This window comes from Lithobates pipiens, unplaced genomic scaffold (assembly GCF_037356315.1).
Source record: "Lithobates pipiens isolate NorthernLeopardFrog02 unplaced genomic scaffold, aLitPip1_a1.2 Scaffold_16, whole genome shotgun sequence".
Taxonomy (NCBI): domain Eukaryota; kingdom Metazoa; phylum Chordata; class Amphibia; order Anura; family Ranidae; genus Lithobates; species Lithobates pipiens.
The window spans coordinates 460,339,722-460,483,900 of NW_027507748.1; the positions used below are offsets into that span (position 1 = coordinate 460,339,722).

The 144,179-nt window shown below is 43.0% G+C and overlaps 1 protein-coding gene across 1 annotated transcript; it reads left to right on the plus strand.

The window, feature by feature from the left end:
• Positions 1–27,718: 27,718 nt before the first annotated feature.
• Positions 27,719–81,743, plus strand: ANKRD10 (ankyrin repeat domain 10). The gene is made up of 6 exons (XM_077482885.1): positions 27,719–27,981; positions 34,165–34,317; positions 41,000–41,091; positions 61,221–61,456; positions 72,866–72,949; positions 77,656–81,743. The coding sequence occupies exons 1-6, from the start codon at positions 27,778–27,780 to the stop codon at positions 78,087–78,089; spliced, it is 1,203 nt and encodes a 400-aa protein (XP_077339011.1). The 5' UTR covers positions 27,719–27,777; the 3' UTR covers positions 78,090–81,743.
• The last annotated feature ends 62,436 nt before the right edge of the window (positions 81,744–144,179 follow it).

Here is a 144,179-nt window from a genome sequence, read left to right on the forward strand (position 1 = left end):
CAAATTGCATGTGCAGTTGCACTCATTTTCCTTAATAAATGTGAATGTTTTGAAGCTTCACTTTCTAAAGAATACCTAATCAGGTGCAAGAGAAAAAAATAAATAAAATGGCATTTTTGCCTGCACATGTTTGGACAATGGAACCCAGCAGAGCTTTACCACATTTACTAAGCTCTTGGGAAAATAAGTGCAAACTGAACCTGCAAAGCGCACATCTATTTGCTTCTAGTAAATCCAACCCAAAGGAATTTATGAGCATGCTTATTTCACATATGCATATCATTTTCCTTTCAGTGTGGGTCAGGGCCGCCATCAGAAATTGTGGGGCCCCTTACACAGCTTCAGGCATGGGCCCCCTGGAGCAGAGAACCGGGGGGGGGCTAAAAAGTCAAAGTGTAATCTCACCTCCTCTACCCTCTCCTGCAGCGAGTTGAGAAACGGGGGGGGGGGGAGTGCTGCCTGTACCCCCCTGATAGCAGCCCTGGCAGTCTATGACCGGGGGGGTCAGTGAATAGGGGGAAGTCTATGACAAGGGGGGGTCAGTGACTAATGGGAAGTCTATGATGGAGGGGTCAGTGAATAGGGGCCAGTCTATGACCCTTTACAACCACTTTAAACTATAGGCAAGCCTATAATTAAGCTTGCCTGTAGCTGCACTGGATACCGTGAAGGTTTAGGAGATATCCCTGTATTTGCATGTGCCGACGTCATGCGGCACATGTGCACTTAAGCCAACTGAAACAATGGCAGTATGTGCCGTTGCTTCAGTTGTACTGTGTCGTTTGTGGCGGCTCCAGCGCACATGTGCGGGAGTGATGTCATCGCAGCTCAAACTTTTTCTTTTTCACATAGAATAAACCCCCCTGAAGAAGACTGTTACATATGTATGTCGAAACGTGTAGGAATATCATGTGAAACGCTCACAAAATTGTTTGTTTCTATACATAAAATGAATATACACATGTTCTTTTTTTCTAATGTTGACGAGATATGTGTTTTTATGTCAATACCAGAATTGCTTTTTATAACTCCTCTGCATTAATGCAATATACCTCCTTTTTGATACTATAACTTTAATAAAGAAATAATATATTTTAAGAAAACCATTGTTGTTTGCCCAAATATCTTCTTGCTGCTAAAAAAAAAACCTCTTGAGGGAATTTCCATTCAATCTATTGAATTGAGGTGCGCAGCCCCAACAACTCACACCTTTGTGTTACCTATTCTATATATTTTTTAATATAACAGCATTAGTAAAGGCAATAAATATGTTCTGTATTATGCACAATAATAAAATAAATCTTAAAGGGGAAGTCCACCCTAATACTAATCTACATCTACAGGCATCCACGATCTAAGACTAACCTATCTAATCGCTGTAAAGCAAAACTCGCAATACATACATTTTTTGAAGCCATTCAAGTCCGGCCTCCAGCGGAGGAAGCTCTGCAGAGGACACAGCTGACAATGACTGTGAAATGAATGGAAAGTGACCGCACCCATAGAGTTACTATGGGGCTTCCGTTGCTGGCTGCCTCCTCTACACCCACCACCACAGCGAAGCCGGTACTGACAGCTCAGCGTGGGACTGGACTAGAGCGGCTTCAGAAAAGGTATGTATAGCGACTTCTTCTTTACGCGGCTAGATAAGTTAGTCTTAGATCGTGGATGTCTGTAAAAGTAGACATTCTAGTGTTAGGGTGATCTAGTGTAAATCATGTTGTCACTCAAGGAACCAAAACACCACCCTACCCCCTCAAACAAGTTTCGGCATGGTTCTTGGTGCAAAGAAATGATAGCGATCTTTTTATTTTCCAATGACATTTTCCTAAAAACCCCTACTACTATTCCTTGATTACTATGTAAGATTTTGCACAGACAAGAATGATACAAATAGACACACATGTAAAATGTATTAGCCTTTTTGTCTTATAGTTTGCTGTACAATAATGTAATTATTCATTTTCCTTTTGAAGCATAGTTCAAGTACTTTAGGTTTCAGCCAGCCATTATCTGATTTTCTTTTTGGCAGAGCCGAGACATCATCACTTATCCACTCAGTCTTTCAGCTGGTGCTACACATGAATGGTTTCAGATGACTTATAATCCATTGCAATGAGAAACTTTATATTCCTTGAGCAGCAGAACAGTTCAATATCACATTTACAAAAAGCTTGATCTTCAGGAAGTATTTCCGGCTCTCCATTGACTGTTTAACAAAAACAAAAACAAAACAGAAACACCCACCATTTCAGGTGAAAAGCATTAATTCATGACTTTTGTTTTCTAGTATTCATTTCACTTTACAGAAGACTGCTGTAGACGCAGGTGTTTCTTTGTCTTTAGTATTTATTTTTCATACTTTTACATAAAATTAAAAGTTAAAGCGGCGTTCCAAGTGACCCCTTGGCCCTACCATGCCACATTTTGCCATGCAATTTTTTGGGATGGGAGCAGGTATTTAATTTTGACAGGTACAGAGCTCCCACTTCCACTCTCGCCACCTAGACAACTCTTCCTCTCCCCCTCCCTCCTTGCAATCTGCTGGGACACGTCACAGATTGCCCAGCCAATGAGAAGATTGCCCAGCCACTGCCACTGGGTGCCTACACTTGAAATGCCGGTGCCATGGAGAGGAGAGGAGAGGAGAGAAAGAGGAGCAAGGCCTCTGGCAGCCGAATCGCTGGACTGTGGGACAGGTGAGTGTCTGTTTATTAACCCCTTAAAAACCGGCCCATAGCCAAATGACGGCTACAGGGCGGTTGCTTAACTCTGGGAGGCCGTCATATGATGTCCTCCCAGAATTCCGCTCTCGCGCGCCCCCTGGGGCGCACTCTCGAGAGCATCTGTGACCAACAGGTCATGTGGAACCAGCGCATCATGGATCACGGTAAATGGTTGCGCATCGCGGCCATTTACCACGTGATCGCTCCGTCAAATGACGAAGCAATCACTTGTAAACAAACCGGTGTCATGTTATGACGCCGGTTCCTCCCTCCCCTCTCTGTCCGATCGGTACAGTGAGAGGGGAGAGATCGGTGTCAGCAGCGCTGTGGGCTGGATCTGCAGTGCCCACAGCGCTGCTCACGACAATTAACCCTGCAATTCCCTGACAATACTCTGCAATACCCTGCCAATACTCTGTAATGCCCTGCCAATACTCTGCAATACACTGCCAATACTCTGCAATGCCCTGCCAATACTCTGGAATGTCCAGCAATGCCCTGCCAATACTCTGCAATACCCTGCCAATACTCTGCAATGCCCTGCCAATACTCTGAAATACCCAGCAATGCCCTGCCAATACTCTGCAATACCCTGCCAATACTCTGCAATGCCCTGCCAATACTCTGCAATACCCAGCAATAATCTGCAATACCCAGCAATACTCTGCAATAGCCTGCAATACCCTGCCAATACTCTGCCATAAACTGCCATACCCAGCAATACCCAGCCATACCCAGCCATACTCTGCAATAGCCAGCCATACTCTGTGATACCCTGCAATGCCCAGCCATACTCTGGAATACCCAGCCATACTCTGTGATATTCTGCAATACCCAGCCATACTCAGTAATACCCAGCCATACCCGGTGATACTCTGCAATACCCAGCCATACTCGGCCATGCTCAGTCATACTCGGTGATACCTTGCAATACCCAGCCATACTCGGTGATACCCTGCAATACTTGGGGATACCCAGCCATGCTCGGCCATGCTCGGCCATGCTTGGCTGTACTCAGCCTCTGTATGTGACCAGGCTGTGGAAGTCTCACACATGTGGTATCGCCATACTCAGGAGGAGTAGGATAATCTATTTTGGGGTGTCATTTTTGGTATGTACATGCTATGTGTTAGAAATATTGTATAAATGGACAACTTTGTGTTAAAAAAAAATGCATTTTAACCACTTCCCACCTGCCGGCCGTCATATGACATCCTTGACTTTGTGCTACAGGCATCAATCAGATATCAGCTTTTTCAGCCAGCGATTCCCTACACCATAAGAATGATCAGAGCGGCTGTTCCGCTGCTTGATCGTTCTTACAGAAGGCGAGAGGGGACCCCCCCTCCCGTCACCCTCCGGTGCTTCTACCGACTCGCCAATACGATCAAAGCCAGAATAGTTTTTTTTTATTTCAGGCTTCCCAGCCTAGATGTGAGATGTGGGGTCCTATTGACCCCATATCTCACTGTAAAGAGGACCTGTCATGCCATATTCCTATTACAAGGGATGTTTACATTCCTTGAAATAGGAATAAAAGTGATCAAAAAAAATTTTTGGGGGGGAAAAAAAGTGTCAAACTAAAATAGATAAAGTAAAATGAGCAATAAAAAAAAAAAATTTAAAGCGCCCCTGTCCCCATGTGCTCACATGCAGAAGCGAATGCATACGTAAGTCCCGCTCACATATGAAAACGGTGTTCAAATCACACATGTGAGGTATCGCTGCGAACGTTAGAACGAGAGCAATAATATTGGGCCAAAAAAAATGTAACCAGTAAAAAAAATTAAAGCGTCGCCTATGGAGATTTTTAAGTAGCGACGTTTGGCACCATTCCACGAGCGTGTGCAATTTTGAAGGGTGACATGTTTGGTAGCTATTTACTCGGCGTAAATTCATCTTTTACATTATGCAAAAACATTGGGCTAACTTTACTGTTTTGTTTTTTTTAAAGCACAAAACTGTTTTTTTTTTAAAAAGTGTTCAAAAATGCGCAAATAGCGTGCGAGATAAAAAGTTGCAACGAACACCATTGTATTCTCTAGGGTCTTTCCTAAAATATATATATATATATATATATATATATATATATATATATATATATATATATATATATATATATATATAATGTTTTGGGGTTCTATGTAATTTTCTAGCAAATAAATGATGATTTTTACATGTAGGACAGAAATGTCAGAATTGGCCTGGGTGCTCTAGAACGCCTGATGGTGCTCCCTGCATGTTGGGCCTCTGTATGTGACCACGCTGTGTAAAAGTTTCACACATGTGGTATCGCCATACTCGGGAGTAATAGCAGAATGTGTTTGGGGGTGTAATTTGTGGTATGCATATGCTGTGTGTGGGAAATAACCTGATAATATGAAAATTTTGTGGAAAAAAAAAAAGGAAAAAAAAATCTTGGTTTTGCAAAGAATTGTGGGAAAAAATGACAACTTCAAAAAACTCATCATGCCTCTTACTAAATAACTTGGAATATCTTCTTTCAAAAAAGGGGTAATTTGGGGGGTATTTGTACTTTTCTGGCATGTTAGGGTCTCAAGAAATGACATAACCGTCAGTACTTCAGGTGTGATCAATTTTCAGATATTGGCACCATAGCTTGTGGACTCTATAACTTTCACAAAGACCAAATAATATCCACCAATTTGTACTTATTTTTTACCAAAGATATGTAGTAGTATACATTTTGGCCAAAATTTATGAAGAAAAATTACTAATCTGCTACATTTTATAACAGAAACAAACAAAAATTCTTTTTTTTACAGAATTTTCGGCCTTTTTCTTTTATAGCACAAAAAATAAAAAAAAACAGCGGTGATTAAATACCACCAAAAGAAAGCTCTATTTGTATGAAAAAAGGACACAAATTTCATATAGGTACAGTGTTGCATGACTGAGTAATTGTCATTCAAAATGTGAGAGCATCGAAAGCTGAAAATTGGTCTGGTTATTAAGGGAGTTTAAGTGCCCAGTGCTCAAGTGGTTAACTAAATTACACTTAATTACACTTTTTGTAGCTGCTGACTTTTAATAAACTTAAAAACAAGTGACACTCAGCTTTAACTTTACTGGTAATTTATTTTCTAACAATCCTTTACAACGTCATTATTGAGGGTATTGTTTCTACCCATCAGTTTTGAAAAGCTGTAGAAAGTATAGAAGGCCCTGCCTTGACCTTGTATACTGAAAAAACATGGAATGGATCCAAAACTGTCTTTTAATTATATTTAACACATTACAGAGAGGAATCTGGTGTCATGGACTTATCTTCTGTGACAGCAGTTACTATGAGTTCAAACAAATAAATTGAGAGGTGAAGGTTGGTGGACAGTGGGACTTAAGCTTATGGGACAGAGATCAGATTTGTGTTACTGCTGTATGTTTTTGTTTTTTTTATATAATAAAATGTAATAAAGTTCCTTCCTTCATAGTGTCTTTGGGAGTATGGCAAAGAATAAAAATGTTATGCATCGGGATATCAAGCATTTTACCACAATAGGTTGTTTTTTTGGCCATTACATCACAGAGTCACAGAATGCATTTCAAATGTCGTTTGCAACCTTGGATAGATACATAATATGAGGGGTTTGTTGAAGTTGACCTTGCCCTAATTGAAAAAAAAAAAAAGAATCAAGAAGCATATTCAAGTTCTAAGCCTATTCTGAGGCATTTGTACCAAAGTATGGCCATGGAAAGAGAAGTATGAAATAGATAAGAAATAAGATAAGAGAGAGGAGACAAGAAGATGGAGGCATAAAGGGATTGTAGAGGAGGGAAAAGGGAGACAGGAGTATGTAACTGGACCAGGAGAGCAGAACCCCTGCTATTATCCACAATAAGATCATTCAGGAGATAAGGGCATGGACGCTCAGAAAACTCATTAAAATGTTCCATATGGTCGATAGGGCAAAATAAGTAGATTACCCGCTGTGATTTTATACCATCAGTTCTTCTAGACATTGCAAATGGACCAGTTTAGAGTTGTTTTCCAGTGTCTTGGAATTACATTCCTGGTGGACAAAAGGAAAAATCATAATTAGGCCCTTTTTGGCAACTGAGATAGAGCCTGGCAGTATCGAAAGTAAAACAATAGCAGGAGATGGATGTGTCCATAAGAGTGTTATAAGATTGAAAGGCTCTGAACCAAAAGTAATGTGTAAGGGGAAAGGTCCACCACATATGCAACATGGTTCCCAGCTCACTTCCACATCTCCAGCAAAGTCTCAATACAAATGAGAAAATCATGTGGACTGTAATAGGTTATCACTACCAATGGACATGAATTTGTTTAGCTTTTTTCTTGATCTGCAGATGAAACACTGGTCTTATTAGTCAAAATGAGCACCTTTTGTATAGCTGCATACAATCAAGATCTTTTTCCAATGCTGAAATAAAGGAGGGCATGTGGGGAAATGCATGAGCAAGCAAGACAGTATGAAGGTGTGAGATGAGGTATGGGTTTGTCCTTCTGTAAGCATAGTGCATTGAAGGGCATCAGCCATCAGTTTTCTGCTCAAAGTAGTTATTTGCCTTATCTGAAAAAATAAATCAAATATTAAAAAAAATAATAATAATTAAATATATTCAAATATTGTAGCTGCTGGCTTTTAATAAAAGGACATTCAGCTGTCCAGTGCCATCCTCACCCGAGCCAGCTTTTTGCCAGTCTTTGGGCCCCTGACGCTGGCTGGTTTACTATAGGCAGCTGGCTGTGACTCTGCAATGCTCCCTGTGACTTGGTGATGTAATGCCCACTGCACATGCGCAAGCTTCACTGTGCTTTGTGAATAGTCCCAAATTCTTCTAGGACTTGTGACATGCCCTAGAAGGCTGCTAGCAAGGAGGGGATCCACCACAGCGATCTGACTGGAAGTGGGAGCAGGTACCTTTCAAAACCAGATACCTGCCCTCCCCCCCTCAAAGAAAGGGTGAAGTTCCGCTTTAAACACCTCAATACAGGGCACTTTTACCCCCTTCCTGCCCAGGCCAATTTTAAGTGCTGTCACACTTTGAATAACAATTGCGCAGTCATGCAATACTGTGCCCATATGAAATTTTTATCTTTTTTTCACAAAAATAGAGCTTTCTTTTGGTGGTATTTAATCCTCAATGGGTTTTTTATTTTGTGCTAAATCAACGAAGAAAGGCCAAACATTTTTAAAGGGGAGCCTTCCTTCTGTTATTTTGACTGCTGGGTGAAGGATCCCCTAAGTTTGCACATCATGAATGGAGGGCACATATTGGCACCTTTGCCCTGGGTGCTGGGTTAACGCTTACCTAGTTTTGACTTTAGATTTAGCTGTTTGCAATAGGGAGATATGGATTTCAGAGTGAAAAATCTGATAATTTGGAGCTGCACTGTACCGAACTATACATTATTATTATTATTCAGGATTTATATAGCGCCAACAGTTTGCGCAGCGCTTTACAATATGAGGGCAGACAGTACACTTACAATACAAATCAATACAGGAGGGATCAGAGGGCCCTGCTCGTTAGAGCTTATACATAGTGAAAGTTTGGAGTGTGTGGTACACTTTAAGATTATTGGCAGCAGCACATCTGTGGTTATATGTATTATTTTCTGGTTTTATTCATTTTCATTTTATTAACACAAACAGGGGTGCGCAAGGGGATTCTTATTCATTTTCTGGATTTCAGAGTGTTAAGGATGTAATACACTTTACACTTTACCTGTAATTTTTTTTCTATAAGAAAACTGTTATTGCTAAATGAAAAGTAAACCTTGATTTCTGTAACTCTGGCAAGCCCACAGGACAACTATTAGTCCTGTTCTCCACAAATCTGGCCTTTATGGAAGAGTGGCAAGAAGAATGCCATTGTTGAAAGAAAGCCATAAGAAGTCCTGTATGCGGTTTTCGAGAAGCCACGTGGGGAACACAGCAAACATGTAGAAGAAGGTGCTCTAGTCAGATGACACCAAAATGTAACTTTTTGGCCTAAAAGCAAAACGCTATGTGTGGCGTAAAACTAACACTGCCCATCACCCTGAACACACCATCCCCACCGTAAAACATGCTGGTGGCAGCGTCATGTTGTGGGGATGCTTTCCTTCAGCAGGGACAGGGAAGCTGGTCAGAGTTCATGGAAAGATGGATGAAGCAAAATACAGGGCAATCGTAGAAAAAATCTGTTAGAGTCTGCAATAGTCTTGAGAATGAGGTGGAGGTTCATCTTCCAGCAGGACAATGACTCTAAACATACAGCCAGATCTACAATGGAATGGTTTAGATAAAAACATATTCATGAGTTAGAATGGCCCAATCAAAGTCCAGACCTAAATTCAATTGAGAATCTGTGGCAAGGCTTGAAAATTGCTGTTCACAGATGCTCACTATCCAATCTGACAGAGCTTGTACTTTTTTGCAAAGAATAATAGGCAAAAATGGCACTCTCTAGATGTGTAAAGTTGGTAGAGACATCCCCAAAAAGACTTGCAGCTGTAATTGCAGTGAAAGGTGCTTCTACAAACTATTGACTTGGGGGGGGGGGGGGGGCTGAATACAAATTCACGTCACACTTTTCACATGTTTATTTGTAAACAATGTTTAAAAACAATTATCATTTTTCTTCCACTTCACAATTATGTGCCAGTTTGTGTTGGTCTATCGCATACAATCTCAATAAAATACATTTACGTTTTTGGTTGTAACATGACAAAATGTGGAACATTTCAAGGGGGTGTGAATACTTTTTCAAGATACTGTAAGGCACTACAGACATTTCAAATGTTATTCTGTCCGTTATCTATGCAGTTACTTGGTGTGTTCATAATTCAAAGCACCATTTTCATTAAGAGAAGAGAGCAGTGCTTTGGCCACCTTCTGGCAAAGTGGGGAAATGCAGTCTGCTTGTTATTCTGCAGGAATTACATCATAGCCTAATTTCTAAATTTAGCACAAGCTCACAGCAGTAAAAATAAAAAGGTCAGTCTGAGAAAGATGCCAGCTTTTATAACCGATTGCACATTTGAAAAAAATTACAGCTCTTAAGATTCTGTGTTTATTTCATGAAAAGAATGATATAAGCATTATATTTTCCTTCAAATGGAGAAAAGCTATTAAAATCTACATGTATTGGATCACGCTGCAGGAATAAAACAGAATTATTACATTCATGTTAATTAACTGTAAACCAATAATCCTGTGCTGACTCTATATCTGTGAACAGCCCCCAAACCACCCCAAAAAACAGCTGTGTAAATTATCTATAAAGATAATGGAATAAAAAGAAAATCTAATTGACAGCACTCATATGAACTACTTATCACACATTAAACAATAATTGAATAGTATTATTCACAAAAAATATGCATCAATAAAAAATAAACGTATTAATAAACCATCAATACATGATTACCTTGGCTTCTATGTGTTGATTTCAATTAGTGAATAGAAAAAAAACAGATACATCAGTGTTTATTAAAGGTTTATTGTAGGGCTGTTACTGATTAAAATTTTCGTGTTCGATTAATATTTTTTTTTTAAATTGATTAAGTGACTAATTTAGATTAATTATTATGCACATACAGATCCAACTACTTTTAGCTGATCTCCTTGCATTGCAACTCTGCATTAGTCAGTGGTAAATGTGGTATACACTATATACAATCACCCGACACTAGTCAGTTTCCACAATCCATGACTTAACTTCACAGTTCACACAAATATGTTTTAAATTCAAACTGTAACACTAACGTAAGTATTTTTTTTCTCCACAGGAGCGTGACAATCCCTCCACCTCCGGTCTAACTAATCACTCTCACCTTATCGCATGGACCCTTGTGCAAACAGGTGGTAATGCAAGCGGGTATCAAAAGGGTTAACACGGACCATAAACTTCTCTCATGTCTCCTTAGATCTCAGCAAGGATGCCAGGTCATGGGTAGAAAGAAAAGATCTAAGTGCTCACCGCTTAAGTGTAAGATTACATTTTTGTGTTCAAACATAAAGACATAAACATGATAAAAACACATCATGTAAAGCCGACAATCGTGTTAGTTCTGTAGGGCAGCAGCGGGTGACGTCATGCGTAGCTCCTCCCTCAAAAGCGTTACGTTCAATCAGAACTTCAACGTCACTGGACTCCTCTCCCCTTCCCTTTGTTAGCAGACGGAGGCACTTGGGGAAGAAGGGAGGATCTCCGAGCGAACTCCCTGAAGACCCGGAAACCAGCAGAGAGATGAGTACCGATCAAAAGAATTTTCATTGATCAAAAAAATTAATCGATTAATCTTTAATTTCCACAGCCCTAGTTTATTGGTATCAGTACTAGTAAATGTACATAGCAGGTTATATACCTGGTTATGCAAAGTGGAGCTACTGAAATTTAAAACTCCAGCAACTTCAGTTCCCAGAACTACATTTGGGTTGTGCCCAGGATTGGGCAGTGTTTAAATTTTGCAATTCTACCAACAGTTTTTGAAATGTGCTGAGCCCCGCCATAGAGAATCATTACATTTTCCACCTCCAGGTCAACGCATTTGTGCGTAAGGAGAGATGGCCACAACCCATCTCCCGCTCAATGCATGCCTGTAGGATAGCTAATATTTTCTATGGATGGACATGTCAAACATGAGACCTTTCAGACAATCACTGAGAACATCGAAAGTGTAAACACTTCCCTGAATTGGTAGGCAATGGCAATGTATATGTGTAATGTATATGTATAAATATCAATTGTACAGGATGCAGGAGATGTGTCCTGGATGGGAAGTATATTGTGTCCCCATTATTTGGGTTGTGTGGGGTGACTTCCTGGTGGTGGGGTGACTCAGTTTGGCATGGGGGCTGCAATATCTATAAAGGGAGGTTTCACATCTCCTGCTGCCCCTCCCTGTCCTTCGGATGTTTGGGGCCACCTACATATCGGTGCCATATTTCTGCACCCATTGGGTGACGACCGCGGCGCCATGCATTTGGGTGTAGTACGTCATCATGGACAGCCGGGAGGTGATTGCTCATGCGCACCTCCTTTGACATCTGACGCCTGGGGCGTTGGCGTTTGTCTTGCCATCCTCACATGGCGTTGGGGCGGGGCCTGCGGCACCCCTCCGGGGATACAAGTTGGGAGGTAAACATGGCTTCTGTTTCTCCTCTTACTAGCCCACACTTCACACACTACAGTGGATTCTGCTGCTGCCAAGCCATTCATCCTGCAAAGGTACACATATCACCCTTACTCCAGCACTGATCTTGTGCTGGATATTATTATTATTATTATAATACAGGATTTATATAGTGCCAACAGTTTGCGCAGCACTTTACATCATGAGGGCAGACAGTACACTTACAATACAAATCAATACAGGAGGAACTAGAGAGCTCTGCTCGTTAGAGCCTACAATTAATTGTCATTCTCACCATAATCTCCCCATTTTCTTCCTCATTTCAAACTGGAGTAAGACATGCAGGGTTTAGAATGGTGCAGAAAAAAAAAAAAAAACAGTGAAATACACTATGATACTTTTACATTCTTAGGCGTGTGTATTTATACATGTGTACTGCTATCCAGGGGTCAAGTCCTGGGGAAAAAAGTGTGGGAACTCCCACCCAAGATCCATTTCCCCACCAAAAAAAAATATGATACACTCATATGTGCAAACACTTTAAAAGTGGTATTTTTGCATCCAATTTTCATATTGTGTGTATGAAGCTTAACTGTTAGTACATAAAAAAAACAATTCTCAATAAACATAAATACGGTAATTCTCTGAATAATCAGCATTCATTCAATTGTGCTTCCATGCAAATGTGAACATCATGTTCTGATCTTTATTGGGGAATATTATTTTGTATATATAGTGTTTATGTGGTGAGTTTACACTTTTCATTGAACAGAGTTTGGATAACACAGGGTTAAACGGAAAGGTCATAAATGAACTGCACATTATCTGGGCAGAATGCTTGGGGAGATAGTGATGTGTTCCTGCTTAGGAGATGTATGTTATCTTGGGGGGCTGCAAACTCTGCAGGGCTCCAACACACATTCGCTACTATTCCAACCCTTCGCATATTTCCATATAAACTTCCCTCCGGGCATTAAACTTTGCCAGGTATTGTGCTCAGCTTACCACCCCAAACTGATGTTCCTCAGCTCACCTCTCTCCCTGCATGTCCTTTGAGCAGAATCGCTGTGCTCCTCCTCTGGGTTCTCTCATCATATGGCACTGAAGAGAGAGGAGGGGGGATTCAGCTGGACGCACAGAGCAGTATGCAGGAGACTGGGGGGGGTGGGGGTGAGGAGTCAGAAAATCAGGAGGGTCCGGCGGGGAGGAGCGCATCACGAGAGGTCTGACTAAATACAATCTCTTAGCAGCAGAGACCTGATATACCCGCCATCTAGCTGTGATTGACAGGTAGATCGAAGAGGAAGCTGTCATGGTGCCCCCTACTGGCAATGCCTGAATTTTCAGTCCACCCCTGGTGTGCGGCACTAACTATTAGAAGCTGTGTCAGCGGCTGCTGGTGTAGCACCCGCCACACAGCTCACATACTTCAAAGTCTTGCAGGAACTGAGTTCCTGTTGTGGAAAAAGTACAGGAACTCTGTTCCCATGCGTTCCCGCAGGACTTGAGCCCTGCTGTTATCTACATACACATGCTTACTATGTACATACGCTTTCAGAAACTCCTTTGACCTGAAAAGATACTTATAAAAAAAGGTTTTTACTATAACCTTTGCATTTAACCTGCAAAGAATGGTAAACAATACAACATTCGTGTACATTGGTAAATTGTCACTGACCACTTTAATGTGCTTTATTTGTAATGTAAAAATCTTTAATAAAAAATACAATTTAAAAAAAAGTGTCAGTAAACAAAAAAAAAATGTAATCCCTACAATATATTATTTACTGTAGATCATTATGTGCCTTTTCTTTTCTTTAATAAATAGATTTTTTATAAGAATGCCTATTGATCTTGCCAGTGTCTTACTCTTGCTGTTAGCAGTAGCAACAATCTGCAGAATCATCTATTTTCTACAACATTGCCCCTGCTTGTGCACATGTACAAAAACACAAGTCTATGGCTTACTTTTTTTCAGATCCAAATGGCTAGGCAGTGGACAGGATCAGTCAATGGCAATGAAAGGAGGAGCTACTGTCAATTAAACACTCTTACCCATCAATCAGACTGCGGTGATTGTGCGTACAATTTATGACAGGGCAGACTTCTATTTCCCACTGCCCAAGCCATTGGAATAACACCTATGTGGTTGTGTGACCTAGAACCACAGGGTAGAATTAAGGGTGTTTGCAAAGCATCTTTTATACTCTGGTGGACAATTTGATGTAGAAGTCCACTACCAGCCTAAATGTTGCATATTATATTTACAACCATTTCAAACATGAGAGATAAAAAAATAATTTAGGTCTTACCATGTAATTACACCAAAGGTTTACCTACCTTTTGCAAATAAGCTTTAGGATTTTGTCTCTTTAAAGATTAACTTTAAATATGAACATTAGTACCCAGCAGGGTGTGCAGTGCACATGTAGAGGAAATGGAAAAGGATGTGGCTTGCTTACAAGAACTGAATTTTTTTACTGTGCAAACAAAAAAATACCAGGGGCTATATTACAGAAAGCAGTTAAGTTGTAAACCTACTTAATAGACATCATTTTTGTTATGGTACACATCATTTAACATGGCTTCAAAAGCATTGAACATATAGTAACAAAACACTTCTTTAGAAGTATTATCAAAGAGTTTCTCCCAGGAGCCTTCCACTTGGCTCTCCTCTTCAGCTATCTATGGAGAAGCCGGAAACTGCTTGATGTTCCTTGATGGCTCCATCCCACCCTGACTCCACTTCCTTCCATTGCTGTGCCCTGCCAGGAAAAAATGTGTTACCCTTCAGGAAAGATAGAGACGTGTGAGTGTTTATATATTGAATGTAGGAAAGAATCAGGGTGTACTTTGTGAAAGTGTGAACTCTGAATAAGAGTGATAGGCTTGAATTGGCTGTTGCTCCTGCAGTATGGGCACATTCCCTTCATGTCCATTGGATTCATGTGCAGAACATGACAGGAGACCAGAGCCATCGGAAGTGTAAACCAGCTAGGGAAACCCTTGCATAGTTTACTGTATTAAGCGGACTATGGTGTGGGGATGGGAGAAAATGTAACAATTTGTGAATTTGTTCTTTAACCGCTTCAATACCGGACACTTTTACCCCATTCGTGCCAAGCCAATTTTCAGCTTTCAACGCCGCCGCAATTTGAATGGCAATTACGTGGTCAGACAACACTTTACCCAAACTCAATTTTTTTATAATTTTTTTCACACAAATAGAGCTTTCTTCCCGTGGTATTTAACCACCACTGTTTTTTTTTATTCTTTGCTAAATTATTAGATTATTAGATAATTATTATATTTTGGGGAACAAAGCACACGTTTTCTTACTTTCTATTATGACACAATATAAGTATCGCCTCGGGTTCACAGAAAATGACAACCAATAGAAGTACCCTCATCCAATTTCATAATTTAGAAAAATTGACTGGTATGTAGATGCCAGAGCCGTTGCTTATCAGAGTCTGTTTAATACGATCCCCCGTGTCCGCCGCCGGGGGGAATTGATGGGTCCTCTGGCCTGCGAGTTCTGCCTGTGGGGGTGAGCTGATCTTCTTAATTCAATTCTTACTTGTATTGTAAAGATTTTTTGAGATATATATGTATTGCTTGCTGTGTTGTCCATCTTTTATTAAATGTATTATCTACTAAATAGATTATCCTCCTGATGAATCGGTTTTCCGTGAAACTAGTAGAGGGAATTGTTGTATACTCCTTTCCAATTGAAACTCTATGGGGGAACCCGCCAGTAGTTTGCCAATTGTGGTGTATAACATTATTTTAATGTATTAATGTTTGTGTTGACGTCTGTGTCTTTATTAAACTTTATATATATATATATATATATATATATATATATATATATATATATATATATATATATATATATATATATATATATATATATTGATTATATATTGTTTGTCTATTGACTACCAAGTACAGAGTCCATATAAACAAACTCTTTGGTGTGATACATGGGGGCTGGCATCTACATACCAGTCAATTTTCCTTTCTATTATAACATTTTGCAAATAAATAATCTTTCTTCGTAAATTTAGGCCAAATTGTATTCTGCTACATTACTTTGGTGAAAATAACCCAAATCAGTATATATTATATATTATATTATACGTAGTGTGGCGGTGGTCAGGGACACAGGTGACTGGGGACAGTATGTAAAAAAAAAAAAAAGTTTACATTTTCTTTTTTTTTACATTTTTTTTTTATTTTATTGTTTTACATACAGTAACCAGAGTAATTCAGTGTTACCAGGATTTTGTTTACACATTATGATTTCTTATTACTGTGACCTTTACAGTTATAAGCAATCTTTTTTTCTGAATGAAAACTATTCATTCACTATTGTGATTAGCTGATTGGCCACAGCTAATCACATGGTACAGATGGGCTGTAAATTGGCCCCGTCTGTACATGTGATCATTGTGACCAAACACAGGGCTCATCACAATAGTACAGAATAGTACAGAATGAATGGCTTGAAACAAAGCCCTTCATTGTGCACAATTGTCATGTGATCTGCTGTGATTGGCCACGGTGATCACATGGTGCCGGCAGCAGACCGTTATAGTGATCTGTCATTGGCTGTGTCCAGTAGACACAGCAGGTGACAGATCGTGCCTAAGCGTAGTCCGTGGGGTGCGCATGAGGTACGATCCTGGTAGGATGTTTTATGACTTCCTACCAGAATGATAGGGCTCTAAGATTGCCACCCCATCCCTTTAAACCCGAACACATATGAATTACACAGGTTCTGAGGCTAATTAAATGTAGATAAGGCAAAAAGTGAGTTTAATTACCACCTTAATCAGCCACAGAACCTGTGTAATTAATATGTGTTTGGGTTTAAAGGGATGAGGTGGCAACTCTATAGGGCTCCCGCCCGACCGTCATATTACAATAGGCTGGAGGGGAAGGGGTTAAAGTAGGCAATTTTTTTTATTTTGAGTAGGATAAGGGAGGGTTATAACCCCTGTAATTTTTTTAAACTGCACCCTATTGGGGAGATTTACCTTCACTTTCTGTCTCACAGCCAAATAGAAAGTGAGAAGAAAGCTATGAAAATTAAGAGAATCCCTTGGGGGTCCCCAGGTCACTAGTGTCCCTATTGGAAGATTTACCCTCTATTGTTTGTCTCAGGATAACCCAAAATTTGGCATTTACTTTTATTTTCACTTTCAATGATAATAGTAAACAGAACAAATAGAGAGGGTAAATGAGGACATGGACTGCAATTAGAACCTAATAGGTGTTCTAATCCATTTCCACTCTGTCCAGAACTAAAGAAAAGTTTTGCATTTAGTCACACTTTAAGTGCCAGTTCACACTGGAATAGCACAGGAAAGCATTCTGGGTTTCTGTGCATCTCAGTGTAATGCAATTTTTAGCCTCATTCATTTGAATAGGCTTAAATTGCACTGGATTAAACAAAAAGTATTGCATGCACTACTTTTAAAACGCACTGTAAATTGATTGCATGGTTCTATGGTACCATGCGATCTGGTGCAGGCAAACGCAGTGTGTTTGCAATCTGCATTTGGGGTGTCATTAGGATTACATTGACACCCGTAGCAAATCACACACCCTGTGTATTGTTAATTGCAGTGTGGGAAACGTGCACAGAATGCGGGTTTCCTGCAACAGGTTTCCTGCCCAGGAGATTGCTAATCACTTCAAAAATAAGATTGATACAATTTGTGATGAAATCTCCACTACAGGTACAGTATCTCCTCCAGTTAACACGTTAAATCTCACAAATGACTCGCTAACCACAAAAAACAATGGATCCTATTATGTACTGCTACTTCTAAATCTTTCGGCTGCCTTTGATACGGTTGACCAGGGCCGTCTTTAAGGCAGGGCAAAAGGGGCAGCTGCCCTGGGCCCTGTTATTGTTGTGGGGCCCAAAGCAGCTGCCTCATACTTGCCAACTATCCTGGTTTAAATTCCCTTGCACTTTGAAGTTTTAGTCCTGTGCTGTGTCCCGATATCTCATTGTGAAGTGCTGGTAATAATGCTGCTCAGCTCTGCCCTATTGTTGTGTACAGATGACTCACCTGCAGACCCTGTGTTTACATGCAAATAACTGGCATTCATATGTAAATAGTGGCGGCATTCATAAGTAAATAGCTGCGGCCGGCGGTATTGATATGTAAATAAAGGCAGCATTCATATGTAGATCATGCCCCCTGCAGTGAGCAGTATTACTGTACAGTAAAAGAAAAAAGAAAGGAAATCTGCGCTACAGTGAATAACCAAATAGATGTGATGCAGCAATTCTAATACATATCAAAAATGCTATATACGTGTAAAAAGGGAAAAAGAAGGAAGAACTGCGCAATCCCTAATATTTCTTATTAGGATATAAAACCACCCCACAATGAAAGAGAGTGCTTGATCTGACTTGAAAAATCAAAAATCAAATCTATTAACTGAATATGACATATGAAATTACCTACGACATATGAAAATAACATACGTTATCACCCGTTAGTGTGAACCTAGAAATATTGACATATAATGCTGAGTCTATGTGTGCCAAGTGTTCAAAAAGAAGCAAATAAAATTGAATAAAGCAAAAATATGATATAAATGAATATGAATGAATATAACAATAATGTAAAGTCCTTGTGAATTCAGCTGAAAAACACCCCGTGTCCAAGGGAATAAGTCCAATTTAAGACCCTTTGTTGACGTGAAGCAAATTGAGGTGCACCTCCACCAAACAGATAACAATGGCCCCTTACCAGATGCCCCAGTAAGGAGCACTTTATCGTAAATCAGTTCAGGAAATACATCAGTCTTGAACCATCCAAGAGGAGCACTTTATCGTAAATCAGGTCAGGAAATACGTCAATCTTGAACCATCCGAGACAGGGAAAAAAACCTTTTGGAGCAGGACTCAAGTATATTCCGATGGAAAATCAAAAGGTCCACCATAGGAAGAAAAAGATACTCCAAATAGTGTAAAATCATTTAATAAAAACAAATATAAAAAGAAATGCACTTACAAAGGTAAGAGAACACAGGGCATATCATCAAATGGACAAGCGTCGGCCGATCGCGAACTCCAATCGATATCCCATTCAGTAATGAATGGGATACCTGGGTGGCGTGACACACTTTTATGCCTCAATTTGAACTGTTACTGAATGGGATATCGATTAATACACGATTAATAAAATAAAAATAAAATAAATAAATAAAAAATTAAATACACACACACACACACACACACACACACACACACACACACACACACACACACACACACACACACACACACACACACACACACACACACACACACACACACACACACACACACACACACACACACACACACACACAAAGGTATTCATACTCAATACAACCAAAAAATGTACATGTATTGATATTTTATGTTATTTTGAAGAGTAAACAAAAACACTTGTGAATTACAATCGACAAATCAAATCATATAAGGAATGCAAGTGAGATAAGGGATTACAGCGGTTTAGTTATGTACTATAGTTCTTACGGACAGGGAGACAAAAAAAAAAAAGCAGTCAGGAGAACGATCTTGTATTGGGGAAAGACAACAGACAAAGGTCAAATGGTCAGCCTCACCCCGAGCACCCCTCTTGGGAGCTTACTGTGCCCAGGGGAGGAGAACAATCAATGGAGATGGGGAGAGACCGTGGAAGAGGTGACTGCATACCATTCAAAAATAATTTGTCCAGTTGAAACATTCTGGGTGAACCATATGAAGAAGTCGATTGTTAACAATCAAAATAGCTGCATGGGATGAAGAAGAGAGGAGAAGGAAGGGGGAATAGAGATAAGTGAACAGAAGGAGAGGGATGGAGAGAAGAGAGGGAAGGGGTATCAGGGAGGAGCATCAGCCTGGAGATTCGGTAGTATTGCGTTTGTGTATGAGTTGGTGGTCAGAGGGGACCCCACGTATATGGCCCAAGGTTCCCAGGTCATCTCAAACGTACCCACCGTATCAGAGAGTATGCTTGCTAACTTCTCTTGTGACATTATCCAAGAGACTTTTCTAATTACAGCTGGGAAGGAGATCTTCAATGTTTTCCATGCTTTGGCCACTGTAAGTTTAGCTCCCAGAAGGATGAATTGAATCAGCCTACGCGAGGCTTTCGAAATATTAGGGATGTGTGCGTTTAGGAGTGCTATCTGAGGGGTCCTGGGAATCTGGCTGCCCATAACCCAACAGAAGCAGAAGACAGCAGACAGAGGGAGAAGAACGGGAGAGGGCTAGAAGACATCAGCGGAGAAGTCAGAAGAGATGCCGGAGTTGGCCTAATAAATTACTTTAACACCCTGTGTGCTGTGTTTTATTTTTGAGACTTTTTTTCAGGAGGGCTGGGATCTGGGAGCCCCCTTGATAAAGGGGGCTTCCAGATTCCAATAAGCTCCCTGCCCGCAGACCCTGACAACCAACGGCCAGGGGGTTGTCGGGAAGAGGCCCTTGTCCTCATCAACATGGGGTACCCCCCATGTTGAGGGCATGTGTCCTAGTACAGTTCAGGAGGGGGGGGGCACTCGCTCGTCCCTAACCCCTTTCCTGACCTGCTGGGCTGTGTGCTTGGATAAAGGTTTGGTAGGGATTTTGGGGGGTACTCTCAAGCTGTTTTTTTAGCTTGGGGGTTCCCCTTAAAATCCATAACTGATCGAAGGGCCTGGTATGCTCTTGGAGGGGGAACCCATGCCGTTTTTTAAAAAAAATTGACGTGGAGTTCCCCTTCAATATCATCAGAGCACAAGTCGAGCGCCAAAATCATATCGGTTAAGACAGAGATCCAACTTTGATCCAACTTCAGTGATATTCAGTGGACTGAAGTAGGATCAAAGTGGGACCAAAATAGTGCAGGGAGCATTTTCAAAGTTGGACCGACTTGTGTCAGACCAGTTAAGACGGCTCCCATAGGGAAACATTGATTTTCACACGTCATCCGACATGAGCTTCCAATGTCGAAGCATTTGTCGTACCAGTGTAAACTCGGCCTTACTATCATTTTAATCATGGATTAACATGATTCCTTATAAGTTAACTCATGCCTATAATAATTCACCACTGTATTTCTGTTATCTTACCCCTTTTTTTCCTCCTCCCTATTTTTATTTTGAGTGGAATCTAGGAAGGTCATTCAGGCCATTTTTATAAACGTATCAGCTGCCATTTGTGTTTGTATAATATATGAATGTCTATTGGATTGTGGATTATTATGTAATTTATGTTGAATGTGATACAAAAGTGTATTGTTTCAGGAGGTTTTACGCCCAAAAAATGCCATATAAGAGATCATATAATATAAATAAACATAACCTCCCAGTCACTAGACTTCTTTATTTGCTGCAGTGTGCTTCATATAAAGTCCCACTTCTCGTTCTCTTCCTTCTTATGCTGCGTACACACGATCGGAATTCTCGTCGGAAAAAGCTCTGATGGTTTTCCCGACGGAATTCCGACGGAATTCGGCTCAAGCTATCTTGCCTCCACACACTCACACCAAATTCCGATCGTTTATAACTTGGTGACGTACAACATGTACGACGGGATTAGAAAAAGGAAGTTCAATAGCCAGTAGCCAATAGCTTCCATCTCGTAGTTGAATCTGAGCATGCGTGATTTTTGGCGTGTCGGAAATTGCATACACACGATCAGAATTTCCGATAGAAAGTTTTTCCATCAGGAAAATTGAGAACATGCTATCAATTTTTGGCTGGCGGAAATTCGGACAGCTAAATTCCGATGGAGCATACACACGGTCTCATTTTCCAATGAAAAGCTCTCATCGGTCTTTTTCTGGCCAGAATTCCGATCATGTGTATGCGGCATTATGAATCAATGACAGGGATGGAGGCAGGTACCCCTTTGGTTTTTGCTTCATACAAAGTCCCAAAACCCCTTTTTTCTTTTTCAATGTATATACAGTATATCACAAAAGTGAGTACACCCCTCACATTTTTGTAAATATTTCATTATATCTCTTCATGTGACAACACTGAAGAAATTACACTTTGCTACAATGTAAAGTAGTGAGTGTACAGCTTGTGTAAATTTGCTGTCCCCCTCAAAATAACTCAACACACAACCATTCATGTCTAAACCACTGGCAACAAAAGTGAGTACACCCCTAAGTGAAAATGTTCAAATAGGCCCAAAATGTCAATATTTTGTGTGGCCACCATTATTTTCCAGCACTGCCTTAACCCTCTTAGGCATGGAGTTCACCAGAGCTTCACAGGTTGCCACTGGAGTCCTCTTCCACTCCTCCATGAGGACATCACAGAGCTGGTGGAAGTTAGAGACCTTGTGCTCCTCCATCTTCCGTTTGAGGATGCCCCACAGATACTCAATAGTGTTTAGGTCTGAAGACATGCTTTGCCAGTCCATCACCTTTACCCTCAGCTTCTTTAACAAGGCAGGGGTCATCTTGGAGGTGTGTTTGGGGTCGTTATGTTGGAATACTGCCCTGCAGCCCAGTCTCCAAAGAGAGGGGATCCTGCTCTGCTTCATTATGTCACAGTACTTGTTGACATTCATTGGTTCTTCAATGAAGTGTAGCTCCCCAGTGCTGGCAGCACTCATACAGCCCCAGACCATGACACGCCCAACACCATGCTTGACTGTAGGCAAGACAAACTTATCTTTGTACTCCTCACCTTGTTGCCGCCACACACGCTTGACACCATCTGAACCAAATAAGTTTATCTTGGTCTCATCAGACCACAGGACATGGTTCCAGTGATCCATGTCCTTGGCCTGCTTGTCTTCAGCAAACTGTTTGCGGGCTTTCTTGTGCATCATCTTTAGAAGAGGCTTCCTTCTGGGATGACAACCATGCAGACAAATTTGATGCAGTGGGTGGCGTATGGTCTGAGCACTGACAGGCTGACCCCCCACCCCTTCAACCTCTGCAGCACTCATATTTCTATTTCCCAAAGACAACCTCTAGATATTACGCTAAGCACGTGCACTCAACTTCTTTGGTGAACCTTGGTGAGGCCTGTTCTGAGTGGAACCTGTCCTGTTAAACTGCTGTATGGTCTTGGCCATCATGCTGCAGCTCAGTTTCAGGCTCTTCTTATAGCCTATGCCATCTTTATGTAGAGCAACAATTCTTTTTTTTTCAGATCCTCAGAGAGTTCTTTGCCATGAGGTGCCATGCTGAACTTCCAGTGACCAGTATGAGAGAGTGAGAGCGATAACACCAAATTTTACACACCTGCTCCTCATTTACACCTGAAGCATTTTAACACTAATGAGTCACATGATACCGGAGAGGGAAAATGGTTAATTGGGCCCAATTTGGACAGTTTCACTTAGGGGTGTATTCACTTTTGTTGCCAGTGGTTTAGACATTAATGGTTGTGTGTTGAGTTATTTTTAGGGGACATAAAATTTTCACCGTTATACAAGCTGTACACTCACTACTTTACATTGAAGCAAAGTGTAGTATTGTAAACCTATGCTCAAAATAAAAAACTCTAACCCCAGCCCCCACTTCTACTATGCATAAACCATCCGGTGACTTAACCACTTGCTGACCCACCGCAGTACTGTGGCTTGTACAGGCGCAGTAACATATCTGTACATCGGGGCTTTCTTCCGGTTCTGCTTGCGCATGTTCCTGTGCACTCAGAAGCTCGAGCTGTAGTTCGCTACAGCACAAACCGATCAGTGAGTTCTGGCCAATAATTTATGGAAAATGACAGAAGAAAGTCCTGTGTGGGTAAACAACACAGGGCTCCCTACAAACAGCAGCCATGTGCCGCTTTTTTTCCCCTTGAAAAGCAGGGAGTAAAAACCGGCACATTGCTAAGGCCCCTTTCACACTGGGGCGGTAGGTGCATCAGTGGTAAAGCGCAGCTATTTTTAGCAGCTCTTTACCGTCAATTTTGTGGTGCTATTCGGCCACTAGTGGGTTGATTTTACCCCCCCCCCGCTAGTGGCCGAGAAAGGGTTAAAACCAACGCAAAGAGCTGCTGCAGCAGGAGTTTTTTAATGTCCTGCCAGCGCACCGCTCCAGTGTGAAAGCACTCACACTTTCACACTGGAGAGACAGGAGCAGCGCTTTACAGGCTAATTGCAGGTGCTATTTTTAGCACTGTAGCGCCTGTAAAGCGCCTCAGTGTGAAAGGGGTCTTAGTAAAAACAGCACACAGTACAGACAGTAAATATTGTGAAGCACTCATTTAACCCCTTGATCACCCTATATGTTAACCCCTTCCCAGCCAGTGTTGTTAGTGCAGTGGCAGGGTATATTATTAGCACTGATCACTGTATTAGTGTCACTGGTGATGTCAATGTCAGTTAGTCAGGTACCGCCTAAGTGTCAGTTAGTGTCAAATTTTCTGCCGCACTATTGCAGTCCCATTATAAGTCGCTGAATTCCAGTAAATATCCCATAGTTTGTAGATGCTATAACTTTCATGCAAACCAATAAATATAAACTTATTGGGATTTTTTTTTTAACAAGACATGTAGCAAAATTGTTTTGGGCAAACTTTATGAAGAAATTATTATTATAATTTTTTTTATTGGATAGGTGATATAGCAGAAAGTAAAGAATATTTTTTTTTTTTTTTTTTAAATGCTTGGTCTTTTTTTCATTTATAGAAAAAAAAAAAAAAACAGTGATCAAATACCAACAAAAGAAAGCTCTACTTGTGTGAATAAATTATCCAAATTTTGCTTGGTTACAGTGTTGCATGACCTCGCAATTACCAGTTAAAGTAGCGCAGTGCTAAATAGCATAAAATGGCCTAGTCATGAAGGGGTAAAACCTTCCGGAGCTCAGGTGGTTAAAGATTATCTGAAGCGAAAACTTTTTCTTTTTGGAGTACAGAACGTGTGAAACCTCTGTACAGTGTTTATTGCTGTCTGCATCCCCACTGCAGAGATTCACCCTCATTTGTCCTGGCTGTCATTGTCACTGTGGCAGAAAAGGAGAGGAAATCCAAAATCCTACAGTAGTGCATCTTTGTAGTGCAAGGGCCTGCCTGATTGCATACAGATTGAAAGTGTTTAGGTTTGATCTCATATTATATGGTTTTGGTAAATCTAAAGGAAAAATTTACAAGAAGATTGTATAATATATGGCCAGCCTAAGGCCTTGTTCAAATGTGAGTACTTAAGGGTACACCTGTGTGAGGGTGCATGCATGCATCCGCGTCCAAGCAATAACATTCATGTCAATTGGGACAGCCGCAGATCTTAATTTGACATCTGTGTTTGAGCGGGTATATGCAGGTGCCTGTCCTCAAACTCACACTATCTGTTCAGGGACACACTGTACCCACACAGATGTAAAATTGGGAGCTGCTGTGACAGTATAAGACAAGGCACCTACACTGATCTAGTACAGTATGTAATGGGTGCAGAGTGTATACCATGCCATGTGATATTATAATGTACACATACTAATCTTCTTTAGGGGGAATGTAATATAGAAGTGGAGTGTATACATTGCCCTGTGACAGTATAATGTACACACAATGATCTTCTATAGGAGAGAATAAAAGTGGAGTGTATACAATGCATACCTCCCAACCATCCTGGGTTTGCTAGGTTTGTCTTGGGATTTCAAGTATTGCACTAACCCCCGAAGGAGCTGCTGTTTTTTTTGGGCTTACCGTTACCTTCCGCTTCTTCTTGTTGCACGTCTAGGGGATGTCCTGTGGTAGATGGCCCAGTAACTTGAGACTGACAATAGATACACTTGAATGGATTTTATTTGCAAACTTCAACCATTGAACAGTCTTTTAACTTGGGATCAGAGGGTTGGGAAGGAATTCAGGTACTCTCAATGTGAAAGTCTATAAACGTTAAGGAACTTGCTTACTTTGATTGCATCCAGAGAATAGCCATTCCCAGCTCGATGAATACTCAGGTTGGACAGTCCCTCTCTCACAAGGCCTAGCAGCCAACAAGGTGCTTACTCAGGAACAAAGTCTTTGTCACAGACGTTGTTGCAGAACACGTAGGAAACTAAGCTGTGGAACACTTGTAGGATACCTGGATCTTTCAGTCTACTTGGCGATATCCACAAGACCGGATTCTCTTGATTACTTCAGCACTTCCAGGCTCTTGTTAAGAAAACCAACTCACTCATGGTGTTCTTCTAAAGAGTCCTCCCCTGGAATGCTCGAAGTCCAATGGGTCTCTCCCGGACTGGAGACGGCACCCATCCTCCCCAGAATCCTTCCTTAGTTTCCATGCCTTGGGCTAGCCAGCAAGGCATTAAAGTCGGGTGGAACCGCACCCCAGGCCATAGCTTTCCTGGGGGCTGGTCAGGAGGACCAGGACCATGTAATCAGCACTTTATACTGGACTGGAACCCCAAACCACGTGACATCCGCATCTTAAATACCCTCTCCCAGAATGAACCTATCTTCTATAGGAGGGAATGGAAGCAGAGTGTATACATTTCCATTGGACAGTGTAATGTACACACACCAATCTTCTATAGGAGGGAATGGAAGCGGAGTGTATACATTGCCATGTGACAGTATAATGTACACACCGATCTTCTATAGGAGGGAATGGAAGCGGAGTGTATACATTTCCATTGGACAGTGTTATGTACACACACCGATCTTCTATAGGAGGGAATGGAAGCGGAGTGTATACATTGCCATGTGACAGTATATTGTACACACACCGATCTTCTATAGGAGGGAATGGAAGCGGAGTGTATACATTTCCATTGGACAGTGTTATGTACACACACCGATCTTCTATAGGAGGGAATGGAAGCGGAGTGTATACATTGCCATGTGACAGTATATTGTACACACACCGATCTTCTATAGGAGGGAATGGTAGCGGAGTGTATACATTGCCATGTGACAGTATATTGTACACACACCGATATTCTATAGGAGGGAATGGTAGCGGAGTGTATACATTGCCATGTGACAGTATATTGTACACACACCGATCTTCTATAGGAGGGAATGGAAGCGGAGTGTATACATTGCCATGTGACAGTATATTGTACACACCGATCTTCTATAGGAGGGAATGGTAGCGGAGTGTATACATTGCCATGTGACAGTATATTGTACACACCGATCTTCTATAGGAGGGAATGGAAGCGGAGTGTATACATTGCCATGTGACAGTATATTGTACACACACCGATCTTCTATAGGAGGGAATGGTAGCGGAGTGTATACATTGCCATGTGACAGTATATTGTACACACCGATCTTCTATAGGAGGGAATGGAAGCGGAGTGTATACATTGCCATGTGACAGTATATTGTACACACCGATCTTCTATAGGAGGGAATGGTAGCGGAGTGTATACATTGCCATGTGACAGTATATTGTACACACCGATCTTCTATAGGAGGGAATGGTAGCGGAGTGTATACATTGCCATGTGACAGTATATTGTACACACACCGATCTTCTATAGGAGGGAATGGAAGCGGAGTGTATACATTGCCATGTGACAGTATATTGTACACACACCGATCTTCTATAGGAGGGAATGGTAGCGGAGTGTATACATTGCCATGTGACAGTATATTGTACACACCGATCTTCTATAGGAGGGAATGGTAGCGGAGTGTATACATTGCCATGTGACAGTATATTGTACACACACCGATCTTCTATAGGAGGGAATGGAAGCGGAGTGTATACATTGCCATGTGACAGTATATTGTACACACCGATCTTCTATAGGAGGGAATGGTAGCGGAGTGTATACATTGCCATGTGACAGTATATTGTACACACACCGATCTTCTATAGGAGGGAATGGTAGCGGAGTGTATACATTGCCATGCTGGGTGTGTCCCCGCCCCGGCAGTGAGCCAATAGGAGGCGGGCAAAGCTTAGCTCCACCCCCAACCCCGGTGTGTGTGTGTGCCTGTGTTTGGGTGCTTGCAGTCATGTCGGTGTGCTCGGAGGCCGGTTTCTCCAGCGAGGAGGTATTGAACCTCCGCTTTCCTCTACACCGAGCCTGCCGGGATGGAGACCTTCACTGCCTCCGCTCTTTACTGCAAGGCCCGCCCGGGAACACCGCTCAACAGCTTGGCAAGGAAGACTCGTGTTACGGCTGGACGCCCATACACTGGGCAGCACACTTCGGGAAGGTGACCAAGCGGGACAGGCGGGCGGCGGGTATTGGGACTTTGGGGTTCAGGCGCATCAATGAAGGGATGGAAAGTGGGAGGAGCTGGCGCCATTTTATTCGGCTGCTACACGATAGTGGAGAGGGCGGGGCGAGCAGCTCGGGGATAGGAGACAAAGAGAGGAGGCTGAGAAGGAGAGTGGGAGTGGTATGCTAATGATTGGGGCGTGGTAACATCTACAGAATGATAGGTAGCAGAGACGAAGAGGCGGGCACATAGAGGAGACGGGGAGGGGCATTCTCATCTCGGAGGCTGGGTATACAGCAAAATGTGCTGCGGGAAGGAGCATGGTGAGCACTAAGGGAGGGGAGGGGCGTGGTGTATAGAAGAAACCGTTGTGGTGAGGCTGGGAAGAGGCATGCAGACAGTTCATATGAACTCCCAGCTTTATTTATAATCTAGTGACTGCGCAGAAGAGCTCTAATGGCTTGCATTACGTTTTGATCGTCACTAGAATTTCCATAAGATCCTTCCATGTTTGTATTGAGTTGGGGTTCTCTCTGATCTGTAGTAGGTAGTATGTCAATGCAAGTTAGTCATTTTATTTATTTATTTTTATTTTTTTTGGGAGGAATCTGCTATTTTGTTCTTATACAGCCAGACTGTATTCTCTAGCACACAATTACATTGGTCATACACACTTCAATAAATCATTAGTCTCTTCTGTAAGAAATAGATGTATAATCCATTCTATCAATATGGCACACCTAAGAGGAAGTGGATTTCAAAAAGATATGATCGCAAGTTAGCAATTGCTTCCCTGTTTCACTATGTAATCTCCTACTCTGATCGATAACACAAGTATTCCAGTTCTGCTGAACAGTGCCACACGATCAATCACTTCTCTGCCCTAGCTGATTGACTCAGTGTGATTGAATCAGATCCAAATTGATCGGAAGGTTAGTTATTGCCATCTGACTGTTGAATTGTTTTAATTAAAGTGGTTGTAAACTTCAGACATGAAATCTGAGCAATGAACAAGTCCTTCTATAGTATGTACTTGTCTCAATACAAAGCATTTAGGGCTCGTTTACACTTGCATCAAAACAAGGCTCCAGACACGCTTTTTTTATTTTTTACAAATCTCTCTGAATGCCAGTCAAAGCTCCTGTCACTAGATAAAATGTTTATCTTGCCAGTCCTGTTTATGCTTTTTTTTTTTTTTTTTTACCCCATGTCACTTTAGTGATACTTCAAAGTGTCCATATTAGTCTGACAAAGTTTGCTTGAAGCATTTGCAGGTTTTGAGGGGCTTTAATTCAACTTTAGGTGGTTATTTCTCTGCTTCTCCCCCCCCCCCCCGTGTTCCTTTTGGGAATATCAACACACACAGGCATATGCCAAGCTTCAATAAAAAAAAAAAAAGCACCACCGAAGCATCAAAGAAGCATTTTTAAGTGGTAGGCACTTTAAACTCGCAGTAGCAGGGCCCTCCCAATCCTCTTATATTGATTTGTGTTGTTGCTGTACTGTCTCCCTTTATATTGTAAAGTGCTGCACTAACTGTTGGCATTATACATATCCTGTATTATAATAGTGCATATTAAAGCAAGTGTAAATGAGCCCTAAGTGTTATTTCTGCCCGCTGCTTCGTTCCTTTATCAGCATACCTCGCTTCTAGTTAAGTTTCCTGACGCCAAAAGAAAAGGTGGCGGGGGAGGGACCGCCAGCTGCTTGACAGCCTCAGCTCTGTCCCTGTGTGCTGTGTAGAGGCGGGGGGCGTCTCTTCCTGCCATTCGGCTGTAAGATCTCTCCTCACTGAGCTCTGTGAAGTGTAACTTCAGCTCTCTGCCCCCCTTTTTTTTTTTTTTTTTTCTGAACTTTGACAAGCTTATGAATTCAGCACTTTAAACAGATGGATAGAAGGCTGCAGATAAACAGATACAACTTATGTAGCAGGATTTGTTTAATCTCTGAGGCCAGTCAGTTCACTTAGTATATGGAAGGGTTTACAACCACTTTAATTCACACCTGTTCTAGGATAAAATGGAAGTGTGTATCGCCACTAACTAACTCTAGCCAAACTTTACCACACTGGCCAGGCAGTGAAAAAAGGGAATACAATTCTAGGATGCATCACTAGAGGGATCACCAGCAGGAGGAAGGCGGTCCTGATTTTCCCTATATAGATCTTTAGTTAGACCTCATTTAGAATACTGTGTCCAGTTCTGGCGACCTCACTTACAGAAAGATATTGATATGAGTTCAGAGACGGCTATCAAAAATTGTGGAAGGTCTGGGGGATAAAACGCATCAGGAGAGACTTCAGAAACTTAAAGTGGTTGTAAACCCTTACAACCAACTTTGACCTACAGGTAAGCCTAGATTAAGGCTTACCTGTAGGTCCAAGAAATATCTCCTAAACCTACACGGTTTAGGAGATATTTGCCGAAAGACAGGCACCGCTGTCTACGGCGCACCGGCGCACTGAGTGCGCCGCGGTCAACGGTGATATGCCGCAAGTGGCGGCTCCCATGCGCGGGAACGACAGCAGCGGAACGGCGAGGCCCACTGAGAAGATCCATGCGCCGGACTACAGGGGACAGCGGTGACTTCGCTGGCTCCTGTGTCAGGTAAGTGACACATAATGGACTACTATGCGATGCATAGTAGTCCATTATGCTTTACCTTTGCAAAGCCTCCATCAGGGTTTACTTCCTCTTTAATATGTACAGTCTGGAGGAATGATAGGAAAGGAGAGACTTGGGGCCAGTTCACACCATAGAAACGCAGATGCCTTCCAGATGCTTTTCTGCATGTGTACTTTTGATGCAATCCTGTGAATTTTTTTTATTTTTTTGGGAGCCAGTTCACACCTGATGCAGTTCCGTGGGGTTTTTTTTCTGCACTAAAAATGCATGCACAGTGTTTTACATGCATTCAAATGGCTCTAGCTCACACCATGCAGCCAGTTTCCCGTGCAGAACCTGACCGAAAACTGACTGCATGGTGTGAACTAGAGCCGTTGGAATACATGGAAAACACTGTGCATGCATTTTGTGCAAAAAAAAAGCACACAGAACTGCATCTGGTGTGAACTGGCCCTTAATAAGAACATGTGTGTTCTAGTGCGTTTTTGATGCCTTTTACAGCATTCCAGTGCAGGTAAAATGCAGCATGTTCTTCTTTTTTTTTTTTTTTTTACTGGAACTGCAAGCAGTGGTGTTAACTATGCCACTGAAAACCATATAATCTACTTTCTATGTGTTTTTGAGGCAGAAAAAATGCACTTGACTGCATGTAGTATGCACCGTCCCTTACTTGAAACCTTTAAAATACATCAAGATGGTGAGTAAGGTTCAGGAGAGCAGTTTTTTCATTATGAAGCACTGTATACGAGCCATGGCAAAATTAAATGTTGTCAAGTTTGGCAGATAGTACTTCTGTGAAACGCAACCCATTTAAAGTGTTGCTAAAGGCAACATCTTTTTTTTTTAAATCATTTTTGGGTAAGGGAGGTTCACAACATGTGCTAGTTTTTTTGTTTTGTTTTTTGGTCATTTGTGTCCTATTGGGGAGATTGCCATTCACTTCCTGTCCCATAGCCAAAACAGAGTGAGGGAATCCCAGGATGTCACCAAAACTAGTGTCCCCATTGGTAGATTTAACCTCTTACTGTTGCAGTGCCAACTTAAAATTTGGGGTTTTCTTATAGGTTCACTTATGGTAACAGGACAAATGGGAGATTTTCACTAAGGCCACCCGCCTGCTCAGTGGGGAATCTTTCCACTGAGCAATAGGATGGCTGGTCTGTTTCTGCTCCACTTATGCACAGCAGAAACAGCCTGCTCTGCTCTTTGGACAGCTGGATGTAAGCGGATTGCCTGTCCATTTACACCCGACTGCCATCAGATCTGATCTGCCAGACAGATGGGCAATGGATCGGGAATGGATCACCATCTCCCCGTTTTTAGCAGATCTGATGTCAGCTGGTCTAAACCAACACAACCGTTTACTCCCGCCGCTCCATAGAAAAGACTGGAGGGTCTAGTTTGGTCCGAAGGACAGGTGGACCTGATCGGTCTGCCCTTTTGAAAGGGCTCCAACAGGGCAAAAGCACCAATAAAACCTGATGGCTTCCAATTCCTCTTCAATCGTTCCAAAACAACAACAAAACAATTTTTCCTTTAGTGACACTTTAAATTGAGGCTGTGGCAAGCTGGTTTAGCCAATTGAGGGTTAAAACTGTGAGGCAATGATGTATTGCCCCTACCTGTCTGTCAGCTATCCTTTTGAAAAGTGATCCATCATGGATCAATTTTCAGAGGTGTGCGCATGTCTTGACAAGCTCTAAATGATCCTGAAATATTGACAGTTCTGGTTACTGGGCGGGGCCTTAGGTGTGCATTTGTCAGAAGAGCAGTGTGTATAGCAAACATATATAATTTTTATTTGGCACTAGCAGCTTCTATGTGCCCCTAAGGCATAAAATCTTCAGCACATGCTGGCATTTGGGGAGAAGCACCATACATGCATTTGCGTGGGGTTGCGAATTGGCATTCAACCAAACATTGCTGCATTCAGCCATTCGCCTGTATTGGTAGCTGCTTGTGGCACAGGCAGCTCCTGGACACCAGAAAGCACCAGGGATTGTTTGCCATGGGCCTAAATACGACTTGGTTTTTGTCTCTTGTATTTTCCTGTACAAAAGCATCCAAACTGGTTGAGGGAGAAGCAGCAATGGGAGCCAATCATGGATGCTGCATGCAAAAAAAAAGTGTTAAGAGCAGAGAGATGACGGATGAGTCTGGTCCTGTTCTCCCACTGCCCAGTGAGGAGACTGGAGATATAGTGGCAGGGCACCACTGTATTCCTCAGCCATAAGTGGTGGTGGTCCTCTGCCTGTGCTGTGTAGGGGGATGTGTAATCTCAAGATTGGATGAAGAGCAATACAGATCCTTTTGCAGGTAAATCGGCTCCATTAGAAGTATTTAATTTGTATAAAAACAATGTGTTTTTTTTTTTTTTTTTTTATCCAGTACCTTCATTTTAAGATCACAGGTTGCACAACTTTGAACTTAAATAATATCTTCATAATTTTGTGCTGCCTGAAAATGTTGTATAATTCAGTCCATAGTCTTATTAGTTTTTAAAGGGCAAGTCCACCTTTTGGGTGAAAAAATACTAAATGTGCATATTATTACAGGAAAAAGAATATAAATATGTATGTATGTATGTATTTTTCCTGCAAAGCGTTATCGGGATGCAATTACAGGCTCCTGCAGACCTACAGCCTTTGTCTCTGTTTGAAAACTGCAGGATTGTGAATGAACTACATGTGCCCTCACCAGCGCCATCGCAGTTCATTAAGAATTACAAGCCATCTGCTCCTGTTTCAGGTGGGACTTGTGGTTCTCTCATTCACAGATTCCTTTGAATGACACAGCTGTGCGGGCAGAGTGTTTGTCAAAATGTGACAGAGGGTGCTGGGAAAGGATCCTCTGCTGCATTTGAGGATGATGATGATCATGGGTGGGGGTGAGGATATGGTGTTGGAGAATATTGCATGTTCTACCCTAAATTTGGGTGTAACATGCTGCAAAACGTATTCTTTAGGCATTCATTTGGCAGCATGTTTTTAGGTGCAATGCCTTTGCTTTGAATAAAGCGGTAGAATTAATCTATGCATGCTTATATTTTTTTGTTTTATTTTTTCTTGTTCAGTCAATGGGGGGGGGGGGGGGGGGGGAAGATTCCCCTATCCTCAAGGGTGGTGGATGTAGGAATCCTCCTTGCTGTGGCATTGTATTCTGACAGTGGGGGCTGCAGGTACTGATCAATAGGTTTTCCTGCTTGGCCATTGACAAAAGTCGATATACCTATTGACTTCTTTTGAATAGGGAGGGCCACAAACAGATTGAACATTTGGCTGGTCGTTGCTGAGCCGGCTGAATTTTGATCTATGCACCCCCACATTTAGAGTCAGGGAATAATGTATTGCATGGTTCATAGGTACAATACTTTGATAATGTTGATTGTGAAGAAACAGTGCTTATTGTGGGTTTTGATGTAAAACAGTACACTTGTCGTTCTACCCATTTAGTGAGCAGTCAGTTTGAGTATGTATTCCTTTATTAAAATCCAGGTGTTGGAGCTTGGTAAAAACAGGTTTCTATCTGAATTAATTATGTCCTTTTTTCACAGTTGGAGTGTCTGGTCCAGCTGGTTGGAGCAGGTTGCTCTGTTAATGCCAGCACAACTCGGTTTGCTCAAACACCAGCGCACATTGCTGCTTTCGGAGGGCATCCTCACTGCCTAATGTGGCTTATTCAAGCAGGTGCTAATGCAAATAAACAGGTAAGACAATGTGTAGCATAAAGCATTTTGAAAGTTCACAAATTTATTGCAAGTATATTTTGGAGATTCACCCCTTCAATTAAGGAAGTTTGAATGGATAGCAACTGTCCTCCGCTTACAGCCATTCCAAAAGTTTTTTTGAGAATGACACCAATAATCATTTTCATAAAGTCTGGGAAAATGTCTCAACGTTATCTCTGTGACTTCAATCATTTGCTTCTATAGCAGTTGTTACTCCAAATCTTACATTACAACTCATGTGAAGGTACTTCCACTCCCCTTAAACACACTCACCTTCACATGCATTGTGGTGGAAAATTTGGAGTAACACAACTGCTATAGAGGCATATGTTTGAAGTCACAGACATAAAATTGAGACGGTTTTACGCCCTTTATTGTCACCTTTGTGACTGGTGATACATTTACTTGTCACTGGGCGTTTATTTAATTTTAGTATTGATTGTTATTTACCATACTTCAATATCAACACACTATTTACTTATACATTTAGAGGATAAATATAGTTTTCAGTTTGATATATTTAACCACTTCAGCCCTGGAAGGATTTACCCCCTTCCCGACCAGAGCGTTTTTTGCAAATCTGTACTACGTCACTTTAGCTGACAATTGTGTGGTCATGTGATGTTGTACCCAAACAAAATTGATGTCTTATTTTTTTCACAAATGGATTTCTTTTGGTGGTATTCGATCACCTCTGCGGTTTCTATTTTTGCCACCATAAACAAAAAAGGGACAATTTAAAAAAAAAAAAGGATTTTTTTACTATAATAAATATCCCCCAAAAATATATATAAAAAAAAAATTCCACAGTTTAGGCCGATATGTACTCTTCTACATATTTTCGGTAAAAAAAATCGCATTGTGTATATTGATTGGTTTGCACAAAAGTTAGGGGGATAGATTTATGGCATTTTTATTAGAAAGAAAAAAAAAATTATATCAGGACTACGACATAACAGAGATCACTGCTTCCGATGACGGGGAGCATTAGATCCCTGTCGTGGTGTTTACCCCATTTTGCCTCTCCTCGTCGCAATCGTGGGTTGCTGCCGAACATCGAGTTTGTGGGGCATGTCCAGGTACTCCCATTTGCCGGTGCCATTCTGCCGATGTATATGTGTGCGGCAGTTGGCAGGTGATTAAAATGGCAGCTTTAAAAAAAAATCTCTAATTTTTCTGTTGGCGCAGTGGTGGAGCTTCAAGTGTGGGCGTGTTAAACTTGCAGACTATCACTCAATTTTGCCTAAGAACACAGCCATGAATAAAAAAGGTACAAAAGCAATCTCTGGCTGCAACTTTTCCCAATCATCCAAGAACAGTTTGGTGACAAACAATGCCTTTTTCAGCATGATGGAGCCATAAGGCAAAAGTGATAACTAAGTGGCTTGGGGAACAAAACTTTATACATTTTGGGTCCATGGCCAGGAAACTCCCCAGATCCTAATCCCATTGAGACCTTGTGGTCAATCCTTAAAAGGAAAAAAAAACTGATTCTGACAAACTACAAGCATTGATTATGCAAGAATGGGCTGCCGTTGATTGACAGCATGCCAGGGAACACTGCAAATGTTGTCTCTTTGCATAAACTTTATGTAATTGTCAATAAAAGCCTTTGACACTTATGAAATGCTTGTAATTATACTTCAGTATACCATAGTAACATCTGACAAAAAGATCTAAAAACACTGAAGCAGCAGACTTTGAAAATGTATATTTGTCATTCTCAAAACTTTTGGCCACAGCTGTAATATTTTTGGTATTTCTTGGTCCCTTCCAACAGTTTTATGATCTTATCCAGTAAAAAGCATACAATAAAGTGATTGTAAAGCCTATTTTATTTATTTATTTGTAACAAACATGTTACACTTGCCTGCTCCAAGCAATGGAATTGCCCAGAGGGGCCTGGATCCTCCTCTGGGTCCCCTTGCAAGCGCTCCTGGCTCCTGTTTTCAGTGTGCCACCATAAGAAGCTGCTTCCTATGGTGGCACAGACAGTACTTCTCGACCCCTGCTCCTTTATTGCAGCCAATGGCTTCTGCTGCCTTAGCAAAGCTTGTAAGGGTGGGGGCTGACGAGAGTGCCACACAGCTGGATCAGGTGAGGACTTGAGTAAGTATAAAGCTTGGTACATTTTATTTTTTGTTCAACCCAGCGATATGAATGGGGGAAAAAAAACGAAGGCGCTCACTCTACTGACTATAAGATGTAAGTACAGCGATTTCCCGTTGAGCTGTTGTTCTGACTGCGGGGATGCCCCTTCCAGAACACACCGATATAGCGATGAGCTGCTCGTTTTCCAGCATACCCGTTCAACAGAAGCCGGCCAGGCTGACGTACACACAAGCCGAATGTTGGCTGGTTTCTGTTGAACCGGCCAGTATTCAACCCATGTGTAGCAGGCTTAAAGGGGTTGTAAAGGCAGGTTTTTTATCTTTTTATGTAGTAAGCTAAAAAGCCTTCTGTGTGCAGCAGCCCCCCTAATACTTACCTGAGCCCCATCTCTATCCAGTGATGTCCGCGAATCTCCCTCCTGATTGGCTGAGACACAGCAGCGGCGCCATGGGCTCCTACTGCTGTCAAAGTAATTTAGCCAGTCGGAGAAAGGGGCCGGATCACAGTTCAGTGACTTAATGGACACACGGAGCTGCAGCTTGGCTCAGGTGCCCCCATAGCAAGCTTCATGCTGTGGGGACACTCGACAGGAGGGAAGGACCCGAGAAGAGGGTCCAGGCTGCCCTGTGCAAGTCCACTGCACAAAGCAGGCAAGTATAATCTATGTATGCGTTTGTTTGTTTTTGTTTGTTTTTTTCCAATCACTTTCAGGGGAGGCGAGTGTGTGACATCACTACCTAATTTTATTTTTTCCCAAATCCTCAATCAGGTCAGATACTTGGGAGCTGATGTTTTACACCTTCCGCAAACGCAAACCAGAAAGGGATTAAGGCCCTGCCTCTCCCTTGTCCTCAGCTGTTTTGTGTTTCTCGCCATGCTGTTGTCATAGATGCAGTATGCAATTTTGTATTGTCCTGCTGAAATATGCAAAGGCTTTCCTGAAAGACACTGGATGAGAGCATATGCTGTTTTAAAACCTGGTTATTTATCTTTCAGCATTAACTGTGCCTTTCCAGATGTGCAAACTGCCCATTCCATATGCATTAATGCAGGGCTCGACAAACCCCAGGCGCCATGGTGACCAGAAATCGCACCCTGGCACCTAGGCTGCCACCAGCCCACTCCCTATCGATGCCCCAGACATGCAGTGCATTAACACTGACCGGCACCCTTCTCCACACTCAGCACAGCGCTTGATGCTTGCCAGAGCCACTGACTGTGGGAAACTGACAAGTAACAGAGTAAAGAGGAGTATCTGTCAGATTTGAGCTTGATGTCGGGGTTGAGTAGGACCCAGCAGCTATCAAACACTAGCCAATGGGATCTGGGTGGGCCACTATGTGTATGTGGCCCCACCCCTTTTCTTTAGCAGCCCAGTCAGTGGCTGGTGTTTGATAGCTGCTGGGTCCTGCCCACCTCCAACATTAAGCTCAATTCTGACAGCTCGTCTGTTACTTGTCAGTTTCACACTGAGTATTCAGTTTGAAACGTGCCACTGCCAATCAGTGCCACCTACCAGAGCCACTGCCAACCAGTGCCACCTGCCAGTTCCAAACCAATGCCACCTGCCAGTTCCAAACCAGTGCCAACCAATGCCACCTGCCAGTTCCAAACCAGTGGCACCTGCCAGTTCCATCTGTTGCCAGCCTTACTCTTTCTGGTCAGCCCATAACCCTGATGTAACAGCGACTGGGTGCTGCGTTGTGCGTTAGGGTGGCGAAAATTACTGGCCTTACCCTGGGAGCTGACAATCCATACCACTCTAAAAAAAAAAAACTGGCTCCTAGATTCAAAGCAAATTTATCAAGCCCTGCATTAATGCACCCCCATACCATACAGGCTTTTGAACTGAGTGCTGATAACAAACAGGAAGGTCCCTCTGCTCTTTAATCTGAAGGAAGCAGTGCTATCAAACATTTAAAGGAGGTCCTCCAGGCCATCTCCCTGAGTTTGTGTTTCCTCTGGATGGAGGAAATATGTGACTGTGGAACCGCTGGCTTCAGCTTGTATGTTGGGTTTTTCTTTTATGGCGTTGTGCCCCCCAAATCCTATCTGTATAGGTTGGTGCGGTTGTGGTGGTTTTCCAGTTGCCAGCTGTCCTCCGGGATGCTGCCGTGTGGTAAATTGGCGGGTATTGAGGTCTTCCTCCTGGGGGTTGGAGCTTCTGGGTTCCATGCTGGTTACAGAAAGATGTTCTGCTGTCCTTTCTGGGCAGGGTGACGGCATTGGGGGCTGTGGTTTCAGGTCTCTCATGCGGCGCAGAGAGTATTTGGTGTTTGGTCAGCACAGATGCTATGGAGCCTTCTGCTCCCCCTCAGTCTTCAGGGGATACAGGCTCTTCCAAAGACAGCTCTGCACAAGTAAGCCTGAGGTGATTTATTGCCTGTTCACTTAAAACTGTGCTGGTTTGGTATGGAGATCATTTGGGGCTCCTTGGTGTTGGGTTTAGAATGATAGGACACTGGCTAATGGTTGGAATGGTTTAGCTTGTTCTTTTCTATGTGTTCTATGTGTCCAAGGCCTTGGATAGAGGTGCTGCTCCAAAAAGAAATGTGCAGTGCAAAGTTGGGATCGTCTTGAGTCGAGCTCTTGTGTCACTCTTGTATTGGGGGTCTCTTTAAATTGGCATCTGCCATGGCCTGCAGCAAGCTTGTGTCCACGGGTAAGGCAGAATTGGGTTCTACTTTTTCATGCCTTACGATCTCATCTCACTCACTGCAGATATGAAGTCAGGAGAGCAAGAAGACCAGGTACAAGAAACATTGGACTGGCCATGAAAAAAACGGTATTGGAGGAATTTTTGTTTAACCCTCCTGACCAATACACAATAATGCTGTTGCCCCGCTGGGAGGATGACTCAAATGGTTCCTTCCACAATGTAAATTGGTCACCTGCAGCAAATTTACTTTGGACCTGATTGGCAGAGGCTACAATCTGGCATTCAAATCTCCTTACTCAAGTTTTTTGGTTACCAGGCTTTGAAAAGAAGTGTCTTTTGGGAGAACTGGTCAATGAAAGAGTTTTGGTCCTGGTTCATCAGAAAGAAGAGTGATTGGCATTTTGTTGTTTTTGTGGTCAGAAAGGCTTCAGGGAAATTTTGGTTTAATTCGGAATGTATATCCTCTCAACAGGTCCATAAAATAGAATTTTTGCATTGTTGATTTTTATTTTTCTTGTCAGACATCTTCTCCAGCTGGAATGTTTTATGGCTACTGTGTATTTGAAGGATGCTTGTCTTCATGTTCCCATCAAGCCAACGCTCAAAGTTTTGCGTTTATCAGTGAAGATGGGGCTAAATATTAATTTCTTCCAATGCAAAGATCCTTGGGGAAGCCTTAGCACCTCCTAAGGTTAAGAGCCATTTCAATAGTCCTTACCGTGACGATCTCCTGCTCATCACTTCTCATGGAAGAAATAAAGTCTAAAGTTTGACTTTTACCTGGCAGTGCCTGTAAGGGACATTATGGCAGCATAGTGCGCCTAATAACTAAGAGCGTCAAAGTCGGAGGCCTAGAGTGTTCTCCTTGCATGAGGTAACCAGGGGAAGCGGGCCTCCAAGTCTTCCATAGCAGACAGAACCTCCTTTTGTTGATCTACAAGGGCTTTGGCAACCTTTAGGGCTGGAAGAGCTGGTGCCACGCCTGAACAGGCGACTACGTGGTCAAGAGATATTCCACCTTTTAAAGTGAATGTAAAGGCTCTATGTTTTTGGGGTATAATTTATTTATTTATTTATTTTGCACGGAGCAGTCCTGATCCTCTTCTACTGGTGCTCAAAGCTGCTTTCTATGGGAGCACTTGTGGGCTTTATGGCTTTAGAACCACTTTAAACACTATTGGTTTGATTTAATATCAAGCCATTTGTAGGAAGGTCCTCCAGGCAGTCATTCCACCCTAGGCTGGTAAGTCCTGGTTTATAGTCTCAAGAGCTGTCCTGGAAGATGACTGGGAGAAATCCAAAGTGTGCCTTGTGTTTAACTCTTTCCAGTAGTCATCCAGGACAGCTGTATTTCTGCACTGTTCTAATTTTTAGATCCATCCTTCTGTTCTTGAGTCTGGAGGACATCCTTGACGGCAGATTTCAGGTCATAGGGAACCCCCACTAAAACCAATTCATAAGGATCAGTGGGAAGAATGCCCTTTTTTATATATAGGTGATCAGTTGAAATGGTTGATTTATGGTGGTGGTCAGAATGTCACCCTTACAGATGGCTTAAAAGATCACTGGTGTCATGCCACTGTCTTTGCTGAGCAGCAATGTCCCTGTAATTTTGAAGGCACCGTCAAAAGGGAAATTTGTCAACTCAAGGAACACCAAGTTGCAAATGGCTGCTATAGAGCAACATTTAACTTTAACAGGGTGGTAACCGATAGCCAGTTTAAATCTGTACGTCCTACCACAACACCCTCAAACAGAATGTAAATTAATAGTTTTGGTTTTTATTTACTTTTTTCTAATAGTTATTGGTGTACCTAATGAGCTTTGTCATGTTTATGGCTACATTTCCATTAAATATTGCCTTTGACATCTTTGGTTTCTGTTTTCTAGGACTACGTAGGTGAGACCCCTGTACACAAAGCAGCAAGGGCTGGTAGTTTGGACTGCCTTAAGGCCCTTGTGTCCAATGGAGGGCAGATAGAGTATGTGCCTTTTTTGTTTTGTTTTTTCTGTTCTGCATTGCATAAACTAGTTAAACATTACACATACATTTTTATGACGCTTACAAGTGATTGGACTCATGTTGGGATGTATGTAGTCCAGACAATCTATAAACCCACACCTGTAGTTAAATATAATGCATGATGCTTCTAACATTAACTATAACAGGCACACATAGTCTCATATGCCAAACAGTTATCAATAACATATTGCTAAATTATAATAATTGTTGTATTCTGTATGCTTGGTTTACCTTTTTGTTTAACAATTTTGTCTTGAAGGTTCAGAAATGGGTTTTCTCTTTTCATTCAACTTGTAAACCCCCGGAGTGGAACTTGACTCCAGTTGAAATCATGTTTTCTTTCTTTGTAATGCTGCAAAACATAAACATAAGGATAACTTTAATTCTTGATTTCTGTTTTGTAAATGGTCTTGCTTTTAATTGCACCTCTATGACAGTCTAAACTATTACCAAATATAATCACTAAGTGATGAGCAATCTTCGTAACATGACCAAAAACTTCCTTCACCTCCCATTTATGTTTTCATATTGGGAAAATTTCAGCTCACAGTTGGAGGGTTTCAGCAATAAAGGCAGCGCCGGCCCTGAAATCAATGGGCAGGACTGGATGTAGCCAGGAGTTAACTGATCAGCTACGGGTTTGTGAATCAGCAGTAACAATACTTACAGCCACAGCCCCTACAACATTTTATCATCATACTGTAGTGCAAGGAGGCAAAAAATGTAAGTTGCATACTCTGATTCGGGAGCATTGCAACATTGTACCTACACCATCACAGAAAGCTGCATTGGACGGACTTCACTGGCAGGATCAACAGTTGTTTGGAACTTTGCAGGGGGTACTAAGAGGAACCTGTAAGTGTTGCAGCACATATTATTATTATTATTATTTTTTTTTTAATGGGGCCATAAGTCTACCTTAATCAGATGACCCAAGTGGTCCACATAGCCATATACCTGTCGCCAAGTTCTCCATATTAAAGAATTAATTAATTGACGCTACTGCTACTTTATAAGACTAATTGTGATTTGAAATACTTTTAAATTAATGTATTTTACATGATAAATAACTCTAAGTATGGCATTAGAGAAGATAATTATGTTAAATACACAGGCCTTGGTGCTTGTTTTTGATTAGTGGCTGGTACCATGGAAAGCATGCTTTTTGTGACAAAGTAGTGATCTGAATTAAGAGCCACTGGTTTATAGCACAAATAAAGCCAAACATATAGCACTCCAAAGGGTCACCATTAATCATTCTTGATGTAATGGCACTAGACAATTGGCCAGAGGCACAGAACCAGATCTCTATTGCGCATACAGCTGTTTTCCCTTTCTCAACTCGGAAATTAACTAAAACGTAGCGCCAATTCAACTTGTGAGGTTTTTTTTGTAAGGTCATGGTATGGCTTTATAACAGCTTACCTGTAAAATCCTTTTCTTTGAAGTACTTAACGGGACACAGAGCCATAGTAGTTACTATGTGGGTTATAAGCCACCTTCAGGTGATGGACACTGGCACACCCTAAGACAAAGTTCCCTCCCTATATAACCCCTCCAACTACTGGGAGTACCTCAGTTTTGTAGCCAAGCAATACACGTGCATACCAAAGGGGGACTAGACTCAAATTCCAAGGGTGTCCTGACTGGAGGATTAATCTGCGTTACCCCCCCTGAATAAAGCTACAAACCAGAAAGGGAGAAGCAAGAGGCCATTTAAGCAATACCAATAAGGCTGACACCTGGCCCTTGGTAGTACTCGAGGCCAACTTCATTTCCAATCCCATCTGTAGGAATTCAAGGATCCTACCTATGCCATATTTTCTGGGGTGCCAACCCCTGGATTCACACCAGGAGACATTTGCCTTCCAAACCCTATAGTATATGACTCTGGAGGCCGGCTTTCTAGCATTAACTGAAGTTGACAGCCCACGGTCCTTTAGAATGTGGGTCTCAATAGCCAAGCCGTTTAAATTTAGCGTCTGTTAGGTAGGATGGAATACTGGACCTTGCGTGAGAAAGTCTGGCCACAGTGGCAGGGGCCAAGGGTCATCTACTGCCATCTTTATGATCTCAGCAAACTAAAATCTCCTGGGCCATCAGAATCGCCCCCTTCTCTTCCTGCTTGATCCTGCGAAGAAGGCGCAGAACTGGAGGGAACGCATAGAGCAGTGAAAACTGATTCCATGGAAAGAACAAGGCATCTGTTGCGCATGCCAGCGGATCCCTTGCCCTTGATACAAAGTTGTCGACCTTGTTGTTGAATCTGGACGCAAACAGATCCACGTCCAGAACACCCCATCTTTAACATATTGACAGAAAAATGTCGGGGTGAAGGGACCATTCTCCCGGAAACAATTGTTGGCGACTCAAATAGTCCACCTGCCAATTTTCTATCCCTGGAATAAAAATCGCCGATAGGCAAGGAATGTTGCTTTCTGCCCAAGATAAAACGTGATTCACTTCTCTTTGGGCTGCATGACTTCTCCTTGCCACCTTGGTTATTGATGTAGGCCACAGCTGTGGCATTGTCGGATTGAATCCTGAGAGGACAATTCCGTAGTCTGAGCTTCCGGGCCTCTAGGGCCAAACGCACTGCCAGAATTTCTAGAATATTGATGGGCAAGGTCCTTTCTGACTTGGACCACTTCCCTTGGGCAGATGCTTCTTCCAGGACTGCTCCCCAGCCTAGAACGCTGGCACCTGTCATTAACTTCCAGGATACTGGTAGAAAGGTTTTCCCCTGTTGAAGGTTGCTGGATATCAACCAATTGAGGCTCTGACGCACCTGGGGGGGGGGGGGGGGGATAGGCGCATTGGAAAGTCCAAAGCCTGGACCTTCTTGTTCTAAGTTGACAGAATACTGTTTTGCAGCAGTCTTGAATGAAACTGCGCATAAGGAATGGCCTTGAAGCAGACAACCATCTTTCCTAACAACTTCATGCAAAGCTGAATGGAAGTATTTTCTTTTGTTTTCATAAGCCGAACCAGTTCTTTTTATGATACTGATCCTTCCCTGGAGTAAGAATACCTTCTTTTGAACTGTATCTATGATCAGCCCCAAAAACTGCAATTTCTTTGGTTTTAATGAGGATTTTTTTTAGGTTGAGAATCCTGCCTAGGAATTCTAGGTAACTTTAGTCTCAGCCGTAACTTTGGCTTAGACAGGTAACTGACTGATCTACTAAGAGCATATTGTCTAGGCTAGAATTGTTATACCCTGAGCCTTTAACCTGGCTAAAGGGGGGGCCAGGATCTTCTGTGAATACTCTAGGTGCAGTGGCTAGACCGAAAGGCAGAGCCACAAACTGAAAATGATGATTTTCTACTTTGAAGTGCAGAAATTTGATGAGCGGGGAAAATTGGCACATGGAGATGGGCATCCTTGATGTCAATCGATGCCAAAAATTCTCCTTGTAGAATGGAGACAACTGATCAGATTGACTCCATGTGAAAGAACAAGATATTCAAGTGCCAGGTTAGATCCTTGAGATCTAAAATGGGTCTTACCTCCCCGTTTGATTTTGGTACCATGAAGAGCTTTGAATAAAACGCTGAACCCTGCTCTTCTGTGTTAACCTCTGATATCATTGTGAGACAAGAGATGAGCCAGAAAGAGAGACTTCCTTTTTTCCCTGGGTCTCTAGGAACGTTTGATCTTAAAAGATGAGGAGACGGAAATTCTCGGAATTCGTTTGTAACCTAGAGAAATTGAGGAAGCCACCCATCTGTCCTGACAATGTTCCTGCCAGATCTTTGAAAACTACGCGAGCGAGCAGGGCACCCCTTCAGAAGGAGGCTTTAGTATTATTTAGTATTTTTTTCGCTTCGTGGGTTTTCCTGCCCCAAGTCCTTTTGGCCCAGTGGCTGCCCTTGAGGTCTTCCTCTTGACCCTGATGGAGGCAGTCGTGACTGCCTGGAGGCAGATGCTCCTGGCACTGGAGAAGATGCACGTTTTAAAGGAAAAACATTTAAACTTTACTGGTGAGAGAACTTTTCCCATTAGAAATTCTTTGGATATACTTATCCAGATCGTCTCCAAACAACCGTTCACCATGAAATGGGAAATTGGCAAAGAGCTTTTATACATGGCACTTCGGCAGACCAATTTTTCAACCATAGGATTCTACGCACATGAACCAGCCCTAGCATAAGCCGTGAGGTTTGAATAATAGAATCTTTCATAGCATCCACTGTGAAACCGTGCTTCTGATATGCTAGCCATCTGCTGGGCCTGCTGATCAGGATTTTGAGTACCTGAACAAACTGGTCCTTTTATGAAATGAGATAGTCCAACTGCCGCTAGTACCGACTGAACCTGCAAGAGAATTGTTTTTAAAAAGAAATGCCAACTTTTTATGTGTTTTGGATCCTTCAACATTTGTGCTTTGTCTACATGACATGTCAGGTTTATGTTTACAGAGGATATAGCAGCATCAATTGCTGAAATCCCCCATTTCTTATAGCATTCCTCTCCATAGGATAAAGTGTAGAAGACGTTTGTGAAAGAAACTTTTTATCTGTGTGCTCCCACTCAGAATACATAATACTTCTTTTTTTTTTTTTTTTTTTTTTTTTTTTTTGGCCATGAATGGATAGGAAAGGTGTAAACAGATTGGGGAGGCTTTGGTGATCCCAAACCAGAGGTGGGCTCATCGATTGACTGCGTTTTTAGACAGTAAAAGTTGAGCAGACCAACTTGGTGAGGGAGTGTACAAATAGTCTCTCCTGTAAGGCCAATCCCTCTATATTAGGATCTTCGGAAGAGGAGTCATCAGCCTCTTCCTGATCATTTGAGAGAACTTCATGATCTCTTGTTCTTCAGTATGAGAGTCCTCAGCAATGGATGGGGATCTGCTACGCTTAGGCCCACTCCGGGAAGCGAATAAAGCATCAATCTTCTGTTCCAAACTTAAAATGGTAGAAGAAAAAAACCTTGTTGTGAGTTGTGATTTATTAGATATATATATTTTAATTTTATAATATGCTGTAGTGTCCAGAGCTGCTGCAACACCAGCCCCTCGATGGCTCCCTCTGACCAGCCACATCACTCTGAGGAGGATGCCATCTTTTTGTTTGGATATGATCTAGGTTACCGTGAAATGGACCCTCTAGAACCCTTTGCGGTGTTCCCTGACCCCCTTACGCTCATAGCCTGATGCACAAAGCAGAGGCTAGAAGGAATGCATACACTGCTTGGGCTATAGTCCAGCACAATTGCTGCTATAAATGCCCAGTCTGATGCAGCAGTAAAAATGTGTCAAAGGAAATGCCTGTGTCGCCAAACCTGTTAACGCCACCTTTTTGCTCTTGTGTCCCTCCACAGCCTGTAGTAACACACAAATGTGCTTTTGAAAGTTTGCATCCTCGTGTTTGGGCATCGGAGAACTCCACTGCCCACGTTACCTACGGTACTTCACCCTTCTTTTAAAAGTAAAGCCTTTCCCACGTGGACTATAGGTCCTCTCTGACCTTCAGGAGAGAACAGCGTGGGGGGGGGGAGCTGCAAGCCGCCAGACGACATGCTGATTGCGCCAGTTTCTCTGCTTTTTCTTGGGGGGGGGGGGAGGGACTTCTGAGCACTCCTCCCCCCCCCCCCAAGAGGGGAAGACTTAGCACGGGGGGTGGTAAGTGGGGAGAACCCCCCCCCCTTTCAAGCTTGCTGGAGGAAGAAGCATTTCAGCTCTCTGAAACATGAGGCGGTCAGTGCTCAATACAGCCCCCAGTGGTGACACATAGGCATGACAACATTTGCCTGATCTTTTAAAGGAGACATTCGTAAGAAAATTAAAAAAAAATCTCTTAGAAAACTCCACTTGCCTTTCCCACCGCAGGGTTTTCTATGGTAAACCAACAGACCCAATCTTCACCCTTCATGGTGGGTTCCGTTAAATCTTCAGGAGGTGGGTATCATCTGGAAACCCACTATCCTGGACCTGCAACAGCACATCTTTACTCGTGACCAACACCTTAGACACTGGTGAAAAAACTGAGGTATTCCCAGTAGTGGGAGTGGTTATATAGGAAGGGTAATTTTTGTCTTGGGGAGTGCCAGTGTCCAACACCTGAAGGTGGCCTATTAACCCACATAGTAACTACTATGGCTCTGTGTCCCGTGATGTATGATAAGAAACAATTTTTTATGAATATACAACATGGCTTGTATATGTGTTGTGTTTTTCAACTGAAAGAAGCATATTCCTTTTTAAAGCACTAATCTTGGTGCATATGTCCCTCCACTGCAAATAAAAAAATCCTAATGTGTAGGTAATTGATTTACAGTGCCTAAATAGCGATTGGTAAACACTATTGCGTTGCAATTAGCATATCATTTAGGCACTAATATTCCTCCCCTTTTTTAAAGTTGTAAAAGCATTTGAACTGACATGAAATGGAAAGACGCAGCTTTGTAATATGTAGTTGGTACTAAATTCGGCTACGATTTAAAATTCAAATATTTTTCAGCTGATAAATCCTTTATTTTGTGGTTTCTTTAAAGAGGTACTGCAGTCTGCTCACATAATTTGTAATAAAAACATCTTTTGCTATTCTGAAGATTCCCTCCAACCACTTTGCATATTTTATATATAATGTGATTCCGTACTTGCCGAATATGTGCTGCAGCAATCTTCCTCTAAGTCTGGCTGCATCCATTTTAAATGTGGGCAGCTGAAGCTGCTGCCTGCTCACTTCCTGGATATACACAGACACACACTTCCAGCCCTGCTGCTCTCATTGGCCCTCTTATGACTCCTCCCTCCTGACAAACTCTCACGAGAGAGAGTGCTGTGTATGATGTCAAGTCTAGGCTTATTACCAGACAAACAGGAAGTGGGTTGAATAAGCTATTTACTGGCAGGAAAAACTATCCAAAGTTAACAAGGGCAGAAGATGTAATAGATGGCAAGTTGAAGAAAAAAAAATTCTGAGTGTCCGCTTTAACCTGTTGCACATATCCACAAGAGCAGGATATTTAATATGCTGTTCTATATCTCTCTCCCCCCCCCCCCCCCCCACCCCTTTCTGATTTAGTGTTTTGGCAGTGCTGTACAATTTGCTGAATATCTGTGTAGTCTTTACTTCAGTATGTCTTGGCACTTACTAAATGAAAGGGGAATAACATTGAATTTATTGAAAGGGACAAGGGTCTACCTCCCAGATGCTCACCTTGTTTAAGAGTGCCACATAGTCTAAAACTCCATGCCCACCTCCTGAATGACTTATAGTTTTAGGGTTTGAAAACCAAGCTAGTATGTGCATGACATCTTGCACTAGTCTCTTTCCCCCTCTAAGCCTGCAAAGAGGTTTCAGCCATAACCGGAAGTCTAAAATCTGGTTGCACTAATTTTTCTAGAGCTTGCATTAACATAGTGACCAGATTGATAAATTTGGCACTGTTGCAGTGTTCCCTCTACACTAGTATAGTGTTTACGTTTTTACTAGCCTGACATTGCTCTTTCACTATTTTACAAAACAGAATTTTAAGTGCTAAAGGTGTATCTCATTGCTGCCTGCATTGTAGCTTTTCATCCTATTTTTAGAAAATGCTGTACTAGTAAAATATATCAAAATGAATTCTAGCTCATCACCTAATGAAGTTTCTCATTAGACCTTGGTTTACATCAACATCTGACGGTTCTTCGTAACTCACCTTGTAGTACTTTGCATTTTCAGAGGACATGCTCTTAGTTTCCAATAGTGATTTGGGTAAGATGCGAGTTCATCTTCTAAAATGTCAATTATAACACTTTCTTTTTCTCTTTTGCTCATAATTCAAGTTATCCTTCTTTTTTTTTTTTTTTTTTTTTTTTTCTTTATGTACAGTTTTACACTGGTGCATTAAGCGTTTGATACCATAGTTTTATATACTTGGATGTCCCATTTATCCTAGTTTTGTCTTATAAATGTCCCAAATATGCTGAAGATTTAAATTATCTTCTATAGTCTCTAATGAGTTATTTAGTTCCTTAAAGAACTATATAATTATGACTCAAATTAACTGATAATAATAAAAAGCTATCAGCTAGACCTAAAACATTTTATTTGTACCTGTAGTGATTTTAGGAGCCTTTGAAGACCGTAGTATTAATGTAGCCTTTGACTAGTTGCATAACAGGTGATTTTTAATATATAAATATTATATACATATTTTCTATTTTCTCGGAATAGCAAACCTGTTTAGCTATTGCATGCTATAAGGGAATAACCCTACTAGTAAAATGCTTCCACGTGACTGAAGCTTAGAGCCACGGGGCCCTCATAAACAATGGTTGCTTTTCTGTTCGGCAGTTTTAATCCATTCTCTACTTTGTACATTGCTTTTTTTCACACCCCTTCTGATCATTTGCTGATCATTTTAGTTTATGCAGGCATAGTGCCAATTGCGCCATGTATTTATTACACCCCGATGAAGTGCCTGTTTAAGAATAGTTCTTGTCAGTCGTGCTGCTAGGCGAAGGCCTCGTTCACATGGGGTTTGTCACAGGTATGGGAAGAAAGCTTTCATTCAGGAGCTATCCTCTTTCCCTAGCTGCAGGTGATATCAATCCATATGCAATGTTTATCCAGACAGCTGCAGCCACTGTCAGCCCATTTATTGCTTTGTACATCTGCATCTGATCTTCCTCCATCTATTAATCCAGCCACAGTAATACACTGGATTCTTGTTGCAGCTGTGAGTTAAATGCCATGTGAACGAGGCCTAAAACTTGTTACTTGTCTGTCCTTTTCTTTTAGGCAATATGGAGGTTATTAAACCTGCACTCGCCAGTAATCCATACCAATGTTTCATCGCACTTTTATGTGTTGTAAACTGATGTATATCAGTCTAAAGATGCTTTTTTGTAACCCCATTCTTTTAAGCCTAGCTTTTATGTAACAGTTTACAATTCACAAGCATTTGCCCTTCTAATACTGTTACAATCCTCTATAGTGTGCCATTGCTTTGTCACTTCATGTTGCAAGGGCTATAGTCCTAAAAGGTTGCTATGTGTGTCTTTTTCAATATTAAAAAAAAAAAAAAAAAAATTCTTTCATTGGCTAGTACTACGTTTGCAAATGGCTCTTTTCTCCTGAAGTTCAGTCATTTTTATTATTGACTCGCAGATATTCAGTGTTCTAGGAATGTAATGACAGGCGTTGTGTTTTGCAGCATTGGTATAGAATTAAAACATGCTTTCTAAATCCATTTGACTGTCAGACTGCACAGACCGTTTTCATGTTTTACTCTGATAATGTGATGTCTTAGTACAATTTACTTCTTGTTTTACCATACTCTACCCATTCCCTTTTAGAGATCGTGTAAACCTAGCTGATAGACGCTACTTCTGGAGCAAACATCCCTATAATAAATGGGTTTTTTAAAATAATAAACTTTTACACTGATCAGTTGACTTTAAATATATATATATGACATGGGCTCCAGCACACACTTTTTGGGTGTATGTAGATGTAACTGAAATTTTAAATGTTGGCTGCAGATATGTGATCCCTTACATGATCAGTTACCTGTTTATTTTTCTGTAATCTGCCATGTCCCTCTTTAAATTAGACGTATTTTTAAAACTGTAAAAACTACACATGTCGATGTTTTACAGCTACGTAATTCGAATTGACTTGATTTTTTCAAGTAATCCTAGAAAGGGGAGCATCCCAAATAGAAACTGCTGAAACTGCCACAGGTGCTTCTCCGAAAACCTTACAGTTGTGGCAATGAGTGTTCAGTATCGCTTCCTTTCTGCACACAAGGCATACTGTTGAGGTATTTGTTGCGGTGATTGGTTTTAATGCTACTTAAGGAATTCAGTTAGACTTTTTAGATTTGCATGCATGTTGCCCTAATATAAAGAGACTGCCATATTTTTAACTAACAATAGTTAAAGGGAGGCTAGTTAATGTTTATTTTGAGAGGAGTAGGATGTGACAGTTAACAGGTTAAATTGTCTGATGGCATTGTACACATTTGCAATAGTTTAAATACCATTTAATAAAGCCATGTCCTAAATCCAAATTTACAGTGTTTTTTATTTTTTTTGTTTTTATTTTACTTTGTAATTTGAATTGTGATCTTTTGTTTGAGATGAAATGTTTAATTTTGAATAAAGAACACACTCTGAAGAGTGCTCCTAGAGAGCAGTTAGTTCCCCTTATTCTGTAATCCTACTGGCTTCATTCCTTTAACATGTCCATCCATGCAAGTCATTGTATATTTCTTTAGGGAATTTAAACCCCTCATCTCCTGTGTAGTTTTCGGCACTGTGATCTAGTTGTGCTGAAAGCTCATGTTTTCCTTTATTTGCTGTTTCAGTTACAGCTTAAGAATGCAGTGCACTTTAGGCATCTCACATCCTGTACATGTTGTTGCAAATAAGGGCAGCAGTGTGTGTTGTGGGGTTCCCCCCCACTCGTGGCTTGAATGCTTGATTTTGCTATAAAGATAATTGCTAACCTGCCCGTAGCTCTGTTCCTCAGATATTAATCTTTGTTTGTGATTCTGGGGAAACTAATATATATATATATATATATATATATTTGTATCCAAAACTATGGCAGACCTAATCGTCGAGCACCTTGGATATTTACATATGAATCTTACCATTTACTATAAGCCTCTAGTATAGCAGCACATGCATAAAAAAAAAATGTTGTGCATCCTTTTAAAAGTGAATTGGGTATAAGCATTTTAGGATTCAACCACATACATAGAACTTTTGATCTAACTGCCCGTTGCCTCCTGTTCTTTTTATTGTACAATGAACATCAATAAACTTGCCAAAAATTGTATAGAAGTGTGCAACCAGTTTCAGTTCCCAAGAATTTCAGAAAACAGTTGTTAAAACATAGTTGATTTTATAAACTGTGCTAAACCCAGAACTGCCAAAATATGAAATGATCAAAGCATGAGATAGTATTAATGTTTCTGGAGTATTACCGGAGTGCTTGAAGAGGGTGGTTGCACAGAATAAAAAAAAAGAGGCTGCAGTCTTGAAGTCTTTGTACAAGCGCCAACTTTCAATCTGGTCACAACAGATTTTAGGATAATTGCACAACGGGAATAGAGGTGGATATTTATGGCATTGGCAACTTGCTGAATGCATTTGGTGGCTAGAGAGGTTTTTCTATTATCTTTACCTTTTTTTGAAATCGGATATAAAATCATTGTAAGTTAATTTACAGTATTTATATTTTAACACACCCTGGCCAAAGTAGCATATGTTGTGTACTGCATTTCCTCTTGTTAAAGCGGATGTAAACTGTATCTGAGCACCAAAAGCTGGAAACACTAAAGTATTATTTAATATGCAAAGCAAACTCACCCCTCCAACTTTTTGTCTCCATGCTTTTTGTTGAGAAATCACTTTGAACAACTCTAGCATTTCTATCTGTGGTCATAATTTATGTACCATTTACCTCCTAGAATATATCTGCCCTTAGCCCAATCGTGCATACGGGAGGGTGTGCTTAGCTGATGATAAAGATCCTTCTCCCTTCACATGAAAACAAATGCAGATGGAGACTAGTGGGATGTATGACATTTTGGCCCAAACCAAAAACAGGAAAGCAACTAAAGAAATGTAAAAAACTAAAAAAAAAAAAAAGTTAGAACAAGAAATTATAATATACACTGGGGGGAAAATAATCTGATCCCCTACAGATTTTGTAAGTCTGCCCACATTCAAAGAAATGAAGGGTCATAATTTTTATTATGTGTATTCTAAATGATAGAGACAGCATATCAACCAAAAATCCAGAAAAAAACGCATGATACAAATGTTATAAATTTGAGTTCAGTGAGTAAAATGAAGATTTGATCCCCCTACCAACCAACAATAATTCTGGCTCCCACCGACTGGCTACAGTATGTGCTGTAAGATTGGGTTGATCAGACTCAAGAGGTAGGTGTTTTTCAAGTGCACTAGTCCAAAACTGTATTTTTAAGGGCCTGGTAGTCCACTTTTATTTAAAAGATCAGAAGAGTTCACAAAAGACATCAGTAGCCCACGCAGGGGGTTCCACCAATACTGTATTTTGCACAATCGAAATACTTCAGACCTCCTGGCTCACTATCTTGCCACACAGCTGCTTCAGGCCTCCAGCCCCTAGACCAGGGATCTGCAATTAGCGGACCTACAGATGTTACAAAACTACAAGTCCCATCATGCCTCTGCCTCTGGGTGTCATGCTTGTGGCTGTCAGTCTTGCTATGCCTCATGGGATTTGAAGTTCTGCAACAGCTGGAGGTCCACTAATTGCATATCCCTGTCCTAGACCTTAGGTCTGCTCCTCAGACCAAAAGAGTTTGAGAGTCAAGCTCTCTCCTAGTTTACTCCCCATCAGCTCCTTGCTGCTCTGTCGCAAACTGCATCTGTCTTCTGCAGACATGCAGCCCCTGACTCCTGCAGAGGAAGCGGAGTCCACCTGACTCCCATGCACAGACTTCCTGTCTGTTAGCTGGGGCCCTGACTCAGTCAGGTAACAACTAAATAGCCCAGCATACAGCTGTGCAATCAGAGTGCCCATCTCTCCAAAAATCTGGCATAAACCAGCATTCTTCCAAGTAGCACAGGGTCCCACTGCCACATATCCTCCGGAGGGAGGAACACATAAACCCATCAACATGGATGGGACACCTGTGCCAGCCGTTAGCTGCGTAGGCCAATTTATTTTTCTGGGTATATTTCCACCAGCACTCCACCTTGGCAGCTCTGTGCCAACTAGCAGCAGCAGTCCTAACCTACCCAACCTTCTTTTTAAAGGGGCACTCTATCCGCATCTTCTTCTGGGTGTGCTTCCACAAGCACTTCTTCCTGAACCGTGGCCTCCCACTAATCTCTCTACTATCCCTTCTACCTTCTTGCCTCGGGATCCTCCATTTCTTTTTACCTCACCCAGACCTACTCTCCCAGGACTGTTGGGGACTGACTTCTCTCACTACTTGACTCAACACTAAGCAACATCCTCTGTTTCTCAGGTTCACTAACCCTTTTGTGGTTACCCTTGGCAACCAAACTATATGAAATTAACACCACATCCTTCTGTTTAACCTCAATAGTAACGTTACACAATTATTTAACTCCTTATTGTTATCAGAAACTCTTGTCCCCTTGTTTGCTAAGACATTGTGGAGGGACCGCCTACAGGCAAGCAGTTGCTCTCTTTGGGACATTCCCACCGTTTCACATCGACCCCCTGTTGTCCAACACTCCAATAGCGACTGTCCTACCAACAAACCTTTTTCTCCACATTTTTCCACACCAAACTTTTTAACCATTTCTGTGTTCATTGGTACCTCAACCAATACCTCTGAGCTGTCAGCCAGTGCTCTAGAGTGCCTCTCATACACCATATCAGTAAGAAGCAACCCAGCACACTGTGAGACAACATTCAACATGTGTTTACTCACTTGCTCGTTACGGTTACCAACACTTATTTCCTGTCAGTGTCCATGTACCTCAAACTGCACCTCTTTGTGAGTGATGGACAGAATTTCCACTACTGCCATGTCTGTTCTAGGCTTTTCCTTTACATGAGGTCTAGTGAGTGAGAGTACACGCGCAACGTACCAACCACTGCTCTGCCACACCAGCAAGAATGCACCTCATCACACCAACAGATGGAGAGACTTCCACCATGTTTGTCATTTGATTCCTAATGGCAGTTCCCTGAGTGCCTTCCGCATACCACTACCACTGGAAGCACTCTTGCAGAGAACTGTGAGACCGCTTTCCACAAAAGTAACTAATACCAATTTTTATCAACATTGCTAAACATCGCCTGCCTCCACTGATTGGTACTGCACAGTACCAGGCTCCCCATCTGTGGTGGATACATGCAGGTGTACAGCGAAAGGTTTTCACCAATTCCAACAACATCTCGGTTATTTATAGACCTTCCACATCTAAATACAGAACTTTAGGGACTCTTCCCTTACTAACAATGTGGAGGGGCTCATTTGCTAAGGCTTGAGATTCCAAGATACTTTAGTAGGCCTCCACCTCAGAGGTAACTGACACAACTTGTGGCTCCTCTTGAGCACTGCCAAACACTGAGCCTTTCAAAGTCCTTATACATAACACTGTCATTCTAACAATCAATATTACTGTTCTGTTTTGCTGTGACCAAATCCTCTATGTATGCACCCTTATCTGATCCTTCCAACTGGAGGGGGTTAGCTTGTGCAACAGCCACTGCACCTGTTACTACTGGCTCCGCAGTCTCACCTCTGGCCACAGTAGCAATAGTGTCCCCCTCACTATTACCCAACCTAGCCTGGTGGGGCATAGTTACTTCATTTAAATATTGTGAGTACTTCCCTGTGCCGCCCTTCCCAGTCTATCCTGTCTGTGCTCCAGTCACTGTCAACCACATCAGCTTGTGATAATTCATGCTCCATCATTTTGAACTGTTTTCCACCTGTGCAGTATCAGCTGTCCTGGACCACCGCTGGCTCCAACACAAGAAGTCCTCGTGAGCTTTATATGTACAACTCTTCGGCACTGCCTATGGTTATCATGGGAGGCACCAAACCATCAACCTTGTCAGGAATACACTTTTCAACATAATTATCCACATTCCTGCCTTGTATAGCCTGTGTTGGCACATTAGCAGTTTGAGATTGTAGGATACTTAGTACATCACTTTTCACCTCATGTGAAACACAATTGTCAAGGCAGTGATGCAGTTGTCCTGGGAAACCCTGAACTCGGACACCATAAGCTCCTGGGCCGTCTCCAGGGACACCTCTATTTGACCTGTCTTGGTTGCTAGGGGCAATGGCACACATTTCTCAGTGGTCACCCCTGACATCTGGATGCAATACCACCTTTTCATCATCCGCAATTTTAATCTCATTAGTGAGCAACTTTTACCACTTGTCTTCCTGCTATACAGTACACTGCATGAAGACAAGTACTTATCAGTTCTGAGTCTTGCTGTGGGTTCAGCATTAACCTGTGCTCCCTCCCCCATGCAAAACAGCAAGGCTTTCTTGGTAGCGCATCCTCTCACTGGACTTGCTACTACTTCACCGGCATTAAACACAACTCTGTCTCTTACACATGAAATAGGAACTGTCCTTACCATTAGAGTTGGCAGGTGATGAACACTTCAATTGAGGGCATAGTCCCTTCTTGGCTGTGCTCACAGGCTAATGCTCCCACGTGGACACAGGGCAACATTGCAGCCTTCTTGGACGCTCCAACATATACAGGAAAAACAGCTTCGCTGTAGCCAGCAGCAACAGCCACCACCTTTGGAACAAGAACCTGGGATTGCAGGTACAGGTTTTTCCTCAATCATTATGCTCAGCTGTATGAGTGTCTTGTCCAGGCTTTCCACCCTGTATCCTCTTGCAAGCTTAGAACTCTGCACATTAATAACTGGTCTCCTTGCACCAGCGTTTCTTTCCTTTTCCCTTTGCTCCAGTATAGCCAAATGCATCTTGCACCAGTCTGGGACTTGTTTTGTTGGTAACAACCCCTTCATCTACAGGGTTCTGATTCTCCTCTCAGCAAATATTTTGCTTCCTTTTTTGCGTTTTGACTGCCCCATCTCTGCAGTCAGGCACACAACACTTTTTAACACAGGAAAATTTGTCGTACTGCCTCTTTAAGACTTGCAAGCAGCACACTTTCACATGCAGACTCCACTGGGTTGACATTTGCTGCTCCAAAATATTTTTGTGCTACTCACTGTTTTTAGTATGCAAGAATCTGGAACTCTTCCAACTCTGCCCAAAGCAATACCTCCACCATATGTAAGATTGGGGTGATCAGACTCAAGCAGTAGGTGTGTTTTTCAATGAGTGCGCCAGTCCAAAACAATTTTTAAGGGCCTGGTAGCCCACTTTTATTTAAAAGATCGGAGAAGTTTAAAAAAGGCATCAATCGGTAGCCCACGCAGGGGGTTCCACTATTACTGTACCTTGCAAAATCAAAATACTTCAGTCTCCTGGCTTAATTCAGGCCTCCAGCCTAGGCCTTAGGTCCGCTCCTCAGACCAAAAGAGTTTCTTGGAGTCAAGCTCTCTCCTAGCTTACTCCTGATCAGCTCGTTGCTGCTCTGTCACAAAATACATCTGCCTCCTGCAGAAATGCATGCTCTGGCTGCCCCATGCAGCCTCTGACTCCTGTAGAGGAATGGGAGTCCATCTGACTCCAATGCACAGACCTCCTGTCTGTTGGGTGTGGCCCTGAGCCATAATCGGGTAACCACTAAATAGCCCATCTCTCCAAAATCTGGAAAAAACAGTATTCTTCTGTCCATGAGCACTGTGGCAGTGCTACCTATATTAGTCTTGTCAATCTAAGAAGGTGTACCTAACGACAACACGCTATGTGTATAAAAGACACCTGTCCACAGAATTGTTCTTCCATTCAAACCCATCATCATGGTCAAGACCAAAGTGCTGTCAAAGGACATCAGGGATAAGCTTTTAGACTTGTCAGAGGGCTGGAGTGGGCTACAAGCCCATCAAGAAGCTTGGCGAGAAGGAGAAAACTGTTGGGGCGATTATTCGCAAATTGAAGAAATTACCGGTATAGAGAAAAAAAAAAACATCCATCAATCTCCCTTGGTCTGGAGTGCCATGCAAGATCTTGCCTCGTGGTAAGGATGATCATGAAAAGTGAGGGATCAGCCCAGAGCTACATGGTAGAAGCTGGTGAATGATCTCAAGGCAGTTGGGACAACAGTCATCAAACAAATCATTGGTAACACAATACCATGCTATAGATTGAAATCCTAAAGCACCCGCAAGGTCCCCCCCACCTCAAGAAGGTACATGTATAGGCCCGTCTGGAGTTTGCCAATGAACAGCTAAATGAATCAGAGAAGGATTTGGAGAAAGTGCTGTGGTCAGATGAGACTAAAATTGAGCTCTTTTGACATCAACTGGACTCGCTGAGTTTGACCCTGAGAACACCTTCTCTACAATCAAGTACAGAGGTGCTTTGGAGCTGTTTCTCTGCTAAAGGTACATTGAACACCCAATTAATAGGGCCATGTATTGTAAAATTTTGGATGAGAACCTGCTTCCATCAGCCAGAACCCTGAAGACGGGTCGTGGATGGGGCTTCCAGCATGACAATGACCCAAAACATACCGTCAAGGCAACAAAGGCGTGGCTCAAGAAGAAGCAATTTTGAAGAAGTCTCCAGACCTTTAATCCTATAGAAAATGTATGGAGGAAACTGAGATTTCACGTTACCAAGCGACAGCCAAGAAACCTTAACAATTTGAAGAGGATCTGTAAAGAGTGGACCAAAATCCCTCCTGCGATGTGTGCAAACCCGGTAACCAACTACAAGAAATGTCTTACCTCTGTGTTTTGTCAACAAGGATTTCTCCACCAAATACTAAGTCATGTTTTGGTTGGAGGATCAAATATTTATTTTACTAACTGAACTGCAACTCAATTTATAACATTTGTATCATGTCTCCTGTATTTTTGGTTGATATTCTGTGTCTATCCTTTTAAAATACACCTATAATAAAAAAATTATAGACCTTTTCATTTCTTTGTAAGTGGGCAAACTTAAAATATCTTCAGGGATCAGATCATTTCCCCACTGTACTGTACTTTTTATTTTTTTATTTATACTAATGCTACCTGCATAAGTATTAAAAATCTGTTAATGTTGAGAAAGTTTTTAGTTCAGCTTTAAGCAGTAAAATATCACCTATAGCTACCAGTCCTGGAAAACCCTGCAAAAGGTTTTTAACGCATTTTGCGAATAACCTGTAAATCCCATTCAGTAGCTTCTCTTGTGTGAGAAGACCTACATGGAAACTGAGGCAAACTTGGCTACATTCCGATTTCCTTGTGTGTTTTGTGGTGTTTTTTTTTTTTTTTTTTTCACGTCTCGGGCTTTGCATACATCTTCTTTTTAAAAAGAGAACGAATGCTTAAACACTTTCACAAAGTACAAAGATGCCTACATCAGAATTATCATGCATCCACAGTATTTGTACAACTCGTCTCCTGGACCAATCGACTACTTGTCCCTTTCTTTAGAGATTTTTGATTGCAGACTGCTTATAGTATAAATGCACTGGAAATATTCTATGCACTCTGGAACTATCATAGCTAATTCTTTTTTTCCTTATGTTACTTGTACTGCAAGTAATACTGAGACCGAAGTTACTAAAGTTTGGAAACCTTTTCACGGAAGATGGGTGTGGATATAGAAAATAATTGATAGGATTATTACACAGACTTCTGAAAGCCATGTAAATTGCTACTTGATGTATCTTTGTATATAGTCATTGCTTTGTCTGTGATGCAAACTCCCGTCTATCAAGCCATTGAGTTCAAGTCAGCCGTAGTGAAGCCCCTATTTTTTTCCAATCAGTAAAAAGGCCCAAAAAATACCCAGGGCCATTAAAAAACAAAATTCAGCCTCGTGGATGTATGCGTTTTTTAAAACCGATGTCAATGGCTACATCATAGACCCAGCTATAACTTTTTCCATTTTTTTCAATGTAATACGTTAAATTGCTTGCATTTGGTGCTTTAAATCAACCTTTTTCCACCAGGGTGCCCAGGTACCATGGGGTGCCTTGACAAAATGCTGAAACCGCTGGCCCAAAATTGTATACAAGCCAGCGGTTGGCTGAAGCCTGCCTTTTAGTTTACACAAAGCCACGGGTGTGGGTTTTTTTTTTGTCTTTTTTTTTGTACACCATTTACAACCTTCTAGCTGGCAACCTCAGTCCTAAATGACATCAGTTGATAAGGATGCCAGTTACTTGAAAATCCTTTTTGACCCTCCCTTGCCTCTCTCTCCATCAGCTTTGGGGTCTCATTAGCTAAGTGATGCAAAAAAATTGAGGGAGGAAAACTTTGGAATACTAATCAGCTCCAGTTTGCAAAAGGGTATATTTTTGCTTTGGAAGAATAAATCACCTCTAACGTTGGGTGTCCTCCGTGTGCTGATGATGCTGCATTATGTAAAACTGGTAGAATAATTTTTAAATTTCAGAATGGGGCACCCCAAGACTTCATAATTTTGGAGGATGCCTTGATCATTTGGAGGGGTGCCTTGACTGAAAGGTTTTGTACTGTCAAATTGGAGAAGTCCACACATTCACCTTTTTACTCTCTAAAAAATGCAGAGTTCAACACACGTTATTTTCTTATTTGACATCTCTGCCAACTTTTACTATATTTGATTTATATCCTGTGTTAACTTTTCTTATGTTTTTGAAATTGCTGTTCCTGCAATTTTATCACTAAATACACCCAATATCCTGATCTCCATCCTCTTGATGCCATTTCACAGTTGTGAAGTTTTCAGCCAGTGGGATTTGCATTTTTTGTGGAACTAACGAAGAAATATTCCCATTAGTGACTCTTATAGAATCCTATTTAGCGTAACAAAGTTGAAACCTGAAAATGCCACAGACAATCCTATAAATGTGAATAAAGCTTTATTTTGTTTTCTTTTTATCATTTTATTTTAAGTTTTGTAGACAAAGTATTTGTAGTACTTGCATTTCTGCTCTGGAGTTCACTGTAAAATTAGGAACTTCAGGCATCTTTCAGATATAGTTTCTGTAGTATTAGGTGATCAGAGAGGTAGATACTTTTTTAATCCAGTAAATTTTCTGTGAAAAGAGTTAGGATTGTTAATGACAGTAGAAATTTTATATTTAAATCAAGCCGTGCCCTTCTTTAGGCCCCTTTCACACTTATGCAACTTGTTCTGCAACTTGGGACTGCAGAGTCGCATGACAAGTCGTACCCCATGATTTACAATGAGTACCATTCATATCTGTGCGACTTCAAAGTGGTCCGTGCACTACTTTGGTCCGACTTTGATGCGATTTGTGGTTGTATACCTCAGTATTACACAGGGATTGCTTAAAGTCGCATTTAAAATGGACTTTCTTGACTTGTGAAACTTCCAGGTCGCACAAGTGTGAAAGGGGCCTTACTGCTGGGAAGCCCTCCATACATACAGTAAAGGGCCTCTCTGGAAGCAAAGAAGATCATAGAAGTTTGTATGAATGCTTAGCCTTCAGATAGTTAGAGAACTGAGGGCTTCCTCTTTACAATATGGTGTATCTAATTCAGTTCTTTGTTACACAGCTTTAAGAATGCCAGTGGCTTGACAGCGGCTGACCTTGCACACTCCCAGGGCTTTACAGAGTGTGCCCAATTCCTTCTTAACCTCCAGAACAGTCAGCTCAACGGTTTCTATTGCACTAACTCCTTAAATGGAGTTCCACAGAATGCATCTAATCACCTTAATGGAGGAATAAACAATCGCAAAAGGTCATTCCATGATTTGGAGGTATCTGTTGTTAAGAAGCAGAGAACTGAAGGTAAGCAATATGTTTTTACGCTATACCATGCAGAAACTTATTTCATATCTACACTAGAGGCATTGTGAGCAGTTTGAATTGCCTCCTTTTTTGTTATTTTTTTCCCTAAGGCCCCTTTCACACTAACGTCCCGTTCAGGCCCGCCTGTCAGTTTTTCAGGCGGACCTGAACGGGTGCTCCATAGAGCTCTATGGAGCGTCGGATGTCAGCGGTGACATGTCCGCTGACATCCGACCCGCTCCGATCCGAAAAAGTGTGACGGAGGAAAAAGCTATTTTTCCATCCGTCTGCGGATCGGATCGGATGACGACGGGCACTGCGGTCCGTCGTCATCCGATCTCCCATAGGGGAGAGCGGCGCTGTGACAGGTCCGTCCCTGCACAGTGTGCGGAGACAGACCTGTCATCTCCCTGCTCAGCGGGGATCGGCGGAGTGATCCCCGCTGAGCAAACGGACATCCACGGGGCGGATCAGAACTGATCCGCCCCGTGTGAAAGGACCCTAAGGGTAGCCTTTTTATTGGGTGTAAAAGTATCTGATCTTCATGGTTACTGAGCCATACTGACTTATAGCACTATATTATATTATATATTTTTTTTTTTTTTTGTGTGTGTGTGTGTGTGAAATGGTGTGTGGCTTTTGAGCATGCAATGTGCTATGCAGTAGCTTAGAGTCAACAGAGATGAGGTATGCTAAAGTCAGGACAGTTCAGAGCACATTAGTATACTGTACCTTTTTTTTATGTAAAGAAACTGTATGGGAGAAATTAAGTCATGCAAGCACCATACTTGCAGCACTCTTCTAAAGAGAAAAAATGGAGCAGAGGCTGCTCCTAATTAACAAAAGGGTGCAAGCCCGTTGTTAGGGGCACAGTTTTATGTTATGTGCTTGACACACAGCACAGAGAACATGAAAGAATGCTATGATCTCCCTGCTGTCTGCTCTGAGCAGGAAGGAGGAGGATGGTTATTAACCCTGCAGACTCTGCTTGTGCAGTCATTACACTATGCAAAGAGAAGGATGTGAGCTGTCCATCTCCTGACAGTTCACATCCCCTATGACAGTGATGGCAAACCTTGGCACCCCAGATGTTTTGGAACTACATTTCCCATGCTTCTCATGCACTCTGTAGTGTAGTTGAGCATCATGGGAAATGTAGTTCCAAAACATCTGGGGTGCCAAGGTTTGCCATCACTGCCCTATGACAAGGTCACACAAATCTGTGGCCATTTTCTACATGGAAAACTGCTGTATTCCCTCTCTCAATCGGGTGCAGACCTGCAGTAGTTTTCTTTTGCACACTGAAGTAGAAACTGGCACTGGTAGACCTTAAACGGGTCTATCTGCTTAGTTAATGAGGCATGTGTCACGCCTAGTGATACAAGAAGCTAGGGTCAAAACAATGAATCGATTATGAAAATAGCTGTCAACTATCTTCATAATTGATTAGTCGGTCAGCTGCTTAGTTAACCTGCGTACAGAAGGCATTATTTGTTTACATATCAGGAAATACAGTGCAGAACACGCACAGCGCCATACACCCTACATACATGTCAGTAAGTGCCTGAGAACTTGTGAATGTGTGAGGAGAAATGTCTCATGGGACGTGGTTCTGAAGGCAGTTTTTTTTACTTTGCTATAGGGCAGTGATGGCGAACCTCTTTGAACCCGAGTGCCCAAACTGCAACACAAAACCAACTTATTTATTTCAAAGTGCCAACACGTCAATTAAACCTGAATACCAAGGTTTTAGTTTAGAAAAAACAACTCGTACAGTTGTCCAAACTAATTAACAGCTTTTGTCTTAAAAGAAAAACACTAACAGCTTTCAATTATACATTTTATTGAAAATACTGGGCACTGGTAAGGATGCATTTCCTGAGTCTCTGCATCTAAGACGCAGGATAGACGATAACACATAATGTCCACGATAAACATCTCACCTGTCTCCAGTGTCTGTGTGTCTCTGAATCAGACAGCTCATTCCCCCCTCCCCACACGTTACCCCTGATCTAAGCCACGTTCTTCCAGTCACGCCCACCTCAGACTCGTCACCACTGGCCCAATAGACTTGAGAGATGTAGTTTGGGGGGGGGGGGTGCAGTGTAGACAAGACAGCTTGTGACTGGATTCCTGCCCACATGTCACCCATGTGGGAGATGCTTTTTCTCAGTCGCGCCCACCTCGGATACATCCCTCTGGCCCTAGAGGCCTGTGGGAGATGGGGGGTGCGTTGATGGCTGGTCAGTGTATGATTTTTCCAGGCGTGCCCACAGAAAGGGCTTGACATGTCGGCTGTGGCACACATGCCATAGGTTCGCCATCACTGCTATAGGGGCACTCTACAACTTTTCAGCTTTCTATTGGGGCACTCTAAAGGCAGGGGGAGCCAGAGGCGTCAGTGGGGGACCCTAGATCAGGAGAACCAGGGCTACTTTGTGCAAAATCGGGGCTGCTTTGTGCAAAACCATTACACAGAGCATGTAAGTATAACATGTTTGTTTAAAAAAACAAATCACTTTAAAGACTTGGTTTAGATGCTGATCTTCCCTGCCCACAGAGAAGGTGGAGGCTGATAGACTGGAGGTAATATAAGGCATTACAATTTTAACGTAAACTCTTACCAGTAATGTGCTTTACATTTTAAAATAATTATATCCATGAGAAAAAGTCTCAGCTTTTAGTACTACTTTAATATTAAAGATTTATATCTCCCTTCCACCCTTCATATAGCTTCATGTCTGACTCCTAGTTACAATGTCCATTCAGCCTACTTTTGAGAGAGAGATATATATAATATGAACCCCTCATAGTAGCAATTATCTGCTCTTTTTGTACTGTAAAATCTTATTTTAAACCCCATGATGATGGGTGATAAAAAAAAAAAAGCATGCCGCTGCTGCTACTAAATGTCTCTTAGGCCTGGTTCACAGCTATGCTTTTTTGGTGCTTTTTGCATAAACGCACTACAGTTCATTTTACAGGGTTTCCTTTTCCTATGGGACAGATTCTCATCTATGCTTTTTTCAGCTGCTGCATATTTGGAAAGGGTCAAGGACTTTTTTTCAATGCGAAAGTGTGCTTTTTTTTTGGTTGAATAGACTTCAATGGAGAAGCTGCAGAAAATGCATGTAGTGCGTTTTTGCAGCAATTTGATTTATTTATTTTTTTAATCTGCCAAACAACAAATTGCAGCAAAATCGTGTGAAAAAAACAACAAACTGCAAAACTCACCGTAAAAAGCACTGTCGAAACGGATCAAACTGCATAGGTATGAACCGAGCCTTATGATGGCCATACACTTATCGATTTTCGGACGAGAATATTCATACAAAAAATCTTTTTGCATTCGCTGAACGAGAGAATGTAATTTTGAAAATTTTCACTTGCTTTTAACATTCAGATTTAAAATGAATGCTATTTCTGAACGAAAACCACATACTGTCTGAAAATTGCTTTGACCAAGAAGTTATCTATTTTGCTCCTTGGAATTTTCCCATCACTGTGGTTGAAAAGGAACGTCAGTTTGACCCCTACTAACGATTAGAAAATCAAACTAATGTGCCTAAAAAAAAAATTATTTTTATTTTTTTATTATTGAAGGAAGCCATTGTTTTTGTATGGCCAGCATATCATTTATTACAGTTCTGTCTGAAAATTGGCAAAACAGTCTTTAATTTTTTTCTTCTTTTTTTTTTTTTTCTTTAAATAAAACATTTAAGTCTGAGATTTACCAGATTCAACCTCTAATAGTATGTACAGTATATCTCTTCTGTCTTTTATTTTCAGAGTGGATTAGAGATTTTGCTCCCTAACCATATAGTTGGTTATTTTATATTTACCACTGCATATAGATATTGAAGAATAATTTTTTTTTATACTTTACATATTAACTAAATTATACACCACACTTTTTTTAAGGTTATCTGTTAGTCGGCCGATTTTATTCTTCCTTTTTTATAAATTTTGTTTTTATAACAAGGATAATATTACAACATTACACCTAAATACATCCATACAACATATCCTATTTCATCACAATCTTCCTCTTCCTCTTGAAAGGATAAATTACTATGGTACTGTTATGTTGTCTTTAAACTGGTTTGTCAGTTATTCTAATTACTGTATTATTCCTTCTCTAGCCGCTTACTTTATACCCTTGTTCCTTTTTCCTTCCTCCTCTACCTACCCAAATCAAAGAAAAAGAGAGCAAAACAAAAAAAGCTCAGTGTATTCTGCCCTAAGTCCTCCACCCTCCTCCACCCCCCCCGCCGCCACCCCCAGTATTTGTCCTAAATGAGCACCACTGGATTATTTTAATATTACTCAGTTTTGGTAATTTAGGGATTTTGTTCCCTATATTTAATATAGGGCGTCCAGGCTTTACAATATTTATCCCCCTGCTCTCTCAGCATCATGGTAAGGTTTTCCATATGCTGGATTCTGATATTCTACCTAACCATTGTGCTCTAGTTGGAGGTACAGTACTTTTCCAGAGAGCCGGGATACATGCTTTTGCCGCTGTCAAAAGATGCCTTAAGAGGGAATTTTTATATTTTTCCATAGATACTGGGATATCATTTAGTAAAAAAGCTGCTGTGTTTTTTCCCAGAGACACTTTCGTGATTTGCTTAAAGGGGAGGGCCACCCTGAAAAACAAAAAAATGTTAAAAATTACAAAAAATCTAAAAAAAAAAAAATGAAAAAAATTTTTTTTTTTTACTTACCAGAAATGCCTGTTGCTAGGCACTTTCTCCTAATCTTCCTCTTCCTCCTCCGCGGAGATCTTCTGTCTTCGTCGCGGCGTCTTCTGGGTAATGAGTCACGCTGTGTTCTGGGAACTCTGTGTTCCAGAACACAGCGCGTCCCATTCAGAAAGCGCTGCAGGACTCGCGCATGCGCAGTAGGAAGCGGGCAGTGAAGCCATAAGGCTCCGCTGCCTGTTTCCCTTACAAGGGATGGCGGCGCCGGGACCCGAGAGCCGAGGGACGGGTCGGCCTCGGGCGGCCGACATCGCGGGCACCCTGGACAGGTGAGTGTGTTGATTAAGTCAGCAGCTGCAGTGTTTGCAGCTGCTGACTTTTTTTTTTTTTTTTTTTTTATAACCGGCCCTCCACTTTAATTATTTCGGACACCATCTCCCTAAATTCTTTCAATCTCGGACACTGCCAAAATATATGTACCATAGTGCCCTCTGCCTTCAGGCATCGCCAACATAAATTAGATACTTGCGGGAATATTCGGTTCAAAACTGTTGGGGTTCTGTACCACCTGGTTAAAATTTTATACCCCCCTTCTTGATATCTAGTAGCCATGGAGGCCTTATACATAAACAGGAGAATCTTATTTTTCTGTATTTTAGAAAGTTACACCTAACTCCCTTTCCCATGCTTGAACAAATGCCAATTCTTGTGGGGCTTGCAGCTCAATTAACAAAGAATATATTAATGATAGTGAGGGCCTCACTGGTTCCTCCTTCAGGCATAGCTGCTCGAACTTTGATGGTATACGTACGTATATATATACACAAATCACGATCCCTCCAAATAGTGTATCGCCACAGCGCTCCAATTCCTAACACCCTAAACCTCAGCTGCTACTTAAATAAAAAAAATATTATCAAATAGGTGCATCAAAATTTGTTTCTTATTATGAACAAATAGATAATGCCACGTAGTGCTATAACTATGTGAATAATGATACACACTATCTACCTCAAATAATCTCACACGTGAAATAATCTGTAAACTCGCATGTGTATATGCAATCAGAAATAAAAATGCTAAAGGTGCATCACTCTACATATCACCCATTTTAAGTGAATGCAAATATATAAATTTACATATATCTATGATTAAAGAACGTAAATACTACAACATAAATCAATCAACCCCCAGGAAGAAATATTCCATCACCATAAGTGATTATAGATTAAAAAAACTCTAGAACAGTCCACTGTAGGTGATCCACATTAAAGTAAGTGTCCAAAACAATTATTTTGCTCCTTCACCACACCTTCCGTGATTGTGAATCCCCCGTCATGAATACACTCACCAGCTGTTAAGCCTTACACTCGCGTGTTTGGCTAATAAAGCTTTAAATCCTCTTAGAAGATGAGCATCCCAGTGTCGTAACCTGTATCCCTGGATCTCCTCTGATTAGAAGTATATAGGACATATGTACCTCAAAAGAAATAACAATGGAAGCCTCCAATGGTGTAATAACGTTAAACCACTTTAATCTTTAAAAACCACTCTCTATGCACTCACATGAACAGTAAAAGAATAAGCCACATCAAAAGATCAATCCACTTCACACTTAAACTTCAACAGGTGCTTTGAGTACGCCGGGGCATTGGTGGTCACAGCGGACCTCTTAAACAGGGAGATGGACAGCTATTTCTCACCCCTCCTCGCGTATCCCGCCTGGTCCCACTCAGCAGGTCCATGTTTTGATTTAGGGCGCCTTAGCTAGCTTCTTCCGTCCCCTCCGTCCAGCGTCACCTCCCACCATCACATACACAAGCTAGTAACTCAATATTGTTCGCCATATAGCCACACCCCTGACATGTTTCGTCATATCAGACTTAATCATGGGATTGGCTGTCTGATCTGGCACACCTCCTTTTATCCCCCTGCCCACCATCACGCATACCTGGCACTTCCGAGCCGCGCAAGTGCACACCGTTTATCGTATGTGCTAAATGAATAGGCGTCGCGCATGCGCAGAACCCATATTCCGAGATCGCGCATGCGCAGACAGCATGTCCCCGATTGTGCGGACAAAGTACCTCCGTGCCACCAATGCGCCAACATTTACAATATGACAGGTACCAACGCTTCACCTTATTTCACATTACTCCCCATCATAACAAATCAATGAAGACAGAGCCCACAGAGATAATGTACAGGGCCAATCAGAGACTTTTTTTTTTTTTAAATGATCAAAATAAAATTTAAATTAAAAAAATATATAAAAATAAGATTGCACTTAGGCATATATCCAATGTTAAAATTAAACTGAAACTACCATTGCCCATTGTAAAATGGTAACCACTCATAGTTCCTAATGTTAAATAATACAACCTCCAAGAGATCCCATTAAAGCAGCATATATCAGATGTCTTTGTAGAGGTGAATTAATCATTCTCCACAATTGCAATCTTACATAATAGATAACCATGGGTGACCCAAACCAACATATTACCCCCCCCCCCCCCCCCATATCACCCTCTACCTCCACAGGGTCTATATCTTATAACCAAGCATAACACCCCAATCGAACCGTCGGGTCTTTTTCCTTTAAAATAAGTGCAATATTAAAGTAAATTATCCCCCTAAAGGCAGATTAATATTGTTTATCAGACATTGCTAATGAAACAATTCAGGTCTAGTTCTATGTTCATCCCTCTCGGGGAGAGGCACTTCATTGAAAAAAGCCATCGCGTTTCCCTCTGAGACAAATCCCTCAAGCGATTTGAGCCCCTCCAGGAGGGGTGAACATAGTCTATACCACAAAATTGTAGCAGACTCGGATCCTGTTGGTGGCATTCCTTAAAGTGTAATGACACACTATGTTATTGATAGCCCTTCTGAATATTAGTAAGGTGTTCAGAGATGCGCACCCTAAGCAGCCTTTTGGTGCGCCCTACATAGAACAGACCACAAGGGCACCATAACAAGTACACCACATACAACATATTACATGTCATAAATTCATCAATATTGAATGTCCCCCCCTCTCTATTAGTAACTGAGGTGACTCCCCTATTTACTTGACAAACTGTCCTACAACAAATACACCACCTGCATTTAAAAAAAACCTTTCAGTTCTCCCGAGATGGTTTGCCTTACTGGAGGGTCAAGAATCTTTTTAACGACCCTATCCCTAATATTGGGCGCCCGCCTATAGATGAATTTGGGCTGTTTGGGTAGCACCTCACCCAAATGCTTATCCCTACCCAAAATATGCCAGTTTAAATTAAAAATCTGCTCTATCTCCTTATACTGATGATGATACCTAGATGTAAACCGTAATTGATGTTGTAGATCCTCTTCTTTCTTTCCCCTCAAGACATACCTCCCTAGGGGTATTGGCAACGTCCCTAATAGTGTTATCCAGAAAAACCTCCTCATAACCCTTTTGTACAAATCTCTTTTTCAAGACTTGGGATTGAGAATCAAAGTCCTCATCCCCTGTGCAGTTTCGACGGGCCCTTAGGAATTGTCCTTTTGGGATGTGCTTAATCCAAGAAGGATAATACCCACTTCTAGTTGGGGACTAATTATTACTTTCACGTGGATCACCTACAGTGGACTGTTTTAGAGTTTAATCTATAATCACTTATGGTGATGGAATATTTCTTCCTGGGGGTTGATTGATTTATGTTGTAGTATACGTATCGCTGACATTGGTGATGTTATTAATCGGAGGAAGGCTTTAAGCTGTATTTGTCTAAATGGATCTAGGTCCTCTCCGAACACCCGTTCAATCTCTTCGTTATCATTTGGTTATCTATCGAGAAATGCAGAGCCCTGCTAATTCCCCATTGCCTCAAGTCTTTGAAACCCTGGTCTATCATGCCTGGTTCAAAGCTCGGATTGCCCAGTATTGGGATCATAGCTTGGGTATTTTGATATCTGTTTTCCTAAAAATCTTTTTTTATTTTTATTTTTTTATAGAATGAAGCGTAGCTCCCACTGTAAGAAGTAATTTCACCTTCTGTGGTATCCCTACATCTGTGAGCCAGGCAATTCTCTCCAAGGGTAGACTAGTAGATGCTTGTTCCATATGTATCCAGGGCTTGTCTTTTTGACTTACACACCAGTCCAATACTCTTGCTAAGTGTGAAGCTTCATAATACCCAACTGAATCTGGGAGTCCGACCCCCTCCTCCTTTCTTTTGGGAGGGTTAGTATTTATCTTCGAGCTCTCACTGATTTTTCCCGCCCAAATAAATCCCATAAACCTGGTCCTCAGGTCTTCCAGAAACCCTCGGGGTATCTTAATCGGCAAAGTCTGAAATAAGTATAGTATTCTTGGCATTACGTTCATTTTTATAATATTGATTCTGCCAAACCACGTAAAAATTTCCTTATCCCATCGCTGTAAATCTAATTTAATCTGTCGTGCCAGTGGTGCAAAATTTAGTTAAAATATTCTACTTAATTTATTTGGTATTTTCGTCCCTAAATAGCAAATGTGGGAGTCTGTCCATCTAAAGGCAAAATATGCCATCAGCTGCTTTTCTAAGTCAGTGCTCACTTCCACTCCCATCGCTTCTGATTTACCATAATTTACCATTTAGACATTAATTTAGACATTCCTCCACACATACGTATTTTAGATATTAAAGATGGGAGAGATATAAGTGGAGAGGTTATGAAAAATAGCAGATCTGAGTATGCCGCCAGTTTTTATGTTCTTTTCCCTTTTATTAAGATGCCCCTAATACCTGGATTGGCTCGTATGGTTCTTAAAAATGGTTTCAATGTTAGAATAAAAATGATAGGGGAGAGTGGACATCCCTGCTGCGTCCCATTGCATATAGAGAAGGGTTCTGACATTATATTGTTTCTCTTAACCCTTGCCTTAGGGAGAGTGTATAAGCTTGAGATCCAATTCTGCATCCCTCTTCTCAATCCTACATGCTGTAACACGGCTTTCAGGAAAGTCCAGTCTAACCTATCAAATGCTTTTTCAGGTCTGAAGATATAAGCACTAAGGGTTTTTGATGGTGTTGGGAGAAATGTATAACACTTACAACCCTTTGCGTATTTTCTCTACCAGGTCGATTTATTCTTTTGATTATGAAAATAATCGTTATTTGCAGCCCTACAAGATGCTAATGTCCTTGTGTGGTTTTTCTGTAGCCTTTGGCTTTAATGTTGGAGCTTGTCCTTTTTGGAAAGGCAACTTTTTTTTTTGCACAATAAAGCCGTCAATACAATGTCAGAGAATTGTAATCTTAAATTTCCAATTTACCTTTTATGCATTACCATTATTTGCTTGTAAGGTTTTCCTTTTCCGACTTTTTTTTTCTTTTTCTTGTTGTGTTAAAGCACATCTTTGTGTTTGCTGCACTACTGATGAAAACCATCATCCATTAAATTGATGTTATGTTCACCTTGCTTCACTGGAGAATGGTGTCCTCCAAGATGATGAGCAAAGCAAGCATCTTTTGCAAAGGTTAAAATCAGAGAACCTCTCATCTCATTTTTAAGTACTCAGATGTATTCTTCTGCACCCCCACCCCCCCAAAGAATCATAGTCATGGTAATTAGTTTGTCATGATGAATATTTACTTGAAGACAGCTGCAAAAAAATGTTTGGCTACATTCACACTGGCAATTTAAGACCTGTGTGAATTGTAGCAGCAAAAATCTCGGGTTCCTGCTGCAGTTGTGAGCCACTAGGTGCAGTCGCTGGCAGCGCTCACTATGACCGGTTGTCGACAGACGTGAATGATGTAGCCCTAAATTTTATAGTTGTCATGAATAATTCTAAGTGTGTTTTGGCCAGAAAGTACAAGTATGCTTTCAGGTTAAAACCTTGCCAGTGCAAGCCTAAACTTTTATTTTTTGAGGAAAGTTTAGAACGTTGGTCAATTTTACTTCTTTCTTTGTTGGTGAATTTCCCCCTCACTTTTTTGTTTTATCCTGTTTAATCAGGGCAAGAAAACATGAAAGTCTAGGTATAAACGGTATAAATGTCTTCTGGACAAGAAAACAAACTGCAATATAAACCTCTAAGGTTCCATCTCATCCCTACTTTATTAAAAGGGGTGTGTTTGGTTGATGGCCTGTTCCCCAAAGAGATTTTCCATAATTTCCTCTCACCAGTGAAGGGAAATCTTTGAGCACAGACGTCAATAAAAATGGATAGGGGTTCCAACCCTTCCTGTCCAAGAAAGTTTTTTGGCTTGAGTAAGGCTTTAATTATAGACTCGATCATCAAATTAAACTCTTGACTGCTGTACAGTGAGTCCCCCATACTTACGAACGAGTTCCGTTATGGGAACTCATTCGTAAGTCTAACTTGCTCGTAAGTCCAACAAAGATCACCGCTTGCAGGCAAAGACTGCAAATGCTTATCGGTGTGTTCTTTTGGGGGGAATCCCCCTGTCAAAACAGACACAGCCGGGGAGTTTGCTGCACTTACATTGGTTGTGTTGGAACGGCGATCTGACAGTAGTTTTTAGTTCAGCGTACTGGGTTGAATGAAAGAAACCGGAGTGTGCAAACCCAGCATTAAAGGATTAAATATGCAAACACATGTTTGCATCTTTGAAAGTTTGTAGGTTGAATGTTCGTATGTAGGGGACTTACTGTATAGAGAAAATCCAGAAATACTTGACTCTAAATGCACATATGTATTTATGCAAGATTTTTTTTTTTTTTTTTCTTTTAGTGAGCAGCTTTGGCACGGAGTACATGACAGGAAGGATGGAGGAAGACGACAGCATGCATGTAGAAAATCACTCGGATATATCAGGTGGGATTGGGCAGTTTTCTGACAGATGCTGCAACATACCGATGATTGAAGATCTGAAACCTCAGGAGAGCACATCTAATAGACCAACAGATGCTAATAATTTTACAGTATCTGCAACACAAACCCCCTTTCGTTGTATCAGTCAGTATGCTTACTTTTAAGTAATTTCCAGTATTTTAGATACGGTGAAAAATCCAAAGTTCTATATCATTGGTACTGTAGTATCTTGTCATACCTAATAAAGACTCTGGGGAGGAATATATATTACATGGGATGAGAACAGTATTATCAAGCTCAATCTGTTTTCTGAGGTGTGATATTCTAATCCGCTGTGTTCATTTGTTTAATGGGTCTTAACTTTAGCATATTTATTTTTTATTCCTTTTTCTTTTTTTTTTCCCCGAGAACCGCTTTTTAACTGACCTGTAACTTTAATTTCTTTAACATGAAAACTAGCTTTTTCTGGCATTAAACTCTCTAACTTGTTTTGGTTTTAAGAACCATTAAACTATATACCATGTAGTAAAAGCCTGGATGTATTTCTCCAAGATAAAGCCGGCAATTTCATATTTCTGTGATTCTGATTGTAAACTGTAATAGTGGAGGTTCTTAAATGTGGTATAATGTATACACATTCTTCAGTTAGTGTTTTTGTCCACCACTACTGGATTCTGGAAGCTATTGCATACTTTAATATGCAGATTATATGGAATTTGAAATGTTGTAGTTCTCTGTTTTTTGGAAGAGGGTCCCTGCATTTTGTATAGCTCTACTAAAGTACAGCTATGGCATTCCATAAAATGCATTTAGTTTTCTTACTCCCCTTCAAAAACCCACAAATACATGTTAATCCTGCCAGTACAGTCCACTTAATGCATGTCCCTGTGATGGGGTGGCAATGATGCTGCACTGCTTTAAAATTCAGAGCAGCATTGCCACCCTCGTGCAGATTGTGATTTCTGGATTGACAGCACTGCTTCTGTTGCTGAAACTCCCACTGTGAACTTTAGTTTATTAGAATGTGAGACAAGTTGCAAAGTTTGCACACTCTCTAGGAAGGTAAAGTTTGTTTTCTTTGAGGACTTCATATAGTAACCAGTTTTTGGGAAATGTTTGGACTGTCATTTAAGAACCTTAGATAAGCCAAGCCAAGTTGTGTTGAATCAAAGTTGCCAAGCACAAATCTTTAGAAATTGTGTTATCAAGTAAACATTGTTTTGTTTTTCTTGGCCAGCATGACCTTTAAACAGGAAAAGGATAAATTAGATTATATTTATGCTTTGTTATCCCTACTACTGTCATCGAATTGGGGAGAAATGCGATTTTAGTGCTCCTACCCTTAGTGTTAGATCAAGAACTTCACTGTGTGGCCTCGTCATCGCTGAACTGTGTCTACTTGAATATCTTCACTGTTTAGGTCCTGTTGCTCCTGCACATGTGCTCTGCAATCTATACCCTAATGAAAAGGAGATGTTACACAACATTCATTCTATTGAGAGGTAGAGTGACCCCTAAAAAGGAGGAGCAGGGCATTGAGGCTTTTCAAGAGGTTGTGCATTGCCAAGTAGGCTGCACAGTAAAGTTCTCAGTGATGCTAAAGAATGACATTGGGACCCACAAAGGGCATGTTCACTCGCCCTCTAGCCATGCCATGGGGACACAAATTAAAGCAGACTGGTGTGACACCAATTTATATTTCTATGACATATAAATGTCATTTAAAATCTGATTACTGTAGCCAGTAGTTTGTGGTGGTTTATTTTTATTTTTTCTTTGAAATTGACCCAGAGAAAGGAACAGCCCCAAAATGTTTCTAAAAGCCTAATCTAACTCCACTGCAAGTGAAGCACTTGGCTCAAACCCCAATTAGTGGAAACATTATTGGCATAGCCAAGCTTTGTAAAATTACTACAGTACACATTTGTAATGTTGCACTCAGGTTTCATGTCATGGGTTTGTGACTCGGAAGATATTGTATTCAAAGACAACCAGACTGGTTATGGTTGGTTATAGAATGGTTGGCATTGGCTCACCAAAGTTTCTCTTTTAACCATTTGAATATCAACTTGTGTGTGTATATAGCCCTTCATTACCAGGCCACTTTTATTGCAGTAGTTTGACAATTACTTGGTCGTGCAATAATGTACCCAAATGAATCTTGTATCCTTTTTTTAAACGAACCATTCTTTTAGTGGCGGTTAATAACCACTGGATTTAAATTTTTTATTTTTTTTTACTATATGAAAGAGAAGAAAACATTTTGGGGGGGAAAACAAGAAAATGGTTTGCCTTTGTTATTAAACCTAACAAAAATACCAGAACAATACATGCACCCCTAAAATGACCCCTTTTTGGAAAGTAGACATCCATGCTGGAGTTGACTTGGTTAAACACAGAGCTTGATGATGGTGCACAAGGCAAAGCAGCATCATGGGGAAGAATTTAAGTGGTTAATGTACAGGTACATACAGTGGGAGGATGAAGGTTAATGTTTTCAGATGTGCTGGAAATGAAAGGGTTTAAAACCACAATCCAATGCCCCTCTCCCATTTTAATCTGCTGCTGCTTGTTTTTTGAAACTATTGAATGACCACTCTTTCTGTTGAGAGGAAGGGGCAGGCTCTTACGTTTTGTGACAGCTGGTTTTGGTCATCAGACTGCTTGGTTCACAGCCATGAACCAGCCACAGTGGCTGCCCAAAGGCTTTTTTAGGAGTGATGTTTATAAATGACACTCTGGAAATAGATATCAACCTCTCTTCCAATTTGTTACAATATGGAGGTAGGGAGGTGACTAGGCAACCACTTAACATTTTCAAGTGGGAATAGGAATCTGTCAATTTAATCGGGTACCAAGTAGGCTTCTGTCTATGTAGAAATTTATGAATATAGTGATCAAGGCTATAATTAAACATTGCAGTAAGCCTATAATTTATCTTCTGTTTTTACAGAATGCAGATTCCTACAATGCTCTCTAGATTTCACTCACTCTAGTTAGGATTCACAGTTTAGGGGTACCCTTTTTGGTAAAGAAGAATTCTAAGTGTGACATTTTCACACAGATAATTGAGCCAGCTTGGACCAATGTAACTGTATATACCATACCTGTAAGATGCCCCTATAAGTTGGAAATCATTGTAGTAGGCACTGCTATGCCAGTGATCACCAACTTTCAGGTACCGTGCCAAGAGCGCCATTCTCTGAATGGCATGGGCAACATTCAGAGCATCAAATAAGAGCCAGCAACATAACTTGCAGTTCTTTGTCTTTATTCAAGCAATGCAGTACAGAGGTAAAAAATCCTGGAAAAGGTTGATGCGTTTCAGACTCTTTGGGCCTTACCCTATATAAGTAAGCCCGCTGAGTCTGAACTACATCAGCGTTTTCCTAGATTTTACCCCTGCACTTCAATTCTTGAATAAAGGACTGCAGTTTATAATGTTGCTGGCTCTTTTCATCGGTTCTTGTATGTTGGCTGACAGAGGCCAAGAGCGGGGCACTGATATGGAACACTACACAAGATTGTGCTAATTGGGTTGCAGCACTACCTGTTTTTTGTTCGAAGCCATTCAGAGTGCTTTTTGTTTTCTTTATTCATGCAAAGCATTCTCTAATTGGAGGGGGTAAGGAGGTGGAGCAGTGACATCACACTCTCAACCTTGCTCAAGTGAAGTTCACTGGAGTAGTGGTGCCTACTCCAATAATTTCCAACTTTTAGACGGTATATGGAGCTGGACCAGTGTAACTACCGGTATGTATAAATTGCCGTATCTGCAATTCTTGCCTGCATTCCAGTTACTTTCCTTATTCCTCTTAAAATATTTTGTACGTAAATATATACAAAATAAGTTGCTCTTAATCCTTTATGCATTTATTTTTATATTGTTTGTTTTTATTATGTATGCGGCCAAAACAAATGTAGCTTAAAGGGGAATATTACTGTATAATCATGCTTAACAAGACAGAGAAAAGCTGACCATTTGATTTCTAATGCTGAAAAAAATGAAAAGCCGTTCCCAATCCTTTTTTTACACCGTGGGCTAGAAGATGACTTTCAGTGCCGAGGTTGATTGCCATAGTCAGTCTTAGAGTTCAGTTGGATAGCAATTGGTGCAGTGGTAATCTATGATTCCAGTAGGATGCATGCATTCCTCTGAATTACATTTGTATGAGGAAATGTTTTGTCAGTGATCTGAAGCTAGGCTAGTTAACATCTCAACCACTATATTTATGGATTGAGCAGTTTTTACAGTGAGATTTTCATCCTCAGAGGGAGTATTTGAAAAACAAAAACAAATGCAGCATCTAGACTTTGACTTTTTTTTTTTGACTTTTCACTAGGGCTCCTGCATTTACAGACTGCCCCCTTCCCCTGCACAATATTAGGCTATAATTTATGGACTATAGCTAACTGGAAGTAGAGCTATACTTCAAATACTTAATGCAACTTTATCACTGCACTTTAAACTGGTGTGTGTGTGTGTGTGTGTGTGTGTGTGTGTGTGTGTGTGTGTGTGTGTGTGTGTGTGTGTATATATAGGTTCAAATGTAAATGGGGATACCAGGTACACACGAACGAATGTTGGAACTGCAGTGCAGTCTCCTAGTGTATTCCTAAAGTAAAGGATTGGAAAATTATGAAGTTTAAATCCAATGGTTTTCACTCGGCTTATAAAAGATTTTTGACAGGTTTGTTTCTTAATGCAGATATGAATGGTAGCATGCACTACAGTTCGTTAACAAATGGACCAGCAAGTAATGGACATTTTGCAGCACTCAGTGAAATGGAAACCAGCTCTCCCAAGTGCCTTCAGTCAATCAACGGATACAACACTGTCACAAATGGAAACAAAGAGTGTGATGAGAGTGCAACATATATTGAAAATAATGAATCTGTAAATTCATCTTCTTGTGGCTCTTTGCATATTAATGGGAGTCCAAGTAATTATGTGGTTTCTAGGCCTTCCTGGGGTGAGAGTATCGCAGATATCTTGCAGTATGGCTCTTACCATGGGTTTGGAGACTCTGCAGAAGGCTTACCTGAGCACAGCAGTCTTGTAGAGCATTCCGATTCAGTCCATGATGAGCACAAGTATAAACATACATTCATAAGCACACTTCATCAATATCAAGGATTCTGAGTTCTCTTTACGGTTTTTATTTTATTTAGTACCATGCTTACATTTCAGTTTTTACTTCATACATTGACTTATTATTCAGGGTGTTTGTTTAAAGGGAAATTCTATCACCCAAATTTGTTTTTGTTTCACTTTAGTCATCAAGAGTTGATTTCTGCAAATTTAAGGTGGCCCAAACAATTAATATATATTTGGCTCCAGAGGCAGCATCGGGTTAGAGTTGGGGGGGGGGTATTTTGAATAAAGTTTAATGATTTAAGACTATTCACTCAAGAAAGCCCAGGACAGGCATTTACTTACTTATCTAGTCATATACTCGTTTATGAAAGTGTGTTAAATGTTGCCATCCTACTTTTTACAACTTGACCACTAACTTCAAATGAACAAGAAAAGGTCAAGTATTAACCATCTTCTCTCCTGGTACAGTAGTCAAGTAAATTCAGAAGAATAATACACAGGTTGAGGTGTGATTTTATGTGTTTTTTTTTTCTCCCCAGAGCCACAGGCAGCAATGTAGAAGGAAATATCTGTTAAGTGTTCATTTGTAAGTTCATTGCTACAGATGGAACAGTTTTAAGTGTAATCTGCCCACTGCAAAAACTTTTTTGTGGGAACTCTGGAATCTCAGATAGGGCGGAAGCTTAGGTCACATGATGGAATGTTCCTATCAGTAAATACAGAAATTGTGCCTCTGTTTTAACCCTTCTATCTAGAGCAGGGGTCTCAAACTGGCAGCCCTCCATATGTTATGAAACTAGTGCCATGAGGCATTGCAAGGCTGACTGTTACCTGCATGGCTCCCACAGACAGGCATGATGGGACTTGTTGTTTTGTAACAGCTGTAGGGCCGCCAGTTTGAGACCCCTGATCTAGAGCTTTGGTTAGAACGTAATACATGCAAACATCTTACTTCATACAGGTATATGTATGGGCATGTCTATTAAAGTTTAACTGTCCAGCATTGAGAGTTATTTAATACGTTTGCTTTTGCTAGGCCACAATCCATGCTGATCTTCATATGCTAGTGAAGTTGAAATTTTTTGGATCCAAGCTGGTTCAAACAAATTACTACCTTCACTACGAGATGCGCCGTGTGTGTGTTGCATAAATTGTATGTAGCCTCACCTGCAGTACTGCGTACCTGCAGCGGAGCGAGAACTTTACATCCCACTTCTGAAACCAAGTTGACAGTTTTCTGAATGAATACAAAGCTTCCCCTGTTTGTGGGTGGGTGACATCACAATTTCTGACTCCATAGAATACAAAACTCCCTGTGAATGGGTAAGTGGCACTTGGCCAACTTCATTTTCTTGGGACAGGAAGTTCTGTTGCCAGAACACAGTGCTGTATACTGAAGCTTCCATGCACTTAATACTGTGGGCATATCAAGTAGTTAAGGTAAGTCTGTTCGGAACAGCTTGGTCCAAACAAACTATTAAAAGATTATCTTTATGTTTTAGTAAAGTTTAATGACAGATTGAAGTCTAACCATTTTTACACGGATGGGTTACAGAATTGGCCCTTATCTTTTGGACATTTTTTATTCTTTTCAATGTTTTCCTTGCTATGCAACTTGCAAATTAAAGTTGATAGACAAGTTTTGTGTACCAAGTATATTTTTCTAATTCATGTATAGATGTTGGTATTCTTTTTTTTTTTTTTTTTTTTATGCTAGCCTAAAGGTCACCTGTGCCCATACTATGGACGTTAAAGCATTTAAATATTAGGCAGTGACTCACCTACACTTTAAAACAAGCCCTCGCGCCCTCCTCAATCCACCTTTTCTCTGAACAAGGTGGAACAGATTGAAAGCGTGGAGGACCTTGCACATTCCAAGAACATAAAATCTGATTGTTTCTTAATAAGACTTGGTTTTATTGGCATCAAGTAATCTACACCAATCATTGTAAATGCCTTATAGTGGGCCAAGCTCAATCCCCAGACCCCCAAATCTGGTCAAAGCATTGCTAAAGCTTTTCTCTACTTCAGCTATGGAGTTGAGTGGGCTTCCCTAAAGTGGTTCTTCCCCCCCCCCCCCCCCCCCCCATCAAGCCCTCTTTTTATTATTTTTTTTACTTGCATGTGTGTTCCAGCACCTGCTGTCATGTTTTTTTATTTATTTTTTTTACGTACTGTCCCATCTTCTAGGGCAAATTCTCTCTAACTCCCAACTCTCTTAACTATGCCAAAAACAAAGTCATACAGCTAGAGAGACGTTGGCTTCTGTAAAACGATCTACAGATCCTCTATATCTCAGGTCAATGTTATAGTATGTAGGATCATAGTTTGCATCTCACAATCTGCAAATGTATAAAATTGCAGCTTCCTCTCACCTTGCGTCCCCTGTCAGCAGTAACTCGGCAGCTGGCCAGCCTTCGAATGTAACCCAACAGGTCCTTTTGAGTCGGAAAGTGACTGTTGTGATATTTGAAGAGGAATTCCCCTACAATGCCTGTAGCTACTAAGTTAAGTGAGGTCTTATATTAAAGTTATGGCTGTATGTAAGGAATATGTAAATACATATTTTTATTTTTATAGTCTGGGCACAGGTGTGCTTTAAGAAGGTAATAAAAAGTTTGTTTTTGTTTTTTTTGTCCCCAGCATAACTGTGTCTCTGCATACTGTTACTGTTACACACTGCTGATTCCATGGTCTACTCCTTTTTAATGTTTTCATTGTGCAGAAAATGTTAACCAAATACGGTAACGTTTTTCAGTATAGAAGTGTAATTGGTTGCAATTAACTCGGCGCATCTGAAATTTAAAACACTAGGTTTCCAAAACCCAGAAATGATACGCTTTTTGTTTGTTGTATGGATTTTTTTTATTTTATTTTTTGACCAGGTCAATTTGAATATCACTTATTCAGATTTTAGGGTCCTCTTACTGAAGTATAGGTACCCTGTTGTTGTTTTTTTATTTTAAAATATCTTTGTACTGAGGGGGTTTGTTATTGCTCCTGCAATGTTGTAATGACTTGAAGTATATCTGTTTTACAATCTACACAATAAAATATAACAGCTTAATTACATACTATACACCAAGGACAGGCAATCATAAAATGTTTGGTAGCTCTGAACTACTATTTCAATAATACATTACTGTATGTAGTTTGCATTTTTGTTAATAAAGGGCAAAACAGAGGGATGTTTATTGTCCTCATAAATTGTTACATCTTTTATGTATTTTTGTTGAGCTTGAAATCACTTGCCTTTTGTATATTTATGTATGCATAGTTTATCAACATTGCAGCAGTGTTGCTGTGTTAAGCTGATTTTGCCACTTTCTCAGTAACTGGATAGGCAGATGCCAGTTATTTGTTGAATTACTTCTTTTTATTTTATATATATTTTATATTTTATTCCCCATAGCAGGGAAAACAATTCTCAAAAATAAATACTAGTATATAAAAAAAAAAATCATAGTCATGGTCTGAAAGTCTTAACACATTCCAGTATTTGCGTTTCTGATAGCGCTTTAAGTACCATGAATTGTAAACATTTTGTAACTTGAAATCCTTACTGAGACCGTGGCATAAGCAATTTTGCTTTGAAACTGACCTATGTTTATCTGTTTTTTTTTCATTGGTTTTACAGCAGGGAATGCATGTGCCCTAACAGGTTTTTTTTTTATATTTAATAAAAAAAAATCAATGTTGTCCACGCATTACTGGTGTTTGCTTTGCATGTTTTCAGTGTTCCATTTATCCAGGAATTGGGATTTATCACATCTAGTTTCTAAACCTACAAAGATGACATCGCTTACTTATTCAGCTCCATTATTTACTTTTACACCATTCATTCGCTTAGACCATAGCTTAGCAGGGCTTGCTGTTATAGTTGATTTTTGATATGTTGTTTATTGAAGCAATATTTTCTTTACTATCCATGGCAGAAAACACATTTCTCATATAGCAGACCTTAAGTATTTGGTCAGAAGGCCTTAAAAGAGAGGTATGTTTGTTTTTGTTTATTTCCTATTCATACTTCCCTATGTGGATGCAGCATCAGACCAATGCGGCAGCTGTCATAGTCTCCCCCCCGTCTCTGCACTGAGAACTGAGCCACCATTTTCACAGAGCCCTGAAAGGAGAGCTGCTGACTGTCAGCGTCGACACGCTCATTGGAGCCCTGAGCTGTGGAGGGGCAGGGATCGGCCATCTCAGTGGCTTGCTGAGATGCTGAGACTGCCATCAATCAAGGGCAGCTGCTGGATCCAGACATGGGAAGTCTGGATGACTTGTTGCCTCAACTGGCAGTGATGTCAGTGGAGAGTGGACTTCAGACTGCTCTCTGCTGAAAATGGATCACAGGCCTACAAAATGATTTGCAGAGGAGGAGAAGCCCAGCCTAAAAAGCTCAGGCTGGACTTCTCCTTTTAAAGCATTTCAGTACTTGAGTCTCTGCAATTATGCGAAGGCAAGTTTGCTGTACAACTGATGGTTTTTTGTTTTGAGTTTTCATTCAGAGATGGCCTTGGATGCAGTTATATTTTACTTAAAGAGGAAGTAAAGCCGCTGAAAAAATAAATAAATACACCCTGCAAGACAAAGGCATAATGAGCTAGTAGGCATAGCATACCAGCTCATAAATTACCTGAGATCGAAGCCCCCGCATAGGCACTCGTTCGCCTCCTCACAACGCTGCCATCTATCCCAGAGTGACTTCTGGGTATCGCAGCGCAGGCGCTGTGACTGGCCCAAGCCGCAATTACATCACTCCCACACATACACGCTGGTGCCACCACTGACGGCATGATCTCTGTTAGAAGCGTCGCGCTCAGTGCACCTGCGCCCGATGTCTACGGCGCATGCGCTGTAGACATCGGTGCCGCTATTTCTGCAAATATCTCCTAAACCTTTTAGGTTTGGGAGATCTTTCTTGCACCTACAGGTAAGCCTTAATCTAGGCTTACCTGTAGGTTCAAAGTGGTTGTAATGGGTTTACAACCACTATAAACTGTATGACAGTGGTCATCAACCCTGTCCTCAGGGCCCACTAACAGGCCAGGTTTGCAAGATAACTAAAATAAATCACAGGTGATATCATTTGCTGCTCATTGATTGCAGTATTCTAGTCTGCATCTCTCCAGGGTAATAAATAAAACCTGGCCTGTTAGTGGGCCCTGAGGACAGGGTTAATGATCACTGCTGTATGAGATGCAGATGCATCCTGTACGCGAATACTGCTGTGACCTGTATACAGCTGCTCCATATTTCAGCCTGTAATTGATTTTGACAGGCTGCTGGCAGTGGACTATATGCTGCTCCCGTGCCTCACCTTTTTTAAGCTGTATGAGCCTAACTGTCCTGCTGCATGAAGCCTCAAAGGAAAGCTATATTGGTTTGGTTTTTTATTTATTTTTCATCTTAACTGCTTCCAGCATGGCCAATGTATGCTTCCAGCATGACCAATGTACATAAACGGTGGGGTGGGTACCATTTTATTTTTTTATTTATTCCAGGAGGACTTAAGGGTACACCCCCTGTTTGTTTCAGTTGCCTTCTGGGGAGCACAGCGGCATCAGTACTGGGCTGCTGTGATTGGCAAATCTAGAAGCAAATCATCTCAGCCATGGCAGGTGTGCACCTGCAGCTGTAACATACCTGCAAGGTTTTACAGTGCTCCCCCAACCCATATGAACAAGCTATAATAGTGCAGCTAATCACAGTGTGACCCAACCAGTGAAGATAGAATCTGTGCTCCTGGTTTTCCTGTTTATTGATTGATTGTGCTTTTGGAGTGGATCATTCCTTTGCCCATATGCTGACCATGTCTCTGCCTGCACCTGAACTGACCCATCTGCACTGTATGTTCCTGAAAGACACTAGACCCAGTTATCCCCTGTAGACAACTGCACTCCTAGAATCACAGGAACTCTTGTTCTTCCCTTTTAACCTCCTGTACTTCCTGACCAGTGAACATAGTATTTGTGGGTGCAGCCACAAACCAGTAGACTAGGCTTGCTTTGTTCATAGGAACAGGGACTGCTAAAGGTGAAGCTACACTAAGCCAATTCCTTTACCACTTGTATTAAAGCAATAATTTTATAGTTTTGATACACTTTAGTAGATTGTCTGTTATACACAACGCCTGGTACATAATCCATGCACTAAAAGTCTGACATGGTATTGCCATACTCGGGAGTAGCAGAATGTGTTTTGGGTTGTAATTCTAAGTATGCCCATGCTGTAAGTGAGAAATTCCATTGAATTGACAACTTTGTAAAAAAAAAAAAAAAAATAATCCTTTTCATTCTGCATTTTCCGAATTGTAGAATATGAAGTCTTCAAAAGACTCACTATGCCTCTTAGAAATTGCATTGAGGTGGATTGTATGGGCTTCCACTGTGCTGGTGCCCCAAGGCCTCCAAAAATGTGATGGGTAGGAAATTGGATGCACATGGGATCTAATTCTAAGTATGCATATGATGCGTGTTAGAAATATCTTATTCATTGCCAACTGAGTTTAAAAAAAAGAAATTCCCCTGCATTTTCGGAAAAATGTGTCAAAATACTCTTTATGAGAAAATACCCTTTTGGATTTTGTGCTTTTCAAAATTTTGTTATTTTGCGGGTGTTTCCATTATCCTGGTGATCCGGGGCCTCCAAAAAGTGTGATCGCTAGTCAGGAAATGAGATGCTAATTTATGTGTAATTTATGCTCCTTGAAAGCCCAAAGGTGCTATTTGTATTTTGGGCTCCTCCTATGCATCTAGGTTTCACGTGTTTTGAGGTGTAATTATCAGTATGCGCATGCTGTGTGTGAAACATTACCTGTTTACATGACAGCTTTGTGAAAATAATAATTGTCTTTATTTTTCACAAATGTGACCACGCCCTTACTAAATACCTTGGATTGTCTACTTTCCAAAAATTGGTCATTTGGGGGATATTGTGGCATTTTAGGGCCTCAAGAAATAAGAAAAGCAATCAGTACGTCATGATTGATCATTTTCCAAATCTATAAACTAAATTTATGAAGGATTATGTATTTGAAAATACATAATTTTATAACAAACTAAAAAAGATATGTCAAAATAGAGATGGGGGGGAAAAAAGAAATAATTCAAATATATCAGATTAACATCGTCTCGACCTTTCGAGATATCATTATATATTACATAATAACCATATTGACCTCTCTTAACAGACATCTAAACTTCCCAATTTATTTCTCTATACCTCAATATCTATTCCATCATATTATAACCTATTGCCGAATGTGTTCCTGTGCCTCAAATTTTCTCAAACTTAATAAACAAAAAAAAAAAACATATAATTTAAATCGGGGGGGGGGGGGGGGAAGGGAATATAAAGGAGATGGAGGGGGTGAAAGCGCTCCCCTCGAGTTATTACTCAATCCAAAAGGATCCGTTTATATCTCCGGCTTTCTTCTAATTGGCCCCATAATTTTACATTTATTTAGTCTACCATATCGCTCTCAAGCAGGGCCCGTCCGAGAAAATGTATGAGGTCCAAGTCTTATTATAACATTCCTTTTGATAACGTTTGGTAAGAATGAATTCTTCTGTTTCCTTAATTTCCTCTACCTTTTTGAACCACATACCTATAGATGGTGCTTTTGTAGATTTCCAACATATGCATGCCTTTGCTGCGTCAAGGAGATGGCGAAGAACTGACTTTTTATAAGTTTTATTAGGAATAATAGATGCATGAAGCAAAAAAGATAGAGGGGTATATTATTTGCAATTTTACTGGAGTTTGATACCATCTAGTGATAACTTTATAGTTTGTCTCCTATGTCTTAGTGCATATAGAAGATCCCTGTGTAAAATTAAGAATGTTTTGTCATTGACATGCTGTAAACTTATATCCAATATCTGTCTCCCATGCACAAAGGCATGGGAGCTGATAATCCTCAGCTGGCCGAGTCTGTCTCAAAAACGTATACAAATTTAATTGCATGACTGAACAATTGTCAATTAAACCATGATAGTGAAAACTTAAAAATGGCCTGGGCTTTAAGTGGGTGAAAATTTCCAAGACTGAATTGTGTGAGGGTTTTTTTTTTTTTTTTATGTGTTCTCTAAATACTGTTATACAAATAAACATTTAATACGTGCCAAATGTATTCAAAATCATATTGGATTTAGCACTGTGTACTGTGCTGTTTGTCAGTTTGAGTTCTCTAATGAGTAGTGTAAACAGCCTGCTTTTGCTTCTTGAATAGGATCTAAAGCTTCACCTAGTTAATGGATAAAAAGCTGCACAATATTAATAGGAATTAACTTAATACATCATCTTTGAGTCACCCAACCAGCCTTGATCCTTCCAATGTATCTACTGTACATCCAATCACTAAAATATAAGACTTGCTGCCACACTCATACAGGAATGTAATGCCACGTACACACAAGCAGAATGTCTAACAGAAAAAGTTCAACGGAAGCTTTTCATCGTATATTCCGATCGAGTGTATGCCTCATCTGACTTTTTTTTAAATTCTGACGGACCTAGAAATAGAACATGTTCTAAATATTTCCGTTGGAACCAATTAGTATTGGGAAAACTGCTCGTCTCTATGCTGTTCCGACAGACCAAAAACGATGCATGCTCTGAAGCAAGTACGAGACGGAAACTATTGGCTACTTGCTATTGAACTTCCTTTTTTCTAGTCCTGTTGTACGTCACTGCATTCTTGACGATTGGACTTTGGTGTGATCGTGTGTATGCAGGATAGTTGCAGCGGTACTCCTGAAAAACCTTCAGGGAAAACCGGTCGTGTGTACAGGGCATTAGAGTATACAATACAGTAACTCATTACAGATATTCAGCCAGATTTTCTGTCACAGTATTCAGCACTGTATTCTGGTAGCATCTCGGGAGACTTCCCAAATGCTGCTGAAACAAAATTGAGCCAGGCTGAGTGCTTCTCAGCCATTCACAAGAAGCCTTCTTCTGATTGGCTGAAGTAGAGATTGTGATGTCAGCCACCAGCGTCACCGCCTCAGCTCATCGGAGGAAGCCTTGTATTCATTGATAAAAATACAAGGCTATCTGTGAATGGCTGAGAAGCACTCAGTCTGACTCATTTTCCTTTCCTAGCAGCAGATGGGGAAGTATCCCAAGATGCTGCTGTAAAACAGTGCTTTATCACTTAAAAAAGGGGATGGTTAATTTTGGCCAGCTTGGATCAAACTAACTACTTAAAGTGATTGTAAAGTCTCTTTAGAAAACAAATAAATAAATGTTATACTGGCCTGCTCTGTGCAATGGTCTTGCTCAGGGCAGCCCTGATCCCCCTCTTCTAAAATCCCCCATAGGTGCTTCTGGCTCCTCACATAGCGAACCGCTTGCTATGGGGGCACTCGTGCGTGCTTGATCCTGAGCTACTGTGTGCAGCTATTGACATACTGCGGCTCGGCCCTGATAACTTATCCCTTGTCGCTGGATTTGATTGACAGCATTTGAGCCAATGGCCCCTATTGTTCTCACTGTGTCCAGTGAAGAGGGAGATAGCAGCACTGCAACTCTCAGGCACAGTGCTGGATCAAGATTGGCCTCAGGTATTTTTGGGGGGAGCTGCATCCAAAAGTTTTTTTTTTTTATTTATTTTTTTTTTTTTTTTACCCTAATGCAGAGAATGCATTAAGGTTAAAAAAAAAAAACCTTTAGCTTTTACACCCACTTTAAAGTCACAGAAAACATGATGTAAAGCTTTAACGTACCAGAAAAAGATGTAAAAAATATTTACAGAAAAATGTAACAAAAACCAATCTGTAACAGTAAAACAAAATGGATTAAAAGTGAATTGAAGATTCATGCAGAGTAAATCCAATCTGAAAAATTAGAATCACTGGCTCTAATTAATTTTGTTATGCTCCAGCTGATACTCCCTCATTTCCAATTATTCCATTAATATTTCCAGATGACAAGGTTCCACAATCTGACAACCAACAGATTGTAGAATAAAACCATGATTTGATAGACACCAAATATAATATGAATCCTATGCATGTTTCTCTTAGGAGGGTTAATGTGTCTTAATAGCCTTCTGCACCTTATAATATATATGTGTTTAGCGTCTGTTAATTTCTTATACATTATAAATTAACTGTTAGCATATGCCACCATAGCAACTGTTAACACATTGGCTTAGTTCCTTCGAAAACAGACAGCCAAAACATTATACAGACATAAGGAATTGTACCTGAATCACACTCCAAAACATCCAAACTTTATTCCATTAATCAACTCACACTCAGTGGAGGCAACTGGAACTAATACCATCTCACCTGATAAGCGAAGAAGGCCACATAGCAAAGAGTTGGTCTAGGAACTAGGGTAAAAGCTTTTCTTGATCATACATCACGGGACACAGCAGCTTCATTACATAGTGGGTTATATAGGCACCTCTGGTGATTGGACACTGGTTGACCCCAATTAAGGAGAATTCCTCCCCTATATAACCCCTCCCATATGGGAGGCACCTCAGTTTTTTTCGCCAGTGTCTATGGTGGTTGGTCACGTAAAACTTTAGCTCTGTGCAGGTTCCTGTGGGGGCCTAAGGGCTACAACAAACCGGATCCATACCTCGGACCGATATTTGACTCCCAAGATGGTATGGTACCCGGGCCTCGTCAGCCGAAAAAACGAGGTTTGGCCTGTAAGTCCTCTCCATTGGAAGACTGGGCTCTGGGAAAACCAGACTTGGTGTACTGTTTACACAGAGCGCATGAAAGTTTCTGGCAGAGTCTTTTACATGGTCCAGGTAGGAGGCTCTTCCGAGAAAGAGCCCCAGATAAACCTGAAGGTTGGCTAACACTGCCCGCCGTGATGGGTGAAGGCTGGAATTTGTCTGTTTCAGCAATTCCTGCGGCGGGGACAGGTAAGGGAAGTTAATCCTATATATATAATTATATGATGGATTTCTTCATTTTGAGTAGTTGTATGTCTTACCTGGTTTCCACCACTAGAGGGAGTAAGAGCAGCCTGATGCATACTTACATGCCTTTTCAGTACACACGCTCAGTGAAGCCTGGTTCTCCAGCTGTCTCATGTCTCCACTGCAGTCCCAGCCACAATAGAGGTAATACAGGGGTCCCACGTAGTCTGGGGGTCCCACGCAGCTCCGATGGAGTTTTCCTTTCCCCCCCTGGATTCCGCGGTACTCATGCGCGCTCGCCGGGCGCGTTCCCGGCCTAATGGAGGAGGGGGGAGTGTGGTTGTGAGCCGTGCACGTCAGTGTGCACGGCGCTGTACTGCGCAGGCGGCAGTTTTAAAAAGCCCAGAGCGTCAGGGGGCTGTAAGTGTGAGACACAGGAGCTGTGGGCAGTAAGCATCCCGGGGGATTGGATCCAGGCAAACCTTAGACACCTACTCAGCATCAGGTTGTGCAGTTTAAGCATATATATTTATTGTGAGACTTTAAGCACAACAGTGATTGCACTTTGTACTAGTACCTCTGCTTTGTAGCTTAGGACTATGTCTCCTTGTAAGAGGGTCTCAGGGGGAGGTAACAAGCACTGGTAAATCACCGCCTAGGTCCAGGGGTTCTAAAAGTGCCTGTAAGTTACCACCCCCCCCCCTGCAAGACTGGAGCCAGCCTCTCAAGACGAGTCAGTGCCCCTGTCAGGTTTTGCAACCTCTCCTAATGTCCCAGCCCCGGTTTATGTCACTGAGGACTCCCTTAGGGCTACATTGGAGGGTTTTGAAGGGAGAATGATGAATTTTATTTCTGCTTCCCTGAAAGATAGCAGGAAAAGGGGTAGATCCCCTCCCTCTGCTGAAATTCCTCTCTCAGATGATTCTTCTGACAATGAGGAGAGATCCCTATCTTGGGACAGGGATCATGAGCAGTCGGATGAGGAAGAGGAGAGAGTCCCCTCCTCCCAGGCGCTCAGAAAGCAGGTGCAGTATTATACTGAGTTGGTGTGTACCACATTCAGAATGCCTGCTGCTGAAGTCGATACGTCCTCTGTTTCTTCCCTGGGAATCAGGAAAGCCCCACAGACTGCCTATTCCTTTCCAATTCATCCCTTAATGGATGAATTGTTGTATGAGGATTGGGGACATCCCAATAAACTGTTTGCTCCTCCTAAAAGGTTTTCTATGCATTATCCTCTGGAGGAAAGTTTCACCAAGAAATGGGGGGTCCCATCTGTTGATGCGGCTGTTTCTTGCGTGAATAAAAACCTGACTTGTCCCTTGGATAATGCGCAAGTATTTAAGGATCCAACTGATTAGAAGCTGGAAACCTTATTAAAAACCTCCTTTTCCATGACCAGTGAGGAAGTAGAAAATTATGCAGAACTGCCTCATATTCTGTGTTTCATGATTGATGCGATTTTGGATTCTGTCCAGCGAGCATCACGTTTGTCTCTCATGTTGGTACACATGCGAAGGGCCCTATGGCTAAAGAATTGGCCAGCTGATCTGTCATGCAAGAATCATTTGATTGGGTTCCCGTTTAAAGGGGAACGTTTGTTTGGAGAAGAATTAGACAAATTCGTCCAAAAAATTTCAGGAGGTAAATCTACTCTCCTTCCAGTCAAAAGGAGCAAGCGTCCTTCATTTAGGCGTGCTCTCTCTCCCGGAGCATCAAGCTCTAAGCAGTGGCGACGGCCTTCTCAACCCTCCTCTACAGGAAAGGCTCAAGGCTGAGCCCAGGGACAGAAAAAGACTTGGAGGCGAAAGCCTGCCAAGCAGAGCCCAAAAGCTTCCTTGTGAAGGGGCGCCCCCACTCTGCCGAGTGGGGGGAAGGCTCCTGCAGTTTACAGGAGCCTGGTGGGAAGAGATCCTGGACAAGTGGGTGATCTCTTCAGTATCTCTGGGCTACAGGCTAGAGTTTCAGGAGATTCCACCTTCTCGTTTCCTAAGGTCAAGGATCCCCAGGGATCCAGTAAAGCAAAAACCACTATTTCTGGCCTTAGATCACTTACTATCCCAGGGGGTGATAGTAAAAGTGGACCCAAAGGAACAGGGTTCAGGGTTTTACTTGAATCTCTTCACCGTTCAGCAAAATGGAAGTGTCAGACCTATCCTAGATCTGAAGGATCTGAACCAGTTTTTACGCATCCGGTCCTTCCGAATGCAGTCAATCAGCACTGTGGTCTCCTCCCTGCAATGGGGAGAATTTATGGCATCAAAATATATCAAAGATGCATATCTCCATGTGCCAATTTTTCCCGCACACCAAAGGTATCTAAGGTTCGCGGTAGAGTGGCGCCATTTTCAATTTGTGGCCTTGCCGTTCGGGCTTGCTATGGCCCCTCGAGTCTTCACAAAGATTCTGTACCCTCTCTTGGCAAACCTAAGAACTCAGGGTATAGCCGTCATGGCTTATCTAGATGATTTACTTCTCATGGAGAAAACAGTAGCGTTCCTGAACCACAGCATTACCAGAACGCTAGAACACCTGGAACGCCTAGGTTGGATTATAAACCTAGAAAAGTCGTCCCTACAGCCTGCCACCAGGTTGGAATACCTGGGTATGATCATCGACACCACTCAGGGCAAGGTGTTTCTTCCAAGGCCAAAAGCCTTGGCCATTGGGGATCTGGTGCGCTTAATTCTGGGCATGAGATCATCCCCCATTCGATTGTGCATGAGGCTGTTAGGAAAAATGGTCGCCTCCTTCGAGGCCGTCCCATTTGCCCAGTTCCACTCAAGGCCTCTGCAAAGATGCATCCTTGCGGCTTGGAACAGGAAGCTCCATCCTTGGATCTTCCTATGCGTCTATCCCCAGGGACACGCAAGAGTCTCGTCTGGTGGTTACAAACCAAAAATTTGCTGAAGGGCAAAACTTTTCTTCCTCTTCCATGGAAGATTATCACGACAGATGCCAGCCTGACAGGCTGGGGAGCAGTGTTGGAGGAGACGTGCTCGCAGGGGAAATGGTCTGCGATCGAGAGGCTATTGCCCATAAATATCTTGGAGATCCGGGCAGTTTATATGGCTCTCATAAAGTGGTCTTACAGACTTGATAATCACTTTTGTTCCAGATAACACCCACCCGTTAGCTGAACAATATAAGGCGCTTGCACTAAATAGCGTGCTTTTTGACTGGGGGCTGTGGAATTATAGCAGCTGTATTAAAAGGCTTTAAACTTAAAACCACCACAAATGTACACAAATCTCTACAAAGTGAATAAGTATATCATAAGATAAATCCATCCACCCATAGAAAAAACAGCGCGTGTTACTCTGTTTAAAAAGATATTGTTATGGTGCAATCTTATATTCTAGGGTTAACGTATATGTATACACTAATCCCACATGAATAAATCATTAGTGTGCAAATCATTCATGAAAATTGTCCTTGTGTCCGGTTTATGCTACAATGTTCATCAACTCTCATTTAGTGATTAAACCGTACAAGTGAAAAAAGTTCTCTGCCACAGTTCATGAAATGTATACTGTATAGGCCTTCCTTAGCGAGACTGCACTTCCACACGTGTAATACTGTGCTCACAAATCACTGGGGGGTAAGTGAAAAACTGAAAAAACCCCCTTTGGTTTTGTTCTTACCAGATCCACCTGGTTTCACAAGCCTTTAGGAATCACTCTTTATCGGTGCTTCAAGCTGGATTCCATCCACATCATAGGCTCCAGGTGTTCAGAATCTCGGAAAAGGGTAATTACAAAAAGAACACATAGCGTAATTCCGTCTCACACAAAAAGCTATTTATTTGAATAAAAAAAGTATTGCACTCACAAACAAACAAATCTTTAAAAGCATTGGTTCATTCTGCATGCATAGTTCTTTGCGATAATCAGGATCAGGAAGAATATTAGCATCCGCCGCTACAAGTTGTTACTATGAGATAGCTCACGGTTTTAACTGCACATCTTTCCTCCCTCCTGTCAGTCTCACTATGCCAGTGTTGTATGCTTACAGACTTCGAGGTCTCCCTGTTCGGGTTCAGTCCGACAATGCCACAGCAGTGGCTTATATCAATCACCAGGGCGGTACCAGGAGTCTGGTTGCGCAAAAAGAGGTGAATCGCATACTTGTCTGGGCAGAAAAGCATGTTCCGTGTCTTTCTGCAGTCTTCATTCCAGGAGTGGAAAATTGGCAGGCGGATTTTCTGAGCCACCAGCAGTTGTGCCCAGGAGAATGGGCTCTGCACCCCGACGTGTTTCAGAACATATGTCACAGGTGGGGTACTCCAGACGTAGATCTGTTTGCATCCAGGTTCAACAGGAAACTGGACAATTTTGTGTCAAGGACAAGAGATGCACTTGCTCAGGGGTCAGATGCTCTGACAGTTCCCTGGGATCAGTACAATCTGATCTATGCCTTCCCCCCGAGCCCGCTTCTGTTGCGGTTCCTGGGAAGAGTCAAGAGGGAGACAAAATCGGTCCTTTTAGTGGCCCTGGCTTGGCCCAGGCGACCGTGGTACGCAGAGATCATGAAGTTGGCAGTAGGCAAGCCATGGATCCTCCCTCTCCGGCCAGATCTGCTCTCACAGGGTCCAATTTACCATCCTGCTTTACACAGTCTAAATTTGACGGTTTGGCTGCTGAGACCCACATTCTGAAAGACCGTGGCCTTTCAGGGCCAGTCCTTTCTACTCTGGTCAATGCCAGAAAGCCGGCCTCCAGGCTTATTTATTACAAAATCTGGAGGGCATATGTTTCCTGGTGTGAACTGAGGAAATGGCATCCTAGAAAGTATGTCATTAGCAGGATCTTGGCCTTTCTCCAGTCAGGCCTAGAAATGAATTTGGCCATAAGCACTATCAAGGTGCAGATTTTGGCCCTGTCAGTGTTTTTTCAGAAGCCACTTGCATCACATTCCCTGGTGCGGGCTTTTATCCAGGGGGCCATGCGGATGAGACCGCCAGTCAAACCTCCGGTATGCCCATGGGATCTGAATTTGGTTCTCTCGGCTTTGCAGGGGCAACTATTTGAACCTTTGCATCTGGCTTCATTAGTTCTCCTGACTAAAAAATTGGTTTTCTTAGTAGCCATATCCACGGCTAGAAGAGTATCAGAGCTAGCAGCTCTCTCCAGCAAGGAGCCGTATCTAATTATTCACAAGGACCGGGTGGTCATGCACCCCAACAGGTCCTTTCTACCTAAGGTGGTTTTGGGATTCCATTTGAATCAAGACTTAATCCTACCATCCTTTTTTCCGGACCCACAGTCCGCAGAAAAAGAATCTTTGCACACTTTGGATGTGGTTAGGGCAATCAGTATATATCTTCAAGCAACTGCTCGGATTAGGAAAACCGATTGCTTGTTTATTTTGACGGAAGGCCCTAGGAAGGGCCAGGCGGCATCAAAATCCACTCTCTCAAGGTGGATTAGACAGGTTATTTCTCAGGCCTATAGTGTTAAAGGGAAAATCCCTCCTTTTCCAGTGAAAGCGCACTCTACTAGGGCTGTAAGTGCTTCTTGGGCAGTGCATCACCAGGCCTCCCTGGCTCAGATCTGTAAGGCTGCAACTTGGTCATCAGTCCACACATTCACCAGATTCTATCAGGTGGATGTCAGAGGGCAAGACGATATCGCCTTCGGGCGCAGTGTACTGCAGGCTGCAGTTTAGGTCCTCCGGTCCCTGGCGGTCTATATTTATGATCTGTGTCTCCCTCCCCTCAATCTGAGCATTGCTTTGGGACATCCCACTATGTAATGAAGCTCCTGTGTCCCGTGATGTATAATCAAGAAAATTGGATTTTTTATATACAGCTTACCTGTAAAATCCTTTTCTTGAGAGTACATCACGGGACACAGGGATCCCGCCCCTCTTGGGTTTTACGTGGTTTCTTATTGCTTTGCTACAAAACTGAGGTGCCTCCCATATGGGAGGGGTTATATAGGGGAGGAATTCTCCTTAATTGGGGTCAACCAGTGTCCAATCACTGGAGGTGCCTATATAACCCACTATGTAATGAAGCTCCTGTGTCCAGTGATGTACTCTCAAAAAAAGGATTTTACAGGTAAGCTGTATATAAAAATCCCATTATTTGAAATAGACCAATTGTGCAGAGTCTTTTTCTTAGCAACTCCCAATCTCTCACCAATATGATCAACAAACTCAAGCTGTGATCGTTATTACAGAGACTTGCTTGGATGGCTCCATTCCTGATGTGGTTATCAATAGATAGAGCACCTATAGGTCAAACACTCCTGCAGATTCCAGTAAGTCCAAAGGTGGAAGTATACTGTATGTAAACCAATGGCTTTTGCACATCTACTGCTATTGTTGAGACACATTGCCTGCTGGACTTGGAATACCAAATAGTGAAATGTAGACCGTTATTTTTATTTATTTTTTACACTGAGTTGAGTTTGGTACGGTCATAATCACTACTGTGTATATAACCCCCACCGGAAAGCTAAGCTAGTTCTAATTCAGAAAGTGTCATAGTTGCAACTGCAGACACAGCTGAATACGGTAAATTCTATAAAAAAAAAGTGAGTTTTCCAAATAAAACAAATTACCTTGTTTACCAAGTATACAAATGTCCCCAGAGCATACAGTTACCTTGTTACCAGTCTTGATTAGACATGTGCGATTAGTTTCGTACGAATCGCAAATTCGTACGAATTTCCCTAAATTCGTACGTTCGGGAGGATCCGAAATACGAATTGCCATGCGTCCGAATTTTGTACGCAATACGAACTTTTGTTTACGAATTTCGGATCAGTTGTCGTCGCATCGACGACTCAGTCGTTTTGCTTATTATGAGGGGCTCCCATCATCCTTGTGCTATGCTGACTTCCTCCTGGGGCTGTACCTCTGCTGTGCTCATTATGAGGGGTTTCCACCATTCCTGTGCTGACATACTGAGCATAGCAGGGGTACAGCCCCAGGAGGAAGTCAGCACAGCACAGGGATGGTGGGAGCCTCTCATAATGAGCACATGGCTGCCATGCACAGCTGCTTTTGTTTTTATACCCCGCACTGTACGGGGTCAGCGGGGATATGCGGGGTCACTGGAAATTGTTTGGTGTTACCAAGCATGTGCTCTCTGCACATCCCCGGTGACCCCAAACAGTGTGGGGTGATCAGGCGAAAACTGGACAATCCGCTTCTATCTTGTATTTTCAAATCTTAACGGAACAAACTGAAGAGAAGCTGATTGGTTGCCATGGGCAACTGCTCCAGATTCTGTTCGCTTCAAGCTTGATCAATTTCCCTAAATGTCTTTTTATCTGTTCTAGCAGTCATATGTGTAAATGAGAAGAATGGTGGGGGCACATTGGAGCACATCAGGGCACATTGGAGCACATCAGGGTATATTGGAGCACATTGGGAACACATCAGGGCATATTGGAGCACATTGGGGCACATCAGGGCATATTGGAGCACATTGGGGCACATCAGGGTATATTGGAGCACATTGGGGCACATCAGGGCATATTGGAGCACATTGGGGCACATTGGAGCACATCAGGGCATATTGGAGCACATTTGGGGCACATTGGAGCACATTGGGGCACATCAGGGCATATTGGGGCACATCGGGCACATCAGGGCATATTGGGGAACATCAGGGCACATTGGGGCACATCAGGGCACTCTCTTCTCGTCCATCCCAGATGATGTCACAAGCAAATAGGGGTAGATGAGAAGCGAGGGGAGGGATTGTGTGGAGGAGAGACAGGGACCAACTACTAAGACCAAATGGCCATCTCTGCTGCAGACAGTCAGTTCAAGGAATGTTCAGAGTGAGGGAGGGGTACCCCAGCTTTGGCAAATTGATTTTCAAAAATGCTAACTGCTCCATTAGCTGGGGGGACAACTGGGATCTTTGGGGTGACAGGATGTTTCCCATCACAGAAAACACCCGCTCACTCTGGACACTTGTCGGAGGGCAGGACAGTAGCTCCTTGGCAATATCTGCGAGGGCAGGCCACTCCTCGCTCTTCCCCTGCCAAAAAAACATTGGATCTGTGGTGGGGCGCACTGGTGGGGCTGACAAATAGGACATGACAACCTCCTTTGCTGATATGGGTTTCTTGGGGTGCACTATGTTGGAGGTTCCCATTAGGGTGTCAAGTGCCTCAGCCAAGACAGAAGATGCTCCGCTGGCAGGAGCTCTGCTCACTTCACTAGATGTAGATGATGCATGGGAGAGGGGGTCTTCAATATCTTCTTCCTCCTCTTCCTCTTCTCCCAGACTTACCATCTGCCTTTCCCTCTGACGCACCCTGTCGATTAGTCTGTCCCGCCATGTTGTCAGAGCACTACACTGCACAGCCATTTTGCCCTTGATGCGAGGCTCACACATGGCAGCCAGCATTAGTTCTGGGCAAGAGGCGGTCAACTTCTGCGTGCGCCTGCCCAACTCCATCAGAAATGTGTTTAGCAGAGCCAACACATCAGGTTGAGGGCCACCACCAGGCAAAGGTTCCTCAGCTGACTTGAACCGCTCCAATTTGCTCTGAAGGTGGTTGAAGAGTGGGAGCACATGACCAATGCTGGCATCCTCGCGGCTTAGGTCTTCTGTGACAGAGAGGAAAGGCTTGAGGACTGCCACAATCTGCCCGATTATGGCCCAGTCCTCCCTGCCTAAAGGTCTCTCTATGCCAATGTTATGATCACAGGCCATGGCATGGAGAGCCTTCTGCTGCTCAAGGATGCGTTCCAGCATTGCTAGGGTTGAATTCCACCTAGTCCCCACATCCTGTTTTAGACAGTGTTCTGGAAGGCCTGCCTTCCTCTGTTCCACCCTGAGGAGGTGGCTGTCCCTCACACTCTGATGGAAGTGGCCAGCCATCTTCCGACAAGAGTCCACCACTTTGGACAGCCTTCCATCGCCACCAGAAATGGTCTCCACCAACCGAAAACTGTCAGTTACCACCTGGTGGAGAAGGTGGGCTGAGCAGCACACACCCACAAAGCTGCCATCCCTTACAGCCTTGACCATGTTGCTGCCTCCATCAGTGACAACATAGCCAATCCTGTAGTTGCTGTCTGCCTGTCCAAACCACTGCAACAACATTTTCTGCAGGGCTTGCAGGATGTTTCGCGCTGTGTGCTTTTCATCAAGCACCTCAGCGTGCAGAAGGAAGGAACGGTACCCATGTTTGTCAACTACTGACGAGGATCCAGATGTTTGAACTACATCATGGGACACCTTGGCCTGCCACCAATGTGCCGTCAGGGACAGGAAGGCATGCTGGGCACTACACGCACTCCACAGGTCAGTGGCCAGGTGCACTGCATGTCCACCTGCCCTTCCAATCTCCTCCTTGAGCACCCCGACACAAGACCTGTATAAGGCTGGCACCACAGTTTGGCTGAAGGTCTTACGTGATGGCACACGGTACTGTGGTGCAACAGCCTGCATCAATTGCTTGAAGGGCTCACCTTCCACCATGTTGAAAGGTGCTCCTCCAACTGCAATGAGCTGGCCAATCAGGCGTGTTATTTTATGCACCTGCGCCCGAGACATACCCTTACTCTGAAAGCCACCAAAATCTTCCAGGGTGGCCTGGCTGGTATGGATTGGATGCGGGATGGTGGCTGTGGCGGTGCCACTATTGGTTCCCCTTTTGGTGTTTGGAGGAGTGGCCATGATACTTTTCTCCCCTAACAGCACTGCATGGTGGTGCACACGCATGTGCTGGTTCATGCCACTGTTACTGAGATGCCCTATGTCTCGGCCCCGGCTGACCTCCCTGCCATGGTGATTGCATTTGGCCTTCTGACCGACACCAATTCTTTGAAAATGCTGCCAAATGCTGGAACGGCAGCCACCACCTCGGACACTGCCTGATGGAATACCTTCCACTGCAGTGGTCACACTCTCTTTCTGAGGTTCGGCAGGAGCGGGAGGAAGAGACCTGAACATCCCAGGTATATTGGGTGCTGTGATGGATTGAGGTCTAATGGTTGCATTGGCCCATTCTGATGCTGGAGGCTTAGAAAGCACTTGGGCAGGGGTCTTTTCAGGAGAAAAAAGTAGTGGGGACTGAGGGGAGATACTTTCTGGGCTGTCGGTGGTGCCAACATGGGTAGAGGGCTGGAAATTACATTTGTCTACAACAATGTCAGGAAAGCCTGCTTCCACCTCTTTCACATTGCCAAGGGAACAGTGATCATTAGAAGCAGTAAACTCTGTCTCCTTGCTGACCACTGCCAAGCTCCCTGTAGTGCTGATGGTGATGGCACTGGCAGCAATGGTGGTGGTGACATCATCATGAGCCTCTGCCTCCTGACATGTTTCCTGCTGCATGGCCAGGATCTCCAGCTTTGGCTGCACAAATGTATGTGCACTGGGAACCCCTTTGACCTGCCCTCTTCCATAAAAGGTACCAATGGGCAGCATGTTACCAGCAGCAGTGGCAGAGGTGGTAGCGCCACTTTTGCTATGAATTGTGCTGCTGGTTCTAGGAGGTAAATCCTGGAACAGCTGGCGACATGCAAATGTCTGCTGTTTGCCAGGCTCTTTACCACCAGCAGTCTTCACTCCCAGTCGCCTCAGCTTTATGGGAGGTGAGCTGAGCTCAGAGGGCGCAGAGACAGAACGTCCCACCTGCTGCTCATGTACACGGCTCATAGCTCTCCCTCTCCCAGCAGCACTCTTACTGCTTTTTTGGCCTTGTTTGCTGCTCATTTTTCCTTTAAAAGTTAGAAAAATGTAGACAAAGACTAACACCAAAATCACCAAATGTACAAAAAAAATATTATACCAACAGAAAATAACAAAATATTAACTAAATGAAACAAGAAATGAAAAAAAAAAAGATCTCTCAAAACCAACCAAAAAACGAATAAAACCAGAAACTAAACACTAAGAGATGATACACTTGCAAACTACAACTGATATAAACTAAAATGAACAATGAAAAGCTAAGGATTGCAAAGATATTCGCTCAGATGCACAGAGAAAAAATCATGTGATCTGCTCCACTACACTAACTAACCCACAAAGGGAAGTCACATGATCAGGCCTACCCTGTAGGCCTCAGCAGCAGAAGAAAACCTCTGATTGGTCAACCAAGTCACGTGTTGTTTCCGTAGTAACGAAATTTGGACATATTGTCATATTGAGGTATATATTTTTTCCTTTAAATTCATCGTAAAGAACGTTCGTACAAGTTAACGAACCTAACGACAATTCGTATTTCGTACGAATTGAAATTGAATTTCGGACACGAAATACGAAGTACGAATTCTAACATGAACTGGAACGGAACGAAACGAATTTATTGACGGCGCCCATGTCTAGTCTTGATCAAATCACAGCTGACTGATGATGATTCTTTCTGACAAATCTCTGATCTGCAGAATAAGACCAGCTATTAAAACTCTCCAAATCTTTGAGTTGGAAGCCACCTCATTCTTGCAGGACTGCTTTGAAATCATGAGTGATACCTATTTGCACAAGGTGCAGATTTAGATAAATATGCCTAACATGTTTTGGCTATATACATTTATGTAATGAGACTGCTAATTACTAAAACCCATCAAGGTATTTCCAAATCAAAAGCCACGGCTGCATAGAAAAGGGTAAAAGGACAGGCTCTACTCTAGATCAAGGTCCTGTCTTTGAATCAGATAACTTGTTGGTTTACAGGAGGGTTTAGAGAGAACTACATAGGGGTATTAACTACTTGTCACTTGGTCACAGTAGATTTACTTACTAGTGGCAGCTGCAGGCTCAGCAACGTAAATAACCATTGTAGGCTTGCTTCTGGGTTCAGGGTAAGCAAGCAAGCAAGCACCCCCTGCTGAACTGTGTTGGGATTTGCTGCAGCTCATTTTTGTCAGCAGGTTCTGTCCAATGATTTTGCATCTGAAGCTGCTGATCGGCTTTAGCGAATCACAGCACAGCTCTGTGTCTTGTTTACACTCATAGACATGGGATATGGCTGGTTCTTCTCTCTCTAAACCCTTTAGATTCCAGAGAGAGAAGAAAGCCAGACCTGTGTTAAAAGCAGCACATTTACATTTGCATACACCTTGTTAGGCATATTTAACCCATTTTGCCTTCCAGTTAACCCCTTTGATTACCCTGTCACCAGTGTCATCACTACAGTGTACAGCAGCTGCAAGGAAATTGTGTAAGCATCCCCCCCCGCCCCAAAAACATAAACAAAAAGTTGAAACAAAAATGTAGGGGGAACAGTCTACATGAACTAAGTCACAAAATGAAAGCCACTCCTCCATGTTGATGTTCAAGATTAGATACATTTGTAACTGAATGTTGTTCAGAATTCCTGGAAAAATCTTTTGGTAGGATGTGTTCCCAGGACCAACTTGTGGTTGGATATCAATCAAAGTTCATTAAGGGATCCTCTAATGGAATATAGAGTGAGACCAAGTGGTGTTGATTGGCCACTACATGTGGCTGAATGGCATTTGAAGTCCAAGTGTATCCTTCAGGCTGTGTTCACACTAGTGTGAATTGGATGCAGGTTCCCTGCATCCAATTCGCAATAGCAGGAGATTGTGACCGGCTCTCTATGGAGCTGGTTCACATATCTCCATTGCGAATTTGCACAGGAGTCTGTGCTTCTTTTGGTCCATTTCAGGTCTGAAATCGGACCTGAAATGGTGAATGGTGACACACTGGACCCCTGCTGTGAGCCACATGCAGCTTAGATGTGAACCCAGCCTTAACCACTTCAATATCAGGCCCTTTTCGCCCCTTCCTGCCCAGGACAATTTTGAGCTTTTAGTGCTGTCGCACTTTGAATGACAATTGCACGGTCATACAACACTGTACCCAAACTAAATTTTTATAATTTTCTTCCCACAAGTGGAGCTTTCTTTTGGTGGTATTTGATCACCTCTGCAGTTTTTATTTTTTGCTAAACAAACTAAAAAAGACCGACATTTAAAAAAAAAATACGTTTTTCTTTGTTTCTGTTATAAAATTTTGTTTTCTCCTTCACTGACAGGCACTGATGAGTCGGTACTGATAAGGTGGCACTGATGAGGAGGCACTGATATGTAGAATTGAAGGTAACTGATATGCAGCACTGATGGGCACTGATAGGTGGCGCTGATATGCAGCACTGATGGGCACTGACAGGCGGCACTGATGGGCACTGACAGGCGGCATTGATGGGCACTGACAGCCAGCACTGATGGGCACTGACTGCACTGATTGGCACTGATAGTCGGCAATGATAGGCGACACTGATTGGCACTGACAGGTGACATTGATGGACACTGATGGGTGGCACTGATTGGGCAGGTACTGACAGGTGTTAATGCTGGGCACTGATTGGCAGCTTATGGGTACATTTGATGGGGGCTGTGCCGATGATCAGTGTGCTGATTATCAGCACAGATCCCCCTTCTGACAGGGAGAGCTGCCGATCGGCTCTCCCTGTCAGCGCAAACCGCGGAATGCCGTTTACCGGCACTTCCTGGTTCTCGCAATGATCAGCTGTGATTGGTCACAGCTGATCACATGGTAAGAAGCCTCTGTCAGAGGCTTCTTATCACAATCGGAGATGCGGCATGTCAGACTGATTTATTATCGTATTATCGTACGTGGAAGGCCTACATCTCCATGTGTGAGGAGATGGGATGGTGTCCGCGCAGATACTCAATTTCTAGGATCCTGCTGTTTTTTGCAGCGAGGAGTGGATCAGAAACTTGCCTTAAGCACCATCAAGGGGAAGATATCAGCTTTGGCTGTCTTTTTCAGTGACCCTTGGCGACTCATTCATTGGTGAGTACGTTTGTTCAGGGGGTTCGTCCACCGCTACCTCCATGGGATTTAAGTCTGGCGCTCATGGTGCTTCAGAAACCGCAGTTTAAAAACATTAGGGAGATCCCCTTATTGACAATCTCTCAGAAAGTAGTCTTTCTAGTGGCTATTACATCTGCCAGGAGGGTTTCTGACTTGGCGGCCTTTTCTTGCAAGTCCCCCTACTTGACCCTCCACAAGGATAAAGCGGTGCTGCGTCCACAGCATTGGTTTCTGCCAAAGGTTGTTTTGGCCTTTCATCTAAGTGAGGACATTATCCTTCCTTCCTTATGTCCTCAGCTGTCACACACCAAAAAGGTGGCTTTGCATTCCTTGGACGTGGTCTGGGCTCTGCGGGTGTATCTGTTTGCTATGGCTCCTTTTTGGAGGTCGGACTCGCTGTTTGTATCGGTGGCTGGTCCGAACAAGGGACTGGCGGTCTCGTCGGCCACCATTTCTTGGTGGATCAGACAGATTATGGTTCAGGCTTATGCCATAAGGGGCGGGCACCACCCTTTCCTGTCACGGCACATTCTACCAGGGCAATTGGTGCTTCTTGGGCTTTCCTACATTAAGCGTCCATTGCCCAGGTGTGTAAGGTGGCGATCTGGTCATCCGTTCACACTTTCACAAAATTTTACAAGGTTGATGTGAGCGCATCTTCGGATGCTTGCTTCGGCTGCAAGGTTTTGCAGGCGGCTGTTTAAGGTTACAACTCCTCCGTTGAGGAGCTCTGGTTGTTATGGGTGGATTTATTTTCTTGCTGTTCCCACCCCTCGTTTTTTGACACTGCTTGGGGATGTCCCTAAGGTCAAGATGAAGATGCTGTGTCCGTCAGTGAACGAAAGAGAAAATAGTATTTTTGTACTCACCGTAAAATCCTTTTCTCCGAAGTTCATTGACGGACACAGCACCCACCCCTCCTATTTATGTTTGTACTGCTTTTGATGAACTGTGCTGCTGGATGCAGTGTGAGGGGTTATAGCAACACTTTCTGACTAGTCCTCTCCTAAAGGGGCGATATAACCATAAGGTCAAGATGACGATGCTGTGTCCGTCAATGAACTTCAGAGAAAGGGATTTTACGGTGAGTACAAAAATACTATTTTCTTTTGTCCTTTGTATACAGAGAGCTAAAGAAGATACTTAAAGTGGAGTTCCACCCAAAAGGGGAACTTCTGCTCATTTGTATCCTCCCGCTCCCCACATTTGGCACCTTTCGGGGGGAGCAGATACCTGTATTTGATAGGTATCTGCTTCCCTTCTCCAGGAGACCGGGCTGCGGTGCATTATATCAGCAGCTCGGCTACCTCCTCCTTCCCCCGTGGTCGGGCCAGTAGGAGAGCGCCGTGGTGCCTCGCGCATGAGCAATCTGGACCCGGCGTGAAGCCGTAATGCTTCACTACTGGGTTCCCTTGCCAGTAATGGTGGTGGCAGCACCTGACCAGCTGATGGAATCTTCAGCTGCAGTCCCGACATTGCTGGACTCCGGGAGAGGTAAATGTCCTATTATTAAAAGTCAGCAACTACAGTATGTGTAGCTGCTGGCTTTAAATTTTTGCAGGGGTGGGTGGACCTTCGCTTTAATAAGTTTGATTACTCTTTGTCCCTCCCACTGTTAATTAATGGTAGCATACATCTGCACGCATGGACTTTAAAATATGGCAGGGCCAGCATTACAGGGACTGAAGTTCCTCTTTAACCACTTGCGGACCGCCCTCCTGCAATATACTGCGGACTGGCGGCCTGACAAGACAAATCGACAAACCCATACTTTGCTGCTAGCTTCCAGGTTTAGGGCATGCACATGTGTGCCTCCCCGCTGGCACCTGCTGACCCAATGATTCACCACTGGAACCTGCTGATCAGCTGTGTACAATCACAGCTCAGAGCGATGTATTGACAACAAACACAGAGCTCTGTACAGAGAGCACAATCTCTCTGTTTCTCATCCCTGCAAAGCACATTTAACTTCTTGATTGCCCTAGATGTTAAACTCTTCCCAGCCAGTGTCATTACTACAGTTACTGTGTATAGCATTATCACTGATCACTGTAGTAATGTCACTGGTGATGTTAGTGACAGGTAGTCAGTTTCCCCCAGTGTCAGTTAATGTCAGATTGCCCATTGCAGTTTCATTAAGAGTCGTGGATCACCAACATAAGTGGTATACACTAATAAATAAAAAATAATGTATTCTGTATATACCATAGTGTGTATGCATTATAATTTTCATGCAAACCACTCAATATACACCTAATGGAATTTTTTTTCTTATTAAAGATATGTAGCAGAATTCATTTTGACCACAAATTGAAGAAATTCGATTTGTAGCATAAAGTTAAAAATATAATTTTTTTCAATTTTTTTTATTTATATCGCATTTGTGTGAAAATAATTTTATAAATTTCATTTGTGTACAGTGTTGCTTGACTGCACAAATACCAGTTAACCACATGCCGACATAACCGAATGATGTCTACAACATGGTCAGGTAACTTTGGGAGTGCGTACTATGACGTCCTCCCAGGGTCACGTTCCTGCATGCCCCCCCGGGCATGCACATGGGAGTCTCCGTGACCATTGGGTCTCCCAGACCCGGCATGTTACGGATCAGCGTAAAGGGCCAAAGACAGTGTGATCACTTGTAGACAAACCTAAGCTTGTCCGGTGCAGTTCCTCCCCTCTCCTCAAGCCCATTGGTACAGCGTGCGAGGAGAGGGAGGAGGCGGGTGCAGCAGCTACAAGGATGGATCTGAAGTGCCCACATCGCTGATCTGTGCCCAGCCATGGCTCATCCATTAATCCATGCTCCATTTATGGCTTATTCATTCATCTATGCTCCATGCGTGCTCCATTCATGCTCCATCCAAGGCTCATCCATCCATCCATGCTCCATTCATGGCTAATTCATCCATCCATGCTCCATGCATGCTCAATCCATGCTCCATTCATGGCTCATCCATCCATCTGTGTTCCATCCATGGCTCATCTATCCATCCTTGCTCCATCCATGGCTCCTCCATGCTCCATCCATGGCCCAACGGTGCTCCATCCATGACTCATCCATCCAAATTCATGGCTCATCCATCACCATCCATGGCTCATCCATCCACGGCTCCTTCATGCTCACCTATCCCCATCCATGGCTCATTCATGCTCACCTGTGCCACATCCATGCCACATCAGTGCTCATCCCTGCCACATCAGTGCTCATCCGTGCCACATCCATGGCACATCAGTGCTCATCTGTACCACAATCATTCCACATCGGTTTGTCATCCGTGTGACATTCATGCCACATCAGTGATCATCCATGCCACATCAGTGCTCATCTGTGCCACATCCATGCCATATCAGTGCTCATCCATGCCATATCAGTGCTCATCCGTGCTACATTAATGCCACATCCATGTCACATCAGTATTCATCCATACTACATCCATGCCACATGAGTTCTCATCCATGCCACATCAGTGCTCATCCATGCCACAGCAGTTCTCATCTGTGCCACATCCATGCCACATCAGTTCTCATCATGCCACATCAGTTGTGATCTGTGCCACATCCATGCCTCTTCAGTGCCACTACAGTGCCCATCAGTGCCTCACACAAGTGTAATAGGTAGTCAAATTGGATTTGAAATGTATGTATGTTTGAAAACCTACTGGTGCTCCCTGCATGTTGGGTCTCTGTATGTGGCCAGGCTGTGGAAAAGCCTCACACATGTGGTATCGCCATACTCGAGATAAGTAGCAGAATGTATTTTGGGGTGTAATTTTTTTCTATATACATGCTATGTGTTGAAAATCTTATAAATGGTCAGCTTTGTGCAAAAAAAAAAAAAAAATGTGTTTTCATTTTCTTTCTACATTTTGCAAAAACTTGTGGAAAAAATGACATGTTCAAAAGACTCATTATGCCTCATAGAATATACGTTGGGGTATTTACTTTTCAACATTTTTTGGGCGTTTCCATTGTCCTGGTGAAATGATATGTGTAATTTATCCTCCTAGAATGCCTGACAGTGCTCCTTGCATGTTGGGCCTCTGTATGTGGCCAGGCCGTGAAGAAGTCCCACACATTTGGTATCACCATACTCAGGAGGAGTAGTAGAATGTGTTCTGGGGTGTAATTTGTGGTGTGCTTATGCCGTGTGTGAAAAATTACACACTAATATGACTATTTTGTGAAAAGCAAAAAAATCTCCATTTTGCAAAGAATTGTGAGAAAAAATGACAACTTCAAAAAACTCACCATGCCTCTTAAAAAATAACCTGGACTGTCTACTTTCTAAAATGGTGTCATTTGGGGGGTATTTGTACTTTCCTGGCTTGTTAGGACCTAAAGAAATGAGTCAGTACATCAGGTGTGATCAGTTTTCAATGATTGGCACCATAGCTTGTAGACTCTATAACTTTCACACATACCAAATAATTGACACTGATTTGGGTTATTTTTTACCAAAGATATGTAGCAGTATAAATTTTGGCCCAAATTTATGTGGAAATTACTCATTTGCAAAATTTTATAACAGAAACAAAGGAAATGCATTTTTTACAAAATCTTCGGTCTTTTTGCATTTATAGCACAAAAAATAAAAAACCCAGAGGTGATCAAATACCACCAAAAGAGAAAGCTCTATTTGTGTGAAAAAAAAGGACAAAAATTACATATGATTACAGTTTTGCATGACTGATTAATTGTCATTCAAAATGTGAGAGCCCTGAAAGCTGAAAATTGGTCTGGTTAGGAAGGGGGTTTAAGTGCCCAGTGGGCAAGTGGTAAAGTATTGCAGTGCTATATAGCAAAAAATGGCCTGGTCAATTTTCTGGAGATCATGTAATAATAATAACTGTACATAGATCACAATGATGGAAATAAGCACGTAAGTAAGCAAATGTTTTTCTTTTAATTGGATTTGTTTTAATGTGCACACACAAATCACAGAGCAAATAAAGATAACTCAAAAACACTGTTTCCACCCATCTACCCCAGCTGGATTGTAAATACATGTTGGAAATGAGATTGTTTGAGCTTCCATGAGCTAGGATGTTAAATTACACTATGGAGAAGTAATGTGGACATCAACACAGCCAAATTTGAGCTCTGTCTTCTTGTTTATATACTTTGTACTCTATGTTAGCAATTTGTCATCTACTTTTTTGATCCATGTTTATATACTTCTTGACAATTAATATCTCTTCTCGACATCTGGCCCTCACAGTGGCCTTTTTCCAAAGTCATGCTCCAGATCTATTTCTGCGCTTTTTATAGATCTCCTGGCCTTGCTGGTGATATATGATGACAACAGTTGAACATGACTTTTCAGTAACATGTTTTAATAAAGATTGTATAGCAATGTTTGTGGATTTCATCTATAAATAATCATGCATGGTTGCATCTAGACTAAAATCACAGAAAAATATTACATTTACAGCATTAATACAGTATTTTTATATCAAGCGTAAAGGAAAAACAATCCTCAGGCTAGCCATGCAAAGGAGCATGTGGTTGCCAGTTTAGAGCTGAATTCAATATTGCACATATTTCTTTATAGCCTGTACCTGGTTAAAGACATGTAACAATTTACCTCTGCTCAATTATCCAAGAGTAGAGAATAGGCAGAAATGTGCATGTTCTACACATGTAATTCTGGTCTGTAGATGTCCTCTTTGGTCACAATGTGTTATCTGACTTGTGCCAAAACCATTTAAATCATGTGGTGATCTCTGTCACTATATGTCCATCTGCTTCTTCTGGTGATGGCAAAATATGGAAGATTCATCAGCAGTCCAAGTAGGTGTCAACTGCCCAGAAAATATTTTGGAAAGGGTGGATATATTTGTAGGCATTCATATGTCACTCTATGACCTTTGGTAGCAGACCCACCAGATAAAGTAGAAGTAAAGAAATAAAAAAACAGAAAAAATGTATTTATTTTTTCAAACGTCTTTATTGTTTTATAAAAAGAAAAGTGCTTCAAACACTATTATAAACATTTGTGCACAATGTTACATCGAGACATTCACAAAGTCTTCTGACATGAGTGCCTAAACTTCTTACATGGGGTCTGCTAGTAAGCATATCTATTACCTTGGGGATGTTCCCCACATTCAACATTGTGCTGTTAAGAGAAAGACACGAAGGAAGACAATAGAAAGAAATGCACTTGAATAGGCCTTCTAGCCTGGCTGTATGAGTTCAGAACACAAGATAGACCATTAATTTTCCTCCACATATGTAGATTATTCAAGGGTACCGGGTTTTCTTAAACGGCTCAACTTTGTCAATCAGAATAGTAGAAAGTTTCTCACTTATCATTGTCCACAATATTTTCGCCATGAACAGATCGAATGGATTGTATTTATTTTTTGTAATGTTTCCTTTACATACATTTTAAATCAATATTTAAGACATTAAAAAACAAATTAAGTTCATTAAAGAGTAACTCCAATTTTGTTAAGAAAAAAAACATTCCCCTCTGAGCAATCTATATACATTAAAGTAAAATGCATAGTGTGGCACTAAATTCCTCAAATATACTCTATAAATAGATTAAAGTGAAACCATAACATGCAAATCAAATTCATTGTGGTAAACTGAAAGTCCATGTGAAAGTTTGTGTATGAAAAAATCAATAACATATACAAATTCATATAAAGAAAGTATCCTGTGCAAAATGTAATAGACCACCAGGTGAGCTGCAGGTAATGAATCCAATAAATGTAAAATTGTAAGCGCTATCCCTCTTCCATGTGTTCTAAACATGCCACCTTCACCTATATAAATCTGTATAAATCTCCCAGTGTTCTCCAACACTTCCACTCGCATACACTAAAGCAAAGAGGTCTCTTACCAGATATTATGGATCATTAGGTTATAAATGGTCAGGAGCACTTAAAACTACTATGTCTCCAATGACATCCAGAGCTCCTATACCCGTTCCCAATTACAGAAATTACCAGTATTAGTAGAGAAATTAAAAAGTGCAAAACATAGTGAAGTATGTAAACTAAGCTTTTATTTAAAATGTAATATGCTCTCACATGCCATATCACCATAAGCACATTAGATAAAATGCCGGAGTCTATCAAGACAGGCAGCTCCTCCAACCCCAAACTCCTGCTGGCACTGTGCGTGGTGACGTCACCAGGGGCGGACTGACCCATCGGTCATTCGGTCGCCGTCCGAGGGCCCGGAGCCATTAGGGACCCGTGGCCGTTGTCTTGTCAAATAGGGTCCTCCATCAGATGCTGTCCTCTGCGTACTGCGCATGCGCAGTACACAGGAGCACAGATTCCGAAAATTGCCGAGGACGAACGGCGCATGCGCCGTGAGTCCAGGTTCTATCCCCACTATCCAAGTGGACATAGAGTTAGAATAAAAAAGAGCCGAGCGCAGCGAGGCCGAGCCCGAAGCGTGGCGAGCGAAGCTCGCCCGCGAGGGGCCCTCTAAAATTCTAAACCCTATGTCCGCTTGGATAGTGGGGCTACCTCCTCCACTCACGGCGCAGGCGCCGTTCAGCTTCGGAGATTTTCCGAAGCTTCGTCTGCTCCGTACTGCGCATGCGCAGTACGGAACGGACACATATCGATGGCCGGACTCTATTAGGCAGAACACCGTCCCAACGAGAGGCCCCTTGAAGCGGCTGTAATAATACTGCTAACAGCACGCTGCTCCCCGCCAGCTCCTCCCTCCCTCCCGTCCGTCGCCGGTGCTTGCACTGTACACTACATCACCTAGGACGGACGAGAAGGGAGGAGGGGCCAGCGGGGAGCAGCGCGCTCTTAGCGGTATTGATTACAGGCATGACCTGGGCGAGTGAAACTTTTGTTTACTGGAGGGCCGCCATCGGAGGGAGGGGGTGACCAGTACAGATTTATGGGGCCCGGGCAGTCTTCAGTGTGCTCTCTCCCCTCTCCACACTAACCCCCTGTATGCTCTCCCCCCACAGTGTTGCCCTGTGTGTCCTCCTCCCCATGTCCCCCTGTGTGTGTCCCCCCAGTGTCTCCCCGTGTCCCCCTGTGTGTCCCCTCCCCAGTGTCCCCTTGTATGTCCCCTCCCCAGTGTTCCCCTGTATTCCCCTGTGTGTGTCCCCTCCCCAGTGTCCCCCTGTGTGTCCCCCCCAGTGTCCCCCTGTGTGTCCCCTCACCAGTATTCCCCTGTGTCCCCCCCCCCGGTGTTCCCCTGTATGTCCCCCCCAGTGTCCTGTGTACTCCCCCCAGTGTCCCCCTGTGTTTTCTCCCCCCACCCAGTGTTCCCCTGTGTGCTCCCCCCACAGGGTCCCCCGTGTCCCCCCAGTATACCCCTGTGTGCCTACCCCTCCCAGTGTTCCCTGTGTGCTCCCCCTGCAGTGTCCCACTATGTGCTCCCCCCAGTGTCCCCCTGTGTGCTCTCCCTCCCAAAGCGTCCCACTGTGCTCCCCCCAGTGTTCCCCTGTGTGCTCCCCCCAGTGTCCTCCTGTGTGCTCCCCACAGTGTCCTCCTGTGTGCTCCCCCCAGTGTTCTCCTGTGTTCTCCCCCCAGTGTCCTCCTGTGTGCTCCGCCCAGTGTTCCCCTGTGTGACCCCCCCCAGTGTTCCCCTGTGTGACCCCCACAGTGCCTCCTTGTGTGTGACCCCCTCCAGTGTCCCCCTGTGTGCTCCCCACCCCCACAGTGTACACCCTGTGTGCCCCCATCCCCAGTGTCCCCCTGTGCCCCCCCTCCCAGGGCCCCCTGTGTGCTCCCCACCCCCCACACTTTCTTCCTGTGTGCTCCCCACCTCCCACAGTGTCCACCCTGTGTGCCCCCTCCCCAGTGTCCCCCTGTGCCCCCCCTCCCAGGGCCCCCCTGTGTGCTCCCCACCCCCCACAGTGTCTTCCTGCGTGCTCCCCACCCCCCACAGTGTCCCCCTGTGTGCTCCCCACCCCCACAGTGTCCCCCTGTGTGCTCCACACCCCCTCAGGGTCTCCCTGTGTGCTCCCCCAGTGTCCCCCTGTGTGATTTCCCCCCCTCCCCAGTGTCCCCCTGTGCCCTCTCCCCCTCCCCAGGGTCTCCCTGCATGCTCTTCCCCCACAGTGTCCCTCTGTATGCTCTCCCCCCACAGTGTCCCTCTGTATGCTCTCCCCCCACAGTGTCCCTCTGTATGCTCTCCCCCAGTGACCCCGTTTGCTCCCCCCAGTGTTGCCCTGTGTGCTCTCCATCCCCACAGTGTCCCCCGTGTGCTTTCCCCCTCCCCCAGTGCCCCCCTATGCCCTCTCCCCTTCCCAGGGTCTCCCTGTGTGCTCCCTCCAGTGTCCCCATGTGTGGTTCCCCCCCCACAGTGTCCCTCTATGTGCTTCCCCCCCACAGTGTCCCCATGTGCTCTCCAACCCCACAGTGTCTTCCTGTGTGCTCCCCACCCCCCACAATGTCCTCCTATGTGCTCCCCACCCCCCCAGTGTCCCCCTGTGTGCCTACCCCTCCCAGGGTCTCCCTGTGTGCTCCCCCCAGTGTCCCTCTGTGTGCTTCCCCCCTCCCCAGTGTCCTCCTGTGCCCCCTCCCCCTCCCAGGGCACCCTGTGTGCTCCCCACCCCATACAGTGTCTTCCTGTGTGCTCCCCACCCCCCACAGTGTCCTCCTGTGTGCTCCCCAACCCCCACCGTGTCCTCCTGTGTGCTCCCCACCCCCCACGGTGTCTTCCTGTGTGCTCCCCACCCCCCACGGTGTCTTCCTGTGTGCTCCCCACCCCCCACGGTGTCTTCCTGTGTGCTCCCCACCCCCCACGGTGTCTTCCTGTGTGCTCCCCACCCCCCACGGTGTCTTCCTGTGTGCTCCCCACCCCCCACGGTGTCTTCCTGTGACCCCGTTTGCTCCCCCCAGTGCCGCCCTGTGTGCTCTCCATCCCCACACTGTCCCCCGTGTGCTTTACCCCTCCCCCAGTGCCCCCCTATGCCCTCTCCCCTTCCCAGGGTCTCCCTGTGTGCTCCCTCCAGTGTCCCCCTGTGTGGTTCCCCCCCACAGTGTCCCTCTATGTGCTTCCCCCCCACAGTGTCCCCCATGTGCTCTCCAACCCCACAGGGTCCACCGTGTGCTCTCCCCCTCCGCCAGTGTTCCCCTGTGCCCTCTCCCCTCCCAGGGTCTCCCTGTGTGCTCCCCACAGTGTCCCCCATGTGCTCTCCAACCCCACAGGGTCCACCGTGTGCTCTCCCCCTCCACCAGTGTCCCCCTGTGCCCTCTCCCCTCCCAGGGTCTCCCTGTGTGCTCCCCCAGTGTCCCCCTGTGTGCTCTCCCCCCCCACAGTGTCCCCTGTGTGCTGTGCTCCCCCCAAATGTCCCCCTGTCCAGGTGTGGCTTGGGATGCAGGGGGCCCCATGATCTTCTATTGCCCGGGGGCCCCATCAGTTGTCAGTCCGCCCCTGGACGTCACGTTGTTGCCACATCCTATGCATTTCATCAGAAAACGGCATCAGGGGGCTAGCAAGGTACCATCCATCATGCATCCAATATTTATGGAGCCAAACAGAGAAGAGTTTCCCAGGTAACAGACGCTATCACTAGCAGTGCCATATTCCATTAAAAAAAAAAAAACAATCGAGGCCACCACACAGCAGCAATCAAGAACACCATCTTGTGGCCACTATATCGAAAACCAAATTTAGAAAACGAATCAGTCTGCCTGTTTGGTCAAAATATTATAAACAACATATAATATCCATTGTTAAAACAAGCTAAAAAACGAAACCCAAAAACCTTCTGTAAAAGAAGTGTATATTGAAGATAATTTAAAGAACTGAGCTGGGTCAAATAACCGCAACATATTTGCAAATATACTGTATATCAAAAGATTTTAAAAAATATGATCATAAACAATATATGCCGACATTAGGTCATGCAGAAAAAAAGGTAGCACAGTATGTAAACCACTAATAACACTTACAAATAACTTCCAATATAGTATACAAAGTCCTAATACAATCCTAGCTGTTTATTAATGAAACTATTCACACATACATCTCACGCCACATTCAAGCTGAATGGAATGTAAGTCTTCAAATTACAGGTTCCACCTAGTCAATAAATGGGAAATTTCTCTTCTAATGAAACTCCATCTCCAATGTGGGGAGAATTTATCAATGGCTATACATTGCAGAATTTTTATTGTGGTATTTTGCATAATGTTTATGTACACTAAGAACCAAAAAATATAATTTTACATTAGAAATATGCTCATTCAGTCGTATTTGTGACATTTTAACTGTTCTCTTCAATTATATATATATATATATATATATACTAAATTTTTTGTTCTACAGGTTGTATATCATAGATTTTAGAGGTTTGTCATGCTTAAAAAGACCTACATTTCTTACCAATATACGTATTGAATTTACATACTGCACTTTTTCGACGAGGAAAAAACCTTTAATTGATTGAAAAAACTGAGGTTTTAATGAAAAGGTAATAACATTAGGTGCTACCAAATTCCCTAAAGATGGAACACATCTAAAGACAACAGCTGGGTTCTCTGGTAAAAGTGGACCCAATATTGGGCCATTTTTCAAAACAGGACAATGCCTTTTCATAATTAGTTTGATGGAACCTGGTTGCACAGAATAAATAGTAATTCATGCCCAATTAAATTTATCCAACTCCAAATCATTCCTTTCTACCTTGTTTAATAAAACATTTCTATCTCTGGAACCTACCTCAACCATAACCTTATCAAGGTCTTCCTCCTTATACCCGTTCTCTATAAATTGTAGTGTAGTAATCACTTATTTTCATAAATCATAAAATCAGACCAAGACAGAAGTACAGTTAAATCACACTTGTTTAATAATAAAAGTAAAAAGAACAAATGTAGTCAAAACATAGCCAAAGTTCAGTAACCGGAACAGATAGTCAGCCAAGCCAGAAGTCAGGGATCAATGTAGTGGAACAACAAGCAGGATCTGGAGCCAGAAGGGATGTCAGAAAAGCAAGCCTTTAAACAGGAACGCAGGAGAATGTCTCTGTGATGTTGACCAAGGTGAAGGCAGAGATCCTCTGGACTGGACGGCTTAAGTAGGCAGGTCTGAGGAGCAGGATATTATCAACAGCCGAGTAACTGTGGAGAGATAGGAGCTGGCAATCAGCCGACAGCTGAGCGGCCAGCTCAGAGAAGGAAGGGGTGAGCCCAGCCCTGACAGTACCCCTTCCTCAATGACCCCTCCCCCTTGGAGGATCACCAGGCTTGAGGGAAAAACATCTATGGAAATCACGACAGAGGACAGGGGCATGTACGTCCAAGGATGAGACCCAAGAGCATTCCTCCGGACCGTACCCTTTCCAATGCACCAGGTACTGTATGCGCCTACGGAACCCACGGGAGTCAACAATGGACCGTACTTCATACTCCTTATGGTTCTCAACCTGTACAGGGTGAGGACGTGGTACCGAGGTGGAAAAGCGATTGCAGACCAAAGGTTTTAATAAGGAGATATGAAATACATTCAAAATATGCATATTAGAAGGAAGGTCTAATGCATGGGTCTTCAAACTATGGCCCTCCAGTTGTTCAGGAACTACAATTCCCATCATGCCTAGTCATGTCTGTGAATGTCAGAGTTTTACAATGCCTCATGGGATGTGTAGTTTCACAACAGCTGGAGGGCCGTAGTTTGAGGATCCCTGGTCTAATGCGTAAGCCACTGGGTTAATCCTGCGAAGAATACGTAAAGTCCCAATAAACCGAGGTGTGAACTTCAGTGAGAGAACATGAAGTCGGAGGTTGGGTGATGACAGCCAGACCCTTTCCTCAACCTGGTAGGAAGGCACAGGCATGTGTCTGCAGTCAGCATGGAGTCTTTACCTATAATTAGCATGTCGCAAAGTCTCCTTGACTTGTGCTCAAGTGGAATGAAGACCATGGAGATGCTCCTCTAATGCAGGAATACTCTGTGGAACAAATGAGTCAGGCAACATGGTAGGTTGGAAACCATAATTCGACATAAACGGGGACAATCGGGAAGCAGAATTCAAGGCACTGTTGTGAGCAAACTCTGCCCACTCTAACAGGTCTGACCAGTTTTTATGATGGTCAGAAATATAGCAACGTAGGAATTGCTCCAAGGACTGATTGGCTCGTTTTGTTGTCCCATTAGACCAGGGGTGTCCAAACTTTTTTCAAAGAGGGCCAGATTTGATGAAGTGAACATGCCTGAGGGCCGACCATTTTGCCTGACATTCTTTGAACCATTGAAAATTCGGTCTAAGTGTGTCCATCCGAGCACTAATACACTGCCCAATAAGAATTCTCTTGCCTTTGTTGCGCTTGTTCCCAACACACAGACGAATGCTCTGCACTTTAGAGGGTACAGTTAATTCTTAATGGTACCCCACACATCGGAAAATGTAGGGTGCTTTTGGTGCAGTGCAGTTAAAAAAAAAAAAGCTCAGGAACTTCTTTCCCTGCTTTTTTGTGAGTAGGGAAGTCCATTGAAATTAATGGGCTGCCCTACACACAGTACGCAGCCACACAGATGTGAACCAAGGGCTTGTTCACATGTCAGGTTGGAGGGGCAGTAAAACCACATGGTTAAGCTGTTTTTACCACCCCAACTTCTCCCCCTTTAGCTGCAGAGGGAGCAGCTGGGGGTGTACACATGCTGTGGTTGCAGCTGGAGGTATACCCAGGGTGAATGGGCCTGCACTTCAAGTACACACAGTTGCGGTATAGTGATGCTGCATTTACGGGCTTAAAACAGGTGGTGATGAGGCAACATAAGGCCTCTTTACCGCCATTCAAATGCCTCTGAAAAGAGATCTGTGCATGGATTGCTTTTCAGAGGAGCAGCAGTACTGGCTAATATCACACACAAGCCCTACAAAAGCAGTTTTGATGGTACAAGGATGAAGGGGGGGGGTCCGGATTAAAAGTAACATACGCACAGACACATGCACACACACATACAGACAAATGCACGCCGCACACACATACAGACACATACATACAGACATACATACAGACACGTGCACACACACATACATACACACATACATACACACACGTACAGACACATGCATACAGACACACATGCAGACACATGCGCACACACATACATACAGACACATGCATACAGACAGGCATACAGACACATGCACACACACATACATACAGACACACGTGCACACACAGATACAGACATACATGCACACACATACAGACACATGTGCACACACACATACAGACAGACATACATACAGACACACGCATACACTTACATACAGACACATGTGCACACACACACACACACACACACATACAGACACATGTGCACACACATACAGACACACGTGCACACACACATACATACAGACACGTGCACACACACACACACACATACAGACCCATGTGTACACACATACAGACACATGTGCACACACACACATACAGACATACATGCACAGACATACATGCATACACACACACACGTGAATAAAGCCCTTTTTAACACTAATTTAGCTTGTAGCATAGTACAGTACCTTTGCAGCTTCCTCATTCAGCCGGGTACTGCACTGTAGGGGGAAGCAGAGAGCACAGCACACTCCTCTGCACTTTACTTTCACTTTTGAAGCTCACGGAGCTTCTCACAGTGCCGGGGATCGGGCTCATCTGACAGCCCTGATCCCATGGCACACTAAATTGAGAAAGACCAGGTGGGCCGTTCAAAATCGGACTGCGGGCCGCAATTGGCCCGCGGGCCAGACTTTGGACATGCCTGCATTAGACTGTGGGTGATACGCAGAGGAGAAAGTAAGCTGAATTTCCAACTGTGCACAAAAGGCTTCCAGAACCGGGACACAAACTGACAACCCCTGTCTGAGACAATCACCTTGGGTAGCCCATGTAAGCAAAAGATCTCCCAAGCAAAAATGGAAGCCAGTTCCTTAGAAATACGCAACTTCTTAAGTGGAATACAATGACAATCTTTGAGAACCGGTCAACCACCATAGGGATAACTGTGTTGCCCTGGAAGTTGGATAACTCCACAATGAAATCCATAGACAGGTGGGTCCAGGATCTCCCTCCATTGGGTATGGGAGATTCTTATGGTCAGTAAGAAGAAGAAACCAGCACCAGCAGGGGACGAGGATTTGCAGATGAAACCTCGAGAAGGTGCGTCTGCAACATGCTCCTCCATGGCCTTATCCTCCAAGACCGACAAAGGTAAACCCGGCCATGAGGGGGTATGGCACCAGGTTGAAGGTCAATTGCGCAATCATACAGCCGGTGTGGAGGCAAACTACCTGCTTGAACTTTGTCAAAGACATCGCTAAAATCGCGGTACTCCTCTGGCAGGAAGGAGAGTGAAGAGTTGCACAGGACCATGGCTACCTTCTGGAAGCATGTCTCACTGCATGGTGGTGACCAGGAGTACTTCAACACATAGCCAATCAAAAAAGGGGTTGTGCCTCTGTAACCAAGGATAACCAATAACGAGTGCAAACTTAGGTAAGGAAATAACTTGGAATTAGATTATCTCTTGGTGAAGAGCTCCTATGGCCATGGACAATGGAACCATCTCTTGACTCACATGGGCAGGCTGTAGAGGTCTCCCGTCAAGAGCCCCAATAGCAAGTGGAGTGTCACGCAGCTGTAGCATAATCGAGTGCTTTGATACAAAGGCAGCATCAATGAACAGGCCTGCAGCTCCAGAGTCGATTAGAGCCTGTATCTCGACGGATGACTGAGCCCAAGAAAGTGTGACCAAAACCAGGGGTTTATCCTTCTGGATAACTGGGGATGAAACAACACCACCTAAGGTCTGTCCACATTCCCTGGACGGGTAAGACAAGACTTCAAAAAGTGACCTGCCTGGCCACAATAAAGGCACAATCTCTCCCTCCTCCTAAAGGTTCTCTCATCTGCATAAAAAAAACAAGAGAAATAACCCTGGGACTTCAGATGAGTTGAGAGAGGTTTAGCCAATGTTCACAGTGAACACTGAGACAAAATCAATTTGTTTGTTTCAAAATGTTATGTAACAGAGTGGCAACAACAATGATTGCGAGTTACCTGGCATAATAGCCAATACACACAACACAGATGAAAGTAAATGTACAAAGATTAATTACAAGTGTTATACAGTACATCAATGAGCAACAATAAAACTTGGAAGTTGCTAGGTCAGTAAATACACATACACAATAGACCCTTGTACACACGGTCGGACATTCCGACAACCAAATCCGTCGGATTTTGTCCGTCGGATTTTGTCCGACGGATCTTGTCCGAAACTGTTGCATACACACGGTCGGACAAAGTTGTCGGAAAATCCAATCTTTCAGAACGTGATGACGTAATTTCGTTACGATGGGACTACGTTCAGGCTAGTAGCCAATAGCTTTGATGTAGGAATTTGATCTGAGCATGCGTGGCACTTTGTCCGATCGGAAATTCTCTACACATGATCGGAGTATGTCCGATCGGAGCATTTTGTTGGAAAATACTTCCGGCAAGTTGGAAAATTTGGCCCGACGGATATTCCGACGGAAACAGTCTGATGCAGACCACACACAGTCGGAATGTCCGACAAAACGCTCCGATCGGACACATTCCGTCGGAATCTCCGACCGTGTGTACAAGGGCTAAGAAAATAAATAAAATGTACATACATATAAACAGGAAAGTATGTAAACATAATGCAGACATCAATAATACCCAGCATGTACCGGCATAAAACAAGCATCAATAAAGCCCTATGCATTTCGCAAGACCCTGCTCGCTTCTTCAGGGGCAGATGCATGAATGTTGTATCTGCAATGTAAGATAGATGTACATTGTTGATAGATGGGGTCAGGTGGAATGATTGGCAAGAGAGTTCTGACACAGAGACCTCATACTTACCGAATGGCTCTCATCTGCAGAGAGATGCGTGAAACCCAAGTGCATGGGTTCACCTTCACTGACCGACTCAGTACCAGGAGGCATGGGAGGTGAGGGAGGCTGCAAAGCTTGGAGACAAACATACAGGAGGCTTCCGCAAGCGCTCCTAAAAAGAGAGTCTTTCTCTGCGTCTGGAGTCAATGAGGATGGCAAACGTGAGAAACTTCTCCAGCTCACTGGGTATATCTCAGGCTGCTATCTGATCCTTGATGATCCTTGATGGCAGCCATGAGGGCCTCATTGTTCCACGCAAACTCTGCTGCCAGAGTACGGAATTCAATGGCATAGTTGGCAACAGTTCTCGAACTCTGTTCGATGGACATGAGGCACTTGGCACCTTTTAAACAAAGCCACAAACTCAGGGTAGCTCAAGACAACAGGTCTTTGCGTCTTCCATAGAGGGTTTGCACAGGCCAAGACTCGTCAGTGGGAAATGCCTGGGGCAGCATCTCAAAGTATATCTCAGCCTGGTAGAGAAACCTTCTGCATTGGACTGGATTACACCCAAATTGCTGGGGAAGCAGAGCAGAACCGAGCATACCTCTTATAGAGGTAATACTGGAGGCGGGTGCCTGCACAGAGACTGGAGAAGCAGCAGAGTCGGCCTGCAACATAGGTTGTACCGGGGAGCCCACAGTGGGAGATTCCAGGTGAGTGGTGTGATTCTGGAGCATTTGTAACGCCATGGCAAACTGATCCATGAGGTGATCCAGTTCATCCAAACTGGAAAAAATATTACCAAGTGGATTGACTGCATCTTCTGAATTGGCCTCCGTCTACTGACAGAAACCACAAAATCAGACCGAGACAGAAGTTACACTTGTTAAATAATAAAAGTAAAAAGAACAAATGTAGTCAAAACATAGCCAAAGTTCAGTAACCGTAACGGATAGTCAGCAAAGGCAGAAGTCAGGGATCGATGTAGTGGAACAGCAAGCAGGATCTGAAGCCAGAAGGGATGTCAGAAAAGCAAGTCTTTAAACAGGATGGCAGGAGAATGTCTCTGTGATGTTGACCAAGGCAAAGGCAGAGATCCACTGGACTGGACAGCTTAAGTAGGCAGGTCTGACGAGTAGGATATCATAAACAACTGAGTAACTGTGGAGAGATAGGAGCTGGTAACTAGCTGACAGCTGAGCTGCCAGCTTAGAGAAGGAAGGGCTAGAGGATACATCAAGCTACATCATGTGGACGTGGCGTGACACGCCGGAGGTAGAGGGGAGGGGCCAGGTGATTTCGGACATCTGAACGCGTGAGAGAGGCAGAGCGGAGGGGAGAAGAGACGCTCCGGAGAACTAACAGGGGAGGCTGAACGGGATGAAAGACCATGTTAGCCTCTCCGGAGGCGCATCCCGCCTGCTGCTAGCAAGCCCCCAGACCCCCGATCCGAGGATCCGACCCAGGGAGGCTCCCGGTGATAATCAAGCAGAGTGAGATGCGGGGGAGCCCAAAGCATAGAACAGCTGGTTGATAAGTGGACCTGCATTCTCTGGGAGCGAGTGAGGATGACACCTGGAGCCATCAGAGGTGCTGAGAGTCGCTGAGCCCATCCATCCTGTTCATACTGTTCACCCCGGATGGGTAAGATGCCCGGATGGGTAAGATGCCCTGTGTATATGGCGGTTGTAGTTACATGACTGACTTTCTCTGATGTTCTCTTATGAGGCACAAGTGATGCTCCAATTTGATTATCCACAGCAGGAGTCTTGAAGGGACTTTATAGACTGTTAAGTTATGGATGTTGATTGATCTTTTGATCCTTGATCCTTTAATGCTTAAGACCCAATCAGAAACTTACCTGAAATCTCCAGGAAAGAGAGAAATAAGCCTGAATGAAAGTAAAATATTAGGGCAGATTTCACAGTATGTGAAGTGGCTCCTATTGGGGCTATGCATTGATTTTTCGTTACAGGCTTAAGGCTTATGTTGATGTTTCTTTTTTTCCCTTCTTCCTCTCCTGGTAATTACTAGAAGATCTTATTCAGGATCATTTTGCTGTTTGAACTATAAAGATCAGTATGCCCTACTCTCCCGTGGTTTAGGTTAATGGGACTATGAGATCTTTTATATATTTTTCCCTAGTTTCAGAGAGTGGACTGCACTTGTTAACTATTTAAGGCCACTGGGAAGGGTAAATAAGATATCTCCTTCTCAGAAAGGGGGCAGGGAGAGAAAAATACAGTGACCCATAGAATAAGGGAGAGGAAATAATGATGAAGGGACGCCCACATAGAGGGACGGACTCTAAGAGCGCAAGGGAGAGCTTAAACACCAGTTCAATTCAGAAATATCTTAACCACTTCAATAACGGGCCATAGTCAAATGACACCCACAGATGGGATCTCCTATCCTGGATGGGCGTCATATGACGTCCTCGGTATTTCACCGCTTCTGCACAGCCAATCAGTCCAATCACAGCCAGTCACAGAATGTAAACAAACCACGGTAACGAGATGTTACCGGGTTGTCCTCCTCACACACCGATCGCGTGTGAGAAGGAGATTGCGGTAACATCTCGTTACCGCCTAGTGTACACCAACTCACTCTGATTACCCCCCCCCCCCCCCAATAAAGAGGACCTGTCACCAGCCATCAAAGTACCTGTCATCACCCCTCAAAGTACCTGTCATCACCTATCACAACCCATCAGAGTACCCGAGTACCTGTCCCAGCCCACCTGAGTACCCGAGTACCTGTCCCAGCCCATCTGAGTACCCAAGTACCTGAGTACCTGTCAGCCCATCTGAGTACCCGAGTACCTGTCACAGCCCATCTGAGTACCTGAGTACCTGTCAGCCCATCTGAGTACCCGAGTACCTGTCACAGCCCATCTGAGTACTCAAGTACCTGTCCCAGCCCATCTGAGTACCCGAGTACCTGAGTACCTGTCAGCCCAACTGAGTACCCGAGTACCTGAGTACCTGCCAGCCTATCTGAGTACCCGAGTACCTGAGTACCTGCCAGCCCATCTGAGTACCTGAGTACCTGTCACAGCCCATCTGAGTACCAGAGTACCTGTCACAGTCCATCTAAGTATCCGAGTACCTGAGCACCTGTCAGCCCATCTGAGTACCCGAGTACCTGAGTACCTGTCCCAGCCCACCTGAGTACCCGAGTACCTGTCCCAGCCCATCTGAGTACCCGAGTACCTGTCCCAGCCCATCTGAGTACCCGAGTACCTGTCCCAGCCCATCTGAGTACCCGAGTACCTGTCCCAGCCCATCTGAGTATCCGAGTACCTGTCCCAGCCCATCTGAGTATCCGAGTACCTGTCCTAGCCCATCTGAGTACCCAAGTACCTGTCCCAGCCCATTTGAGTACCCGAGTACCTGAGTACCTGTCAGCTCATCTGAGTCCCTGAGTACCTGTCATCCCATCTGAGTACCCGAGTACCTGAGTACCTGTCAGCCCATCTGAGTACCCAAGTACCTGAGTACCTGTCAGCCCATCTGAGTACCCGAGTACCTGTCACAGCCCATCTGAGTACCCGAGTACCTGAGTACCTGTCAGCCCATCTGAGTACCCGAGTACCTGTCCCAGCCCATCTGAGTACCCGAGTACCTGAGTACCTGTCAGCCTATCTGAGTACCCGAGTACCTGAGTACCTGCCAGCCCATCTGAGTACCCGAGTACCTCAGTACCTGCCAGCCCATCTGAGTACCTGAGTACCTGTCACAGCCCATCTGAGTACCAGAGTACCTGTCACAGTCCATCTGAGTATCCGAGTACTTGAGCACCTGTCAGCCCATCTGAGTACCGGAGTACCTGAGTACCTGTCCCAGCCCACCTGAGTACCCGAGTACCTGTCCCAGCCCATCTGAGTACCGGAGTACCTGTCCCAGCCCATCTGAGTACCTGAGTACCTGTCCCAGCCCATCTGAGTATCCAAGTACCTGTCCCAGCCCATAGAGTACCCAAGTACCTGTCCCAGAACAAGACCATAAAATTCAGAGTGGTCAACCCCAGGAGATCTTTCATGTGTTGGTCAATAAAAGAGAAGAACTAAAGGACATTGTGGAATTAGAATCTAGGAAGGAGATAAATAGAATAATACAAGATAAATATTTATGGGGAAATAAACCAAGTAAACAAATATCCAGGTTGGTTAAAAGGAAAAGAGAGGTAAATTTTAATCAAAAAAAATTTAAAAAAAAGTAGGAAAGATTGTTTATACCACAAACGAGATAGCACAGGAGTTTAGGAACTATTATGCAGCTCTTTATGCTCTTTATGAGGAAGGTTCAGGAAGGTTCAGGATGGGCAAGAGGAGGAAGAAAGAATTAGAGAATTTTTTGAGCAAAGCGCATTACCTTCACTATCAGAGAACGATAGGGATTTTATGGATAGGCCAATAACTGAGAAAGAAATATATGAAACCTTAAAAAAGTCTCCCGCGGGCAAAAGCCCGGGACCAGGCGGGTATACGTTGTTGTATCTCAAAAAGTTTAAAGATATTTTGTTACCCAAATTATGCCAGTATTGGAATCAACTGGGTAGAGAATGTGATATGGGAAGAGATGCGTTGTTGGCTTCTATTACATTGATATTAAAAGAAGGCAAGGATAGTAAGTTGTGCTCTAGTTATAGACTAATTGCTCTTCTGAACGCCGATACTAAACTTTATGCTAGCATATTGGCCAATAGATTAAAGGAGAAGATGACCGAGCTGGTCCATCCCGCCCAGGTCGGATTTATTTCCGTCAGGAAAGGAAGGGACAATGGGGTTCGGGCTCTATTGCTTTTGCAGGCAGCTAGGAATGGAGGGGACCCCAGTCTACTCCTGTCGATGGATGCTGAAAAGACCTTCGACAGGGTAGTCTGGGGTTATATGTTGAAATCCTTGGAGATCATGGGGATTGGTTAGGACGGCTTGCAAAAGAATTTAATTTCTCATGGAGAAAAGATATTAAGTATTTAGGAATAAGCTTAACGGACACCTTGAGGAAAACCTACCTCATAAATTATATACCTTTATTAGATGAGATAAGAAGGGGAAAAAAATGACAACTAGTCCCCTATCATGGTTTGGGCGAATAAACGTGATAAAAATTATGATTACCCCTAAAATCCTATATAAATTTCAAATGCTCCCACTGTCAATACCACAAATGTTTTTTAGAACCTTAAAAGGTATCATCTCTAGTTTTATATGGCATAATAAAAGACCCCACATTTCAGCCACGGTATTACATCAAGGGAAAAAGCACGGAGGCCTTGCGGTGCCGGATTATAAAAAATATTATAATGCGGTTGAACTATCACGGTTAGTTGAATGGACAAAAGAGAATAGTGATAAAAGATGGAGAAGTATTGAATTCACTATGAATAATATACATTTAGGTCACATAATATGGAATCCACCACAATATAGGAAATTGGGACAGGAGACACGATATCACTCATATTACATTTAAAATATGGAATGCATGCACAAAAAAATGGAAATATAACTTTTTTTGAACCCAGGAAGAGGGAGGTGGGTGGGAATTGGATTAAAAAAGATGTTCAAGTGAAAGGAGGCGACTTCCACTTCAAAAATATTTCCCACTTAGCATAAAACAAAGAGAATGTTATGCATAGTTATGTTATGCATAGTTAAAACTTTAGCACATCTGTCACCCTCTACCTCCTCCAGGTGGCTAAGTAATATGGCTAAGGGATCTAATTGAATCTTTGTGTCCCATATGTCACCTAGCGTGTTGGCTACGACCTCCCAATAGGGTCAAAAAATGGGGCAGGACCAGACCATATGCCAGAATGAGCCATCTTCCTGCCTGCATCTGGGGCACAATGGGTCCCACTGAGGGTATATGTGTGACAGTCTCTGCGGGGTGTAATAGGTCCTATGTAGAAACTTAAGCTGAATAAACCTGTCTTTTGCAGCAGTCATAGATGGAATAAAAGTACAGATGCATTCCTCCCACTTCTCGTCATCCAGAGTCGGTATGTCTGCCCTCCATTTGTCTAGAGTCCATGTTGGTCTAGAGTCGTAAGTTACCGTCAGGTAAAGGTACAGAGAGGAGAGAGTTTTCCCCAGCACGCCAGAGGTCAGAAGGTACTCGACCGGGTCTGACTCCAGGTTTATCTTGCTAGGGAATTGGCCCCCAAAGGCATGTCTCAACTGCCAGTAGCGAAACTCAAGGGAAGGTGGAATCACATATAGACTTCTTAATTCCTGAAATATGTCATGAGTTTGCCAGCCTTTGTTATGTGTTTTAAAGTGGTGATCCCCCCGTTAGCCAACACGGCCGGGTCCGGGATACTATTTAAATGGGGTAACATTGGATTTCCCCAGAGGGGCATATGAGGGGACACATGGGAAGGCTGTCTACAGACTACTCCAACGTCTTGCCAGGCCTTTATCGTGGTCTTCATGGGGGTCGTCACTGAGGAACCAGCCCTAGCCCCTGGAATACCAGATTGCTCAAGGCTGCATAGGAGCCCAGATTGGCGGCCTCCAATGTAACTGGTGGGTTTTGTCTGGGCTGGGAAGTTTGAAATCATCCTTAATCCCTACCTTATTCTTCACTGGATTTGATACCAGGTACCTCTTAACATTTAATTTTCTAATATGTTTCTGCACACCTACAAAGACCTAAAATGTATTAGGCCTTTAAAGAGGAGCAAACTTCAAACATCTACCTAATACATTATGTTCCTTCTTTGATAGTACAACTCCACTTAGTACAGGTAAAAATACCTGTATTCATCACATTCTCCTTTTTTGCCCTGCTCCTCCTCCCCCTCTAATGCCTCTCTTTTTTGGACCCTTTTTTCACACTTTGAGGGAAGTTTAAAAAAAAAAAATGTTGGTTAATGTTTCTTCTATCCAGAGGAGAACACATCGTCTAGGTGTGTTACCAGGGGGTCTAGCTAGTGTATGCAAGAGATGTTGTGTTATAACCCTTTCATCATCATGGGTCAACATTCCTATCTGTGAGAGGTTTATATTTATTGGAGGTAGATGGGAAACTTGCCCCCTCTTGGGCCCAGGTGCGAAATGCTCTCCAGGAACTTCATGATACAATCCCCTTCTTCTTCTGAGATTGAGAATGTTGTCCCTTTCTAGTCCAATTCAAATTCTTCTAGGAGAACTGTATTTTACTTGTTTAAAATGGCCATCTCTATTCTATTGCCAGGATTCTTGACTTTCCCATACATATCTCTCTCCCCACTGGAATTATATAGAAAGAATGTTTTATCCTCCACAGCAGGATGAGTTATCATTACCTTTGGGAAGAAATGATCCTGTATTAGATTACTCCTTGCACATTCCTGTATCAACAAATTATTCTCAGTTTTTCAGTTGATTAACCGGCCCAGCCTTCGATCTGTACTGAAGAGATTTATATTCTTGCAATATTACTTTGGACTGTATCTCCATTTGCCCTGCATATGAGTATACAGCGGTCAGTTGTTGATCACATTACTCAAACACACCAAAAACACTTAATATTGCCACCTGATCGTTTATATTTAATTAGATTGAAGTTTCCTCCTTTGGCTAAGGAATAATGAATTTACCTAGAGTACTTCATTTCCATCCATGTAAGAGATTTGATTTATCAATCTGTGCATAAGACTGTGGGTTTGTAGGTGTGTGGTGTGTGCGCAGCTGCATCCGCCAGTATTTAAACACGACAACGTAGTCTTTTTAATTAATCTGTGAGGTACATACCTGATTTTCTTTTGACTCCTTAAATTACTGTAGTGTATTTTTTTCTACATAATAAAATAATAAAGTTAATCAATCTTAGTGTCCTTACTGACCCTCTTGGGAGAACTTCTCTTTTTTTCTCCCTTTTTTTGTAAATGCGACTTGGGTCACTGAGACTGCATCTCTGGGGGTCCCCAGAGCTGAGTGATTGATGACACCAGTGGACTAATTTGTTTACATATTGTGTTTGGTTGATCCAGGCATCCAATAAATTTTTCTCATTAAAATAAACAAACCATTCCCCCAATACTGATTCTTTCTTCTGGTGACCAATACCCCAACTTAGGCAGTGGGGAACCATTTTGTCTGAGAAAACCATCTCCAAAAAAGCTATCTCTCAGTTTACATGAACCTTCGGATTACCATGAGATATCAATCTCATAATTACCCTGCTCAAATCATCTTCTGCGGATACCTTGCCATCAAAAACTCCATCACTAGTAATGGTATGACTCCTCCTATATTCAAAAATATCCATAACACTTATATCCCCTACTGCAGAAAATGTGTATTAAGCATAAACAAGTAAAAAAAGGAAAATAATCCGCACTAGAGCATAGTAGTTTTAAGAGCTCCTGACCATTTATAACTGTTACAATGGTTCACAGTATCTGGTAAGCTGCCTCTTGGCTTTAGTGCATGCTATGCTGTGGATATGTTAGTGAACACGTTGGGAGAGTTATATGGATTGCACATGAAGGTAGAATGTTTATAACACGTTTAAAAGGAATAAAACTTCCAACTAGACTCTCTATTACAGACTATGTTTACATTTTGCACATGGCACTTTCTTTATATGAATTTCTATATGATTGTTTCATACATGGACTTTAGTTTAACACTATGGATTTGATTTGCACTTCATGTTTTCACTTTAATCCATGTATAGAGTATAATTGAGGGATTTAGGGCCACACTATGCATTTTACTTTGATCTAGAATTTGGTATCACAAATTAAGTGGTGGCAGCTTTATTTGTCTATAAGTGGTTTTCTCACCCCTGTTTGGATTGCTTTCCTCTTTTACCTGATCTATGTACATTGCAGGGATTTTAAAGTGACATAAAGGCAGGTTTTTTTTTTTATAACAAACATGATATATTTACCTGCTCTGTACAAAACCATGATCCTCCTCTTTTTGGGTCCCCCACCGGCACTCCTGGCTCCTCCTTGAGCAGTGTCCCCAGAGCAAGGGGGCTCAGTTCCATCCCCCGCTCCCTTCTCACTGGGGAGAAAACACACACACCAATCTGAGTGTAGCGTTTTGTAATTTAATACAATTCATACAGAAATTTACCCACAATGGTGAACTATAAAAGGACATGCAGCACAGCACTGCAGGAATTTCCCATCCGTGGATGGGAAATTTGGCTGTAGGCTACAGGGGACACGGACAGGGAATTCTGGGGCTGTGGAACGCAAGGGTGACTGTTCCTGACGTCACTACCAGGAAGTGGGGGGTTACCAAGGTGACGTGTTTGCGAAGAATGCGCTCCAATTTCAGGCCTATGCAGCTCCATCTTTGATGTAGGATTTTATACAGAAGGTGTGAGATGCTGTCTGGTCCTAATGTCCTGTGGTGGCCTGAGGTTATACAGATACATTTCACAACCATATATAGGGACAGATATAAAAAAAAACACATGTATGTACTTAACTGTTATTAATAATCCAAAAATAGCATACAAATTAACAAGTAAAGCAATTTTTTTTTTTAAAAGGAGACTTAGAAACGGTAAATACAATAATCTGAAATCGGGTAAAATAATGAATGACATTATCTAGTGGGAACTAGAAACATTGGGGTTATTTACTAAAGGAAAACCCACGTTGCACTGCAAGTGCACTTGAAAGTAAAGTCGCTGTAGATCGGAGGGGGACATGCAAGGAAAATAAAAAACAGCATTTCAGCTTGCACATGATTAGATGATAAAATCAGCAGAGCTTCCACTCATTTCAGATCTACCCCTTAGATTTAGAGAAACTGCACTTTCAGTGCACTTTCAAGTGCACTTGCAGTGCAAAGTGGATTTGTCTTTCGTAAATAACCCCCATTGCGTATTGTAACAAGTGTGTATAGTAGATAGACACATGCAGCCATTTTAATAAAAAAACTAATTTCTTGCAAGGAATATTTGGAAGAAGTATTTAAATACCGTATACTACTAAAAAATGATATGTGATAGAGTGAGGTAGTTACATTGGATGTATTAGTTATAAACTTTAAGGCTATGCTAAGCGGATGGAGGTAGAGAATGCAAACAATGGTAAGTATACACTAGAATACATTAGACGTTACTGACCATGTGTAGTGGATGATAGCAGGGCCGAAGTAAAAGTCTTTTTAAATAACACAAATTCTGCCAAATTCATAAAGACTGGAAAAAGGAAAACCTATGTGTTGCTCATAGTAAGCAATCACATCCTTAATTCAATTTTCTCAGATCCTCTTGAAAATTTAACCTGATTTCAGTTTTGCCTTCTTCCAGTTTTTATGAACATTGCACAGTTTGGTTTGCTACTATCCAGCCTAAAGCCTGGTACTGGCTGAACACAAAAAATCTGACAGATCACTGTACTAACACATGTGGTGTTGGTGCAGCGATCTCCCCCGCTGTGCTATTGTGTTCTGACAGGGGAGTGCCTTCCCCCCACCAGAACACAGTGGTCAGTAGTGTCTGCCATTGGACTGCCTATCAAAGGGGGGTGCACTGTAATAGCAAATCTTACTGGGCAGGTGCAAAGGGCACCACCTTGTGGAAGAAAGCACACTCACTGATTTTTTGTTATCCAGCATATCAGGCAAGAGAAGTAGTACTACGTCACAACTTTCAAGCTTGGGAATGAGGGGCATGACAGCGAGCCAGTGACCTGTGGGTGTGGCCAACCATGATAGTTGTAGGGTCTTAAGGAACAAAGTTAAACAAGACAGCGGGGTTCCTTGTACCTATGAAATATGTTGAGCATGAGTATGCCATAATTGTTGTTGTGTTAGCCTATGATTCTGCCCATAATTCCAAATGACACTGCAAACGCAGCACATGTGTTTGTGTTCCATTCATTTTTAATGGTACCAAAAGACGGTGTGGTTTTGGATGCTTGTTGTGCAATAAATCGTGCAACAATCACACCAAAAATACCACATTGTGGTGCCAGTAAAAATGAATGGAACACAAACACATGGGTTGTGTTTTGCCAGCATTGCAGTGTAATTTGGAATTGCGGGCAAAATCACGTTGATTCTGCCCACGTGCCCACGTTCCCAAATTGCTACATGTGCCTAACGGCTCACTGATTTTTTGGTAGAGATAACAGCACATCATTTCTACTTGCTGATTGGTTGCTAGAGTTTACAGCACATGTTACGGCTCACTGATTAGTTGCTAGAAGTTACAGCACATTATTTATTTCTGCTTGCTGATTAGTTGCTAGAGGTTACTGCAAATCATTACTGCTCACTGATTGGTTGCTAGAGGTTACTGCACATAATTACTGTTCCCTGATTGGTTGCTAGAGGTTACTGCACATTATTACTGCTCACGGATTGGTAGCTATAGATTACAGCTTATCATTACTGCTCACTGATTGGTTGCTAGAGATTACAGCAGTGTGACAAAATACCAGCCTTCATGGGATACAGTTGAAAAACAAATTCTGTTAAGCATGCCGCAGAGAGTAGTGGACATGACCAGATTGAGTAGAAGAATGGGTTAAGCCCCCGTTCACATTGGAGCAACTTGTTATGCGATTTGACAGGTCAAATTGCATGAAAAGTCTCACCCTATTGCCAGCAAAGGTCATGTTCAAATGTGGCACCGATTTGAAAAAGTAGTCCCTGCACTACTTTTGGTGATTTCAGATGCGCCTTGCATAGACATCTGTACATGAAGCTGCACAGACAGTCTTCAAAGTCACAACTGAAGTCACACTCAGATGCGGCTTTTGAAATCATGCGATTTCAGAAGAAGTGGCACAATTTCAATGCCGCAGTCAGTGTGAATGGGGACTCAAAGAGGGTGATTAAACAGAACTACCCCTTGACCATCTATCTCTAAATGAACATAGCAACTGCATCATTAACTACACATTGCCATGATATTGATGCTTAGCTTGACGGTGCCGCAATATGTCAAGTTTCACAGGTGGTGGCACTGCCGTAAAACTTTCCCATAAATGTCACAGTTGCCACAGCCACAAGCAAGCCACGTGCACAGATAAACTGCAAATGGTTTACAGGAGCTAACCAGAGACTGCAGACAGACTACAGGAGATAACCAGAGACTGCAGACAGACTACAGGAGATAACCAGAGACTGCGGATGGATTACAGGAGATAACCTGAGACTGCGGATGGATTACAGGCAGGCCCGGTGGTCTGTTGATGATCAGGCCGCACAGCGGGAGGTAAGCGGCGGCCGCGGCCTGATCGTGGGTAACACAGGCCACGGCCGCCGCTCGCTTACCGCCATACGGCCGTGCCTGTGTCATGCGGAACTGGCGGCTGCATGGGCTGAGTTGTGTGTCTCTCTCACACACAGCTCAGCCTCAGCGCCACGTTGACAGTTCCGCTCTCCTCCTCCAGCCATGGGCGTCCGCACAGTGGGGAAAGCTTTAGGCTGCTGTCACTATTCCCCCCCTCGCTCCCCCTCCCCTTCTCACGTCGGCAGCAGGGGAAGAAAAGGCGTTTCTTTATGGTCGTTTTCCCTCCCCATTGGCCAACACAGAGGGCCAATCAGAAGAAACTAGAGGGGCATCATGGGAAATGTAGTCCCAGAGATACATGGCACCATTGGTCTCAGCAGGGAGCAGACTACAGTCCCCAGCATGCACTCTGCTGGGGTGAAAGAGAAAACCCAGAAACAAGCCGAGGAGTGCTTGTAGCAGCTACTACAGGAGACATGGCAAATAAAACAGAGGACTGTGCTGGGGAACTAATAGCCCCAGCACAACCAGAGAGAGAGAGCGACGCTGCACCGCACCACCAGAGAGAGCGACGCTGCACCGCACCACCAGAGAGAGCGACGCTGCACCGCACCACCAGAGAGAGCAACGCTGCACTGCACCCCCAGAGAGAGCGACGCTGCACCACAGCCCCAGAGAGAGCGACGCTGCACCACACCACCAGAGAGAGCGACGCTGCATCGCACCACCAGAGAGAGTGACGCTGCACCGCACCACCAGAGAGAGCGACGCTGCACCGCACCACCAGAGAGAGCCACCCTGTACCCGCAGCACCAGAGAGAGCCACTCTGTACCCGCAGCACCAGAGAGAGCCACCCTGTACCCGCAGCGCCAGAGGGAGCCACCCTGCACCCGCAGTGCCAGAGGGAGCCACCCTGTACCTGCAGCGCCAGAGGGAGCCACCCTGTACCCGCAGCGCCAGAGGGAGCCACCCTGTACCCGCAGCACCAGAGGGAGCCACCCTGTACCCACAGCGCCAGAGAGCAGGTCAGTGTCACTGGGCCATGGACACAATAGGAGACAGACAGTACTGGCATGGCCACAATAGGACTGGGACACTATAATATAAAGGGGACTGCCCCGTAAAAGGGCACTGTAATCATTGCAGTGCCCCTTTTTAGTGCAGTTCCCTTTATATCACAGTGTCCCTGCACATTACAGTGTGGAGGACCAACACCAGCCACCCCCGCTAATGTCTACTGAACCCCCCCCCGGTCCCTGGAAAGGTTGGCTGCTCAATCTAAAATGCCCGGGCCTATTTTTTGTCCCAGTCTGGGCCTGATTACAGGAGATAACCAGAGACTGCGGATGGTTTTCAGGAGATAACCAGAGACTGCGGATGCAACCTACTACAGGTAATGATCATGTAGCCATTTTTAAGATTCAAACTTTCAGCAATGCACAGCTATACAGGGGGGTAATCAACACTGTAAGAGGGGGGGGGGGGTTAGCATAACACTGTGTCTGCATACAGTGTATATGACACATTTTCCAAAGTCATAAACCAAAGCCTCTTCAATCTTCGTATAACTATTGCTAGCAGTGGCTGAACAAACAAACAGAACAAACTGAAAAATTCTGAATAAAAAACCCCATCAACTGCAGCCTCACTGTGCCATCAAACACAGCCACTGTGCATATCAATTGCCTCCACTGTTCCATCAAACGCAGCCACTGTGCCCATCAAACGCAGCCACTGTGCCATCAAATGCTGCCACTGTGCCATCAAATGCTGCCACTGTGCCCATCAAACGCAGCCACCATGCCCATCAAACGCAGCCACCATGTCCATCAAACGCAGCCACTGTGCCCAACACATCCACTGTGCCCATCAAACACAGCCACTGTACCATCAAATGCAGCCACAGTGCCCATCAAATGCAGCCACTGTGCCATATCAAATGCTCCCACTGTGCCATCAAATGCTGCCACTGTGCCCCATTAAATGCAGCTACTGTGCCCCATCAAATGCAGCCACTGTGCCCATCTGATGCAGCCATTGTGCATATCTTATGCAGCCACTGTGCCCCATCAAATGCAGCCACTGTGCAGCATTGAATGCAGCCACTGTGCAGCATCGAATGCAGCCTCACTGTGCCCCATCATATGCAGCTTCACTGTGTCCCCTCTTATGCAGCTTCACTGTGCCCCATCATATGCAGCCTCGCTGTGCCCCATCATATGCAGCCTCACTGTGCCCCATCATATGCAGCCTCACTGTGCCCCATCAAATGCAGCCTCCCTGTGCCCCATCAAATTCAGCCTCACTGTGCCCCATCATATGCAGCCTCACTTACTTACCTTACAGGCAGCTCCACTCAGGCCATGCGTTCCACGGAGCTGCCGACATCACTTCCGGCTTCCCTGTTCCACAGGAGAACTGGAAGAAACCTCTTAACTTGAACAACAAAGCTCCCGCTTGTAGTAATATAATGGGCGGAAGCTATTCGGTATGCAGCACAAAGCAGGTCAAAAGCCTGCAAATGAAGCGCCTCATCTACAATTCTTGTGATTGCATTAACATGGCGCTTCCCATAGTGCACTGTGTCCGGCGCTTCCCATAGTTCACTGTGTCCGGCGCCCAGACACAGTGGACTTAAAAAACATTTTTTTCTATTTCTTTTTTTTGAAGGGGCCTTTTAAAAAAAATTGTGACTACTGGGTGGTGCGGCACCCGTGCGCCTCTATGGACGGGCCGTCACTGATTGCTAGTATAGATTCCATGGCTCCTGAGGAGGCCTGTGTTAGTGGTGGCCCTTTCCAATCTGATGGTTGGGATCATTAATACCTGAGAATCAACCCTTTAATACACATGTGAACCTAAGACCCCTTTCACACTGAGGCAGTTTTCAGGTGTTTTAGCACTATAAATGGCGCCTGCAAAGCGACCTGAAAACTGCAGATCATGCCACCCCAGTGTGAAAGCCCGGGTGCCTTCACACTGGGGTGGTGCACTTGTGGGATGGTAAAAAAAAGTCTTGCAAGCAGCATCTTTGGGGCGGTTTGGGAGTGCCTTAAAAGACCAAACTGCCCCCTGCCCATTGGAGCACCAGAAAAACGCTTCAGCAGCACAGCAACACAGGTGTTTTTAACCCCTTCTTGGGGGTTAAAAACACCCCGCTAGTGGACGAAAATTACCTTTCAAAGTGGTAGCTTCAGCCTCTGGAAGAATCCTTACAGCTATGTTCACATGTAAGTTAAAGGGGTCAGTAGTCAGGTGTTTTCAATCATTCCCAATCATCAGCTCATAAAAGATTATTGCATGTAACATTTGGACAGTGCTAAAAAAAAAAAATTCTAGTGAGAGAATGACAGCATAGGTATAACATAGCATAGGATGATTTTACAACATAAACACTAGATAATATCCTGCAGCCTCTGCTTAACTAAAATGTAACATTCAAACATATTAGCATTTACACTGTCAACTGTACATATGAGTAAGTTCCTGTGGGCAGAAAGACCTACCTGACCACCTTCTGCTCTCAGAGTTCTGACGTCCGGGGGTGGGGCTCTCATCAATTTGGGGGCGGGACTCTCAGTGATGCAGTGGTGGGGCTCTTGTTGGTCTGGGCGGAGCTCTCATAGGTCTGGGGGAGGAGCTCTCAGTGCTCCCGCTTGGTTTCTCTGCTGCTGCTGCTGAGTGTCTAAGCAAAGCAAATACAGTCTACATGGGGCAGGGCAGAGTCAAAGAGTCAGTGGAGCTCCCAACCCCGCCCCTCCATGCTGACTCCCTCCTGACAGAGCCTCCCTCCTCAAGCTGAGCCCCGGTGGTCTGGAGGTGTAACAGCAGGCCAGGCTCAGGCAACACACAACAAGAAGTAAGTGTAAGTCAGTGCCGAATGCGGCCGGTGCCACTAGTTAAAGGCAAAGTAGCACACATAACTTTACTACTTCATCTGCAATTTACACTGACACTCTGGGGGGGAAGGGGGTTCAACCCCCAAAACTCCCCCCCCCCATATCTACGTCCCTGGATGATAGGTTCTGGTAGAGATTTAAATAAGGGTGTTGGTCTCTATCTCCTTATTGAGGCCTCCAGGCACCAAACTATCAAGGGTGTATATCAAAACGTTTCCATCTGATAGAGATGTTTAAAACTCTCTGCTAATGTGCAGGTGATGCATTTGCATCAAACAATATGTGTTTTTGTTTTTTTACAAATTGCACAGAGTATTTCAATTTCAATATTTTTTTTATAGAATTTTTCCAAAATATCGATTGTGACACAAAAAGAGCTCTTGGATATAAGCAATGTACTACTAATTTCCAGGACTGAAGACATCAATAGCATGAGTCTATGTTTGACTATAACAAAAGTCTGAAGATAAACTGGGCTATAAGCCAGAAGTGTGAGAATAGTCTGCAGTTGTCTTGCAAGAATTCAAATTTAAAATTTAAAGAGGAAGTAAACCCTGATGGGTTTACTTCCTCTTTATTTCCCTGCAAAGGCAAAGCATAATGGGCTACTATGCATTGCATAGTAGCCCATTATGTGTCACTTACCTGACACAGGAGCCAGCAATGTCCCCGATTTCCTCGCCGGCTCGAACCGTCCATCTTCCTTCACGTTCTTCAATACACTTTTTGTAGCTGCTGACTTTTAATAAACAGAAAAACAAGTGGAATTCTGCTTTAACCACTTAAGGACGGGAAGGATTTGCCCCCTTAATGACCAGGCCATTTTTTGCAATATGGCACTGCGCCGCTTTAACTGACAATTGCACTGTCGTGCGATGCTGTACCCAAACAAAATTTTTGTCCTTTTTTTCTCACAAATAGAGCTTTCTTTTTGTGGTATTTGATCACCTCTGCGATTTTTTTTTTTGGCGCTATAAACAAAAAAACAGACAATTTGGGGAAGAAACCCCAATATTTTTTACTTTTTGATATAATAAATTTCCCCCCCCAAATTCTTCATCAGTTTAGGCCAATATGTATTCTGCTACACATTTTTGTTAATAAATATATATATATATATATATATATATATATATATATATATATATATATATATATATATATATATATATTAGTGCCTACAAAATAGGGGATAGATTTATGGAATTTTTATTATAATTTTTTTTTAGTAGTACTGGTGGTGATCAACGAATTTTAGCGGGACTGCAACATTACGGTGGACACTTTTTTGGGACCAGTGACATTTATACAGCAATCAGTGCTAAAAATAGCCACTGATTACTATATAAATGTCACTGGCAGGGAAGTTAACACTAGGGGCGATCAAGGGGTTAAGTGTTCCTTAGGGAGGTGTTTCTAATTGTGGGGGGAGTGTAGTGACTGGAGGAGGAGACAGATCACTGTTCCTAATCATTAGGAACAGCACATCTGTGTCAGAAACCATGAACCAGACTGAGACAGACGTAAAATTAAATCACACTTATTTATTAATAAAAATGTAAATAGAGTAAGCGTAGTCAAAGCATAGCCAGAGTCCAGTAACGATCGAGTAGTCAGCCAGTCCAGAGTTCAATAACCAGATTGGGTAATCAGCCAGGCCAGAAGTCAGGGATCCAAGTGGAGCAATAGCAAGCAGGGTAAGGAGCCAGAAGGAATGTCAGCAAGCCAGTCTTTAAACAGAACCGCAGGAGATGGCTTCTTGTGATGTGACCAAGGCGAAGGCAGAGATGAAGTGGGCTGGACAGCTTTAAGTAGGCAGGTCAGGCAAGCAGGATAAGGAACAGCTGGTAACTGTGCAGAGAGATGAGAGCTGGCAATTAGCCGATAGCTGAGCAACCAGCCCAGAGAAGGAAGGGCTAAGCCAGCCCTGACAGTACCCCCTCTTCAATGACCCCTCTCCCCCGGAGGGCCTCCCGGCTTGAGGGGAAAATGTCTATGGAACTCACGGAGGAGGACAGGGGTATGTACGTCCGAGGATGAAACCCAGGAGTGTTCCTCTGGACCGTACCCCTTCCAATGCACCAAGTGCTGTATGCGCCCACGGAATCTACGGGAGTCAACAATGGATTGTACCTCATACTCCTCATGGTTCTCAACCTGAATAGGGTGAGGACATGGCACAGAGGTGGTAAATCTGTTGCAGACCAATGGTTTCAATAAAGCGACTGAAAAACGCCTGAAAAAACGCCCCAGTGTGAAAGGGGTCTAAAAGATAAAATATCAAAACAGCTTTTGCTGATTTCTGCCACTAGATGTCCTCAGTCTGACAGCCAGCATCATTCATCTTACCTCCTCTGCGCCCCATCATTTACAGCACATTGATAGGAGAAACAGCTTTCTGTCACTCTGTTTTCTCCCCCTATCAATTATGCTCCTTTAGAGCACATGAACCAATTGGCTCCTCGTGTTGCTTTTTCCTCTCACACTCAGTCCCTGTACAGTATCTAAAAATACATTTACTGATGTATTCATTTGTGTCTTTTATATCTGGCTACAGTTCAGCTGTAATGTTTTAAATATGTGTTCATATTTATTCATATATTAATATATAATGCTTAGTTCATATTTAGATATGCGCATGGGAAAGTCATATCTGTGTTTCCAATCACCCTTCTCTGTGTGGACTTTGGAAGATTCACCTTCTAATAGTTTCTTTAAATGTGTGTGTGTATAGATACATACATACATATATATATATATATATATATATATATATATATATATATATATATATATATATATCTATATATCAACAAGTCCATTTATTCTCCTATTATCAAACTGATGTAAAAGAAAATGTTAAACCTTATCTTTTAGGATGAAGATTATTATTATACAGGATTTATATAGTTCCTACAGTTTGCACAGCCCTTTACAAAATAAACAGAAAAAGTACAGTTACAATACAATTTAATACAAGAGGATTAGAAGGACCCAGCTTGTGACAGTTTACAATCTAAAAAATTATGATTGTCTTTTGCCGTGTACACACGACCGGACTTTCCGGCAGACTAGGTCCGACGGTCTTCCCGACAGACTTTCGGCAGAGTTCCAATGGACTTTCTGAATGAACGGACTTGGCCACACACAATCACACCAAAGTCCGACGGATTTGACCGTGATGACGTACGACCGGATTAGAATAAGGAAGTTCCTAGCCAGTAGCCAATAGCTGCCCTAGCGTCGGTTTTCGTCTGTTGGACTAGCATACAGACGAGCGGATTTCTCCATAGGAACTGGGTCCGACGGAGTTCCGCTGGAAAAATTTGAAACATGTTCTATTTCTAAAATCCATCAGATTTTTGGACAGCAAAGGTCAGATGGAGCCCACACACGATCAAATTGTCCGACGGATTCTTTCCGTCTGACCTTTGCTGTCGAAAAGTCCAGTTGTGTGTACACGGCATTAAAGCCCTGTACACACGGGCCAAATATCGGGTGGTATCGGCCGGTTCAATAGAAGCTGGCCAACATTTGGCCCATGTGTACAATACCTCAGTGGGGAGATCGCTGCACTAACATCGGATAGTTAGTACATGATCTCCTCCCAAGCTCCTCCATTTTTTTCCATTCAGCCCGCTGTGTTGATTGAAAAAAAAACTGTGTGTACTAGACTTTAAAGTAAAACTTCACGCAAAAAGTGAAATACCACTCATTCTCTTCCTCCCCCCGTCTGTAACTGAGTTGCGCTGTTTTTTTTAGTTAGGGGGGAATACTGTTTTTTTACCATCGATACCCACTCCCACTTCATAAATCCTCGCTTATGCGAGAATGACATTGTGCGTCCAGCTCCCCCTCTCCGCCTGAAGCCTCCTGGAAAACGCCATATGTCCCAGGAGGATGCAGGACTAATCACCTTGTGCCACACAATCTCATGCATGTACAGTGTGGATCTGTGATTCCTCAGGACATCGCATCCAACATCAAAATCCATAACGAGCATGACCAGAGCATTGCAGTAAGATGTGGCTACAGAATGACAATGTTGGAATCCATGGATTGGACGGTACCTGATTGTTAATTTTTTTTAAACGTGAAGTTCCCCTTTAAGTCTAAAACCTGTGCCATTTTAGTGTTCACTGCAATAAAAGAAAATACATACACTGCCATGGCTGACCTCCTTCTAAAAATGTTCCATGTGTTTACATAATAGGGAAAGAGAACAAAATTCTAAAATTGTACTATGCTGCCACTTGCTGGCCAAACATAAAATGGCATCTGCTTAAAAATAAAATAGAACAACTTGTATCACTCGAACTTGATCATATAGTCATTTTTTGTTAATCTATTTTCTTAAATTCACTGATTTAATTTCAGACTTTGCAAGTTGGCAGTATTCAGCGTTATAGATCAATAGCATTTTCAAAAATGTACAGATGGCTCAGACAAAAAAATAAAACTTGTTTTTTTTTTGTCTTATCCCACTAACAGATTTTATGTAAATGCTAAAAATGTACCTTTAACTACAGTAAGTACTGTAAGTGTGGAGGCCATATACATTCTATTTCTGTAACTTTTCAGTACTTGTATACCACATGTAGCAGGACCTAGATGGTAGGGGAGAAATCATGATTTAACTAGGATATTCAGGTGCTGTCAGTCCAAGTATTATTATTATTATGATTATTAACTTGTGCAAAAATAATATTAAAGCTAAAAACAAACCATAACCAACATTTTTGTTTATTTTCCTTTGTTGAGAAATGCATCCTGAGATTCACCAACACAATCACTGCACTTTCAATGTGCAACATTCATCTTTTCTGACACATTCATCCAGTGTTAAAACATTCCCTTTAATAACATTCAATTACAATATGGTTTGTGTAGCAAATGTATATGCAAATTTTTTGGTGATATTTTTTGCCTATGAAAGTGGAATTACACTATAACGTGTATCTTTTTTGCCATCTGTGTCATGCTGGGAAGATTTACCTTCACTTTGGAATTGTCTCAAAGGTAAAAGAAAGTCCAATCTTAGAGAACAAGCGTTATGTCCCCAAACTGCACCAATGTAACTATGTAAAAATTACCATTGGAATTCAGCTTTAACTTCAAATGAGTAGGTATTTATTTGTTTAATTAAAAAATGTTTCAGTAACATACATGGATGTTCAATGTGCAAGTGTCACTAATCTACAAAGTTATCTATACCAGTATATTTAATGCAATATCTGGTGCTTTAGGGATTTTTCAGACATGTGGCAGTTCTTTCTGCCCTTTGAAAAGTGATATTCCCGCCTCCAAACACTTGTTTTTTTGTTTTTCTTTGATTTTTAAATTGCTAAATGGCAATTTTGCACTGCATCCCTATTAAACATGAAAGGCAAGAGTGAGAGGTGGTATTACCTGTCATACTCCGTCCTGAGTTAAAATTGCCACAAAGCAAAGCATCACAGCTGCGGCATATACACTGCCCTTTCCAGTTGTTGTATACTGACAGTTGGGGGGGGGATAGGCGGTAAAAGCACAGATCAGCCGCTGTTTTTATGACAGAGAAAGAACAGAAGTCAGAAAATACACAAGATGTCTAAACTGCTGGCAAGAAAAGTGAGTACACTCCTAAGTGAAAATGTCCAAATTGGGCTCAAAGTGTCAATATTTTGTGTGATCACCATTATTTTCCAGCACTGCCTTAACCCTCTTGGGCATGGAGTTCACCAGAGCTTCACAGATTGCCACTGAAGTCCTCTTCCACTTCTCCAAGACGACATCACGGAGCTGGTGTATGTTACAGACCTTGCGCTCTTCCACCTTCCATTTAAGGATGCCCCACAGATGCTCAATAGGGTTTATGTCTGGAGACATGCTTGGCCAGTCCATCACCTTTACCTTCAGCTTCTTTAGCAAGGCAGTGGTCGTCTTGGAGGTATGTTTGGGGTCGTTATCATGTTGTAATACTGCCCTGTGGCCCAGTCTCCGAAGGGAGGAGATCATGCTCTGCTTCAGTATATCACAGTACATGTTGGCAATCATGGCTTACTCAATGAAAAGGAAGCTCCCCAGTGATGGCAGCACTCATGCAGCCCCAGACCATAATACTTTCACCACCATGCTTGACTGTAGGCAAGACACACTTGTCTTTGTACTCCTCACCTGGTTGCTGCCACACATGCTTGACACCATCTGAAAAAAAAAGTTTATCTTGGTCTCTTAAGACGAAAGAACATGGTTCCAGTAATACCTGTCCTTAGTCTGCTTGTCTTCAACAAACTGTTTGAGGGCTATCTTGTGCATCACCTTTAGAAGAGGCTTCCTTCTGCTACGAAAGCCATGCAGACCAATTTGATGCAGTGTGCGGCGTATGGTCTAAGCAATGACAGGTTGCCCCCCACCCCTTCAACCTCTGCAGCAATATTGGCAGCACTCATATGTCTATTTCCCAAAGACAACCTCTGGATATGATGCTGAACACGTGCACTCAACTTCATTGGTCGACCATGTTCTTAGTGGAACTTGTCCTGTTAAACTGCTGTATGGTTTTGGCCACTGTGCTTCAGCTCAATTTCAGGGTCTTGGCAATCTTCTTATAGCCTGGGCCATCTTTATGTAGAGCAACAATTCTTTTTTTCAGATCCTCTGAGAGTTCTTTGCCATGAGGTACCATGTTGAACTTCCAGTGATCAGTATGAGAGAGTGAGAGTGATAACACCAAATTTAACACACCTGCTCCCCATTTACAACTGAGACCTTGTAACACTAATGAGTCACATGACAACGGGGAGGGAAAATGGCTAATTGGTCCCAATTTGGACGTTTTCACTTAGGGGTGTACTCACTTTTGTTGCCAGCGGTTTAGACATTAATGGCTGTATGTTGAGTTATTTTGAAGGGACAGCAAATTTACACTGTTATACAAGCTGTACACTCACTACTTTACATTGTAGCATAGTGTAATTTCTTCAGTGTGGTAGTGGATCTCAGATGGAAAATAGTATAATCCAAAAAGTTTCTTAAGAGAAACAAAAAAATATATATATAAATAAACAGTAAATAAAAGCAGTAATAAAATGTGGGGCATAATCATGCCACCTCTTCCCCAACATTTGAACTCTTCATACTTGAATATTATCACACCTTAAATTTCCTTGTTGTGCCTGAGTGCCCAAACTACAATACAAAACCAACTATTTCAAAGTACCTACACGGAACTAAACCTGCCAGTGGCTCTGTACAGAGGATGGGACTGATTACCCCTCTGAATGAGCCTAAGGGACCATAAATGTATGATTTTTCCCCCAAAAAAATCTTTTGTGTTTTTTCAAAGGAGTATGTTACGCTCAGAATGCAGGGATTAGAAGTGTGTTGCACTCAGAATGCAAGCATAAGGAGTGCATTACACTTTAGAATGCAGGGATCAGGAGTGCATTATACTCAGAATGCAGGGATCGGGAGTGCATTATACTCAGAATGCAGGGATCAGGATCAGGAGTGCATTATACTCAGAATGCAGGGATCAGGATCAGAAGTGCATTACATTCAGAATGCAAGGATCAGGAGTGCTTTACACTCAGAATGCAGGGATCAGGAGTGCATTACGCTCAGAATGCAAGAATCAGGAGTGCATTACGCTCAGAATACAAGAATCAGGAGTGCATTACACTCAGAATGCAGGGATCAGGAGTGCGTCATGCTCAGAATGCAGGGATCAGGAGTGCGTTACGCTCAGAATGCAGGTTTCAGGAGTGTGTTGTGCTCAAAATGCAGGGTTCAGGGGGTGATGTGAAGGGCGGTAGAGGACACTGCTAAGGGGGTGGCCCTGCCTATAGCAGTGCCTTCTGCTCCCTTCACATCACCTTCCCCACACACACATGGTAGTGTCCTCTGCCCCCCCCCCCCCCCCCCCGCTCTTCTCCTATAGCAGTGTCCTAACTGTGTACACAGTCCTCTAAATGCTCATGCTTTAGCGCCTAAGCCCTTGCACAGGCAGCTGCTCTCCTATTGACTCTCAAAGTCCAGGAAGGGAGGAATCACTCTTCTCTTTCTCGTTTTACAGAGGCATCGCGGTGCTGCTTATGCTCAGAATTTAGTGATCAGGAGTGCGTTGTGCTCAGAATGCAGGGATCAGGAGTGCGTTGCGCTCAGAATGCAGGAATCGGGAGTGCGTTACTCTCAAAATGCAGGGATCAGGGGTGCATTATGCTCAGAATGCAGGGATCAGGAGTTGTTGTGCTCAGAATGCAGGGATCAGGATTGCGTTACACACAGAATGCAGGGATCAAGATCATGAGTGCATTACTCTCAGAATGCAGGGATCAGGAGCACATTGCGCTCAGAATGCAGGGATCAGTAGTGCACTACACTCAGAATGCCGGGATCAGGAGTGCATTGCACTCAGAATGCCGGGATTAGGAGTGCATTGCACTCAGAATGTAGAGATCAGGAGTGCTTTACACTCAGTGCAGAGATCAGGAATGCACTGCCCTCAGAATGCAGGGATCAGGAGTGCGTTACACTCAGAATGCAGGGATCAGGAGTGCA

Bases quoted from the DNA above. Each gene is read 5' to 3' on its own strand.
- ANKRD10 (XM_077482885.1), top strand. From the start codon at position 27,778: ATGTCGGTGTGCTCGGAGGCCGGTTTCTCCAGCGAGGAGGTATTGAAC. The intron at 27,982-34,164 runs GTGACCAAGCGG...CTTTTTTCACAG, and splicing joins GGGCAGCACACTTCGGGAAG to TTGGAGTGTCTGGTCCAGCT. The intron at 34,318-40,999 runs GTAAGACAATGT...TCTGTTTTCTAG, and splicing joins GTGCTAATGCAAATAAACAG to GACTACGTAGGTGAGACCCC.